The sequence below is a fragment of the Bos taurus genome, chromosome 17 (assembly GCF_002263795.3).
Source record: "Bos taurus isolate L1 Dominette 01449 registration number 42190680 breed Hereford chromosome 17, ARS-UCD2.0, whole genome shotgun sequence".
In the NCBI taxonomy this organism is placed as follows: Eukaryota; Metazoa; Chordata; class Mammalia; order Artiodactyla; family Bovidae; genus Bos; species Bos taurus.
The window spans coordinates 49,282,522-49,426,700 of NC_037344.1; the positions used below are offsets into that span (position 1 = coordinate 49,282,522).

The 144,179-nt window shown below is 42.9% G+C and overlaps 1 long non-coding RNA gene across 1 annotated transcript; it reads right to left on the reverse strand.

Annotated features, from left to right (window-relative positions):
• Nucleotides 1-29,272: 29,272 nt before the first annotated feature.
• Nucleotides 29,273-116,277, reverse strand: LOC132342608 (uncharacterized). The gene is made up of 4 exons (XR_009491057.1): nt 116,068-116,277; nt 114,289-114,638; nt 53,997-54,220; nt 29,273-29,972 (listed from the first exon to the last, which is right to left on the reverse strand). It is a non-coding gene; the product is annotated as an uncharacterized lncRNA (long non-coding RNA).
• Between the last annotated feature and the right edge of the window lie 27,902 nt (nt 116,278-144,179).

A 144,179-nucleotide genomic window follows, 5' to 3' on the forward strand; every position in this document is an offset into this window, starting at 1 on the left:
TGAGTCTGTGTGTTTCTGTTCACGTGCTTTAGGAAAACAGAAGTCCTTTGGATACTATGAAGGATTTCTTCCTACTTTATCCTGATGGCAACAACTTCGCTGTCTCACGAAACAAACACTGAATGAGGCTTTGCTGTAGCACATCCATGTGCTAGGCAGAGGGTGACCACGACAAACAAGCTTCCCTTCTTTCAAGCCTAGAAGAAGAGGTGATCTGTTTTCTTAGGTAAGAAACAAGCTTGGTAGCAGGAGACCCAACCAAGGAGCAGGCTGAGAGCAGGGAGCATTGGTAACAGTGCAAAGCAGAATAAGTGGGCAAAAGATTCTTTTTTTAAACAGGTTTTTTTTAAAGCTAGTCAACTTCCCTGGTGGTCCAGTGGTTAAGAATCTGGCTGCCAATGCAGGGGACATGGGTTCAATCCCTGGTCTGGGTGGACTCCACATGCCACTGAGCAACAAAGCCCATGAGCTGCAACTCCGGAAGCCCATGTGCCTAGAGCCTGTCCAGCAAAGAGTAGTCCCGGCTCACAACAACTGGAGAAAGCCCACGTGCAGCAGCGAAGACCCAGTGCAACCAAAAGTAAACACAAAACAATAAAAAAAGAAAGACTGCATTAAAAAAATAAAACTTGTCCACATGAAGTCATATAAAAAGGGACAAACAGATTTAGAAAGTGGCACCACAGACCAGCACTGTGTATACAAAAAAATAAAAATAAGTAAGTATATAAAATAGTTGATGTTTCCCATGACATTTCATGGGCTTTCCTGATGGCTCAGCAGTTAAAGAATCTGCCTGCAATGCAGGAGACATGGGAGACTTGAGTTTAATATCTGGGTTGGGAAGATCCACTGGAGAAGGGAATAGCAACCTATTCCAGTATTCTTGCCTGGAGAATCCTACGGACAGAGGAGCCTGGCTGGTTACAGTCCATAGGGTCCCAAAGAGTTGAATACAGCTTGAGCACACACACACACACATGACATTTCACACACACAAACTCACACACACACACACACACACACAGGTATTTCTCCATTGAGCTCTGCTTCAGATACCAAAAACACAGAGCTCCCTTTGGGAGAATACCTTGCAAAACAGCTGAAATAAAGCTGTGATGCTGAAAGAGAATATAACACAAGTATAGATATGTGACGGGATCACCCATTTCAACAGTGACAAAGTCCCATCCTTTTCTCATGTCATCCAACAATCCTTTTGACTATACAGCTACCATAGCATTCTACAGATAGCTGTAGTGTGTTGTTGTATTGATTTTTGGTTTGTTTGGTTTGTTTTGAACCCAGAAGTGACTTTCTTCCTCATCCAACTTGGGCCATGGCTGTGGTCTGCAAAAACATTCAGGTGGACTCAGTAGCACATTGGGAGCCTGGTTGGAAAATGAGAAATGAGGAGCAGTGTGGGAGCAAATAGAGTCACTGAAACGGGAAGGATATTTAGGTCCTGAGGGTGGGATTGAGGAAATACAGCTCTGATTTCAGCTTACACACAAACTAGAGTTTCTGGGAGACAAAAGCCAGAGTTCTGGCTGTGGAATCAATCATCTCGTCTCCAAGGCCATCAGCTTCAGCTTTGCCGCCACTGTCTCCCCACCCCCCTTTCTTGGCACTAGAGGAAGATGTGTTTGGAAGGGTTCTCAGATGTCATGATTTAGCATCTGATCATATTCATGCATTGGAGAAGGAAATGGCAACCCACTCCAGTGTTCTTGCCTGGAGAATCCCAGGGACAGGGGAGCCTGGTGGGCTGCCGTCTCTGGGGTCGCACAGAGTCGGACACGACTGAAGTGACTTAGCAGCAGCAGCTGCATTTCAAAGCATGTTAATAAATAGAAAACATTGCCCAGAAACAGGAGGGATTCTTTCTAGAAACAGATTCTCAGGACTTTCCTGATGGTCCAGTGACTAAGACCCCACTGGAGCTCCTGATGCAGGGGCCTGGGCTCCATCCCTGTCGGGGAATTAGATCCCACATGCTGCAACCAAAGACCCTGTGTGTCACAACTAAGACCTGGTGCAGCCAATTAAATGATTAACTTTTAAAGCACGTATTTAAAACAGAAAGAAACAGATTCCCAGTGGAAGAGAAAAAGAACTTTATTAAAAGCCCAGAACAGAGACATCCCAGGCGGAACTTCAAAGCGCTGTGTATTGCTTTGAAAGCGAAAATGAAGGTGTTAGTCACTCAGCTGTGTCCAGTTCTTTGCAACCTCATGGACTGTAGCCCGCCAGTCTCCTCTGTCCTTGGGACTTCCCAGGCAAGAATACTGGAGTAGGTTGCCATTCTCTTCTCCAGGGGATCTTCCCAACCCAAGGATCGAAACTAGGTCTCCTGCATTGCAGGCAGATTCTTTACTATCTGAGCCACCAGGGAAACCCCAGGTATTGCTATAAGAATGTTCTTTTTTTTTTTTTTTTTTTTGTATGAGAAGTTTAGAATAAAAATTTCAGCCAGCCCAGGATGGATTAAGTACCAAAACTGAAATTCAGAAAAGAGTTTTGGAATGATAAGGCCTAGGTGTCTAGAGTGTAGTAAGATATCCACCACTACAAGTTTTAAAATGCCATCTAATTTTCAGTAGTACAGTTCTTGCTGCTTCTAAAAACCAGAAAAGTGAGCAGGGTTGGAGTTGGTCTCTATGATGCTCTTAAAATATGTACCATATGAATAGTGTAAATTTCATCCAAACAACCAGATGCTTGGTTTAATTTACCCATTCCAGTGTGGGGATGCTTGCAAATACCCAGATGTCTGATATCACCAACACAGATAATGCTGGTGGACCCTGCAATCTGAGGATTGCTCATCACATATTTGGCCCCTGTCATCCAGATTGACGGCAATTTGTCTGTATGATTTTATTAGCCCCTCTTAGTCATCTGGTGGGCTTCCCTGATGGCTTAGTGCAGGAGGTGTGGGCTCAATCCCTGGGTTGGGAAGATTCTGCTGGAGAAGAAAATGGCAACCCACTCCAGTATTAATGCCTGGGAAATCCCATGGAGAGAAGAGCCTGGTAAGCTACAGTCCATGGCGTCGCAAAGAGTTGGACATGACTTAGCAACTGAACAGCAGCAGTCATCTGGTATTTCTTTTAACTCTAGGTCCACAATCACTGTAAAACTGAAAATAAAGCTTTGCCTTTCTAGCTAATACGAAAGGTAATTCTCAGAAAAAATGATGTTAAGGTTATAACATTAGAGAAAGGGTAAGGTCGATGGAGTGAAATATTGTGTGGCTTCAGGAAAATCAAATACTGAATATAAAATACAAGATGCCTAGTCTGCAAGACACAGAGTAGATTATCTTCATCTAAGAGTAAAATTTCCCTGCTTTGCCTTAATTTTTTTTTCTCTCTCTCACTTCTAATCTTTTACAAAAGATGTTAACAACTGAAGTGTATATTCTGAAAAGACAAGCAAGTATTTTTCTAATGTTATTTTAAACTTGTAAACAGAAAGAATATTATCTGTTAGGTGTAATTCACTTAGCATTCAGCTTTCAAATTATATAAAAAATCTACCATCTTGCAGGGAATGTATTATTTTCCATGAACTGAGAAACAGCTAATAGGAATATAGTAGTAAATAGTAATAGAAGTAGTAAGACATAAAAAAGAGGCCAAGGAAATTACAATACACAATAGCCATTTGAAATGTCAAGATAAAAAGTTAGTTTTTTCTATTATATATATATAATGGATAAACAACAAAATCCTTTTGTATAGCACAGGGAACTATATTCAATATCTTGTGATAAACCATAATGGAAAATAATATTAAAAAGAATATATGATAACAATAATGGAAAATATATTAAAAAGAATATGTCTATATCTAATGTATATGTCGGAGAAGGCAATGGCACCCCACTCCAGTACTCTTGTATGGAAAATCCCATGGACGGAGGAGCCTGGTAGGCTGCAGTCCATGGGGCTGCTAAGAGTCAGACACGACTGAGCGACTTCACTTTCACTTTTCACTTTCATGCATTGGAGAAGGAAGTGGCAACCCACTCCAGTGTTCTTGCCTGGAGAATTCCAGGGACGGAGGAGCCTGGTGGGCTGCCATCTATGGGGTCACACAGAGTCGGACACGACTGAAGTGACTTAGTAGTAGTAGTAGTAGTGGTAATGTATATGCATAACTGAATAACTTTGGTGTGCAGCAGAAATTAGCACAATACTGTATATCAACCATATTTCAATTAAATAAATTTTAAAAGGTAGTGTTTTGTTTTCCAAACCACATATCCAATGCTCTTTTCTATTTTCATGCTGAGTTGATTGTATATAGAAAATGTACATTTTACCCATTTTTCCCAGTGTGGTTCAGCAATCACAAAATGTTAGCATGATACAATCCAGAAATTAATGATCATTAGATTGGTCTTGGAGAAGGCAATGGCACCCCACTCCAGTACTCTTGCCTGGAAAACCCCATGGGCGGAGGAGCCTGGTAGGCTGCAGTCCGTGGGGTCGCTGAGGGTCAGACACGACTGAGCGAATTCACTTTCACTTTTCACTTTCATGCATTGGAGAAGGAAATGGCAACCCACTCCAGTGTTCTTGCCTGTAGAATCCCAGGGACGGAGGAGCCTGGTGGGCTGCCATCTATAGGGTCACACAGAGTCGGACATGACTGAAGTGACTTAGCAGCCGCAGCAGCAGCAGATTGGTTTAGTGCATGCTAAAGTTGCTTTAGTCATGTCCAACTCTTTGCAACCCTATGGACCATAGCCCGCCAGGCTCCTCTGTCCATGGGATTCTCCAGGCAAGAATAGTGGAGTGGGTGGCAATGCTCTTTTCTCCGGGGGATCTTCCCGACCTAGGGATCGAACTCGCATCTCTAATGTTTCCTGTATTGGTAGGTGGGTTCTTTACCACTAGTGCCACCTGGGAAGACAGATTGGTCTAGAATCCCCTTCAATCAATGCAAATTCAAAAACAGACATAAACATTTTAAACATGCTCTAATCTTTGCCTCCGTCCCAGTGGACCACAGCAAAAAAAGTTATGGGGGCACTTTAAGATATAGAAGTTTATTTGCAGATTGAGGGGTAGAGGAGCCATTTCTGCAGCAAGTCTAAGCAGACAGAGAACAGAATAGGTCCCTATTTTCTTGCTTGGTCTTTTAAAATACGTTTTTATCGTTTTTCACAAAAACCTTGGCTTTCATACAAACTGTGTACGACTTGGGGAAGAAGTGCCTTTGCCGTCATGAATAGAAATGGTTGACTTTTTATGTCTTTGTGTTACTTAATACAAGGGACTAAAAGGGAGAGAAATTAGCACTCAGGACTCATTGAGAGACCAACAGTAAGTTCAAGGGATTGAAAATAACCCTGAAATGAACTGAATCATAACCACATTTGGAATTTCGCACTCAGTTAGAACATTGCCTATGGAAATTAAATTAATCAGGCTATTTTCCTCCCTAAATTCAGAAAGTCCATGTTTGGTAAAGATGACAGTATGAATGCAAGGAGTTGTTTGTTTGTTCCTCAAATGCCATTAAAATACCAGTAAGTTGACTTTGTTTTTAAGATATCAACGCACAAGGACAAAAGATGAAAGAGGAGAAAACAGGAATGCAACTTGGGAGGGTGTTGAACACTGAGACGGAGAGCGATGACAGAGTCACATGCCATCGGGGTGTAAACTATGACACAATACAGTGTAATTTAGTGTAATTACAGTGTAATCTACAAATGCACCCCCTCCCTCCCACTCCTAAACTGGTGGTACCAGGTGCCTCTGCAAATGGTAGATACAGGTAGGATGGTGAAAGACATTCGATTCCCAGGTAAGAGAGCACTAAAAATTGTCTGGACATGGCCAACAGGCCCATGAGTAGAAGCTCAATATCGCTAATTATTAGAGAAATGCAAATCAAAACGAAAATGAGGGATCATCTCATAGCAGTCATAATGGTCATCATTAAAGAGTCTACAAATAATAAATGCAGGAGAGGATATAAAGAAAAGAGAACTCTCCTACACTGTTACTGCTAAGTCACTTCAGTCGTGTCCGACTCTGTGGGACCCCATAGACAGCAGCCCACCAGGCTCCCCCATCCCTGGGATTCTCCAGGCAAGAACACTGGAGTGGGTTGCCATTTCCTTCTCCAATGCATGAAAGTGAAAAGTGAAGTTGCTCAGTCGTGCCCAACTCTTAGCGACCCCATGGACTGCAGCCCACCAGGCTCCTCTGTCCATGGGATTTTCCAGGCAAGAGTACTGGAGTGGGGTGCCATTGCCTTCTCCATCCTACACTGTTGGTGGGGATGTAAACTGGGACAGAGACTGTATATATATTGTATATACCGTGCAGCCACTGTATATACTGAAAACAGTATAGAGCTTTCTCAGAAAACGAAACATAGAGTTGCCATATGATCCAGAAATCCCATTCCTGGGCATATATTCAGACAAAACTGCAATCCAAAAAGATGCATGCACCCCAATGTTCGTAGCAGCATTATTCACAGTAGCCAAGACATGGAAGCAACCTAGATGTCCATCAACAGATGACTAGACATAAAAGGTGAGGTACCTATATACAAAGGAATACTACTCAGCCATAAAGAAGAATGAAATAATGTCATTTGCAACAACATGGATGCAACTACAGATTATCATATGAAGTGAAGTCAGTTGGAAAGAGAAAGGCAAACACTATGTGATATCACTTGTATGTGGAATCTAGAATGTGGCAAAAATGAATCTGTCTATAAAACAGAAACAGACTCAGGGACATCGAGAACAGGTGTGGTGGTTACCAGGGTGGGAAGGGGTTTGGGGGAGGACAGAGCAGGACGCTGGGGTTAGCAGATGTAAGCTTTTATATACAGAATGGATAAACAAGAAGGTCCTAGTGTTTAGCACAGGGAATTATATTCAGTATCCTGGGCTGAACCATCATGGAAGAGAATATTTTAAAAAGAGTGTATATATATAGATGTATAACTGAATCACCTTGCTGTACAGCAGAGAGAACACAACACTGTAAGTCAACTAAGAAAGAAAGTGAAAGAGTTAGTTGCTCAGTTGTGTCCAACTCTTTGTGACCCTATGGATTGTAGCCCACCAGCCTCCTCTGTCCATGGGATTCTCCAGGCAAGAATACTGGATTGGGGTGCCATTTCCTTCTCCAGCGGGATCTTCCTGACCCAGGAATCGAACCCATTATCTCCCACACAGCAAGCAGATTCTTTACCGTTTGAGCCACTGCTGCTGCTGCTGATGCTAAGTCACTTCAGTCATGTCCGACTCTGAGCGATCCCAGAGATGGCAGACCATCAGGCTCCTCCATCCCTGGGATTCTCCAGGCAAGAACACTGGAATGGGTTGCCATTTCCTTCTCCAATGCATGCAAGTGAACAGTGAAAGTGAAGTCGCTCAGTCGTGTCCGACTCTTCACGACCCCATGGACTGCAGCCTACCAGGCTCCTCCATCCATGGGATTTTCCAGGCAAGAGTACTGGAGTGGGGTGCCATCGCCTTCTCTGTCTGAGCCACTAGGTAGGTTTTAAGTTAAAATACTCCAATATAAAATAGAAATTAAAAAATAAAATTAAGAAAAAAGCTTCTTTAAGGCTGATAATCTCCAGAGATCATGTTGAAGGTCTAACTTAGTGGTTCTCAGAGTGGCCCCAGAGCAATAGGAATCACTGGGGAACTGCGTAGAAACACAAGTCCTCAGGCCCAGCTCCTGACCGTGGGAAACTGTGGGCATATAGCACCCGATCGAAGTTTAGCAAGGTAATTCCTATGTGATAATGTTTAGGACTCTCCACTGCGGATGATTCTCAGTCTTGTGAAAGGTGCGGACCTTTGAAAGAGAGAAAGAAACAGAAATGGGTGTGGGAAGGAGACAGAACTAAGATGGGGCATTTCCCTGGTTCGATGGTTAGGAGTCCACCTTGAAATGCAGGGGGCACGGGTTCTATCTCTGGGTGGGAAGCTAAGATCCCACATGCCCCAGGGCAACTATGCTTGTGTACCACAACTACCAAGATCAGGCACCACAGCTAGAGTCCATTTGCTGCAATGAAAGTTCACATGATGCAGCAGAGATTCCACATGCCACAGCCAAGTCCTGATCCAGTCAATGTTTTTTTTAAAAAGTAAATAAATAATTTCTTTAAAAAACAAAGAACAGACAGATTTTGGGAAAGTGTAGTCTCGGATGTTGACTGTTCCTGCTCCTTCAGGAATTAAGGGATCCTTTGGGGGAGTGTTGGTAATAAGTAAATTACCGTCAGGAAGACCACGAACAATTGAGCCCAACAGAGTGAAATTTCAACAGCTGAAATAACAGCCATACAATGGAAAGTTTCCCAACCAGTAAGGAAGATGAAAATAAAAAAGACAATCATGGAGAGTTAGAAAAGGGAAGAATTGAAAAGAAGATGTAAGCAACATGAAATGTGTATCATCTTAACAGTGGACAGCAAAAAAATCATCCCAGGATTCTCCAAATTCTGGCCATCACAATTTGTCTTAATCACAACCTCCATGTGTGAAGATGTCAATGGTGTGTAGTATGAACTAGGACAAACAGAAGTTACAGAATTTGATAAAACAGAACCTTTAAAACCACTTATGGTTAGCAACAAGGAAAGGTGGGGGGAATAAACTGAGAGATTGGAATTGACATATATACACTACGATATATAAAATAGATAACTAATAAGGAACTGATTTATGGCATAGGGAATGATACTCAATAGTCTGTAATGACCTATATATATATATAAAGTAATTTTTAAAAGGATGAATTAGATAGTTCTGTACTTATCTGGAGTGTTGTTCATCATATGTTAAAATATGAACCAAACATATCAAATAGTAACAGCGATCTCATTTATGTGAAAGCAAAAACTTCATATGGAAAAAATTATCAAGAAGGGCGTATGCTGCTGCTACTGCTGCTAAGTTGCTTCAGTCGTGTCTGACTCTGTGCGACCCCAGAGACGGCAGCCCACGAGGGCCCCCCCCAACCCCGTCCCTGGGATTCTCCAGGCAAGAACACTGGAGTGGGTTGCCATTTCCTTCTCCAATGCATGAAAGTGAAAAGTGAAAGTGAAGTCGCTCAGTCGTGTCTGACTCTGAGTGACCCCATGGACTGCAGCCTACCAGGCTCCTCTGTCCATGGGATTTTCCAGGCAAGAGTACTGGAGTGGGGTGCCATTGCCTTCTCCGAAGAAGGGTGTATACCAAGTAGTTAATAATTATTACCATTCTAGAATAGAAGTAAAAAGGGATTTCACTTGAACACACACACACACACCCTCCTGCCAAAATTTCTATCAAAACCTGATAAACCCTCTTTCAAGAGAATGCACCAAACTCATTTTATTGTCAGTCCTATTATATATTCAATTGTTTGCATATTCAATAAACTTCTTGTTAGAGAAAATGTTTCCTTTGCATTTTATGGGTGATTTGTTTTATTCTCTGTTAAGCTGTAAAGAGCAAATCCTCAGTTGCATTAGCACAGAATGTGTGAATACCAAAATGTTTCTCTCCTACAATCTCTAGCCCTTAATAACTGATCCTTTCTCCCAATTGAAACTGTCAGTTCAATGGTTCTAACTACTTACTACCTCTCATGCACCAAGAAGAATTTTTTAAACTTTTTATTTTATATTGAGGTATAGCCAATTAACAAAGTTGTGATAGTTTGAGGGGAACAGAGAAGGGACGCAGCCATACATATACATGTATCCATTCTCCCCTAAACTCCCCTCCCATCCCAGTTGCCACAGAACTTTGAGCAGAGTCCCTGTGCTACACAGTGGGTCCTTGTTTGTTATCCATTTTAAATATAGCAGTGTGTACACGTTGATCCCAAACTCCCTAATTATCACTGGAATTTGAAACACCATATAAATGTTGTTCATCCAGATGGTAATAACATTTTCTAAGATACAATCAAATTCAGTCTAAAAATTCCCTATAGAGTGGATTGGCTTTAACCTTCTACTTCCACACTGTGTGTTATGAGCAGGAAAGTGGCATTTTGGACCCGTTTTAGTGGATATCCAGGTTGAACAGGTTTTGGATTTTGACAAGGGGTGTGTCTCTTTGCTCCATCACTTAGGTCCTCTGAGACCTTGAGGAATTCACTTCCCCTCTCTAAGCCTGAATTTTCTCGTCTACAAAATGACAATAATAGGAATATCTTATTCCAGAAGGCTGCCATGAGGTGGTCTCCATGAGATGAAACATGTAAAGCATGAGGTAGAGAACTGTATCATAATGTATCAAATGGTTGGTCACAGTAGTTTTGTCATTATTGCAGGAAAAAATGGTTTTCAGCTATCTGTGTGCATTGAAACCTTTCCATGTGTGTGTATCTGCATAAGAAAACATTCTTAGAGTGCTGTGACTTTTCCTGTTGTGACTTCCTTTTTTTCTTTAATATTTTTAAACCAAGTACAGTTGACCTACAATGTTGTGTTAATTTCTGTTGCACAGCAAAGTGATTCAGTTATACATATGCATTCTTTTTGTTATATTTTTTTCCATTACAGTTTATCGTAGGATATTGAATGTAGTTCCCTGTGCTGTACAATAGGACCTTGCTGTTTATCCATTCTTTATATAAGAGTTTGTATCTGCTAATCCCAAACTCCCAGTCCATCCTTCCCTCCCGCCCTCTCCCCACCCCAGGCAATCACAAGTCTGTTCTCTCAAGTCTGTGAGTCTGTTTCTACTTCATAGATGGGTTCATTTGCATCATACTTTCGATTCCACCTATAAGTGATACCATATGCTATTTGTCTTTCTGCCATCTGACTTACTTCACTTAGCATGGTAATCTCTAGTTGTATCCACGTAGAAAGAAAAAAAATAAGAAAAGAAGAAGAAAGGGCAGGGAAGAGTGGAGAGAAAATATCTATGATTGCAGAGAAGGAAAAAAGGTATGATGGGGGTGGGGAGGAGAAGAAGCAACAAAAATGGTATTCGGCCCACGTAATATCTGGCCCTTTAGAGAAAATGTTTGCTGACTCATGCCCTAAATCAAGGAGTTTGTGTTGTGACTCTAACATACCTGGGAGCAGCCCTCACTCAACCAACAAGAGCAAGTGCTTCAAACAAGAAATAGTTGAAGCTCCTCTTCAACTACTAGGCGGTCTCTTCATCCCTAGGCCAGGAGTCACTTTCATAAACTATTGCACCACAGACTGCACCTCTCAATAGGAGGAATGGAAAGAAATTTGAAGCCACCCTTAAAAGATCACATGGAATGAGGACTAAATCTCAGCCCTCTCTTGCCTTGTCATCTGGGTGTTCTTACTCAGTCAACAGCCTGAACTTTTGTACATGGCATCCCTGCCAGGAGAGGTCATCAAAAGAAGCTCTCACATCCTAATCGAACAGTCATCCTTTGCAAGTGACTTCTTAACACCAGAACAAGAACAGCTGCTTCACTGCAAAACACAATTACTGATTTTCTAACTGACAAGAAAGATCTAGAGACATTTAGAGCTGTTTAAATCATTTCCCAAATGTATGACTGTAGAGTTCCCTCTTGATGCATGCCTTGGAAGGATCCAGGAAATCATTTCAGATAATGCCATCTAATGGACCAAATGATACAATTAAGTTCCAGTTACTGAGTGCCCCATCCCACTTCTGCCATGAATTGATGCCAATTTGAAGTTTAAAGCACTCATGAGAGACCGATAAAGAAACACCTCTTTGATAAAACAGTGCAACTGGGACGTTTTATGACTTTATGTTCAGCAACATAAATTCAGCATTAATAGCTGAACACAGAATAGATGTATGCATATCTCCTGGGTAAATAATAGGTACAGTGCATCACTGCCCACTCAGTCAGGACCTCTGTGGGGTCCTTTCAGTGTTATTTTTTGTCTAGATATTATGATGCCTGGAAAAGAAATAGTACAAAGCCCAGAGGCTCAATATTTGATATTCTACAAACCCCTAAATCAAAAGGGATTCATACACATATGTTCCCATGAGATCAATGACAGAGAATACCCATGAAGACAGAAGAGAGAATTCGATTCAAATGTAGGGCAATTTGAAAGTTACCACAATGATCCATCATTCAGGAGACATCTAAAATTAGAATTTCATCTTAAAAGAATATGGCCCCTAAAAGTCAAAGCTATGGTTTTTCCAGTGGTCATGTATGGATGTGAGAGTTGGACTATAAAGAAAGCTGAGCGCCGAAGAATTGATGCTTTTGAACTGTGGTGTTGGAGAAGACTCTTGAGAGTCCCTTGGACTGCAAGGTGGTCAAACCAGTCAATCCCAAAGGAAATCAGTCCTGAATATTCATTGGAAGGACTGATGCTGAAGCTGAAACTCCAATACTTTGGCCACCTGATGTGAAGAACTAACTCATTTGAAAAGACCCTGATGCTTGGAAAGACTGAAGGCAGGAGGAGAAGGGGACGACAGAGGACGAGTCAGTGGCACCACTGACTCGATGGACATGAGCTTGAGCAAGCTCTGGGAGTTAGTGATGGACAGGGAAGCCTGGCGTGCTGCAATACATGTGGTCACAAAGAGTCTGACATGACTGAGAAACTGAACTGAACTCACTAAAAGTCCAGCATGGGATGAAGATACATTTTTTTTTTTCAGATCACAAAGATGGATAAAAATGACTTAAAGGCTATTACCAGAGAGAGGACTTTTTTAAAAGAATTTTAATTTTCCACTCTTGGCTCCAAGTTTTTTATGGATTTTTTATCCAAATGTTTAATTCATTTAAGTGAATGGTAATTATTAGAAAAAAATGTCTTATGTATTCTCCTACAAATAAGACTGGCTCTTTTACCTCATTTAGTGTGGTTCAGTTATTCAAGGATTAAAAGCCTTCTGGTTAAAAAAAAAAAAAATCTTCTGGTTATTTTTGCAGAAAGACTGTCTCTCTTTCTGGCATCCAGCAATAGCCACTCAGCTCTGTGACCATCTGAGTCAAGACCAGGTTTTAGAATTAGCCTGTGTGATGAGGGCTTCTCCAGAGTTGTGACACTTTGCTCAGATAAGTGTGAGACACTCATGTGTCTAGTTTATTTGAATAACTATACTTTAGGCATTGTTCCATTCACACTCCTCCTTTTTTATAAGAAACATCTTGGGAAATATTTGAGAAAGACATGGATGAATGGATGGAAAACTCAGGCAAATTTAAACATGTTTCTTTACTGCAGGACTTTTCAGAATCATTACTTTTTTAATTTATTTTTCATTTAAGTATAATTGAACTAAAATGTATTAATTTCTGGTGTACAGCAAAGTGATTCAGATAGATATATATATATACATTCTTTTCATATTCTTTTCCACTGTGGTGATACATGGTCGCAAAGACTTGGACATGACTGAGCGACTGAACTGAACTGAACTGATATGTATAGATTCTTTTTCATATTCTTTTTCACTATGGTTTATCACAGGATATGGAATATAGTTTCTTGTGCAATACAATAGGACACTGTTGTTTATCCATTCTCTATATAATAGTTTGCATCTGCTAATCCCAAACTTCCAATTATTCTCTCTCCCACCCCACTCCCGCTTGGCAACCCAGAGTCTGTTCTCTATGTCTCTGCAGAATCATTAACACCTTTATTACACCTGCTGAAACTCCAAGACAGGGATACAATATTCATGGTCTCCCAGCATCGATTGTGGAAGGCTTTGATCTGGCTAGGACAATTTTCATGCATGTTTCCCACTAAACTCTTGGGAGACCTGCCTGGATCTTATCCAGCCCTCTTCACACTACAGAGAAGGGAAGCTGCGGTTGAGATAAGCAAAGCACAAACTTAGATTTTCATCTTTGTTGAAGTAAGAACTTCATTTACTCAAATCAATTCTCTTTTACTTTATTTAGTGTCCTGTGCGACTCTCTTCAAATATCAAAACAGTGACTTTTCAAGAGCAAACAGCTTCATCTAAGTTTGCTGCTGCATCAAAACTACAGTTCACAAGAAAGTTAGAGATGCATGCACACTTACATTCACAGTAACACCATCCACAATAGCCAAGACACGGAAACAATATAAATGTCTACATACAGATGAATGGATAATATGTATGGTACATATATACAATGAAATACTACTCAGCCATAAGAAGAATGAAATGATGCCATTTGCAGCAACAAGGATGGATCTATAGATGATCGTATGAAATGAAGTAAGTCAGAAAGAGAAAGACAAATATTGTATGATATCACTCACGTGTGGAATCTAAAATATGAGACAAATGAAGTTATCCACGAAACAGAAAAAGAGTCACAGACAATGAGAACAGACAATCATGTCTCAATTCCAGACAATCATGAAGCCTGGAAAATTTTCAGGTCACGTGTGCTATGGGTACCACACACCTGTCTGACTCCTCAACATCATCAAAGTATCTTGTCGTTGCCAAGGGGGAGAGCAAGCGGGAGGGAAGAATTGGGAGTCTGGGATTAGCATATTCAAACTATTATATTTAAGAGAGATAAGCAAAAAGGTCCCACTATATTCAATTTATATTCAGGGAACTATGTTTAATATCTTTTGATAAATCATTATTGAAAATAACATGAAAAAGAATACATATATATACATATATATGTGTATCACTGAGTTACCTTGCTGTATAGCAGAAATTAACACATTTAAATCAATTATACTTAAATAAAAAGAGAATGAAAGAAAGAAGAAAGTTAGAACCAAACTCTCAGTCATTAGGAGAACCCCCTATTAAGAAAGCCATTCCCTAGAATTGGCCCTGTTCCAGCTACATAATTGAACAGCAAGGACTTTCTTCTTTCTTGTTCTCATTTTTTATACTCAACTTTGCACTTGAAAATAAAACATCTCTTTCTTCGATGGTCCCTGTAGGCATTCTGGCATTTATCCCAATGATAATGTTCTGCTCAAGCCAAGGTCAGTGTTCATCTAATTGTTTCCTTTTGTGTTGGAATAATAGATAATAATCAAGAAACTCAAAAAAAAAAAAAAAAAAGAATCCCCATACAGGAGGAAAAAGTATCTTACAAGACCTAAGAACGATAATTAGAATTTGCACACAGAGACACTTTTCAGGAACTCTCTGGTGGAAGAGAAGGGGGGAAACTCACAATAAAATAGAGGATCCAACATAAAAGGCTTTTATTATGCATTATCTCTCTAATGGATGCCTGGGTTTAAAGAGCTGTAATTAATTATAGACAATGACAAATGGTCAAGAAAAGCCCATGGCAGCGGTCCTGGTGGTTGACAGTCTACAGTGATTTGAGGACATGTCGTCACATCAAGGCTGGTTAATTTATTAGACATTCAGTCTTCCCCAGAGGAGCCTCCAAAGAGAAATTACTAGAAATATAGGATAGCTTCAGGGTCGCAAAGAGTCAGACACAGAGTGACTTTCACTTTCACTTTTCAGGGAAATTCAGCCCAGAGAAGGGAAATGCCAGTGCCAACTGCCAACAGTGGATTTCACAAGCGTGAGAGCTTTCCCTCTCGCAATAGCCGTCTCTTCACCTGAACTGTGGGGCTCCAGCCAGGCATGAGGTTGGTGCTAATTAATCATTTTTAAGAAATTATCTGAATTCAATTGAGAAAAACAGAATATAATCAAATTGTGAGGAAAAAAAATAACAAGAAGCTGATGTCCCTAAATCTTGAGTGGAAAGAAACTGCTCCAAATTCTCCAAGAGGACTGATGCACTTATTTAGCCCAGATACTTTGATGATGTTGAGGAGTCAGACAGGTGTGTGGTACCCACAGCACACGTGACCTGAAAATTTTCCAGACTTCATGATTGTCTGGAATTGAGGGAACATGGTGAAAAAGGATTATTCTCTATCGGTTTTTGAAGTGCAGAACAAAGATCTATGTGACAAGATGCTACCTTCCTTTGAAAACTCAAAGAATGGCTTCCAGCAAATTTTGCTAGTTTATTTGTTAGATATACAGAAAGACAGATAGGGAAGGTGACCTTTGCACTTCCTCCTCAAGCCACCCCAGAGACCAGAAGTTCTCTCTGTTTCTTGAACCCAAGCCAACTTTTACTGAAAACACGTTCAGGGTTGACACCTTGGCACCACGTGAATCAGCTGGCAAAATTATGTGAAAGGTCAATTTCACCTATGTGAGCCAAATGGCAACCTTCTTGGCGATGAGAGTGGGGAATTAAACTTTGGATATTTCATCCAGGTATGGTGAAACATCCATATTTCATTTGGATATTTCATTCAGACTCAGACTTGCCAGGGCTGCAGCCCCAGCGGAAGAGGAGGCTGATGAATAAGTGATTAAGTGGGAGGGGTCTCCAGGCAGAAGCTGAGTGGCTGGGAGGGGCTCTGCAAAAATTACATCCCCCCTTATGCTTTAGAGATCCCCTTCTCCCCATCCTTGGATAAAGAAGGAAGTCAGAAACTGTGGCATTAGGCTCTCAAAAACAAACAAACAAAAAAAAAAACAGGCAGAGCTGAGAGTCATGTCAGATTGTGTGTAATCCAGTCCCATGGATTATAACCCACCAGACTCCTCTCTCCATGGGATTCTCCAGGCAGGAATACTGGAGTGGGTAGCCATTTCATTCTCCAGGGGATCTTCCTGACCCAGGGATCAAACCCGCAGGGATCAAACCCACATCTCTTAAGTCTCCCTGCATTGTCAGGCAGGTTCTTTACCACTAGCGTCAGCTGGGAAGCCTGGTAATTGATTAGGGAGGCTAATTAAGACCTTGATGAGAATGTTGATTCAGTTCTTTTTTTTTTTTTTTTTTGGTCATAGCCTGTGGCAGGTGAGATCTTAGTTCCCCAACTGAGGATCAAACCCTTACCCCTTGCAGTGGAAGCACAGTCTTATCCACCGGACCACGAAGGGCAAGTGCTGATTTCGTTCTTTTTTTCCCTCTCACTTTTTACTTTATATTGGCGTATAATTGACTTACAGTTGTTGTGTTAGTTTCCAGTGTACAGCAAAGGGAATCTTTTACCCTGGCGGAACACGGCTCAAACAAAGGCTTTCTTGTATGTTATCAAATCTAGCCACAAATAGCACACACAGTGACATCTACATGAATGAAAACGCCCCATAAAAGTAAGCAATGTCTCACCCCAATCCAACATCAGCTTACCCCTGAGTTATGTGCTGAAATTAGTGAGGAGAGAAGAGATAAGATTAAGGCTAGAATCTTAAAGAGATTTAGATACATAGTGAAAGTTTAATTTTACCTTAAATCACAAAGGCAGTTCCAGTGTAATTAAACATTAATTTCAATAGATTTTAACATAATAGCAAGAGGGATCTTTATAGCCAGGAGCAGTAAAATATTTTTAAAATATTTACAAAGTCATTTGCAGGGGGTCCAAATCATCCATACATCTACAAGCCTAACTTCAAGCCAACAATCGCCCTTCATTATTTTTCAAAGTCCATAAAACTCCATTAATTTGGATTCCATTATTAAGGCAGAATCTGGGAATGACTAATTTAATTGGGGATCAACAAAACCTTTGTCTTGTCCAAGATGAAAGCCTTTGGAGAGCCAGGAAATAAAGAGGATTGTGGCTATTTAAATTAAGGTGGTAGCACTTTTAAAAATGGCATCATAGGGACTTCCTAGGTGGTCCACTGGTTACGAATTAGCCTTCCAACTCAGGGATCTTGGGTTTGATCCCTGGTCAGGAAACTAAAATTCCATCTGTCCCAGGGCAACTGAGGCTGAAAGCCTCAACAAGGACCCAGTGCAGCCAAAATAAAATAAATAAATAATTTAAAAAAATAATGGCATCGTATTTGCATATAAATGACAGTAACAACAATAATAATAATTACAAGAGCGAGTGGTTCTGCTCATCTTTCTTTCCAAAAGCATCCTAGGTTCTTCTGCTTGAATATATATCATGGTTAAATCTTCATGCAAGTTCAGATTTGACATCTAAAAGGCACAAGTCCCTATAATTCAGACCTTTCCTTCATTCAAACAGGCCTTTTGATTCTCTTAGCCTGAATTTTAAGAAACCAGACTGGGTTCTAGGAAACCCAGTCTCCTAGAAGAGACAGTTCAGGGCAGTGGTGAAGATCATGGGATCTGGAACCACGCAAACTGAGTGATGACTCAGTTCTGCCGGCTGTGTGGCTTGAAGCTATGTGCTTGGAGTCTCTGGGCCTCACTTTGTTTATCTGGCAAGTGGGAATGATGCTAAGATCTAGTTCGCATTTACTGTTGGGACTAAATGAGCCACTGTGAGCAATGCACTGCTATGGTGCCTTGATTCATGGGAAGGACTGCATGAAGACAAGGTTTTTGTTTTTGTTTTAATTTTTGGCTGTGCACTGTGGCATATTGGATCTTACTTCCCTGACCAGGGATCAAACCTGCACCCCCTGCATTGGAAATGGGGAGTCTCAACATTGGACCTTCCAGGAAAGTTACTGAAGACAGCTTTTGTTGTTATCTCGTTACATAAACATGCTGTTCATGGCCATACTTCTGCTCCTTCTGCCAATATGATGTGTGAGCCCGAATTCTGCTTTCTGGCATTCAGACAGCAAGGTGGATAGGCCTTGAGTTCATTTTCTCTTGCTTCTATAACCAACCACCATAAACTCAGCAGCTTAAAAATCCACACATTTATTATCCTGAAGCCCTAAAATCATGGTGCAGCAGGGCTGTGTTCCATGTGGAGCTCTAGGGTAGAACCCTTTCCGTGCCTTTTCCAGCTTCTATGGACCAGCATACCTTGGCTTTTGTTCTATCTTCTTTATGACCTCTGCTTTCATTGTCACATCATTGACTCTGACCTCCCAGATCAGATCAGATCAGATCAGTCGCTCAGTCATGTCCAACTCTTTACGACTCCATGAATCGAAGCACACCAGGCCTCCCTGTCCATCACCAACTCCCGGAGTTCACTCAGACTCATGTCCATCGAGTCAGTGATGCCATCCAGCCATCTCATCCTCTGTCGTCCCCTTCTCCTCTTGCCACCCAATTCCTCCCAGCATCAGAGTCTTTTCCAATGAGTCAACTCTTCGCATGAGGTGTCCCAAGTACTGGAGTTTCAGCTTTAGCATCATTCCTTCCAAAGAAATCCCAGGGCTGATCTCCTTCAGAATGGACTGGTTGGATCTCCTTGCAGTCCAAGGGACTCTCAACAGTCTTCTCCAACACCACAGTTCAAAAGCATCAATTCTTTGGCACTCAGCCTTCTTCACAGTCCAACTCTCACATCAATACATGACCACAGGAAAAACCACAGCCTTGATGAACCTTTGTTGGCAAAGTAATGTCTCTGCTTTTGAATATGCCTACTAGGTTGGTCATAACTTTCCTTCCAAGGAGTAAGCATCTTTTAATTTCATGGCTGCAGTCACCATCTGCAGTGATTTTGGAGCCCAGAAAAATAAAGTCTGACACTCTTTCCACTGTTTCCCCATCTATTTCCCATGAAGTGATGGGACTGGATGTCATGATCTTTGTTTTCTGAATGTTGAGCTTTAAGCCAACTTTTTTACTCTCCACTTTCCCTTTCATCAAGAGGCTTTTGAGTTCCTCTTCACTTTCTGCCATAAGGGTGGTGTCATCTACATATCTGAGGTTATTGATATTTCTCCCGGCAATCTTGATTCCAGCCTGTGCTTCTTCCAGTCCAGCGTTTCTCATGATGTACTCTGCATATAAGTTAAATAAACAGGGTGACAATATACAGCCTTGACGTACTCCTTTTCCTATTTGGAACCAGTCTGTTGTTCCACGTCCAGTTCAAACTGTTGCTTCCTGACCTGCATACAAATTTCTCAAGAGGCAGATCACCCACCTCCCTCTAATTGGGACTTCTGTGATTGTACTGGTACTACCTGGATAAACCACAAATCATCTCAAGATAATTGAATATCATGATTCTTAATTGAATCAACTTGCAAAGTCCCATTTCCCAAATAAAGTAGCGTATTCACAGGTTCTGAGGATGAGGACTTGACCATCTTTAGAGAAAATCATCTTGTCCCTCACAGAGACACACCTTTCTAAGGCCTTGATTTCACCCTTTTCTCCGAAACGTGCTTGCTTCTCTCTCTTGCAGTCTTTCCTTCTGGTAAATAGCAACAGCTTTTACTAAATGTATTTTTAATGACAAAAAAATGGCCATGAGTCTGATAAATTTCTCAAAGTCATGAAACTCTTGCTTGACCTTTAAAAAATACCAATTAAACAAATACAGATTTACAAAAAAAAAAAAAAAAAGAGGCAGGGAGGGAGGAAGGAAGGAAGGGAGGAAAGAAGGAAGCAAGGAAGGGAGGAAAGAAGGGAGAAAGGAAACAAACAAATGTCTGCAATTAACAATAAAAGGGATTTCAGTTTTACCTAACTTCAATTTTCTTCCTTCACACTCATCAGTAAATGTAATGAAATAAACCTTTCAGCCAAATTATCAGATTTTGCAAGGAACCCTGTAGAGTTGAAACAAGGGACACACCATTTCAACCAGACATTTGAAAAGAGATAGCTGCCATTCTTAACTTGTTCTGACAAGTTGTTTTATTTAGATAAAACAATTTTCCTAAAGTTGACTTCACTGAGTTATTTAGGATAGGAAGGCAAGGCATGGCATTGACCTTGACTTGATCTGTGTCCTCCACTATATGTGGAGGTCCCTGTGATCAGGGAGTTTGGAACAATGTATGTCTTCTCCTTGGCTGGAGATGGTATCCAGGTCTATTTTTGGTAGAGAATGCAGACACCAGGAATAAAGAGAGCCTAAGGGTCCAGATGGGTGATGCAAGAAGTGAAGCATGATGGGGGATTTTCTCAGGTGCACACTTTTTATTTGCAATATTTTTAAACTTGATACTGAACAGATTTGTTTTTAGTTTCCTTTTTTAAAAATTTTAATGGAAACATAATTGATTTACAATGTTGAATTCATTTCAGGTGTATTATTTGCACTTTAAATATTTCTCTAAACAAATATGGACTCTCCCAACTCTAGAAATAACTAGCCCTCTTGCTCTATTGCTGACTCATTTTGGGTGAAGATGTGGCTTCCAAAAAGAGTTTAACTGTCCTCTGAAAAGGTCAGTTTTCATTCCAATCCCAAAGAAAGGCAATGTCAAAGAATGCTCAAACTACCTCACAATTGCACTCATCTCACACGCTAGTAAAGTAATGCTCAAAATTCTCCAAGCCAGGCTTCAGCAATATGTGAACCGTGAACTTCCTGATGTTCAAGCTGGTTTTAGAAAAGGCAGAGGAACCAGAGATCAAATTGCCAACATCCCCTGGATCATGGAAAAAGCAAGAGAGTTCCAAAAAAACATCTATTTCTGCTTTACTGAGTATGCCAAAGCCTTTGACTGTGTGGATCACAATAAACTGTGGAAAATTCTGAAAGAGATGGGAATACCAGACCACCTGATCTGCCTCTTGAGAAATTTGTATGCAGGTCAGGAAGCATCAGTTAGAACTGGACATGGAACAACAGACTGGTTCCAAATAGGAAAAGGAGATCGTCAAGGCTGTATATTGTCACCCTGTTTATTTAACTTATATGCAGAGTACATCATGAGAAACGCTGGACTGGAAGAAGCACAGGCTGGAATCAAGATTGCCGGGAGAAATATCAATAACCTCAGATATGCAGATGACACCACCCTTATGGCAGAAAGTGAAGAGGAACTAAAAAGCCTCTTGATGAAAGTGAAAGTGGAGAGTGAAAAAGTGGGCTTAAAGCTCAACATTCAGAAAATGAAGATCATGGCATCCGGTCCCATCACTTCATGGGAAATAGATGGGGAAACAGTGGAAAGAGTGTCAGACTTTATTTTTCTGGGCTCCAAAATCACTGCAGATGGTGACTGCAGCCATGAAATTAAAAGATGCTTACTCCTTGGAAGGAAAGTTATGACCAACCTAGTAGGCATATTCAAAAGCAGAGACATTACTTTGCCAACAAAGGTTCGTCTAGTCAAGGCTGTGGTTTTTCCTGTGGTCATGTATGGATGTGAGAGTTGGACTGTGAAGAAGGCTGAGCACCAAAGAATTGATGCTTTTGAACTGTGGTGTTGGAGAAGACTGTTGAGAGTCCCTTGGACTGCAAGGAGATCAAACCAGTCCATTCTGAAGGAGATCAGCCCTGGGATTTCTTTGGAAGAAATGATGCTAAAGCTGAAACTCCAGTACTTTGGCCACCTCATGCGAAGAGTTGACTCATTGGAAAAGACTCTGATGCTGGGAGGGATTGGGGGCAAGAGGAGAAGGGGACGACAGAGGATGAGATGGCTGGATGGCATCACTGACGCGATGGACGTGAGTCTGAGTGAACTCCGGGAGTTGGTGATGGACAGGGAGGCCTGGCGTGCTGCGATTCATGGGGTCGCAAAGAGTTGGACACGACTGAGCGACTGATCTGATCTGAACCCTATCACACAGAATGACACAGCATAAATGTCCAAGCAAACATAATTTCCACTCACCTTCAATGTTAGTAAAAAACAGCAAGAAGTGGGGGCTTCAGGGACTTCCCTTCCCTGGCTGTCCAGTGGTTCAGACTGCACTCCCACTGCAAGGGGCAGGTTTGATCCCTGGGCCAAGAACTAAGATCCTGCATGCCACTCAGCCAGAAAAAAAGAAATAGGAGCTTCAGCAAACTAGAAGGAAGTGCCCCTTGCAAAGGTTACTTTGTCTTTGACCACCCACCAGATGTCAATGAATCCAGTGTTTTAACAGCTTCTATCTTTACAAAAGAAAATGCAAAATAAGTATTTTTACATGATGTGATTTTCCAATTATTTTCCCTCAGAGGGCTGACAGGATTTCTTCATTATAACTTAAAAAAAAAAAAAAAAAAAAAAAACCCACACAACCGTAACTGACTTTTGTGAGCAATTTCTTTGAATATCTAAATTCTATAGGACATTAAAGTATTCTCTCCATACTTAAGGCAGGGATGTTCTCCTGAACCTTCCTTTTTGTATCATCCCTTATTCTGGGCCATTCTCACTATTCTTTTTTTCTTTAATCTTTTGACCCACTCCAGGCCTGACAAGCGAGATCTCAGTTCCCCAAACACGCATCAAAAATGCACCCCTTGCAGTGGAAGCGCAGTCTAACCCACCGGGCTGACAGCAAAGTCTCTGGCCATTCTCTTTATGAGGCTTTCGGCAAAGGTATTGACTTTCCCCATCTCATCAGAAAAACCAACACAAGAACCTAAGGCTCCCACCCTGAAATCAAGAATAGTGAATTTGGCATCATCAGATAGGTTGGATGTGGGGGTTACTATATTTATCTTCTCCAGAGCTTGTAAGTTTTCCTTATCACCAAGGGCAGAAATTAAGCAAAACTCCCTCATGCTTCCTGTCTTACTTTATGCAATTTCCAGAGCCAGCAGGGCACTGGCTACACTTAGGGGGCTGCAGGCAGTGGCAGGCGTGTGGCCAGAGCGCCTGGCAGAACACACTGCTGGCTCCTAGGAGGCTGCAGTTTCTCGCCTTCCAATTTTCACGTGTTGTCAAATATTTTGATTTTTCAAATCTTCCTGAGTAGTTTGGACTCTCTGATGTAGTCATAGGAAAGACCATTTTGGTAGTTTTGAGTCTCTGGAAAGCAAATACTAGGGAGAGTTAGGAGCACATGGTTTGGGGGGCCAATGGCTGTGTGAGACTAAAGAGGAGGAAGCAGAATTGGGCAGAGAGGATTTGGGAAATGGATCTGATAATTTTTTCAGCCAACGTAGTGTCCAGGGCAGAAGTTCCCCACTGGAAGAGTGCTGACCTGGACAGTATTAGCCAGACCCAGCATCCCTGCTGTGATCCACTCAGTAATTGGCCAGCTGGCTGGGAAAAGTGAAAACCCAGGCAAATCCAGAAGGCAACAGGTGGAGCCCATCCACTAAGGGGACCCCTTGCAGCAAAGTGGCACCCTGTGGAAATCCAGGTGGCACACCTTGATGGCAGGCCCAAAATGTGCCTGGAATGGACCTACTTCCACTCCTCAGCAGAGCTTGCTTACTTGATGAGTCTTTTTTTGGAGGAGTGGATTTCATTCACTGACTCTTTCCTTCATTTAACAGATACTTATAGGGCTGTGATTTTTCATTAGCCTTGTATACTAAGAAGAGCATCATTCCTTCCAAGAGCTGGAAATATGGTAGGTGGTCAGGTCACTACTTAGGGCTCCACACCAAGGGACTGGGCTGTCCGCACATGTCACAGTGAAACAGAGAAGGGCTCTATGGGCCCTGCATCTCTATGTCCTCAGCCTGCCTTTTCTCCATGGAAAAAATTTTAGCCAAAGAATAAGTTTAATCAGAGAAGCGAGAAAATGCAAAAACAAACAAACAAACAAAAACCCCCAAAACAGACAGGACAGAACAATAATAGTTTAGTCATTAAGCAAAGTCAAGGACCTTTAGTTCCTCCTCAAGGGCTAAGGATAATATTTTGAGCTGTCTTGTAGATACTGAAACCCCCACCAGGTGGAAGAATTAACTACATGAGGACCAGACTGTGGCCATGACATGAGCTGCCACAATTCTGAAAACTGGCCTCAAGGAAAAGGGAACAAACTGACTCTGATACTGAAGATTAACTGTACTTAAAACAATCAAGATGACAAGGATCAGACCACCGATGATCAATTTCCAGATGACTGTCAGAGCCGACTGCTGTTTCTGCATGTAGCCCCCTCCCTCAGTCTCTAAAAACTCTTGCCCTCTGATTATCAGTGGGGGCAGTCAGCCTTTGGACAGGAGTCCACCACCCTCCCACCCAGTTGCCAGCATCTGAATTTAAGCAAACTTTCCTTTCCACCAACCTGGCCTCTTTAATGGATTTTGAATGGAGAGCAGCCAGACTCCACTTTCAGTTACAACAGAGCGATACAGATGTGTCAAGCCAGCTCCACACCCAATCTCTTGAACCAGAATTGACCTCCCATTGGACATGCAAAACGAGTCTGTCTGTCTGATCTTGAAAGTGAAAGTGAAGTCTCTCAGTCATGTCTGACTCTTTGCAACCCCATGGACTGTAGCCTACCAGGCTCCTGCATACGTGGGTTTTCCAGGCAAGAATACTGGAATGGATTGCCATTTCCTTCTCCACTATCTGGTCTTCCTGGTGGTTGAAAGTCTGGATGACTGTAAAGAAGTGATGTTAAAACTTCCATCTCTACATTTCATCTAAAACATACATGGCTGACTACTAAAGATGAACTTCATTTCAATTTCATTTGGGACCTAAGATTGGCTGAGCAGATTTCTTCTCCTCAGGAATCCCCTGGACTTCCCTGGTGGTCGAGTGGTTAAGACTATGCATTTCCACTGCATGGGGCAAGGGTTCAAGCCCTGGTCGAGGAAGATCCCATATGCCGTGTGGTGCAGCCAAATAAAAGGAGTCCCCAGATTGGTCAGTTGTATGGAGTTGACGTCCAAAATCAGATATAGACAGGAGGTCTGAGACGATATGCGAGACCTCAAAGCCATGGCAAGGGGAGAAACCAGAGCAGGTGGAAGAAAAGGCCAACAGAGATGGAAGCTAGACATAAATCATAAAGATAACAGCCAAGACTTAGATACTTCATTATAAGCTAAACTCTAAGCACGAGGGATTAATATATTTAATAGTTATGGTAATGGTGGCTCAGATGGTAAAGAATCTGCTTAAAATTCAGGAGTTCAGGTTCAGTTCTAGGTTGGGAAGATGTCTGGAGAAGGGAATGGCTTCCTACTTCAGTATTCTTGCCTGGGAAATCCCATGAACAGAAGAGCCTTTTTGGTTTCAGTCCATGATGTTGCAAAGAGTTGGACATGACTGAAATGACTTAGCACACAGCACAACAATAAGAGATGCTGTTATTGTCCCTATTTTTCAAATAAGGAAACTGAGACTCTTTGAAAATGGAGCAGAAACAGAGATGGGGCAAGTTGCACTCAGTGGCAAGGACAGGATTTGAGAGACTGGCTACTGATAAATCCAAGGTTTGGTGAGATAAATTCTTGTGCAGAATAAGACACACAGGAGCACTCACAGCTGGTACCCATGGGATTCCCCATTAGGAAGAGTAGTCATGTTCCTTTCCTCCTCCCCTGACATCCAGCCTTGTGGCAGCACTGATCGACTGGTGCACAGACCTCCACACTCCCCACCCAGGCAGCAGATACGGTTCACATGTATCAGCCATGGCCGAGCTGTCACTATCATCATAGTTGTGAAATTTCCTCACTTGAGTCTTTAGCGGGCACACCGTTTATTACTCTAGGATATTCGAATTGCCCACTGGCTGTCCAGAAATTGAAGCAATGTCACCCCAGTCACATTTTGCACAAGTTACCATTTGCACTGACTGTGATCTTGGAGTATCTAATGCAGAGAAATCCTGCTGCGGATGGGAATGTGGGTGAAATTTAAGACCAGTGGCCTCAAATGCCAACACCATGATGAACTGGAGGTGATAAAATGGTCATTTTGCAGGTGGCTGGAGGTAATAAAAGATGTACAATGGTTGACCAGGGAGCCTTTTCTAGGAGGGTGGATGGATTTCTTAGGAGGAATAAGGCTCCATCAAAACCCACCTTCCCTCACCTCACTGCAGGATTGTTTGGCCTGGAGTTGGCAGCTACATTAATTAAGAAGACAATAACTCTTCATTGAGCAGCTGCTGTGTGTCAAGGAGTGCCTGAGGCTTGGGTATAAAACATGAAAAAAAAAGGCAGATGAAAATCCCCTCTCTCATGGGACTTGAATTCTAGTGGGGAAGACAGAAAATAAACAGATATATTAGTGAAATGTACAGTACCTCTGAGGCTGTTGGTACAGCAAGGAAGAGGAAGAAAGAGTGTGATTGGTGGGCGGGGATACAATTTTAGGAAATTGGTTAGGAATATCATGCTGAAGGGACTTCCCTGGTGGTCCAGTGGCTAAGACTCCATACTCCCAGTGCAGGGGGCCCAGGGTTCAATCCCTGGTCAGGGAATTCGATCCCACAGGCTGTAACTAAGAGTTCATAGTAGTAGCAGGTAGTAGCTTAGTCACTAAGCTGTGTCCAACTCTTGTGACCCCATGGAGTGTAGTCCACCAGGCTCCTCTGTCCATGGGATTCTCCAGGCAATAAAACTGGAGTGGGTTGCCATTCCCTTCTCCAGGGGATCTTCCGAACCCACGGATCAAACCCGGGTCTTCTGCATTGCAGGCAGTTTCTTTATCCACTGAGCTCGAGAGAAGCCCAAGAGCTCTCATGCTGCAACTAAAGATCTGGCGTGCTGCAAAAGACACTGCCTGCTGCAACAAAGATGGAAGATCCTGCCTGCCGCAGCTAAGACCCAACACAGCCAAATAAATAAATATTTTTTAAAATGTAAAGTGTACAACAGTCTCCATTTTCCAGTTTACATATGGGATGATTTGGTGCATGTGAGAAAGAAGCAGCCAATCTAAAAAGAGGAAGAAAGCCAGAAATCTGTTATCTTTCTTTTCATCAATAAAAGATCACAAGAACATTTACTATGTGACTCAGGAAAGTATTCTTTCACTTTCTGATGTACTCTGAATACACTCTTAGAAGCAACTACTAGATAAACAAACAACAAACCCCAAACCCATCTGGGCACCTTAGAGAATGTCAGGAGTGCCTGATAGAGTTGGGGAAGGGAGTGTGGCTGCACTGATGCTGGGTAGGAAGGGGATTCCCTCTCTGTCATAAGAATGCAGTCAATGTGGCCTATTTTCCATTTTTCTTCAAGTTACAGGTCCCCAGCTCGCCTTGCTGGGATCCAGAATATGTTACTCAAGTCAATGACCTGAATGCAGTTTCTTCTTCATCTGTCTCTTAGGCATATTGATTGAAATTCAACCTGGAGTTATGTAATCGTGTTTGAAGGACGTGGGCCCATCGCACTGGTGTGAGTGTTGTTTGACAGATGCATGACGCTTTCATCCCAGATGCCTCCTAATGGTGCTATTTGAGATGCGGCGAGAAAACATTAGTGGAAGTATTTGTAATGCTCAGCAAATGTCGTCAAAACGCCCCCCCCCCAGAAACACATATGGACTCATGAACAGGCTTTTCAACCATACAGAGGAAGTGATGGAAATTCTATCTTCAGTTATAGATTAACTTGGGGAATTTGGAAACATCCCACAGTAGCTCTGTGCTAGAGATACCTATGAATTTCAATCTGTCAATACCCACAAATAATTATGGGATGTTTTAAACACACAGACGGGGAGCTCGAGACATCTGGTTTACCAGCCTCTCTCCAGCTAGCTGAGTGGGTCCATGAGCTCCTATTGGCTGCCAGGAACCATGATGATTTCACACAGGTGGCTGTCTCTCTCTCTGAGTCAATACATTTAACTCGATCGATGGAGTTATTGTTCTGAGGCCAAATGTCTCTCCATTTCATATCTTACTTTTGTTCCTCATAGCGTGTAAGCATGGTATTAATTTTTGAGTGGCAGATTCCTCCCAGCTCTATGAAAACGATGAAAGAAATAAGAGACTGCTGAGCACTCCCTTGACACACCTTTTCATTTCCGCAGTTACATCATAGCAGAGAGACAACTATTACAGTCTTGTGTAAAGTTTTATAATGAATCCAGTAAATGATAGGAGTGTCTGAGCCTCAACAATTCTCATTTGAGAGGTGTTTCTCCTCCAATATGTTTATTATTCCCAATAATTGGTGTTCCCCAATGATTGGTGTCATGAAGCCACTAGGGTAAAAAGCCTTAAGAGAAATTCCTTAGGATGTGTCTTTTGTTACAGCACAGGAATGGTGGGCTGTAGTCATCTCCCCTCTATGGATTTAATCTGAACCCAAATGTAGGCATTTGCTGTAGGGATCACTAATGTGAAAATGTTAAAATTGTCAAGGCAAGCTCAGAAATATCTTTTGAGAATTGTATTTGATTTCCTTCTCCTGTAGCACTGGAGGGAATGCCTGAGTCTCGTTACTACCTTTCTGATTGAAAAGACTGTGTACTTCTTGGCTAATAACCACTTAAGCCTCCATCCTGAGTTATCTCAACATGGCAAGCACACTGGAAATCTATCTACCCATAAAGAAGAAGAAAAATTCAAATTAGGTGATACCATCAAAGTCCATCATTTAATCCATAAAGATGAAAGTTTTCGCTCACCAACATGCACCTCTTACCATCTCAATGAAGCTTTCTTGAATTCATGGAGAAGCTGATGCTACAAAAATTTTATTTCTAGAAGAAAAATAAGGAATGAAAAAAAGAATATACGTGGATTTGGTTCTTTTACTTTCTGCTCCTTTTTTTTTTTCAAATTTTATTTTATTTTTAAACTTTACAATATTGTATTAGTTTTGCCAAATATCGAAATGAATCCACCACAGGTATACCCGCGTTCCCCATCCTGAACCCTCCACCCTCCTCCCTCCCCTCCCCTCCCTCTGGGTCGTCCCAGTGCACCAGCCCCAAGCATCCAGTACCGTGCATCGAACCTGGACTGGCGACTCGTTTCATATATGATATTATACATGTTTCAATGCTATTTTCCCAAATCTCCCCACCCTCTCCCTCTCCCACAGAGTCCATAAGACTGATCTATACATCGGTGTCTCTTTTGCTGTCTCGTACACAGGGTTATTGTTTCCATCTTTCTAAATTCCATATATATGCATTAGTATACTGTATTGGTGTTTTTCTTTCTGGCTTACTTCACTCTGTATAATAGGTTCCAGTTTCATCCATCTCATTAGAACTGATTCAAATGTATTCTTTTTAATGGCTGAGTAATACTCCATCGTGTATATGTACCACAGCTTTCTTATCCATTCATCTGCTGATGGGCATCTAGGTTGCTTCCATGTCCTGGCTATTATAAACAGTGCTGCGATGAACATTGGGGTACACGTGTCTCTTTCCCTTCTGGTTTCCTCAGTGTGTATGCCCAGCAGTGGGATTGCTGGATCCCTTGCATTCCTATACACTAATAATGAGAAAATTGAAAGAGAAATTAAGGAAACAATTCCATTCACCATTGCAATGGAAAGAATAAAATACTTAGGAATATATCTACCTAAAGAAACCAAAGACCTATATATAGAAAACTATAAAACACTGGTGAAAGAAATCAAAGAGGACACTAATAGATGGAGAAATATACCATGTTCATGGATTGGAAGAATCAATATAGTGAAAATGAGTATACTACCCAAAGCAATTTATAGATTCAATGCAATCCCTATCAAGCTACCAACGGTATTCTTCACAGAGCTAGAACAAATAATTTCACAATTTGTGTGGAAATACAAAAAACCTCGAATAGCCAAAGCTATCTTGAGAAAGAAGAATGGAACTGGAGGAATCAACCTGCCTGACTTCAGGCTCTACTACAAAGCCACAGTTATCAAGACAGTATGGTACTGGCACAAAGACAGAAATATTGATCAATGGAACAAAAGAGAAAGCCCAGAGATAAATCCACGCACATATGGACACCTTATCTTTGACAAAGGAGGCAAGAATATACAATGGATTAAAGACAACCTCTTTAACAAGTGGTGCTGGGAAAACTGGTCAACCACTTGTAAAAGAATGAAACTAGACCACTTTCTAACATCATACACAAAAATAAACTCAAAATGGATTAAAGATCTCAATGTAAGACCAGAAACTATAAAACTCCTAGAGGAGAACATAGGCAAAACACTCTCCGACATACATCACAGCAGGATCTTCTATGACCCATCTCCCAGAATATTGGAAGTAAAAGCAAAAATAAACAAATGGGACCTAATTAAACTTAAAAGCTTCTGCACAACAAAGAAAACTATTAGCAAGGTGAAAAGGCAGCCTTCAGAATGGGAGAAAATAACAGCAAATGAAGCAACTGACAAACAACTAATCTCAAAAATATACAAGCAACTCCTACAGCTCAACTCCAGAAAAATAAATGACCCAATTAAAAAATGGGCCAAAGAACTAAATAGACATTTCTCCAAAGAAGACATACAGATGGCTAACAAACACATGAAAAGATGCTCAACATCACTCATTATCAGAGAAATGCAAATCAAAACCACTATGAGGTACCATTTCACGCCAGTCAGAATGGCTGCAATCCATAAGTCTACAAGCAATAAATGCTGGAGAGGGTGTGGAGAGAAGGGAACTCTCTTGCACTGTTGGTGGGAATGCAAACTAGTACAGCCACTATGGAGAACAGTGTGGAGATTACTTTCTGCTCCTTTTAAAAAAATTTTCTAATCCCTGCCAAGCCCCACCTAGCTTGGGATCAGAGTTCTGCGTTTCCATAGTTCAGAATAGGCTTTCTGAACAGGGAACACCTGCGAAAGGATAATGCAACTTATTCCCCAAGGAAATTTAAAAAAAAGTGGCTATAAGCTTCCCTAATAGCTCAGTTGGTAAAGAATCCGCCTGTATTGCAGGAGACCTGGGTTCAATCCCTGAGTTGGGAAGATACCCTAGAGAAGGGAAAGGCTATCCACTCCAGTATTCTGGCCTAGAGAATTTCATGGACTGTATAGTCCATGGGGTTGCAAAGAGTCAGACATGACTGAACGACTTTCATGCACTTTACATAAGTCTTTACCAGGTACAATGACAGCAATGAGACATCATTGTCATCATTATCACCATCATCTAATTGTAAAAGCAATCATGAACAAGTACTGTGTCTTCTTTATTCACTGTTGGCTTACTAGGCTCAGACTGCCATCAAAAATACCATGGACTGAGTGGCTTAAACAACAGAAATGGATTTCTCACAGTTCTGTAGGCTAACTGTTCAAGATCAAGGTTGTAGCCAATTCAGTTTTTGGTGGGACTTCTCTTCTTGACTTGAAGACAGCTGACTTCTTTCGGTGTACTCACATCATGGGGAGAGACAGAGGTAGAAGGCAGGACAGAGAGAGACAGCATGTTTTGGCATCTCTTCTTCAGTTCAGTTCAGTTGCTCAGTTATGTCCGACTCTTTGCCATCCTATGGACTGCAGCATGCCAGGCTTCCCTGTGCATCATCAATTCCCTGACTTTGCTCAAACTCATGTCCATCGAGTCAGTGATGCCATCCAACCATCTCACCCTCTGTCATCCCCTTCTCCTCTTACCTTCAATCTTTCCCAGCATCAGGGTCTTTTCCAATGAGTCAGTTCTTCACATCAGGTGGCCAAAGTATTGGAGTTTCAGCTTCAGCATCAGTCCCTCCAATGAATATTCAGGGCTGATTTCCTTTGGGATTGACTGGTTTGATCTCCTTGCAGTCCAAAGTACTCTCAAGAGTCCCTTGTGTCTCAGCTGGTAAAAAATCTGCCTGCGATGCGGGAGACCTAGGTTTGATCCCTGGGTTGGGAAGATCCCCTGGAGAAGGGAAAGGCTACCCACTCCAGTATTCTGGCCTGGAGAATTCCATGGACTGTATAGTTCTTATGGTCACAAAGAATTGGACACAACTGAGTGACTTTCACTTTCACTTTCTTCTACAACACCACAGTTCAAAAGCATCAATTCTTCAGCACTCAGCTTTCTTTATAGTCCAACTCTCACATCCATACATGACTACTGGAAAAATCATAGCTTTGACTAGATGGATCTTTGTTGGCAAAATAATATCTCTGCTTTTTAATATGCTGTCTAGTTTGGTCATACCTCTTCTTCCAAGGAGCAAGTGTCTTCTAATTTTATGTCTGCAGTCATCATCTGCAGTGATGTGCTCACATCACTGTGAGCCCAAGAAAAAAATGCCACTGTTTCCATTGTTTCCCCATCTATTTGCCCATGAAGTGATGGAACCAGATGCCATGATCTTAGTTTTTTGAATGAATGTTGAGTTTTATGCCAGCTTTTTCACTTTCCTCTTTCACTTTCCTCAAGAGGCTCTTCAGTTCCTCCTCACTCTCTGCCATAAGGGTGGTGTCATCTATGTATCTGAGGTTATTGATATTTCTCCCTGCAATCCTGACACCAGCTTGTGCTTCATCTAGCCCAGCATTTCTCATGATGTACTATGCATATAAGTTAAATAAGCAGGGTGACAATATACAGCCTTGACATACTCCTTTCCCAATTTGGAACCAGTCCGTTGTTTCATGTCCAGTTCTAACTGTTGCTTCTTGACCTGCATACGGATTTCTCAAGAGGCAGGTCAGGTGGTCTGGTATTCCCACCTCTTTAAGAATTTTCTACAGTTTGTTGTGATCCACACTGTCAAAGGCTTTGGCATATTCAATAAAGCAGAAGTAGATGTTTTTCTGGAACTCTCTTGCTCTTCTATGATCCAATGGATGTTGGCAATTTGATCTCTGGTTCCTCTGCCTTTTCTAAATCCAGCTTGAACATGTGGAAGTTCACGGTTCACGTACTGTTGAAGCCTGGCTTGGAGAATTTTGAGCATTACTTTGCTGGCATGTGAGATGAGTGCAATTGCATGGTAGTTTGAACATTCTTTAGCATTGCCTTTTTGGGGGGCAATTGGAAAACTGGCATATCTCCTTATAAGGGCACTAAATCTATAACCTCATTAAACCTAATTACTTCCCAAAGCTCCCATCTCTAAATATTTGGCAATTAGGGTTTTGAGTTATGAATTCTAAGGGGACAAAATATTCAGTCCCTGGCAACTGTCTTCCCAAATATAGGATAGTACTGGTATGTAGCAGATGATTATCCAATATCTTATGAAAGAAAGAAAGGTTTCAAATTTGCTTTTATTTTTTTCTCAATCCTTGGTACATACAGATCTCTATTGGATTTTTTTTTTTTTTTTTTTTTTGCCAATTTAACTCCATCACTAAGCCCTTCTAATCCTGGGGACTACTCTCCAGAAATCTCCAATGAGAAGAAATTAAATGAGATTGGGAAAGCAAAAATGAAGCAAAGCCATTGCCATCCTGAGTCCATGGCAGACAGATGTGATGGCTTCACAGAGCTCTGGACAAGCTCATAGCAGCTTATCAGACTTTCTATGAGCTCCATTGCTTGAGGCTGGCCACGGTCACTGAGACTTTCCCTCTGATCCTCCTGGTGCAGTCTCCAGACCTTTCCTCTCTCAGGTCCATCTGCAGTCTAACTCCACTATTAAACCTATTAACCCTCCAATGTGTGATGCAGACAGATTCACTATCCAAACTGATACAATATACAAAAGGATTTTTGGGGGGAGGGGTGGAGCTGTTGTTGGGTAATCTTTTTGTCTTATGGGCATCTCCTCCCAAAATATTTTATCTCATAGAAGTCTTCCTGGCACCTGCTTTTTTGAAGATAAAAAAATGACTGAGATTTGTATAGGTTAATGAGAGGAAGATTATATTAGCAGAGAGCACAGGAGGAACAAGGTCAGACTCTGGGAATAACCACGGCATAAACAGGTATGAACAGAGGACAAGTGTATTCATTGTAAATATGTCCAGGTGAGATGTATACAAAACTCAGCCAATAAGAACAGGGGCCAACCTCTTGCCTTCTGAGACAGCCCACGCTCTGTCTATGGAACATGTTTTTCTTTAATAAATCTATTTCTTATCTTAAACAAACAAAAAGCACAGGGGTCAATAAGAACTTTCTCCTATTACAATTATTATCAATGAGGAAAATACTTCCCAGAAAATCCAAGAAGACATTTTCTAATGTCTGATGGAGGTCACATTGTCCATCTCTGGCCCAATCACTGACTGGAGATTAGGATTACTTGGATTGGATTAGGCCAATCACAGATCTCCCAGGATAAGGGTGGGACTAATGTTGCTCACCACGGGGGGCTCCCAATCTGGTTAGCCACAAAGGGTCAGGGGAATCTCTACTCCCAAGGGGTCAGGCACGATTATGGGTGATATCCAGGTGGAACTGAATATACATTACATCTTAAGGTGATTCCATTTCCATAACCCCTTGGATTCTTCTGCCTATATGTCTCTGCATCTTTCCTTATACTTTGAAAACTTCCTTTCTGACATAAAGAAAGCCAAACTCAGGCTCAAAGCCTAAGGTACGTAGCAGCGTCTAGGTCATGGTGTTCTCCATTTTATTTCCATCCTTACCTACTATTTCTGACACACGATAGTTATTTTTCATTCATAGTATTTATGCAGTTTCCTGTTTTTATAATTTCCTTCTAAAATACATTCAAGTAAAATAAGACTTTTAAAGTAAATATTACACAGAAAATACTACAAATATTATTGTAATGATGGGAACATTTGTGAGAACATGTTAACAAAAATCTGAAATTGGAAAATGCTGATTAAAGAATAGTAGAAGAGGGACTTCCCTGCTGGTCCAGTGGTTAGGAATCAGCCTTGCAAAGTAGGGGACATGGGTTCAGCCCTTGGTCAGGGAACTAAGATCCCACATGCCTCAGAGCTACTAAGCCCACGTGCCATAACTACTGAGCCCATGTGCTCTGGAGCCCATGCACCACAACAAAGGTCTTTTAGGTCACGGCTAAGACCCAAAGTGCATGCATGCTCAGTTGCTTAGTTGGGTCCAACTCTTTGTGACCCCATGAACTACATACAGCCTGCCAGACTCCTCTATCCATGGAATCTTCTAGGCAAGAATACTGGAGTGGGTTGCTATTTCCTTCTCCAGGGGATCTTCCTGACCTAGGTTAAGACCCAACACAGCCAAATAAATAAATACAAATAGTAGAAGAGAAGATTTGAGAGAGAAATGGGTGTCTAAGGAAAAAAATGAACTCTGCTGCTAGATTAAGTTCTAAGGCTGTGTGTGTGTGTGTGTGTGTGTGTGTGTGTGTGTGTGTGTGTTATGTTTCTCCCTTCTGACAGCATCTCACCACATCACAATAAGGGCTTCCCAGGTGGTTCAGTGGTAAAGAACCTGCCTGCCAATGCAGGAGACTTGGGAGACATGGGTTCAATCCCTGGATTGGGAAGATCCCTTGGAGGAGGGCATGGCAACCCATTCCAGTATTCTTGCTAGGATAATCCCATGGACAGAGGAGCCTGGTGGGCTACAGTCCGTGGGGTCACAAAGAGTCAGACACGACTGAACAACTAAGCAAGAACACGAGCACATCACAATAAACCCCAAAACACACAAGTTGTTTTAGATTTAAATATCAAAATATCAGGTTGTTTCAAAATTCATTTGAGCCAACAATGGTATTTTGTCACTAAAAACTACCATAATTCCTGTAATTCCTGAAAACAGCTCAATGTGTTCCAGGTCATTACTAACCATCTATGGATTAGTTATGAAATTTGGAATTAAAATGACAGAGGAATTCATGAACTGAAGTATGTGTGTATAACACACACACGTACACACAGTGTTTCAATCGTGTTTCTTCATCTCTGGTGCATATAAACAAAAGCTATTTTAAAAATCATGATGGGTCATATCAATATTTCTCAGTTAGAAGAATAGAATCTGTTTCTTGTTATATGTTTAAAACTGGCTCAGAGGCATAATATATTGATTCTGGATAGTACATATTTTAACAGTGTTTTCCAGCAGGTAGACTGTTCCACTGGTGATGTATTAAATAATTTTAGGTGATCCCAGAGAACATTTAACAACATAGGGGCACATCATGGGACATTTGGACTTTCAATTTTTACTTCAACTCTTTTAAAACTTTCCCATGGCATTGAGGAAAAAGTTTCATTTTGAAGATGGATGTCTTTGACATCTCCACCTCTTCTTGATTTTGTTGGGGGAACCACTGGCTGATACCACCCACCCTGACCAGGCCCAGTAGTAGCCATTTGGTTGAGTTTTCTTACAACAGAAGGTCCTGGTAAGGAATGTGGGACTAAATAACTACCACCAACCAGAATTCAGGAAAGGTCAAAGAGAGAGGAGATGCCTGTCCATATGTCCCACCAACCTCCCAGAATCCTCCTTTCTGGAATCCGTCTTGGCTGAGCAATGCCAAGTAAGGACCACCAGTAAGGACCCTGAGTCAGAGTGATTGGCCAGAGACAGCCTGGAAACTAACCTCATCACCCCAAAACCTGAGACTGTGAGCCATGCGGCAGAGCAGTTCTCCTGGGTGCCCTGTCCTTCCTGCTCTCTGCCCAGGTGCCCCTTCCCAATAAAGTCTTTTGCTTTGTCAGCACATGTCTCAGAAAATTCATTTCCAAGTGTTAGACAAAAGCCCGCTCTTGAGCCCTGGAAGGAATCCACCTTCCCGCAACAGCTTTCCTTTTCATCGGGGACAGCAGTGAACATACCAGCCAGTAGTTTTGGCGAGAATCTGGTGGCATTTCTTTGGACCAGTTAGAATGTTCAGCTACAACTAACATCTGATGATGAATCAGCTTGCACAACCAGCTGTCTGGAGGAATGCGGTTCTCAGAGATCTAAGTCTGTGCTTGTACATGGATTTGCTTTTCTTACCTGGAAACATATGGTTACCTGGGCTTCAAACATGAAATGCTTGCACATTACTGGCCTTTCAAGCGGGAAAATGATTAACAACAAAAGTCTTTGAAAGGCTTTTTTTCTTCTTGGAGTTTCCACCCGCCTCCCCTATATTTTTATTTGTCTCTTTGTTTTTCCACAAGCTCAACTTCTGACTGTCCTTTTTACCTCTCTGGTCACTACTGGGTCACGTGCTCATCTTTAGGCCAGTCCCAGCAGGGGAGTGTGGTCTCACATGTCCAGCTCAGACTAATGAAGCCTCAGTCCTTAGGACTTGGGGAGGGGTTATGGGACCACTCTGTACAAAGTTAGGGTCGGTTGGCAGGGAGAGAGAAGTGGCTTTTGGTTGGGCAATGAAGACAGTGGGTCATATTTTTATTTGCATAACATTTTTCTTTTAAATGCTGTTTATAACAATGATATGAAACAGGAAAATTGTCAGATAACCAGAACAAACACTACAGTAACTCTATCTTATTAGGTAGTTATTAATGTGGGCTTGATTGTCTAGCCTTTAGAAGAGGTTGCAGTATTTCCATACATTTGTTATTTTAAACTATTATTTTATATACATTTTATTTTCTTATTAGATGTTTTCTTAGTTTATAACTCCTTGTTCAAGTTACCATCAGTCTCAAGTAAAGAACATTTGAATTAGTGAGGTTTATGGATCAGAAATGTTTTTTCTTTTCTGAGCAAAGGATGACTTAATTATGTCTACAGATATATACGGAAGCCTCTCTATTGCCTATTCCCAACTATTCTACTTCTCCTCACTTTTGCTGATATAATTCACTATCTTGAGGGTTTTTCTGATCTCCTTTGTCAACAACATGTGACTAAATTCTTGGCAAAGTTACCTGTTGGAAACCTTGATTGAGGGCTTCTATAAAGGCATTTTCTCATTAATTAAAGAAAACACCTGACTTTGTCCTGCTTTAAATATGCTCAGATGAAGACATGATGCTAGGAGCACTGGCCACTATTTTGGGGTCACGAGGTGATGAACATAAGGACTGAGCTAATAGACTGAAGAAACTGAAGCAGAAACATGGAAAAATCCTGGGTATTTAAAGATCTCTACAAGCTTCAGAACCAATTATGTGGTCGCTCTGCTTTAGACCCCTGTTGTATAAAATAACAAAATCCTATTTTATAAATCCATCTACTTGAGTATTTGTTAGTGGGCACTGATGCAAAGTTGCATTGGAGGATTCCCAATGAAACCAAGTTTCTAATGGTCAAATCCCCAAAACTGTAATGCATAGGTGACAAATATATTCTGGCTCCTGTACAGTTCTCCCGGAGGTTCTTTAAAAATGCAGAATGTTTCCTATTGTTTTAGCATGAAACTGACCTCAGCACAAATATCCTTTCTTTGACAGTGCAAATTTCAAACACTTTGTCATGTGTATGTTAATATTGTCTTAGTTCATGGCACACATCAGCAAAGTATACAGACCCTTCTATTCCTCTATTCAACATTTCAGGGATCTGACCTGGATATGTGAGTTTCAATAAAGAAAGACTGCTAAATGCAGTCAAAACCATAGGGATGTAGAATTGAGTTATGAGGGTCAGGGAGTCTGGCTTATTTTTTTTTATTTCAGCAAAAAGCACTACTTCCTGATACCACAGTCTTTGGAAATATCTCATAAGAAAAATACAAAAGTACATTTCCTTTTGTCAGCTTGATAAGTGACCCAGTAAAAATTCCAAACTCTCTTAGCAGACAGAAAATATGAAAATTATTTTCCAGTTCAGATATATTTATTCTTCCTTAAAAAAAAAAAAAAAAACCTTCAAGCTGAAGCTGAGCTCCATCCAATAGTTTCCAGGATTTTTACTGGGTTTATAAAAAGTAATGATTTTATTAAACTATAAAACCATGACAGATGGAGAAACTATAATTTAGAGAGATTAAATGAGCTGAATTTTATATGCATCTAGCATTTAAGGCATTGAGAAATATCAAAATAATTGGAAAACGATGCATTGTAGACACCAGGCTATTTCTCAGCTGAACAGCTAATAATCACTCCTTACAAGGCTCCAGATGTGTGTGTTTCCTCTAATAATGGGGAGTTAAAAATAACACTCCTGATTCTTCCTCCAAATGATGATCAGCTGTCCCACTCCTACCAAACTTTCCACAGGAGGGGATGTCATTGAATATCTTGGAGCCGCTCAACAATAAACAAATAAGCATGTTCATCCCATTATTCAAATACTCTCTTAATTACTTTAGAACTTGCTCCAAACTTTTCCAAGTCGACTCATGGTAATGAGCTCTTGGGTTTTCATCTTCCAGCTCACAACTTCATGCTAAATGGACCGCAACTGGACATACTGCCAGATGAATATTTATCAGTGCTGGATTGTTGTTGGATTTTTGAATCTTGGGATCTGCTAGCATAATTCAACTCCCTACTCACCTTCCCAACTAATCCATCTTTGTGAGGACAAAAAGCATGATGCTAGCGTAAGCTTCCCGTGCTGCATTGAAAGTTTCACAACTCAGGGGACTGACTGTATGATTAGCTAGATTTTATACGTGGGTGTTACTGAATCCAAGCTCGGTCTGCTTGCAGCACAGCAGGCCAACAATTGGGAGACAAGGTGCTGAAGCAAGGAATACAACTTTATTTGGAAAGCTAGGCGTCCTAGAAGATGGCAGGCTAGTGCTCCAGCGTATCATCTTATCTGGGTCTGAATGTCAGTTTCTTTTATAGACAGAGAAGAGTAGGAGGTGAGGAAAGTGAAAGTGACATCGCTCAGTCGTGTCCGACTCTTTGCCACCCCATGGACTGTAGCCTACCAGGCTCCTCTGCCCATGGGATTTTCCAGGCAAGGGTACTGGAGTGGGCTGCCATTTCCTTCTCCAGGGTATCTTCCCGACCCAGGGATCGAACCTGGGTCTCCTGTACTGCAGACAGACGCTTTACCATCTGAGCCACCAGGGAAGCCCTAGGAGGTGAGGAAGTGATGTAAAAAGTGCAGGAAAATATCTCCTGGCTTGGCCAGCATCAAGGAGGGGACGTGTTAATTTCTTCTTTTCTGTAGCCATTCATATGTGGGCAGGGTCAGAATGTCTCCCTGTGAACTAAACAAAGACACTTTAGTTTAACATTAAGGCAGAGAGGCAGGTTCCTCAGGCAGGCCATTATGTATGCTCACAGCTATAGACAGCATCCTTTTAGGGATTATAGTAACAAAGGCAATGGAGAACAAACGTTAAAGTAAGAGAAACAGATCCAACACGGAGGAGTCAGACTCTGTTCTTCCCTGTGACATGGGGAAGTGACTCCAGCCCTTCCTCCAGCCAGAGAATAGGGTGGATGGTGCAATGAGAAATGCTGATGGTCTCCTAGGCTTGAAGAAGAGTTGTGGCAGCCTCCTCAATGTTCCAAGCAGCATGGTAGACTTTCGGCTCAGGGTTATTAGAATAAGCCATGGATGGGGAGGAAAGCTTGGATCTTAGTTTCAGTTGGCATGCCAACTCACTGGGCTGGTGGGCAAGTTCTAACTGCTAGGGCCAGTGCATCCATAAAACAAAACTTGTATTCTGACTGTTAATTACAAATTGGCACTTGCCATCCACCTCTACAAGGATTAAATCATGTGCTGCTGCAGCTGCTGATTTTCAACAACCCCTGAAATGAGGTCAGGGTGGTCAGCAGAAACGAGGCCCTCTGTGTGTGGGAGAATAACTGGCAGCACAGCTCTTCAGAGAGTTGGATAGTTTTAGGAGCTGATTTTTATGAGCCTAATTCTTGTACCTCCCCATATCTAGAAAAACACTAAAATCCTTCATTGTGATGACTGTGTCTTGTGACTAGCAGAAAGCTTCACCAGACTAGTAAAAATCTTCTAGAAAAAAAAATCTGCTTCATTGCATGTATATTCCCCTTTCACCAAAAACACATATATACTGACCTTCCCCGCCCCGCCTGCCTCTTTGGAGCAGGTTCTCAGAGTTATCTGAGGTGCTGTCTCCCAGGCTGCAGTCCTCATTTTGCCCCAAATAAAATTTAACTTGCAACTCTCACATTGTACAGGTTTTTTTCAGTCTACATGGATGTGGTTCAATCACTCATACTTATGTGATGAAGCTCCAATAAAGAAGCTCAGATGAGCTTCCAGATGGCAATGCTTTGTGCATGATGTCACACGTCATAGCTGGGAGGAAGCAATGCTGTCCAGGGCTCTGCAGGGAGAGGTCGATTGGATCACTCCCAGGCATCCTTTCTTTTAACTGGTCCTAATTATACCCCTTTGCTATAATAAAATAGCAGTTCTACGAGTCACACTTTTCTGAGTTCTGTGAATCATTCTAGTGGATTATTACAACTGGGAGTGGCTTTCAGAAACACGCCAATGAAATTGGTAATAGAAATGTCTCATGGAGACTTTTCCCCTCTTTCCTTCATCCTGTACAATTATCCATAGGCAGCTGAGGTAATGAACACAATCTCATTTCCTTTATTAAAATATCCTGTCCACTGTACAGATCAAAACTATGCTCTTGATTTAACTGCCCAAACTTCTCCCCTCCCCTCACTTGGTCTCCTTCTACAGGAAGTTTAGGGTGAGACTTCTTGTTTTGTCTCTCCTCCTTTGATCAACTCTCAGCCTTTGAGTGATGTTGTGGCCCCCTAAGGTCTGAGCAGCGGATCCTGAGACGAGATCAGGGGTTAGGAAAAGTCTTCCTCAAACTGTTCAATGAGTAAAAGAACTTCACACTTTCTGGATCCAGTGCACATGAATGCCATGTCTTCGGTCCTTTCGGAAGTTCTCTGTAAGGTTCACCCTTCCTGCAACTTCCATGACCAGGAAACACATGTTACCCATTCAGCAGGCCACTGCTGTTTACAGAGATAAAATAGTAACAAAATAAACGGAAAAATGCAGATATTACTGCCCTATTTTTTTACATAATTTCAAGCCAAAGAAAGAAAGGGAAGAGTGACATGTCAAGAATGACTTCATTCTTGTTTACACTTTAACAAAGTCAAATATGTTTAAATGGGTAGAAAAGTCGGTCATACCAACTCAGGGAGCTCAAACCAGGGCTCTGTGGCAACTTAGAGGGGTGGGATGGGGTGGGACGTGGGAGGGAGGGAGCATATGTATACCTGTGGCTGATTCATGTTGGTGTATGGCACAAACCAACACAATATTTTAAAACAATTATCCTCCAATTAAAAATAAATCTAAAAAAAAAGTCAGCCATGTAGACCTCAGATACTAAAACAACCCCATCTCACTGTAAAGTTTTCCAGGGAATAAAAAAGGTAGCTTTTACTTTCTCAGCCTCAGGTGTCTTAAGAGATCATCCTCAACTTCAAAGCCAAAATCAACACATTGCATCTAAGCAAGAGACCCAGACCAACAATGAAAGCCAGACTTATTTTCACAATTCTCTTGGCTGGTTTTATCTATCAATAATATTCCAACCTTCCTAGAGTAAGAGGAGCATTTCTCTAGGAGATTTTAATGCCCTCGGATGATTACTTTCCGTCTACAAAGTCACAGTATTCCACTGGTCTCCAGCTAGGGAAGAGATTATATTCAATTCTTCTCTAAACTCTCTGATATATTTAAGTTTTCTAAAAGCAAATAACACCCCCTACCATAACCCATACAAGCTATAAATTCAGGGAGATATCTTCAGTAGGTACTAAAGAACTTCAAGGCTTAAAAAAAAATGCTTAAGTGCAGTATTTTCACTTTGCACATAAACTTCTAAATAAAAAGTGTTCTTTTATGAATCTCGTTTTAAACTTTCCCTGTTCCTTCTATTTTTGAATCCAATTATACTAACAACAGTTATACAGACACACTGGGCTCTGGGAGGAGCCCTCGGTAGCCAGTGGCTCCATCCTCCTGTTTTCCATTAGAAAAAGAACTAGCTGAAGCTATTAGTGAAAAAATGTCTTTTTTTCATATTTCCAAAATAATGCTGATGGGGAAAAAATGGACTTGGAAATTTGGGAAAGCATTTTAATTCATATTCTGCCAACTCTTTTGAAGCAGGAATCACGCTGCTTCTTCACACATTCAACTTCACAAAGACCTTCTACATCTCTGTCCACTTATTCACAGGCTCCTGTGGGGCTTAGAGAAAGACCAGGCTTGGTTTGGGCAGGGGGAATTATTAAGATGTAGCAAGCTATTCAAACCCTGGGTCTCCAAGGAGATTTTGTGTGTTTCATCCTGAGAGCAATATGTGGCATTTGCCAAAGTGGCCAAGGAGATGCTGGCGGTTTCTGTGTGCACAGAAGGAGATGCTGGCAGAGTGTGTGCACAGTGAGTAGAGAGACTTTTGGGCCCTTGGCAAAAGCACCCACCTGTCTTGCCGCTGGAACATCTGCACAAGTCTTCAGAGATTAGAATCCCTTGCAGTTTTATGTTTTTCTTAGGTCTCTAAAGTTTTGCCTCGTCTGCATCAATCCCTGGTGATCTTGTCCCTATCCCCACATATATATGAACACAGAGAGATACCTACATGCTCCCAGATACATACACATTAAAAAGCTTTGTGGGGACTTCCCTGGTGGTCCAGTGGTTAAGAATCTGCCTGCCAATGCAGGGGGCATGGGTTCAATCCCAGCTCTGGGAAGATCCCACATGCCTTGGGGCAACTAACCCGCATGCCACAATTACTGAAGCCCATGTCCTAGAGCCTGTGCTCCACAACAAGAGAAGCTGCTGCAACAAGAAGCCGGCAGAACACTAGAGTACCCCCACTCTCTGCAACTAGAGAAAGACCGAGAGCAGCAACGAAGACCCAGTGCAGCCAAAAATGAATGAATAAATGAAAATCAAAAGTTTTTGCATAGCGAAGCTTGCAACATCAACAAAACAAAAAGGGAGTGGAAGACAATATTTGCAAATAAGGTATCCAATAAGGGGCTAATATCTAAATTATTAGAAGGAAAAGCCAAATAATTATAGAAATCACATAATTCAATGTGAAACAAACATACAACTCACTTGAAAATATGGGCAGATGACCCACAGAGACATTTCTCTAAGGAAGGCATTCAGATGGCCTACATGCTTGAGAAAATATTCTCTGCATCACTCACTGGGACTTCCCTGGTGGTCCAGTGGCTAAGACTCCAATCTCCCAATGCAGGGGGCCCAGGTACAATCTCTGGTCAGGGAGCTAGATCCCACATGACCCCACTAAAGGTTCACATGTCACAACTAAATATCTCACATGCTGCCTCTAAGACCCAGCACAGACAAATAAATAAATACATAAATGAAAAAAGAATTAAAAAAAAAATCACAAGGAAAATGAAAATCAAAACCACAATGCAACTGCTCAGGAGTGACTGTAACTCGCTCATTGACTCTGTCCTTTGCCCTTACAAAGCCCTCTTTAGGGAGGTGGTATACTTTTCCGTTTGATGGGAAGCTCTGCCATGTTTTCATTCTTCATAAAAAAAATGTATTTACTTATTGGCTGTGCTGGATCTTAGTTGCTGTGTGGGCTTTTCTCTAGTTGTGATGCTTAGGCTTCTCATAGTGCTGTCCTCTCTTGTTGCTGAGCACTGGCTCTAGGCGTGTGGGCTGGCTGCAGTTCTTGCAGCACATGGGCTCAGGAGTTGCGATTCCTGGGCTCTAGAGCACAGGCTCGGAGAACGCGAAGGCACCCCACTCCAGTACTCTCGCCTGGAAAATCCCGTGGACGGAGGGGCCTGGTGGGCTGCAGTCTAGGGGGTCACTAGGAGTCGGACACGACTGAGCCACTTGACTTTCACTTTTCACTTTCATGCGTTGGAGAAGGAAATGGCAACCCACTCCAGTGTTCTTGCCTGGAGAATCCCAAGGACGGGGGAGCCTGGTGGGCTGCCGTCTATGGGGTCGCACAGAGTCGGACATGACTGAAGCGATTTAGCAGCAGCAGTAGCAGCAGCAGAGCACAGGCTCAGTAGTTGCGGTGAATAGCCTTAAGTTGCTCCAAGGCATGTGGGATCTTTTCAGTCAAGACCAGAGATTGAACCTGTATCTCCTGCATTGGCAGCCAGATTCTTTACCACTGAGAGACCATGGGTGCACCCATGTTTTCATTGTTGGTTTGCTTCTTCCACCAAGCCACGCCCTGTTGCCATGGGAACCGCTGTCATCTGCAGGCTACTTTCAATAGGTTCCTCATCGCTACGGTGATACCCCTTGCTTCCCCATCCCCAGTGTAAGTCCCCTTGATCTCCACCCCGCCAAAGTCTCACTGTCCAAAGGGGGATGCCTAGCTGGCTATGACTCATCCTGTAATTGAATTTAGACGCTTCTATTTTAGAAATGAGTTCCCATTATGCCTGGGCCAAATGTCAAGTATCCAAATGGAGAGAACACTGAAAGTAACTTGGAGAAGCGGCAGGCTTCATTTGAATAATTATGTTGAAATAGCAAGTACTTCTCTCTACAAAGTGGGGCCACCTCTCCTCTGGTCACTGTGGAGGTTCATGGAATTATCCCCTGGCTAATACAGGAGCTCTTTCTACAAGCACTAGCCACCTTTTCAAATAATCTTTGTTGTTATTCTTAGTGGTGATTTCTGACCATTTTCACTTTTATACATACATGCACTTTCTAGATATTTTATGGTAAATACCCTTCTCTATAATTGTAATAATGATTGGTTAAGACAGATACTGCAAAAGATCTAAGACTTTGGAATGAGCTATAATTTGGGTCCAAGTATGGACGGTTGAGGCACCCCATGAAACACCCACATTTGGACTAGCTCATGATGCATGTATATTACAGCTGTCATTTCCAGAGTAAATTTGGACAGTCACTAGTGAGTCCTCCAATAACATAAAATGCTCCTTACTTTCTCATGGGAACCCATTAGGCCAAGTGCACTAGAGGCGAAAGGTAGTGGCTTTTAAAGATAACATAAATTTCCTTCTCTTTCCTAGCAGAAAAAAAAAATCAAGGGTAAATGAGATTTTTTTTTCCCTTCTAGGTCAACATGCTCACATATTCAGGGTAATGTCTTAGAGGTTCTTACAGGAAAAGTTGAATCTAATGTTCTCATTGTCGCAGTATCTTTTATTTTTACATCAAATGATTTGGATCATCTGGCTTCATTTTTTTTTTAAATCAAGCTTTACCAGCCTCACTTTTCCAACCTAATTATAACACCCTGAGGATGTGATTTTCACCCTGTTCTCTCTCTCTCTGTCTCTCTCTCTTTCAGATGCACATGCACACACATGCACAGATAGACGAGAAGAACGCAGGAAAAGCTTAGGGGAAGCTGGTTGGGCTGTTTTCACCCTTGGTCAATGATTAGAAGAGGATGGTTGTGCCCTGTTGTGAATCCATGGGTCATCAGCCACTTGGAGTCATGGAGTTGCCTCTGATGACTATTGCAGGACCTTCCTTCCAACTGCTGCACCTTTAAATTCCATTTCTTAGATTTGATTGTCAGATATGCAAGTTCTATTCTTGAGGTTATGTGAGCTGGTTATGAGCACAGGCAGGGCAAAAGTTTCCATAAACTGACTCACACAGGATAAGCCATAACCCCTAATAAGAGAGCAAAGGCAGAAGGCAGAACCATTGTTGAGATAAGAAGGTTGTCTCCTACACTGCTGGTGGGAATGTAAATTGGTGCAGCCACCGTGGGAAACAGTATGGAGGCTCCTTAAAAACTAAAAATAAAACTCTCATATGACTCAAGAATCCAACTCACAGGCAACTATCCAGAGAAAACTCTCATTCAAAAAGTTATGTGCACCCCAGTGTTCATAGCAGCACTGTTCACAATAGCCAAGACATGAAAGCAGCCCAGGTGTCCATCAACAGAAGAACGGGTAAGGAAGATATGGTACATATATACAGTGAAGTATTACTCAGCCATAAAAAGACTGAAATGATGCCGTTTGCTTCGAGATGGATGGAGCTAGAGATTATTATGCGTAAGCGAAGTAAGTCAACAGAGGACAAATATATGATATCACGTGTATGAAATCTAAAATATGACACAAAGGAACCTATATACAAAACAGAAATAGACTCACAGAAATTGAAAGACATCTTATGGTTACCAAATAGCAAAGTGGGGGAAAGATAAATTAGGAGGCTAGGATTAACAGATCCAGACTACTGTATATAAAGTAGGCTTCCCCAGTGACTCAGTCGGTAAAGAATCCACCTACAATACAGAAGGCCACCTGCAATGCAGGAAACATGGGTCGATCCCTGGGTCAAGGAAATGGCAACCCACTCCAGTATTCTTGCCTGGGAAATCCCGTGGGCAGAAGAGCTTGGCAGGCTACAGTCCATGGGGTCACAAAGAGTTGGACACAACTTAGCAACTAAACACCACCACCTCCATATATAAAGTAGATAATCAGCACGAGTCAATATTTTGTAATAACCTATAAGGAAAAAGAACCTGAAAAAGAATGTATTTATAACTGAATCACTTTGCTGTATGCCTGAAACTAACACAAATTATAAATCAACTATACTTCAATAAAAAGAGAGTGGCAACTGAAAGACAGCGTCAGAATAATAATAGTTAACCTTTCTGGAGTCATCATGGTATATACTATGTGCTGTCCTAAACTCTATCTTTCATATTAAAATTTGTATCATAAAATAGTTTGAAATTGTAGAACAATAATGAGGCCAATGTACAGACCATAGAAATACAAGATGTTTTGCATTTTTGCTTAAGTTCTACCTTTTTTTCAATAAATAAGACATTACTGATGCAGCTTAAAAATTAAAAAGCTTAAAAATCTTAATTCCTCTCTCCTGTGCCATGATTATGACTGTCATTCAGTTTACTTATATTTAAGCAAATATAATCGAATTCATTGTTGCTACTTATTTTGAACAGATTATCTGTTAGATCAAGAATAAGAAAAATAAAAATTTTTACTATGACCTTAAAACAGTGTTTCTTTTTAAAAAGAATTATGCATTTTTGGCTGTGTTGGCTCTCTGTTGCTGGGAGAGGGCTTTCCCTAGCTGCGAGGAGCAGGGGCTACTCTCCAGCTGCGGCGCACGGGCTTCTCGTTGTGGTGGATTCCCTTGTTGCGGAGCACAGGCTCCAGTCACGTGGGCCCCGTAGTTCCGACGCACAGGTTCGGTAGTTGCAGCTCCAGGGCTCTAGAATACAGGCTCAATAGGTGTGGCTCACGGGCTTAGCGGCTCCGCGGTATGTGGGACCTTCCTGGATCAGAGATCAAACCCATTTCTCCTGCACTGGCAGGAGGATTCTTTACCACTGATCCATCAGGGAAGCCCCCAAATCTTTATTTCTTAGTGATGAAAGGGCTCCACAGAGACTGTGGTGAACCATTCTAGCTCAATATCCATTTCAGCAGATCCTTTTTTCTTGGCTGCTCTGGGTCTTAATTGCGGCATGCAGGATCTAGTTCCCTGACTAGGGATCGAACCCAGGCCCTGCATTGGAGTGTGGAGTCTTAGCCACTGAACCACCAGTGAAGTCTGCTCAGCAGATTCCATCTTAATAAATAAAAATTGGGTTAAATCTGCCTACTCTCAAATTCTTGCTTTGCTTCACAGCATTCCTGTGGTTCATCTGGTAGCATTTTATAGGTTGTCTAAGAACAGTGCCATATGCAGTTACTTTCTTCTTTGCCACTGGTCTCCAGTCTCCTGTTTTTCCTAATAACAGTATCTTGGATTAGTCATCTCCTTGTATGATGTGTGTGTCTGTGTGTGTGTACTTCACTCTTTGTGCATCTTGTGAATGTTTTGTCTCACAGGAAAACAATTGTGAATATTTTACTGGTCATCATCAAGCTAAATGTTGTACATACCCTTAGATTAGAAATATCATTCTATTTCTTTCTTTCTTACTTTTGCTCAGGCAAATGGCAAGCCTCCTCTGAGGCTGTTTCCTAGGCAATTTCCTTTCTGTGCACATCAATACTATTTTTAGATTTCAGATTGGATATAAAAAAAATGATGCCCGCACAATGCTTGCATAAATAGAGCTAAAAGTAGTTTGAGAAATTTGACCCTCAGAAATGAACTTCATTTGTTTCCCATGAAATTTGTGCTGCCGGAGGGAAAAAAAGACAATTGTGTTTATGGTTCTCAACATTTCCTCAAAAATTCAAGCAGTAAAGAAAGGCTGCATGTAAAACTTATTTGCTAAATAGCACTGTTTTATTGATACCCATTTATTTAATAAAACCTTTTGTCCAATTCAGATATAAAATATTCCATTAAGGAAAACTAGGAAATATAAGGGCTTCCCAGGTGGCACCAGTGGTAAAGAACCCGCTTGCCAATGCAGGAGATGCAGGAGATGTGGGTTCAATTTCTGGGTCAGGAAGACCCCCTGGAGAAGGAAATGGCAACCCACACCAGTGTTCTTGCCTGGAAAATCCCTTGGACAGAGGAGCCTGGAGGGCTACAGTCCATAGGGTCCCAAAGAGTTGGACGTGACTGAAGTGCCTTAGCCCACATAGGAAATATAAAGTAGGGAGGAGAGTTCAGGTACCACCCCTGAAAAATAAAGTGATGAAAGTGGAGAAAACCAGCATCCAACATGGATTTCCAGTAAATGACATGACATCACAAATCCCAGAGAATCAAACTTACATGCCAATCAAACAGACTGTGAGGAAAAGGCTGACTTACTCCCTGCATTCATGTTTCTAAAAGAATCCAGAAACCAAAGAAAGTAGTTTTGATGCACATGCAGCACAGACTGGTGGGGCTGAATGAGGAGCCAAGGGCACAAAATTTAATGAGGGCTCCACTCTCAGTAGGGCTTCCCAGATGGCACAGTGAGTGGTAAAGAATGCACCTGCCAATGTAAGAGATGCAAGACACTTGGGTTCGATCCCTGGGTTGGGAAGATCCCCTGGAGGAGGAAATGGCAACCCACTCCAGTATTCTTGCCTGAAAAATTCCATGGACAGAGGTGCCTGGTGGGCTACAGTTCAAGGAGTCTCAAAGAGTTGCACATGACTGAACGACCAAGCACACACACACACACACACACACACACACACACGCCACTCTCAGTGTTGTAGTACAATGTACATCCCTGGCATCCCGGACCTCAGTCCCTGCCCTTTGCATATGTGAATCAAAGCAAGAGCAGAGCTTACTACAATGAAGTATCACCTCACACTGGTCAGAAAGGCCATCAATCAAAAGGTCTACAAACAATGAATGCTGGAGAGGGTGTGGAGAAAAAAGAGAACCCTCCTACACTGTTGGTGGGAATGTAAATTGGTGCAGCCATCATGGAGAACAGTATGCAGTTTCCTTTAAAAACTAAAAATAGAGCTGCCATAAGGTCCAGCAATCCCACTCTTGGGTATATATCCTGAGAAAACCATAATTCAGAAAAGTACATGCACCCCAATGTTCACTGCAGCACTATTTACAACAGCCAGGACATGCAAGCAATATAAATGTTCATCAGCAGATGAATGGAAGAAGTTGTGCTTCATACACACTCAGCTATAAATACTTCTCAGCTATAAAAAATAATGAAATAATGCCACTTGAAGCAAGATGGATGGACCTAGAGCTTATCATATTAAGTGACATAAGTTAGACAAAGACAAACATCATATGATATCACTTATATGTGGAATCTAAAAAAAAAATTATATGAGTGGACTTATTTACAAAACAAAAACAGACTCACAGACATATAAAACAAGCATGGTTACCAAAGGGGAAAGGAGAGGGGAATAAACTAAAAACTGGGGATTAACACACTACTGTATGGAGAAGACTCTTGAGAGTCCCTTGGACTGCAAGGAGATCCAACCAGTCCATTCTGAAGGAGATCAGCCCTGGGATTTCTTTGGAAGGAATGATGCTAAAGCTGAAACTCCAGTACTTTGGCCACCTCATGCGAAGAGTTGACTCATTGGAAAAGACTCTGATGCTGGGAGGGATTGGGGGCAGGAGGAGAAGGGGACGACAGAGGATGAGATGGCTGGATGGCATCACTGACTCAATGGACGTGAGTCTCAGTGAACTCCGGGAGTTGGTGATGGACAGGGAGGCCTGGCATGCTGCGATTCATGGGGTCGCAAAGAGTCGGACACGACTGAGCGACTGATCTGATCTGACATATAAAATTGATAAACAACAAAGACCTTCTGTATAGCACAGAGAACTATATCCAATATCTTATAATAACCTACAATGGAAAAGAATCTGAAAGAATATATATAATATGTACAACTGAACCATTTTGCTGTACATGTGAAACTAACATGATGCTATAAATCAACTATACTTCAGTAAAAAAATTTTTTTTTAAGAAGATTAGAGGTTATTGTTAATAAGAGCAGTGGCTACATTCTGGTATCTTTTTAAAAAATCATTTATTTGTTTGTTTATTTTTGGCTGGGCTGGGTCTTCATTGCTGCAAGGGCTTTTCCCTAGTTGCTGCAAGTGGGGCTACTCTCTAGTTGCGTTGCGTGGGCTTCTCATTACAGTGACGTCTCTTGCCACAGAGTACAGGCTCTAGGGCACGAGCCTTAGCAGTTGCTGCATGTGGGCTCACTAGTTGCTGTTCCCAGGCTCTAGAGCACAGACTCAATAGTTGTGATGCACAAGCTTAGTTGCTCTGAGGCCTGCGGGATCTTCCCAGACCAAGGATCAAACCCGTGTCCCCTGCACTGGCAGGTGGATTCTTTACCACAGCGTCACCAGTGGTAAAGTCCCTGTTATCTTTTACACATGTCTACTCTCAGGCCACAAACAAGTGATGATCACTGAACTTTACCAAGGACTTACAAAAGAAATACTCTCAAATCCTTTCTAAACCAAGAGGCTATTTCCCCAGAGATAATGAGTAACATCCATGAATTCTAGGTTTATTGGGTTAGCACTGAGCTGGTCCCAAGAAGTGTGCAAAAACATCCTATGAGCTTCCCAGGATCCCTTGGAGTTGATCTAGGGGCACATTTTGGCTTCCAAACCCAGCTGCTTTGCTCTCTATCTCTTAGAAGGGATACCTTCTAAGCTGATACCTGCTTAGAAAGGGATCCCGCCAGACCGCCACAAATGAAGCTCTGTTAAATCATCCCCTATTGCTGATCAGACTCACGGCTCCACCATTCAAAAGCAGAAGGCATAAAGGTGAATACAAGCATGAGAAAGGAGTTCACATCTGGTCCTGCAGCCTCTCCATGTAGTCTCTGAAGCCCTGGGACTCCCCCAGCCCCATATCTGGGCAGATCCACTGGATGTTGTCATCACTGTCAAACAGGATGGAGTTGGTGTAGGGGCCGCCGTCCTCTGGGAGGATGGTGGTGTAGGAAGTAAACTTGACCCTCTTCCTCTTGGGGCCTGTGGAACTCAGAGGGTCGTTTTTCATGTCTTTCTCATAGACGTAGTCAGAAGGTCTGAGCAGCTGACTATGGAAAGTCTTCTGGGAACCGCCGTTCAGAAGGAAGTTCCTCTCCTCGAACTGCAGCCCCCTGTCAATCATGGTGGTGCACTCCTCCGACGGGAGGGTCACGTCCACCGGGTTCTCTAGAAGCTCCGCGTCGTTCCCCAGCCAGACCCAGTCATGGGAATGGGGGATGTTGCTTTGCTAGCTCACAGTGAATCCTCTGTGTCTGTATATCCATTTCATACAACTCCATTAATTATCCTGGTATAAAAGATGTGTGTAACCCCAGGAGTGGGAGGAACAAATATATATACTCTGATGGATGCAGTTGGATGTACATGAACTAACTGAATGTCACAGAGCAGAATTTGACTTTGGATCTTCCAAAAATGGTTTAAAAGACCACAGGATACCTCTGAATCACTTCTGGGTGCAGCCCATCAGGCTACTCCTAGAGATAATATCACCTCAAGCATCCTTTATTAGGAAGACAAGCTCCTCTGAAGCAGCTGAGAAAAGATGTATTATGCGGATAGGTATGCTTGAAAGACTCAATGACCTTGGTATAACTGAAATGGATTTGCTACAAGATTAACGATGGAGCAGAGGTTTCAAGTTGTCCATAATTAATACAAGCCAACAGATACTTGGTGCCTGTTAGCCACACTGGTTTAAGCAGCGGAAATAGAATTTTCAAGTATCAATTATTACTTATTTTAGAAAAGGGAAGACATGTGATCTTTAGTTGTGGTCTGAGGCAGTCTTCTTCCCACAGATGCGTGCAGGCATCCTAATTTGCTTCAGTCATGTCTGAATCTTTGTGACCCTATGAACCGTAGCCTGCCAGGCTTCTGTATCCATGGGATTCTCCAGGCAGGAATACTGGAGTGGGTCACCATGCTCTCCTTCAGGGGATCTTCCTGACCCAAGGACTAAACCCCTGTTTCTTATGTCTCCTGCATTGGCAGGCAGGTCCTTTAATTCGAGAGCCATCTGGGAAGCCCCTTTCCCACAGAAAATCTGCCACAATCTGATAGTTGGACACGCGGTCAGTGTGTAAAAGCTTATAAGAGGGAAATTTATCCAACTTACCAAGTACTTCTCTCAGAGACAGGATAAGAAGCAGGAAGAAGTTTCAAGAATCACTACTCCCAGCTATGAGCCCCAGCTCTACTGATCTCCTTTGAGAAGCAGTCACAATTGTGCAAGGACAAAAGAACTCTGGAATCTTACCTGCTGTGGGGCTTGAAGAATGTCCTATGCAGCTGCTGTTGAAATGATGGCTCTTTCGTCCAATCTGTGAGACTGCAGGGAAAAGACAAGCTGGCCACCAGCTGCACACCCAGGTCCATGATCGTGATGTGGTCATCTAGGACGGTCACTGTCTTCTCAGCCAGGATGGAGTCAGAGAGAAGCAACAGGATCTGTAGAAACCCTAGTTTCTGCTCCTCACAACACTAATGAGAAAAACGGAATGAAAAAGGTAAAATACCTACAGAAGTAAATGGAAGAGAAGCCCTTTATAATCAAGGGCTATGAGCTCATGGTCATCAAGTAGTTAACTTCTTCCATCTGATGGGGTTTTAGCACCTGTAAAACAACCAGGAAATGTGCATCTGTTGTCTAGGTACTTCAGGGAGGAACTAGAGATTCTGTGATTGTCATATGGCTGATTTAATGTTTGCGTTCTTACCAGTTGTCCTAGCCCAAATCCAATTTTTGTCACTACATGGCCACATTCTTTCAATCACTAATTCTTGAGCCTGGCTTTTGTAAGTCAGTGGAGACTTAGGAGACTGCAGCTTTTCCACAAATAAGAGGCAGACTGAGACATGGGGGAGGGGTCTGTCCCAGGAAGGCCCCATAGGGTCCTGGCCAGTTACAGACTTGCACAAGGGCTCTCACTGTTACAGGCACCCCTCCCTTTCTCCTCCTCCTCCATGTCTTCACCCTCTTGGTGGTCTTGGGAATCAAACAAAACCAAAACAAGCATATTAAATATCTTCAATTTTCTAGTGATGGTGGGACTCTACAGAGTAACACGGCAGGGCAGGGCTCCTCTCCTGATCAGGGCAGGGATCCTCTCCTGATCAGAGAGGCCCATCACTGATTTCTTTACCAATCTCTTCAGTCATCAGGCACTGCTGCTGCTAAGTCACTTCAGTCGTGTCTGACTCTGTGCGACCCCAGAGACGGCAGCCCACCAGGCTCCCCCGTCCTTGGGATTCTCCAGGCAAGAACACTGGAGTGGGTTGCCATTTCCTTCTCCAAAGCACGAAAGTGAAAAGTGAAAGGGAAGTCGCTCAGTCGTGTCCGACTCTTAGCGACGCCATGGACTAGGATGGTGCTATTTTGTGCCAGAATTACCGCTTCCTGTCCAGAATCTATAAGACAAAGACACTATCTCTGGCCTTCAGTTTGGTTTTGCTCAAGTGAAAGATACAGCCCCAGACAGGCCATTACAGGATGAAAAGGATGAGTCCATGGTCCCCAGATTTTGTTAATACCAGAATCCCTTGGTGGGAGGCTCAACATCCCACTGCCGTTTCATCCCATGGCACTTCAATTAGGATGTCTCGGGGTTGGAGCCAAGAATCCATACATCTTAAAGCAACTTTATTTTATTTATTGGCTGCACCATGTGGCATGTGGAATCTGGTCCCATGACTAGGGATCAAACCCATGCCCCTTGCATTGGAATCACAGAGTTTTAACCACTGGATAACCAGGGAAGTCCTGGGAATCCATTGATTGTAAAGAGTCCCTGTTGATTCCAGTGTGAAATAAACCTTGGGAACCACTAGTTTGAGCTCCAAAATGAAACAAACCCAGTTCCTTGACCAGGTCCACTCTGACTCAGGCAAAGGACTTGAGCACCCGATCCTTATGTAAAATCCTTACGTACCTCTCACATGGATTTTGTATTGAATAGCATTAGGGATATAACACATGCCATGTGTTTGGTCTGATGATGGCATGTAGCACTCAACAGAATTTAGAGTGATGGTTATTAAGGATGCTAGGAGGGAATTTCACAGCGTTCAGCATAGGCTCTGTAGGACACATAGAAAGAATGACTCTCTCAACCTTAGGGAACCACTTGCCGGGGAGGAAAGGGGCTTGTTAGTAATGATAAACCCCTCATGTCACCTCCATGGCTCTGAACTGGTGACAAAACACAAAAGATTACAACAAAAGGCATCTACGCCTTTTATAGCTTAAGTTTAGGGAGATGGGAAACAGAACAATAGATGACTAAAATATCTATTTATGAACTTCCCTGGTGGTCCAGTGGTTAGGAATCTGCCTGCCAATGCAGGGCACACAGATTTGATCCCTGGTCCAAGAAAATCCCATATGCTGTGGAGCAACTAAGCCTGCATGCCACAACTACTGAGCTCAGGTACCTAGAGCCTGTGCTCTGCAAAAAAAGAGTAGCCCCCACTCATCACAATTAGAGAAAGTCTGCATGTGACAACAAAGGCCCAGTACAGCCAAAAATAAATAGATACATTTTAAAAATTAAATTTAAAAATATATCTATTTATTATAAATCATGATGTCACAGACAGCCTGTAACATGTCATCATCTCTTAGGGGGGAATATTCCTGGCTACATCATTGTTATTTCCTATATAGACCATATTTCTTACCCAGAGGGCAAGAGGACATCCCAGAGGGCATCGGGACCCCCACTAGCACCCACAGCCTGGACAAGTCTCCCTCACCTAGCAGAACTCTGTTCTCATCTATCTTTTTCAATCCATACATCTGCGCAGCAGCGAGATGAGCAGAGCAGCCATTCGCAGGAAGCTCTGTCTTCTCCAGTAACAGCGTCCACTTAAGAGGCTGTTAGATTCCATGAACATAAACGCTCTTCTCTCTAATTCACTTTTTGTTTATGCAACAGGACGGGTGCTTTATCTTCTCCTTTCAGCCTGTCTTCTGCCTCAAAAATCAGATACTCAGCCGCAGGCAGTTATCAGCTCTCTCATGATGCTCCCATGCTGGGGAATTCATTGCCTCCGAAATGCTTGATTCTCAGAGCTGATAACTATTTCGAAAGTCAAGGCAAAGCAATAACAACAAAAAGCACTTATCTGTGGTGGTATTTGGGAAAGTTCCCTTCTTCTTTTCCTCCCCCCCAGGGTGTTAATACTACATGTCTCTTTATGGACTATGCAACGCCCATAACGGAAAAGAGAGATGATAAAAGCAAATTTATGTCACCGTAATTTGTTCTGTGACAATGTTACGGAAGGGGCTCATGGCAGGCTATTCCAAAATGTGCCAAGGTGGCATATTGATTATTCTGAATTAAAGTTACTTGAGAAACAGCTGGTGCAAGAAGGGTGTTCTTACCCTTTCTTCTGTCTCCTTGAAAGCAGAAAATAAATCTCCCATGTGAAAGGTACCCTCCCTTTACCAGGAGGTAGAAATACATCCCTACCACTGAAGAGGAGGAATTCAAGATCCAGAAGGCTGTATAAACAAAACTTGTAACATTTTCACTAATTTACCAGCCCAAGCTCAAATTTGTGTTGTCAATTTTTCACAAATGTATTGTTTCTCTGCCTAAAAGGGAGAGAAATGAATGCTGCCTGCTTTGGTTACTTCTTTGGGCTTCCTTGATAGCTCAGTTGGCAAAGAATCTTGCCTGCAATGCAGGCGACCCCAGTTTGTTTCCTGGGTCGGGAAGATCCGCTGGAGAAGGGATAGGCTACCCACTCCAGTATTCTGGTTTGGAGAAATCCATGGGGTGTATAGTCCATTGGGTTGCAAATAGTCGGACACGACTGAGCGACTTTCACTTCTTTACTTTGAGCCTCATACTTCTATGAACTCCCATCCGCATGAAATTCAAATTTTATTTTCTCCGTCTCATATCCATTTAATTCTTAGGGCGGCCAGAAGAACCCAGAAGGGAAGGTGAAAATGTTTGCCTTCCCGCCACAATCAAACAGCTGCCAGCGCACTGCTCTAATCTGGGCTACCCTGTTTCTGTTTTAGCTTGGCTGCGCTGGGTCTTCATCGCTGCACTCCGGCTTTCTCTAGTTGCAGCCAGTGGAGGCTACCCTCTAGCTGTGGTGTGTGTTGCTTCTCATTGAGGTGGCTTCTCTGGTTATGGTTAAGAGACTTAGCTGCTCTGCGTCACACAGAATTGTCTGGGAGCAGGGATCAAACCCATGTCTCCTGCTTGGCAAGCAGATTCTTAACCACTGGACCACCAGGGAAGTCCTGGGCTACCTTGTTCCTTGATAGTTTTTGGATAAAATAAACCCATGAGAACACTTTCTAAAGGCAGCACCTGGATAACAAGCCTAAACAGTATTGACCACTCACTCCCTACTATTTTCGGCAGCGATGACACATCGTCCTAGAATTTGTGTTAGACGTTATTCTTCCCCCAAAACGGGAAATTCTTTCCCACTGGTCCACCCTGATACTCAGCCGCAAGGGAAACTGCTGTGTTTCCTTGTGTTTGTGCAAGTATGCTTCTGGCTTCTGTTCGTGGAATAAATAATGATTGATTTAAAAGACCATAGTCTGGACAGAAACCAAACGACAGTGCTCTGAGGTGTTTGGGGAGTTCCTGGCTCCACATATCCTTGGTCATGACCTCAGGGGACATTTTTCCCCGCTACTGATTCAATGCAAGCCAGCAGGTTGGGGAAACAGAGCCCATAGAACTTTACAATTTGCAGTGCATGCCTGCTCAGCTGCTCAGGCACATCTGACTCTTTGGGACTCGATGGACTGTAGCCTGCCAGGCTCCTCTGTCCATGGGATTTCCCAAGCAGGCATACTGCAGTGGGTTGTCATTTTCTACTCCAGGGGATCTTCCTGACCCAGGGATCGAACCTGCATCTCCTACATTGCAGGCGGGCTCTTTACCACTGACCCACCGGGGAAGCCCCCTTAGAATTTGCCTTCTATAATTAATAGAAAAAAGGCAGCAGAGAATGTAGGTTTCCCAACAATCCACAGACTCTGGTTATTGCAGACAAGCTTTCTAATTGGGAGTCACCTTTTGCAGACACCCCTCCATCCAGGCATGGCCACGTGACTATTCTCACCAATAGAATTTAAGGAGAAAAGAAAAGCCATTCCCAGGACAAGGTTTCAAAAAAGTACACATTCCTCTCCATACTCAATTTTCCCATCCAGTAGCCAACAGATAGATTTTGAGCCCCTGAACCACTAAATGAACAAGAGTCAACTGTCAAGCTCAGGTACCCACCGGGAATGGATATGAGACTGAGAAATATACTTACTCTATTTGAGCCCTTATGCATTTATATCATGAGACTGCACTGACCACTGTATTATGTGCTATACATACATACGCACTTGAACCTTAACAACCAGGGGGTTAGGGGCACTGACCCCTGTGCAGTCAAAACTCCACGTATAACTTTTGACTCCTTGAAAATGTCCAAATAGCCTACTCTAGACAAAAGGTCTTACTGATAGTAGTTGATGAACATGTATTTTGTATATATATTATATACCATATTCTTCCAATTAAGTAAGATAGAGGGAAAAAATTGAGAAACAGTTTTATTAAGAAAATCATAGCAGGGATTTGCCTGGCAGTGCAGGGGTTAAGACTCTGAGCTTCCACTGCAGGGAGTATAGGTTCAATCCCTGGTTTGGGAACAAAGATCCCACTTTCTATGCAGCACAGCTGAAAGAAAAAAAAAAAGATCAGAAGCAAGAGAAAATGTATTTACCGTGTATGCATGCATGCTCAGTTATGTCCGACTCTTTGTGACTCCACAGACTGTAGCCCACCAGGCTCCTCTGTCCATGGGACTCTCCAGGCAAGAATACTGCAGTGGGTTGCCATTCCCTTCTCCAGGGGATCGTCTCAACCCAGGGACCGAACTCGTGTCGCTTACGTCTCCTGCATTACAGCCTTTTACAGTACTGTTGGCGTTAGTGGTAAAGAATTCACCTGCCAATGCAGGAGACGTGGGTTTGACCTCAAGTCAGGAAGATCCCCTGGAGGAGGGAATGGCAACCCACTCCAGTGTTCTGGCCTGGAGAATTCCACGGACAGAGGAGCCTGGCGGGCTACAACCATGGGGTCACACAGAGTTGGATACAACTGAGCAACTTTCTCTTTCATTTCACTTTCAAGAATAGACTAGTATCCATATAAATTTTATCCATTCATGACATATCTTTTTCTTAATTTTCTCAATATTTATAGACTACATGGTTTGTCTGCAAGTTTTTTCAAATTGTCACAAATCTCAAAAAAAATCCTTCAAACATATTTTAAAAAATCCACATACTAGTGGAACTGCATAGCCCAAACCTGTGATGTTCAAGGGGCAGATGTATATGTAGTAGGCATGTGTAGTATATAAGTACAGTAATGATATATATTGATATAATAGATAATGTATATTGTAGATAGGTGACTTCCTTGGTGGCTCAGACGGTTAAGGGTCTGTCTACAATGTGGGAGACCCAGGTTCGATCCCTGGGTCAGGAAGTTCCCTGGAGAAGGAAATGGCAATCCACTCCAGTACTACTGCCTGGAAAATCCCATGGACAGAGGAGCCTGGTAGGCTACAGTCCATGGGGTGGCAAAGAGTCGGACACGACTGAGAGATCTTCACTGTAATATGTATAACAATTATATACAACTTTTATGTATGTTTAATGGATTATTGTGAATTTCATGTGCATTTTCTATTTATATAATCACAAGCAATTGATATTGATATGTATTATATATGTATCTTACATATTTGTGATACATAATTTGTATGTATGTTTTATAGATTGTCTATGTCATTCATTATATACATCAGATCAGATCAGTCGCTCAGTCGTGTCCAACTCTTTGCAACCCCATGAATTGCAGCACACCAGGCCTCCCTGTCCATCACCAACTCCCGGAGTTCACTCAGACTCATGTCCATCGAGTCAGTGATGCCATCCAGCCATCTCATCCTCTGTCGTCCCCTTCTCCTCCTGACCCCAATCCCTCCCAGCATCAGAGTCTTTTCCAATGAGTCAACTCTTCACATGAGGTGGCCAAAGTACTGGAGTTTCAGCTTTAGCATCATTCCTTCCAAAGAAATCCCAGGGCTGATCTCCTTCAGAATGGACTGGTTGGATCTCCTTGCAGTCCAAAGGACTCTCAAGAGTCTTCTCCAACACCACATTTCAAATGCATCAATTCTTCGGTGCTCAGCCTTCTTCACAGTCCAACTCTCACATCCATACATGACCACAGGAAAAACTATAGCCTTGACTAGATGAACCTTTGTTGGCAAAGTAATGTCTCTGCTTTTGAATATGCTATCTAGGTTGGTCATAACTTTCCTTCCAAGGAGTAAGCGTCTTTTAATTTCATGGCTGCAGTCACCATCTGCAGTGATTTTGGAGCCCAGAAAAATAAAGTCTGACACTCTTTCCACTGTTTCCCCATCTATTTCCCATGAAGTGATGGGACCGGATGCCATGATCTTCGTTTTCTGAATGTTGAGTTTTAAGCCCACTTTTTCACTCTCCACTTTCACCTTCATCAAGAGGCTTTTTAGTTCCTCTTCACTTTCTGCCATAAGGGTGGTGTCATCTGCATATCTGAGGTTATTGATATTTCTCCTGGCAATCTTGATTCCAGCTTGTGCTTCTTCCACTCCAGCGTTTCTCATGATGTACTCTGCATATAAGTTAAATAAGCAGGGTGACGATATACAGCCTTGACGTACTGCTTTTCCTATTTGGAACCAGTCTGTCGTTCCATGTCCAGTTCTAACTGTTTTTTCCTGATCTGCATACAAATTTCTCAAGAGGCAGATCAGGTGGTCTGGTATTCCCATCTCTTTCAGAATTTTCCACAGTTTATTGTGATCCACACAGTCAAAGGCTTTGGCATAGTCAATAAAGCAGAAATAGATGTTTTTCTGGAACTCTCTTGCTTTTTCCATGATCCAGGGGATGTTGGCAATTTGATCTCTGGTTCCTCTACCTTTTCTAAAACCAGCTTGAACATCAGGAATTTCATGGTTCACATATTGCTGAAGCCTGGCTTGGAGAATTTTGAGCATTACTTTACTAGCGTGTGAGATGAGTGCAATTGTGCAGTAGTTTGAGCATTCTTTGACATTGCCTTTCTTTGGGATTGGAATGAAAACTGACCTTTTCCAGTCCTGTGGCCACTGCTGAGTTTTCCAAATTTGCTGGCATATTGAGTGCAGCATTTTCACAGCATCATCTTTCAGGATTTGGAATAGCTCAACTGGAATTCCATCACCTCCACTAGCTTTGTTCATAGTGATGCTTTCTAAGGCCCACTTGACTTCACATTCCAGGATGTCTGGCTCTAGGTCAGTGATCACACCATCGTGATTATCTGGGTCGTGAAGATCCTTTTTGTACAGTTTCATAGGAAATAGATGGGGAAACAGTGGAAAGAGTGTCAGACTTTATTTTTCTGGGCTCCAAAATCACTGCAGATGGTGACTGCAGCCATGAAATTAAAAGACGCTTACTCCTTGGAAGGAAAGTTATGACCAACCTAGATAGCATATTCAAAAGCAGAGACATTACTTTGCCAACAAAGGTTCGTCTAGTCAAAGCTATAGTTTTTCCTGTGGTCATGTATGGATGTGAGAGTTGGACTGTGAAGAAGGCTGAGCGCCGAAGAATTGATGCTTTTGAACTGTGGTGCTGGAGAAGACTCTTGAGAGTCCTTTGGACTGCAAGGAGATCCAACCAGTCCATTCTGAAGGAGATCAGCCCTGGGATTTCTTTGGAAGGAATGATGCTAAAGCTGAAACTCCAGTACTTTGGCCACCTCATGTGAAGAGTTGACTCATTGGAAAAGACTCTGATGCTGGGAGGGATTGGGGTCAGGAGGAGAAGGGGACGACAGAGGATGAGATGGCTGGATGGCATCACTGACTCGATGGACATGAGTCTGAGTGAACTCCAGGAGATGGTGATGGACAGGGAGGCCTGGTGTGCTGCGATTCATGGGGTCGCAAAGAGTCGGACACAACTGAGCGACTGATCTGATCTGATCTGATCTGATATGCATCATGTGTATCAGATCAGATCAGATCAGTCGCTCAGTCATGTCCGACTCTTTGCGACCCCATAAATCGCAGCATGCCAGGCCTCCCTGTCCATCACCAACTCCCGGAGTTCACTCAGACTCATGTCCATCGAGCGTGCTAAGTTGCTTCAGTCCTGTCTGACTCTGTGAGACCCCATGAACTGTATCCCGCCAGGCTCTGTCCATGGGATTCTCCAGGCAGGAATACTGGAGTGGGTTGCCATGCCCTCCTCCAGATGTAACACAGATATGCACTATATATATATATATATACACACACCATGTATATATATACATTTACTAATAGAATCATTGGAACAACAATATGGAGCAGTACTATCATTCCCAATAGCATATGAGAAAGTGAAGAATAGAAGGGTTAAGTACTTGCCTCGGGCCACTGAGCTCTAAGTGGCAGAATCAGGATGACCACTCACCAGGTCATTTCCAGCACCTCCCTCTTCATGGTTACACCACCTCCAGCAAACGTGTGTTGACTTCAATAAGTAGTAAAAGCAAAATGATAGAAGAAAGCGCCAGTGGGTTAACAGAGCATGAGTGAATGGACCTAAGAAGCTGTCCGTAATGCTTACACTAACTCTGACTCTGTGCGAACCTATGGCCCGTAGCCCTCCAGGCTCCCCTGTCCATGGGATTCTCCAGGCAAGAATACTGGAGTGAGTGGCCATGTCCTCCTCCAGGGGATCTTCCCAACCCAGGGATCGAACCCATTTCTCATGTCTCCTGCATTGGTAGGAGGGTTCTTTACCACTAGCGCCACCTGGGAATCCAAGAAATGAACCCAGAGGAGTTAAATAATATTCTCAAGTCAAGTTGCTAGTGGTTAACAAAGCCTGACTTTTGAGTACCTGCCCCCATCACTACCTTCTGGCTTCTCTCACCACAGATGGGTGGCACATCAGAGCCATCAGAACCCCAAGCTCAGGCTGTCACCCACCATGGATACTGCTTCCCTGAGGCCTGGGTCCCACCTTTACCAAAAGTCCTTGGGCACAGAGAACGGGCCCACCATCCTCTCTCTGGTTCCTCTCCTTTTGTCCGAGGACCCCGGATCCCTCCATCCTCTGATCTGGCTCAGCTCCGTGTCTAAGATCTCAACCTGCAGGAGGAGCCTGGGCTCCCAGACAGTGACCTCTAACTGCTGAGTGAAGGTCACAGTTGTGTCCACTCTGCTCTTCATCTCCCTCCTGTTCACAAAAATGGAATCACAGCCTTTGGAGGAGGGGGGCGGGATGTCTCGAGATGTGTCAGCAGAGAAAAAAACAAAAACAGGAGCAGAAATCCACAACAAGGAAGGTTCATGAAACTACAAGGGCTCTGATTTATAAGACGTCTAGACAGTTGGTGAAGACATATCTAAAATGTTTTCATGCACTAGTTAGTGACAAATGATGATAAATACATTACAGAAAAAGCATGTTATCCTAATCAATCATAACTCACAAAACTGTAAGCCCCATGGAAGTACATAATCTCTTCAGCCTCTGTGTGTGTATATATGTGCATGTAAGTGTGTGTGTGTGTGTGTATTTGCATGTATGTGTATGCATGTATGAATGCATGTGTATATGTATGTAGGTATATGTGTGTATTTTGGGGTGTGTATGCAGGTGTGTATGTATATATGTATGTGTATATTTTTATTTGTGTGTATGCTTTTGTGTTTATCGGAGAAGGCAATGGCACCCCACTCCAGTACTCTTGCCTGGAAAATCCCATGGACAGAGGAGCCTGGTAGGCTGCAGTCCATGGGCTCGCTAAGGGTCGGACACGACTGAGCGACTTCACTTTCACTTTTCACTTTCATGCATTGGAGAAGGAAATGGCAACCCACTCTAGTGTTCTTGCCTGGAGAATCCCAGGGATGGGGGAGCCTGGTGGGCTGTCGTCTATGGGGTCGCACAGAGTTGGACACGACTGAAGTGACTTAGTGGCAGCAGCAGTTTGTGTTTCTATGTATATGTGTATGCATGTGTGTACGTATGTATATATTTCTGTGTTTATCGGTGTATGTGTACGGATGTGTGTGTATATTTGTGTGCATGTGTGTGTGTGTATGTGTATATCTCTGTGTGCATGTGTATTCCTTACCAGATGTACTCAGTCCTTCATAAATCAAATCTCAGATTCATTCAAATTTTATGCTTGGGCCATTTCTGACAATTCCTAAGTGTTGACCATATGGAACTAAAATAGTTTTATGCCAACCATAAACAGGACCCTTTAACAAATTGAAAGAGTAGAATTTTTTGACAGACTGAAATTCTACTTGGCTAAGCGCTCAACAAAGGCTTTGAAAAAAGGAGTGTAGGTATTTTTAACTCCTTGAAACTGTAATTTTGCAGAATGAAAGTGATGGATAACATTTTCACTACAGCCTTTGTCTTCAGTCTTCTGAAAGCTGTCTAATCAGCAGTTAAGGATGAAATAAGTAAGGCCCTGTTTTACTTCACATCTTCCTGTTGAACAGACACCCCATTTTATGACTTTTCAGGCCCTCAGGAAATAGCACAAAGGTAGATGGATGGAGCAGACGCATGATCAATTATACTTCTCATGAAAAAGATGCCAGATGCAAGAAAAGTTCTCCCCAGAATCACAAGCAAAAATGAGTCCCTCAGCAATGGCACCCCACTCAGTACTCTTGCATGGAAAATCCCATGGATGGAGAAGCCTGGTAGGCTGCAGTCCATGGGGTCGCTAAGAGTTGGATACAACTGAGCGACTTCACTTTCACTTTTCACTTTCACGCATTGGAGAAGGAAATGGCAACCCACTCCAGTGTTCTTGCCTGGAGAATTCCAGGGACAGGGGAGCCTGGTGGGCTGCCGTCTATGGGGTCGCACAGAGTTGGACACGACTGAAGTGACTTAGCAGCAGTCCCAAAGAATCCATCTGTGAGTCCTACATTTTTGTTTGCTCTCCTAAGACCAGATACTGGGATGCCCCATTCCCTTTATTTTCCATTTACTCCAATATATCCTTTGAGACTCGGATTCACTAAAGTAATATGAAGATTACAGTATTTTTTAAGATAAAAACAGCAAAGAAACATCTAGTTAAGAGAAAATATAAAACATTTGCCATCATACTAAAAGATATGTAGTAATAGTAGTAACACTACTATTCAAAAACATGTAATCAAGGACTTCCCTAGTGGTCCAGTGGTTAAGACTCTGCCCATCCAATGCAAGGGGTGCAGGTTGGATCTCTGGACAGGGAACTAAGAGCCCACATGCTATGCAGAAAGGCCAAGAAAATTTCTTAAAAATGCAATCAAACACTCTGAACACAGAATTTCCTAGATTTATAAAATGTGTTAAGTAATCCAGGTTGGTTTCTAAGCTGCTGCTGCTGCTGCTAACAGTCGTGTCTGACTCTGTGCGACCCCAGAGACGGCAGCCCACCAGGCTCCTCCGTCCCTGGAATTCTCCAGGCAAGAACACTGGAGTGGGTTGCCATTTCCTTCTCCAAGGCATGAAAGTGAAAAGTGAAAGTGAAGTCGCTCAGTCGTGTCTGACTCTTAGAGACCCCATGGACTGCAGCCCACCAGGCTCCTCCGTCCATGGGATTTTCCAGGCAAGAGTACTGGAGTGGCCGTAGTGTGCTAATCCTGGCTTATTTTGGTTTACAAGAGGTGATAGTTAAATTGTCAAAAATAATTTGCAGGATTCCCCTAAAGCAAAAGGATTCATGTCAACTTCTGAAGTGTTAAACTGTTTATTTTCCAATGGAATATTCCACAGACCGTAAGTAAATCCTTTAATGTATTTGGTATTTAGATAGTAATCTCCAGACCTTTAAAATAAAAAGAAAATATATATATATATATATATATATATATATATATATATATATACTTGTTTGTTTTAATGTTATACATATTATGCAAGTGAAAGTGAAAGTCGCTCAGTCCTGTTTGACTCTTTGTGACCCCATGGACTATATGGAATTCTCCAGGCCAGAATATTGGAGTGGGTAGCCTTTCCCTTCTCTAGGGGATTTCCCGACCCAGGGATCGAACCCAGGTCTCCTGCATTGCAGGCAGATACTTTACCAGCTGAGTAACAAGGGAAGCCCTATGTGTATTATATACAGATACAATTATACACATACAGATAATATATAGATGCAATATGTTGTAATTAGAAAATTATATTAAGAACATTAATAGCTGCTATAGAATATATTTATTTACTGTTTGTTTTAATTACATATATTATAATACAGATAAAACATATGATATATGATATATATATTATCAGTTCAGTTCAGTTGCTCAGCTGTGTCCAACTCTTTGCGACCCCATGAACTACAGCACGCCAGGTCTTCCTGTCCATCACCAACTCCCAGAGTTCACTCAAACTCATGTCCATCGAGTCAGTGATGCCATCCAACCATCTCATCCTCTGTCATTCCCTTCTCCTCCTGCCTTCAATCCTTCCCAGCATTAGGGTCTTTTCCAATGAGTCAGTATATATAATATAAATTCTTAAGAAAGGCTACTGAAAAGTCTCCCTCTTGGAGACTTGGAGTTTCAGTCTCCCTCTTAGTAAAAGCACATCAATAAAGACAAAATGTTTGGGGAAGTAAGGGCTGTGTGTCATCCTGCTTTTGTGGATGTCACCATCCAGGAGCATCCAGCAGACAAAGCATCCTGGGCCATCCATTTAGCATCACAAGACTGTTAGAAGGGAGCAGAGAGAGGCATTCTGATAACTGTTCATACCTCCCTTGAGCTAGCCCACTTCATCCATGCCCTCGACTGTTTCCAAAATAACCAGCCATGTGAATTATACCACATTAAAAAGGTCACACTGACAGAGCCATTAATTGTTTTTAGAGCAGATCTGAGGGATTTAAAACCTCATTATTATGTCCAGGTTTGTAAAAAGGATAATCTTAGCAGGATTTTCAATAAGAGCTAAAAATGGAATGAATGACCATCTTTTGTTTTCTTAAAAGCCTATGATGCTGACAAAGCTCAGCCTAAAAGCCATTCCTTCAGGCTCCTTATTGAAAACCCTTCATTCCTTCCTTTTCTTTTTTTTTTTTTATTTATTTTTTTTATTATTTTTTTATTATTTTTTCTTTTTTTCTTTTTTCTTTTTTAAATTTTTTATTCCTTTATTTCTCATGTGTTCCCCATCCTGAACCCTCCTCCCTCCTCCCTCCCCATACCATCCCTCTGGGTCGTCCCAGTGCACCAGCCCCAAGCATTTGATCCTTGTGCTGCAGCAGTTCCAGGAATCATACATGATATAATACATCCAAACAGAGAAAGGGTGCCTTTGTGTCTCTTCATAATCCAATTAGTCTTTTCCAGAAGCACCGTCTCTCATTGTACTGATTCCTGTATTTCCATTCTTATACCCATCACTGGCAAGAAGGGTGAGGGTAAAATGATTGGAAGCATATGGTTTTTTTGAGAAATGTGATTGGGATAAGTGGTTTTTTTAAGAAAATAAGAAAGTGTGTATGTATGTTGGAGCATATAAACATAGTCATGCAGCAAGTCTCCAATAATATCTGTGTCTGATATGAATGATGACACAGTCCCAGTCAAGGGCAGTTCTGGAGAAAAAGTATTCCAAGTAAACAGAGAAGCAGTTGTAAAGCAATCCTTTCATATCTGCATAGTCAAAGCTATGGTTTTTACCGTAGTCATGTATGGATGTAAATGAGTGAAAAGTGCAAGTCACTCAGTTGTGTTCATCTCTTTGCAACCCCATGGACTATACAGTGCATAGAATTCTCCAAGCCAGAATACTGGAGTGGGTAGCCTTTCCCTTCTCTGGGGGATCTCCCCAACCCATGGATAGAATCCATGTTCTATCCATAGCTCAGTTCTTTACCAACTGAGCTATCAGGGAAGCCCTGATAAGATGTAAGAGTTTGACCATAAAGAAGTCTGAACGCTTTCCAACTGTGGTGCTGGAGAAGACTTTTGACAGTCTCTTGGATGGCAAAGAGATTAAACCAGTCAATCCCAAAGGAAATCAACCCTGAATATTCATTGGAGGGACTGATGTTGAAGTCAAAGCTCCAATACTTTGGCCAACTGGTGCAAAGAGCTGACTCATTGGAAAAGAGCTGATACTGGGAAGGATTGAGGGCAGGAGAATGGGGTGACAGAGGATGAGATGGTTCGATGGCATCATCGACTTGATGAACATGAGTTTGATCAAACTCTGGGAGATAGTAAAGGACAGGAAACCCTGGCATGCTGCAGCCCATGAGGTCGCTAAAAGTAGGACATGACTTAGTGACTGAAAAAAACAACAATCTGTATTTTATTCACAAACACAGCTCCCAGAGGAAACCAGACAGACCTTGCATCCAAAGGGGCAAATATGACCTTTTGACATAGAAATGAATCCTATTTGTATCACATCAACCATTGCCTGTTTCATTGGAGGGACTGATGTTGAAGCTGAAACTCCAATACTTTGGCCACCTCGTGCGAAGAGCTGACTCATTGGAAAAGACCCTGATGCTGGGAAAGATTGAGGGCAGGAGGAGAAGGGGATGACAGAGGATGAGATGGCTGGATGGCATCACCAACTCCATGGACATGGGTTTGGGTGGACTCCGGGAGTTGGTGATGGACAGGGAGGCCGGGCATGCTGCGGTTCATGGGGTCACAAAGAGTCAGACACGACTGAGCGACTGAACTGACTGACTGAACCATTGCCTGTGTGGGGTGGAGATAGGGGAGAATGGAAGAGGGGGCAATAGACCCATAGAACAAATGTCATAGTCAGCAGTCTGTCTTTGAGCTAAATGACACCTGCAGGGTTCTCTGAGTCCCGAGGACAAGGAGAAGCAAACATAGGGCATCTAATGTTGAGAGAACTGAAGGCCACGTGAAATTCGACAGGCAAAGTTAATGGTTTATGTCATCTGACTTTGTGAACACATGTGAGATGATCTGCAAATATTATCTAGCTAAAGCTGTCTTTGAATAACGCTTTCCTCCAAGATCTTGCCACTGTATTACTCTAGAGCAATAGCAGCAGCAAGAGACGCTTCAGAGGAAAGCCTCTTTCATCTGGGGGTCTCATGAGAAATATCCATTGCTTTCTTTTCCATTTAGAAGAGAAGCAAGAATTTAATAGGTGTGATTCCTTTTGCAGTCTTCCATTGTATTGACCTTCCTCAACTAAGGGACACCTGGTCTTACATTATAATCCCTCCTTATGAGCCTGCTCTCAGCATGAGAAATGTAGAGCTATGCAGAAAAGCTCGTGAATCAGATGTTGTTTCTCACACATATGCCAAAAATGCATAGATCTATATGAAGCTATGCAAACTACATAAAAACCCTTTACTAATCAGTTTTCTTGAGAATGAGATATTTCACATCTTTACAGAGTTTTCAAAGTGAATGCTTAGAGTTTGACACTTAGGGAGAACCTACATCTTTTTTTTTGTTTTGCCTTGTATTCAAGTAAACCCTGTAGTAAGAGTAGGGGTAATAATTGCTACCCTATATGGAGTGCTTATTATGAATTGGGCATGATTCCTAGAACTTAAGATATACTGTGAAGGAAAAATGTTGCCAGTCACATCAGTAAACGGAGGCCACTGCAGCCATCAAGCCACTATTGTAAACCCAGATGGTGCACACTTAGGGAATTTAGGATGGAGACAAACGAGTGGCCAGCTGCTAAGCCCTCAGCCACTGCAGCCACCCCCAAAAGTGATTCTGAGGGGATTCAGGATGGAGAGAAGCAGGATACTTCCTAGATGGTTAAGGTTCATAACAAGGGAACGATCTCAATAGCCCAGTCTTATATCTTCCCATCGATAGAAAAGTGCTATATCTATTAACTTGAGATATCTGCTTTTCTTTAATAAACAGTAATCTTTTGACGGGCTTCCCCAGTGAATAACAGGTTTTTCTAATAGCTGTTTTTCTAATGGCTATCTTATGAGGTTTGCTTCATACACAGAAGCTCAACGGTACTAGACAAGAAAGCAAAGATGAATACTTTTAACTAAAGGTATCTCTTCCTCAGTCTTATCAAAGTACCAGAGAATGTTTTGGCAGTAGATGCCTCAAAACTTTCTTAGACCAGCCTCTGCACACCACCTGTAAGCACCAAACCAACACTTTGTGGCCAGTTTTAAAACTCGTGGAAGAGACTTTTGCCCTGAGAGGGGGTCTGAAAGTTATTAAAGGATTTACTATGTAAAAGTACAGAATGGAGGAATTGAGGTATTTTTGCAGCATTTGGACAAGTCTAGAATTGCTTCTCTGGAGAAGGCAACGGCACCCCACTCCAGTACTCTTGCCTGGAATATCCCATGGACGGAGGAGCCTGGTAGGCTGCAGTCCATGGGGTCGCTAGGAGTCGGACACTACTGAGTGACTTCACTTTCACTTTTCACTTTCATGCATTGGAGAAGGAAATGGCAACCCAATCCAGTGTTCTTGCCTGGAGAATCCCAGGGACAGGGGAGCCTGGTGGGCTGCCGTCTCTGGGGTCGCACAGAGTCGGACACGACTGAGGCGACTTAGCAGCAGCAACAGAATTGCTTCCCAGGTGGCTCAATGGTAAAGAATCCATCTGCAAATGCAGGAGATGTAGGTTTAATCCCTGGGTCAGGAAGATCACCTCAAGAAGGAAATTGCAACCCACTCCAGTATTCTTGCCTGGGAAATCCCTCGGACAGAAGAGCCTGGAGGCCTACAGTACATGGGGTCACAAAAGAGTCACACATGACTGAGTGGCTAAACAACAAGAACAATCTTTTGACATTCCAACTACCTGGTCTTTGCTACAAAAACTATGGGGTTTTTTTTTTTTAGTTTTTTTTTTTTTAAAGGAATCTCCATACTGTTTTCCATAGTGGCTATTATCAATTTACATTCCCAGCAACAGTGCAAGAGGGTTCCCTTTTCTCCACATCCTATGTAGCATTCAATGTTTGTAGATTCTTTGGTGACGGGAAGCTGCTGCATAGCACAGGGAGCTCTGCTGGGTGCTCTGTGATAACCTACAAGGGTGGGATGAGGGAAGTGTCAAGAGGGAGGGAATATATGTATACATATAACTGATTCATTTCATTGCACAGTAGAAACTAACACAACATTGTAAAGCAATTATACTCCAATTTAAAAATAAATAAATTTAGTTAAATTAAAAAACAAAAACTCCTATATATGATGGCTCCTCCATTACCTCTTCAGAGCAGTCCCTCAGACCTATCTTAGAGGCTGTGTCTCAGGTTTAAGTCCTCAGTCTGACAAGTAAAACATAATTCTCAAGTTTTAGGTTGTGCTTTTTTTTCTTTCAATCAGCAATAGTCACATTATCCTCACAGTAATTTTGCAAAGTATTCTTATTCTTATAATGCAACAAATGAGGGGCAGAGAAAAAAATTCCAATTGGTCCAGAGTACACAACTATAGACATAGAACTACAATTTGAACACATAGTATCTGAATGCAAAACCATTGTTCTTAATAAATTTAGGTTAATCAGATCAGACCAGAGCAGTCGCTCAGTCGTGTCCGACTCTGCGACCCCATGAATCGCAGCACGCCAGGCCTTCCTGTTCATCACCAACTCCCGGAGTTCACTCAGACTCACATCCATCGAGTCAGTGATGCCATCCAGCCATCTCATCCTCTGTCGTCCCCTTCTCCTCCTGACCCCAATCCCTCCCAGCATCAGAGTCTTTTCCAATGAGTCAACTCTTTGCATGAGGTGGCCAAAGTACTGGAGTTTCAGCTTTAGCATCATTCCTTCCAAAGAAATCCCAGGGCTGATCTCCTTCAGAATGGACTGGTTGGATCTCCTTGCAGTCCAGGGGACTCTCAAGAGTCTTCTCCAACACCACAGTTCAAAAGCATCAATTCTTCGGGGCTCAGCCTTTTTCACAGTCCAACTCTCACATCCATACACGACCACAGCAAAAACCATAGCCTTGACTAGACGAACCTTTGTTGGCAGAGTAATGTCTCTGCTTTTGAATATGCTATCTAGGTTGGTCATAACTTTCCTTCCAAGGAGTAAGCGTCTTTTAATTTCATGGCTGCAGTCACCATCTGCAGTGATTTTGGAGCCCAGAAAAATAAAGTCTGACATTGTTTCCACTGTTTCCCCATCTATTTCCCATGAAGTGATGGGACCGGATGCCATGATCTTCGTTTTCTGAATGTTGAGCTTTAAGTCAACTTTTTCACTCTTCACTTTCACTTTCATCAAGAGGCTTTTGAGTTCCTCCTCACTTTCTGCCATAAGGGTGGTGTCACCTACATATCTGAGGTTCTTGATATTTCTCCCAGCAATCTTGATTCCAGCTTGTGTTTCTTCCAGTCCAGCATTTCTCATGATGTACTCTGCATATAAGTTAAATAAACAGGGCGACAATATACAGCCTTGACTCCTTTTCCTATTTGGAACCAGCCTGTTGTTCCACGTCCAGTTCTAACTGTTGCTTCCTGACCTGCATATAAATTTTTCAAGAGGCAGATCAGGTGGTCTGGTATTCCCATCTCTTTCAGAATTTTCCACAGTTGATTGTGATCCACACAGTCAAAGGCTTTGGCATAGTCAATAAAGCAGAAATAGATGTTTTTCTGGAACTCACTTGCTTTTTCCATGATCCAGGGGATGTTGGCAATTCGATCTCTGGTTCCTCTGCCTTTTCTAAAACCAGCTTGAACATCAGGAAGTTCACGGTTCACATATTGCTGAAGCCTGGCTTGGAGAATTTTGAGCATTACTTTACTAGCGTGTGAGATGAGTGCAATTGTGCAGTAGTTTGAGCATTCTTTGACATTGCCTTTCTTTGGGATTGGAATGAAAACTGACCTTTTCCAGTCCTGTGGCCACTGCTGAGTTTTCCAAATTTGCTGGCATATTGAGTGCAGCACTTTCACGGCATCATCTTTCAGGATTTGAAATAGCTCAACTGGAATTCCATCACCTCCACTAGCTTTGTTCGTAGTGATGCTTTCTAAGGCCCACTTGACTTCACATTCCAGGATGTCTGGTTCTAGGTCAGTGATCACACCATCGTGATTATCTGGGTCGTGAAGATCTTTTTTGTACAGTTCTTCTGTGTGTTCTTGCCATCTCTTCTTAATATCTTCTGCTTCTTTTAGGTCTGTACCATTTCTGTCCTTTATCGAGCCCATCTTTGCATGAAATGTTCCCTTGGTATCTCTAATTTTCTTGAAGAGATCCCTAGTCTTTCCCATTCTGTGGTTTTCCTCTATTTTTTTGCACTGATTGCTGAAGACAGCTTTCTTATCTCTTCTTGCTATTCTTTGGAATTCTGCATTCAGATGTTTATATCTTTCCTTTTCTCCTTTGCTTTTTGCTTCTCTTCTTTTCACAGCTATTTGTAAGGCCTCCCCAGACAGCCATTTTGCTTTTTTGCATTTCTTTTCCATGGGGATGGTCTTGATCCCTGTCTCCTGTACAATGTCATGAACCTCATTCCATAGCTCATCAGGCATTCTGTCTATCAGATCTAGGCCCTTAAATCTATTTCTCACTTCCACTGTATAATCATAAGGGATTTGATTTAGGTCATACCTGAATGGTCTAGTGGTTTTCCCTACTTTCTTCAATTTAAGTCTGAATTTCGCAATAAGGAGTTCATGGTCTGAGTCACAGTCAGCTTCTGGTCTTGTTTTTGCTGACTGTATAGAGCTTCTCCATCTTTGGCTGCAAAGAACATAATCAATCTGATTTCGGTGTTGACCATCTGGTGATGTCCATGTATAGAGCCTTCTCTTATGTTGTTGGAAGAGGGTGTTTGTTATGACCAGCGCGTTCTCTTGGCAAAACTCTATCAGTCTTTGCCCTGCTTCATTCCGTATTCCAAGGCCAAATTTGCCTGTTACTCCAGGTGTTTCTTGACTTCCTACTTTTGCATTCCAGTCCCCTATAATGAAAAGGGTATCTTTATGGATGTTAGTTCTAAAAGGTCTTGTAGGTCTTCATCAGATCAGATCAGATCAGATTAGTCACTCAGTCGTGTCCGACTCTTTGAGACCCCATGAATCGCAGCATGCCAGGCCTCCCTGTCCATCACCAACTCTCGGAATTCACTCAGACTCACGTCCATTGAGTCAGTGATGCCATCCAGCCATCTCATCCTCTGTCATCCCCTTCTCCTCTTGCCCCCAAACCCTTCCAGCATCAGAGTCTTTTCCAATGAGTCAACTCTTCGCATGAGGTGGCCAAAGTGCTGGAGTTTCAGTTTTAGCATCATTTCTTCCAAAGAAATCCCAGGGCTGATCTCCTTCAGAATGGACTGGTTGGATCTCCTTGCAGTCCAAGGGACTCTCAAGAGTCTTCTCCAACACCACAGTTCAAAAGCATCAATTCTTCGGCGCTCAGCCTTCTCCACAGTCCAACTCTCACATCCATACACGACCACAGCAAAAACCATAGCCTTGACTAGATGAACCTTTGTTGGCAGAGTAATGTCTCTGCTTTTGAATATGCTATCTAGGTTGGTCATAACTTTCCCTCCAAGGAGTAAGCATCTTTTAATTTCATGGCTGCAGTCACCATCTGCAGTGATTTTGGAGCCCAGAAAAATAAAGTCTGACACTGTTTCCACAGTTTCCCCATCTATTTCCCATGACGTGATGGGACTGGATGCCATGATCTTTGTTTTCTGAATGTTGAGCTTTAAGTCAACTTTTTCACTCTCCACTTCCACTTTCATCAAGAGGCTTTTGAGTTCCTCTTCACTTTCTGCCATAAGGGTGGTGTCATCTGCATATCTGAGGTTATTGATATTTCTCCCGGCAATCTTCCAGCTTGTGTTTCTTCCAGTCCAGCGTTTCTCATGATGTACTCTGCATATAAATTAAATAAACAGGGTGACAATGAACTGTTCAACTTCAGCTTCTTCAGTGTTACTGGTTGGGGCATAGACTTGAATTACTGTGATATTGAATGGTTTGCCTTGGAAACAAACAGAGATCATTCTGTCATTTTTTTTTTTTTTTTTTTTTGGGTGGAGGTCAGGGTGGAAATTATGGCCACCTTGAATACCTCTGTGAATGCCTTTAAGAAAATAAATATAAGGTAACTGTCATTTTTGAGATTGCATCCAAGTACTGCATTTCGGACTCTTTTGTTGACCATGATGGCCACTCCATTTCTTCTGAGGGATTCCTGCCCACAGTAGTAGATATAATGGTCATCTGAGTTAAATTCACCCATTCCAGTCCATTTCAGTTTGCTGATTCCTAGAATGTCGACATTCACTCTTGCCATCTCTTGTTTGACCACTTCCAATTTGCCTTGATTCATGGACCTGACATTCCAGGTTCCTATGCAATATTGCTCTTTACAGCATCGGACCTTGCTTCTATCACCAGTCACATCCACAACTGGGTATTCTTTTTGCTTTGGCTCCATCCCTTCATTCTTTCTGGAGTTATTTCTCCACTGATCTCCAGTAGCATATTGGGCACCTACTGACCTGGGGAGTTTCTCTTTTAGTATCCTATTATTTTGCCTTTTCATACTGTTCATGGGGCTCTCAAGGCAAGAATACTGAAGTGGTTTGCCATTCCCTTCTCCAGTGGACCACATTCTGTCAGATCTCTCCACCATGACCTGCCATCTTGGGTTACCCCAGGGGCATGGCTTAGTTTCACTGATTTAGACAAGGCTGTGGTCCTAGTGTGATTATATTGACTAGTTTTCTGTGAGTATGGTTTCAGTGTATCTGCCCTCTGATGCCCTCTTGCAACACCTACCATCTTACTTGGGTTTTTCTTACCTTGAGCGTGGGGTATTTCTTCACAGCTGCTCCAGCAAATCGCAGCCATTGCTCCTTACCTTGGACGAGGGGTATCTCCTCACCGCCGCCCTTCCTGACCTTCAACGTGGGATAGCTCCTCTAGGCCCTCCTGCACCCACACAGCCACGGCTCCTTGGATGTGGGGTTGGTCCTCCCGGCCACCGCCCCTGGCCTCAGGCGTGGGGTTGCTCCTCCTGGCCGCCACCCTTGGCCTTGGGCGTGGGGGCATGGGGTAGCTCCTCCCACCCGCCGCCCCTGCCTCGGATGCGGGGTAACTCCTCTTGTAGCCGCCCCTGACCTCAGACGCAGGGTAACTCCTCTCGTCGCCGCCCCTGAAGTGCATGCCCAAGGAGAAGACAGAACTGTCAGCTTTGGCAGTGACTTGAACCAAGAAAGCCTGAGCCCTCTAGGCTCCCCTGCTGCCTGGCTATGTCCCAGGTCTCACACTCATTCTCCTAAAACTACACGTATACAAAATAAATAGTAATTAGTTAAACTAATTGGGGTTCCTTATGAGAAAACACATTTCTAGTCAGAAGAATTAACTTTGATTTTTTTTTTTCCTGGTACAAAAAGAGTCTCTTTTTCTTACAGAATTGACTCCAGAAAACTTGTAATTGCTTTCTTTGCCTCCATTGAAGTGTATGTGAATCTTTTCAAAACTAAATAAGCATTTGTCTACAACTCAGGAATGTCTTCTTTTTTTCAATGTTAATAGCAGGATAACACCTCTATCTCCCAATTTCTGTGGGAGGGGGATTGTAACTTGCACTGATACCTGCCTCCAGGTTGTAAACCCACCTTCCATCTTAAAAATATGAAAAATTTATTTTTCTTAAAAAAATTTTTTTATTGGAGTATAATTGTTTACAATGTTGTGTTAGTATCTGCTGTGCAACAATGTGAATTAACTATAAGTATACATCTATCTCCTCCCTCTTGAATTTCCCTCCCACCTCCCCTCCTACTTCTCTAGGTCATCACAGAGCACCGAGCTGAGCTCCCTGTGCTGTGAGAAATTTCTTTCTCCTTAGAAGAAAGCAACTTGCAAGTACAAGCGAGGACCCTAATTAACAGGAGAGTTTAGGATGAAGTCCTTCTGATAAACAGTGCTGTTGAATCCTTTTACTTACTGAACTGGTTATTGTTTATCTTGAGAACATATACAAGAGGGGTGGTATCTGCTTAGCTCTATATAATGGTGAAATGGCTTTCTGTCTTTGCAAGATATTAGCAATGCGCCTGTGATGTGCAGGCATTCTGGGTTAATACTTCATAAAAATTTTTCCCTTTTTCTGTTTTTGGGAGAGGTTTTTTGAGTTGGCAGAGATACTATTTTTCATTATATTTCCCCAAATCTCCCACGGGGGCCTGGGAGATGTACACAGACACTGGCTTTCATCTCAGATCTCTAACAAGGGTCAGCTGCTCACCTTAATTTGGGGCAGACAGAACGTCTTCACAGCAGGGCTCCCTGACACCCTTCTCCAACCTCCAAAACCTCCATTAGACAGCAGGGAATGTTTTTTGATTCTGTTTGATGGGCTACTCCCAGGGGAAAACCAAGACTTTTTTAGTTGTTTTCCCCTAAAGAAAAAAGTCTATCCAAAACACTTTCAATAAGGCTTTACTCTTTCTAAAACAGGCATCTTCCAAAAATTATCTCTTATCCAAATTTCAGAGCATCCTAGGTCCCAGATGATGACTCCATGCAAAGTTTAGCACTTACTTTATTTGTAGAATGTTTTCATTTTAGCATTTCACCCCTAGACCTGGAGAACTTTTTAAGTGCCACCCATGGAAATTAGCAGATTCCTCCCCAACTCCCTCAGTACAAAGCCCACCGCCCCCCGTCCACCAAGTTCCCAGCCTCTTGTTTATAGAAAAGCAACTGAGCAACCTCCTTGGTGGTCCAGTGGTTTAGACTCCGAGTTTCTAATTCAAGGGGTGCAGGTTCAATTCCTGCTCAGACAACTAAGATACAACATGCTCTGTGGTGTAGACAATAATTAAAAAATAAAACAGAATCACAGCTTTAAAAAAAACTCCTTTTAAAAAGCACTGAATCTGCTGCTGCTGCTAAGTCGCTTCAGTCGTGTCCAACTCTGTGCGACCCCATAGACGGCAGCCCACCAGGCTCCTCCGTCCCTGGGAATCTCCAGGCAAGAATACTGGAGTGGGTTGCCATTTCCTTCTCCAATGCATGAAAGTGAAAAGTCAGTGAAGTCGCTCAGTCATGTCCGACTCTTAGCGACCTCATGGACTGCAGCACATTCAGGTAAAATGCTTTGCAATGGTCTTTGTTATGGACACAAATACGCAGAAGCCCCCAAGAAATGTGTAACTTAAAGTGAGGAGTAGCGGGAAGACAGGACACGAGCATATGCATCACGCGTATGACCGCGCATGAGACACTTTAGGAGAGGAAGTTCTACAGGAGTCGAGACAGAGTGCAGGTAGATAGGCGAAAGCAAGGGTACCAGGCATGTCCGTGAAGTGAGTGACAGCCAGCTTGTTTTGAAACGATACACACACAAAATAGATGATGTGAAAGGAAGATGCGTGGGGATGAGAAAGTCCCATGTGTCTGCTGGGAAATGGGGGTTGGGGATGAGGTGGATCCTAGAGGTCGTGAAGGAATCGGAATAGGGAGGGTGGAAATGGGGCAGCCTGGTTCAGCTGCAAGCACAGCTGGAAAGAAAATCAACCGGGGTCCTGTCCGCGTTCTGAAAGGAAAAACTGATGTTGAAAGATCTGGGGCAACGCAGCGTCGGCACCTGCGCTACCCCACTGAATCTAATGGCCCATAAAGAAAGCTGAACGCCAAAGAATTGATGCTTTTGAACTGTGGTGCTGGAGAAGACTGTTAAGAGTCCCTTGGACAGCAAGGAGATCCAACCTGTCCATCCTAAAGGAACTCGGTCCTGAATATTCATTGGAAGGACTGATGCTGAAGCTGAAACTCCAATACTTTGGCCACCTGATGTGCAGAACTGACTCATTGGAAAAGACCCTGATGCTGGGAAAGATTGGAGGTGGGAGGAGAAGGGGATGACAGAGGGTGAGATGGTTGGGTGGCATCAACAACTTGATGGACATGAGTTTGAGCAAGCTCTGGGAGTTGGTGATGGACAGGGAAGCCTGGCATGCTGCAGTCTATGGGGTCGCAAAGAGTTGGGCACAACTGAGCGACTGAACTGACTGAGACCTTGAGCCTCATTATATGCTCACTGCAACACATTGGTAGGTATGCAACACATACCTACCAGAGCCATGACAGTTCTGAGCCCAGCCATAAAAGGCCAAAAAGTGGACTGAGGCCCAATTCCTGGAAATCCCCACTCCTTCCCCAAAATAGTTGGAATAACCCTCCCACTCATCAGCCTATGAAATTACCCAGTCCATAAAAACTAACCACACCAGAAACTTCCCTGGTGGCCTGGTGGCTAAGACTGCGCTCCTAATGCTGATGACCAGGGCTCAATTCCTGGTTGGGGAACTAGATCCCACATTCTACAACTAAGAGTTCACATGCCACAACTAAAGATTCCCACACGCTGCAACTAAGACTTGGCACAACCAAATAAATAGATAAATATAAAAGACAAAAACAAAGGCACCTCTTCAAGAAAACAACAACAACAAAAAAAAACTGTGCAGAATTTCGGGGCCTCGACCCTTCTGAAATGGCCCATATTTGGTCTGTGTTTCTGTCTAATTAATCCACTTCTTCCCCAGCCCCCCACAAAAATAAGAATAAGTAATTAACAGATCTGTTCCCCAGCTTTCCCTCCAGTAACCTCACAAACTAGCTACATGAACAAGAGAGCATTGGGGAAAAAAATCACAAAAAGTCAACAAACCTGCATGGAGTGCGGGATGACTCTGGCCCCCCAATTTCAGTAATTAACTGAGATTACTTCCATATTTCCCTTTAAAAACTTTCAGAGCAGAATCTTTGAAGATGGTTTTGGGGGGATAGAGTCCACTCTCTCCCTAGATGGCTAGCACTCTAAAACCAATTAAAACCAATTTTCCTTTCTGCTAACTTTCGCCTCTCTCGAGTATTGATTTTTGAGTAGCAAGCAGCTGGACCTGAGTTCAGCAGCACCAACACTTGTTAGCATAGGAAAAGATCCAAGCGCCTCATAGATTCAAACAGCAGCCCAGGAGGGATGAAGAGCTGTTTATCTGGTGAGGGCCCAGCATATGGTGCAGCTCAGCCTCCTGTACCAGCTCTGCAGACACTGAACCTGGTGGAGAGAAGCACTCTGAATGAGGTTCCATTGGCACGGAGGCTGGAATCACAAGCTTTAGGGGTTCAGGGTTTGCACATGAATTAGTCACATTCTTTTCTTTCTTTTTTTTTTAAGGTATTTTGGCAGGATCAACAGATTTTCAAGGTGGGAAATAAGAAAGGAATGTCTACAGAATTTTTCTAACTCCTATTGAAGCTACTTAGTAAAGTTCCTTTAGGAAAAAAGAAAACACTGTGAATATAGGAAAATCCTGTATCATGCATTGTGAACCTAAGGTTTGTAGGCAAAGAACGTCAGCTGCCGTATCAGTAAACAAAGATGTAACAGCCATCAAGCCAGCAGCCACTGAAGTCACCCTGACCTGTGTATCCTGAGGGGATTCAGGGTGGAGAAAACAGGACACTGGCCCCAGATAGCTACGGTGCATATCCAAGGAATGATTTCAATGAGACCAGTCTCTCGTATCTCTCATTCAAAGAAAAGCTCTAAATTCATTAACTTAAGATATTTGTTTTTTCCTTTAATTAACAGTAATCTTTTAATAATCTATCTACCTGATTTTTGTTGCAAAAACTCCTATCCTGTAAGTCCCATACATACGAACAAGTTAGCCTACGTACCCAACTAACACGATCAGACATACAGTACAGCACTGTAATAGGTTTATAATATTTTTTGCACAAATAATACATGAGAAACAAGCAACCAGAAAAAAATAAAGAAAGCATTTTTAATCTTACAGTACAGGATCTTGAAAATATAGTACCAGCTACAACACTGTTGGTTTTTTTAATGTATTTACTTTAATTGGAGGATAATTGCTTTGCAATACTGTGATGGTTTTTGCCATCAACACGAATCAGCTGCATTTATGCTTGCTTCTGGACATGTTGGGCTTGAAGTAAAGATACTGTACAATGTATCCTATACAGTGCTGCTCAGTCAAGTACACAAAAGCACAAGCACGTGTAGAGGATGCACGCATGGGACGATGTACGCCAGACACACGAGCTAACTTACGTGATTGGACGTGTAGAAGCCCGTCCTTGCCTTTGAAAGTTCACAACTTGAACTTTGCATGTAGCGGATCTTACTGTACATCCTGGCTCCTCTCTTACTTCTTAACAGCAGTCCCTCAGAGCTACTTCAGAAGCAGCCACAAAGCTTTGAAGTCCCCAGAAAGTCCACTGAATAAAACAGTATCCTCAATTTTTAGGGTGCTTATTTTTTTCATCAATAATGGACAGTTTGCTTCTATGATTCCAGGGAAGGGGAAATAAATGAATACAAATGTAAATAAATTAATTTAAAAAAATGTGACCTCTCAAGCACCTATTCCACAAACGGAGAGTCGAAAAGAGGGACTAGGAAAGACCCAACCTGGCAGGAACTGGCATACACAGATGGGGTGCCCGCTGACAAACTCCGAATCTTGGGGGTATTTCTCAGAAGACTCAGAAATTCAGAATTCAGCCAAGCCCTAGTATTTTCAAAGGGAAGTTCTTGGTGCACAAGCAATGCTTTCAGCATTATCATCTTACTATGGATGGAGTTTGTGTTCTTCCCACCATGTATACAGAGAAATCAAATCCTTGCCTCTAAGGGACCTTTTCTGAGCTGTCCGAGAAATTCTGTGTGCAAGCAGTGAGCTCACCAATAGAAATAACTTAACCCCTACCCCACCCTCCACCCCTACAGCCATGGTGAAATGATACCAATTTATTGCTTCATGGAAAACCTCAGCTTACAGTAGTAAAACAGAACAAACTTATCATCATCTCATCTTGTACGGCCATAATATAATTCAAATTACAAAAAGCTAATTTACCTATAAATTCTTAGTGCTTCTGGACAAGAATGATATTTCATGACGTGTCTGAACTTAAAAAATATTCTCAACCTAAAAGCGGAGAGTTATGTTTTATTTGGTAGGAATTTTTTTAGGACTTCAAGCCTGGGAAGCATGTCAAGTAACCCCGAGAGAACTACTCCGAGGTGGCGAGGGGAGGAGCCAAGTTATATAGAACTTTTGCCACAAAGGGCAGGTAGTCCTAACATCAAAAGATTGTTGCTAATTAAAGGAAAATCAGATATCCCAAGTTAAGGAAGTTAGCACTGGGAAGATGCAAGAGTCTGGGCTCACTAAATTCATTCCTTTGATATTCTCCTCAGCTATCTGGGGCCAGTATCCTGCTGGTCTCCATTCTGAATTCCCTGAGGCTCCTCAGTCCTGGTGAGCCGGGTCTACTCTCCAGATGTGGTGAGCAGGCTCCTCACTGAGGTGGCTTCTCCTGTTGCAGAGGCGGGCTCTAGAACACACAGGGCTTCAGTAGTTGCGGCACGTGGGTTCCGTAGTTACAGCTCCCAGGGTCTAGCGCACAGGCTCAATAGTTGTGGCACACAGGCTTAGTCGCTCCGAGGCATGTGAGATCTTCCCAGATCAGGGATGGAACCCATGTTCCCTGCATTGGCAGGCAGATCCTTTACCACTGAGCCACCAGGGAAGCCCTAAAATTTTTTTTAAAGATAAACTAATACAATTATGTAAAGTTTAAAAATAAAATTAAAAAAAAAAATCCAGAGATCATATCATAAAATTCAGCTTGCAAAGTGTACAAATTAGTGTTTTATTTAGATACACAGGTATGTGATGTTAACTATTAACAATAGTAACCCTCCTATTAATTTTAGGATTTTTTTCATCATCCCCAAGGAAACCTCCTTCTCATTAGCAGTCACTCCTCATCCCTTACTCCCTGCCTAGCAGCTTCTGGGAACCACAAGTCTAGTTTCTGTTTCATGGACTTTTCTGTTCCAGACCTTCCACGTGAACATAGTTACACCATGCATGGCTCTTAATGACTGACTTCTTGCACTCAGCATGCTTTCCAGTCTCATCCATGTGGTAACATCTACCAGTGTGCCATTCCTTTTAATGGCTAAATACTGTTCCATTGTAAGGATAGACCTAGACCACAAGTGTTTATCCAATTACCAGAGAATGGATGTTTGAGGGTGTTTTGATATTACAAGTAATGCTGCTATGAAGATTCATGTACAAGTTTTCACATGGACATATATTTTTATTTCTCTTGGGCATATACCTAGGAGTGAGAATTCTGGATCTATGAGAACTCCATGTTTAATATTTTGAGAAACTGCCAAGCTTTCTAAAGCAGTTGCTTCATTATACATTCCCACCAGTATGGGTATTCCAATACCTCTGTCCTTGACAGTCATGATTTTGAGAACAAACTCTCCATACAAGCTATGAACTGTTACATTCCAGGCTTCTCTACCCATCCACCAGCATACACCTGAGAAAGATCTTGCTTTGGGTTGTTCATCAAAAAGAAAAAGTCTCCATTAGGGAGGATGCCCTATGTATAAAGTACCACTTGCACAATCTAAACGGAGACACAGAAGCACCAATGCATCTATCAGTTTTTGTTTATCAAACTGGACATTATTTCCTTCCAAATACCTACATATCAACCAAGAATGCTCTTTTTTGATAAACCAGCTGGAGTAGGTATTCATTAAGTGCTGCACTGAACAGATGACTGGGTATATGCATGACTGAATAATGATTGAATAAATGAATAATGGGTGGATGAATGGACAAACTCAGGGAATATTTACTGAACACCCTGTAGATACCAGATGCTGTGCTGGATGTAGATACAGAAGTGAACTCCAGAGACTTGTGAGAACCCACAGGGATCATGTTCTATTGTGGACAAAAGACAGAACCAAGCAAATAACAAGTGAAAGAAAAATTCCAGCCCATGGTTAATGCTATAAAGGAAACAAGGATTTCAGTATATTGTTTGGATCTTTGGATGAGAACTTTAGAAATAACCTTTCCTCTATCCTATGGACCGCTTGTATTGTTATCAATTTCATTATGTTCAAAGATAATTCAAAAGAATTCTCACCAGTGGCCATTGTCCAGTGAGCCTTCTCTGACTAGAATAAACCCGAAACTCATTTGCTCAGCTTACATGATCTTCATAATTCTGTTACTGAACAGTTTGACCAGACTTGTGCCAGGGTCCTAGCCTGAGCCGAGACTCTGACTCAGCCAGGGAAGTTCTTTTTCCAATCAGATTCGAAATAATGAAACCAATGCTGAGACTGGAACAGCACAAGATTTACTCAATGGCTAAAGAATGGAGAAGCAGAAACTAGCTTGCAAATAACTTCTCAACCCAATTTGGGTGAAGACACCACATATACAGGAAGGCTGAGGTAAAAGGGAGGCATTTGCAAGAATGAGAGGAATATTCATGAGTTATCCAAGAACAAGGGCATGGTTTGGACCCAGAATGGATGAAACTGTCCTTTTCAGCCCTTGTTTGGGCTTTTCTGGTTGTTGTCATGGTAACTGTCAACTGTCATGGTGCCGGTTGGTTATGTCATTCAGCTAATGTACTGAGGAAGTGAAAGTGTTAGTTGCTCAGTCCTGTCCAGCTCTTTGCAACCCCATGGATTATAGCCTTCCAGGCTCTTTTTTTTTTTTTTTTTTTTTAAACTTTATATAATTGTACTAGTTTTGCCAAATATCAAAATGAGTCCACCACAGGTATACCTGTGTTCCCCATCCTAGGATCCAGGCTCTTCTGTCCTTGGAATTCTCCAGGCAAGAATATTGGAGTAGGTTGCCATACCCTTTTGCCGGGGATCTTCCTGACCCAGGGATCAAACCCAGGTCTCCCACATTGCAGGCAGATCCTTTACCATCTGAGCCACCAGGGAAGCCCTGGTGTACCATACCAAGACTATAATGAGGCTCAAGGTTCACTGGATGTCAAATCCTCTGCCATCTTGGATCTCGGTGGTTCTAACGAGTTTTTGTTTTCTCCTCTTTGCAGCTTCCTCCTGACACTGAGATAACAATTATCAGTATTTATCCAAGGGAGGGGCATTGGTAGGATTCTGGGGGGACATTTATCCACCAGTATCATCACTGACACTTCCCCTACAATGTGAGTTTTGAGACAATTGCTATCTCTTCTATTTTCCCAAGCATTTTGAGAATTTTATTTAAAAACTGGCCAAAGCAATAACCAAAAAGGACCTACTGTAGAGCACAGGGAACTCTGCTCAATGTTATGTGGCAGACTGGAGGGAAGAGGGGTTTGAGGGAGAATGGATCCACGCATCCAAATGGCTTTGTTTTTCACCTGAAATTATCACAACATTGTTAATCAGCTATACTCCAATACAAAATAAAGTTTAAAATTGTGGGGAAGAAAATGGCCGAGGTTTTTTCAACTGTGAGAATGCCTTATTTCTCATTGTCTTCTTAATCAAATTCTGTCTGCTCCCTCATAAGTCCCATATCTACTTCCAGACCCTTTTCAATCATTTCCCAAATCACTAAAATAGAGTTTCTTATCACCATCTGCTGAAATGACGTAGGATATTATCCCAGTTTAGCTGCAAATCTAATAAACTGCACTGAAAACCTTTCTGAGGCAGGACACAGGTGAGCTATTTATCTTTATATCTTCAACACTCAAGACAGTGAATAGTACAAAGTACATGATTGATGGATGGGTGGATGGATGAATGGATAAGTTTCTTTTCTTCTCCTTAGCAGGAAACCCCTGCCCAACAGGAGAAGATATGAGCCAACTGGAGTCTGTCAACTCCCCCTGAACGCAGACAGCTCCAGAGAGACTTGCAGATTTGTTACTTAAGCTGGAATAGACTCCTTCCTGGTGCTTTTGGATTGAACTTGGTTGGAAAAGATTCTTTTCCTTGCTTATCACAGAGTTGCACAGATACGAGCTTCAGTCTACTCATGGTCATGGTCTCTATTTTGTGAAGAAGCTTATATGGAGAAATAAAACTGGTACATAGAAACAACAAACAAGATAAAGTATCCAGGGGCTTTCCTGGTGGCCCAGTGTCTAAGACTGCACATTCTCAGTGCAGAAGGCCTGGGTTCAATCCCTGGTCAGGAAACTAGATCCCACATGCCGCAACTAAATAAAGATCCTGCATGCTGCAATGAAGTCTGAAGATCCTGAGTGCTGCGGCTAAGACCTGGCACAGCCAAATAAATAATTATTTTTAAAAAGGAAGTGTCTAATCAGAGTTTTATCTCTGGTTCCTATCATCCCAAAGGCCCTAACCTCCTAAATATTAGTTTATAAGGTTCAAGATATTACCTTTTTTTCCACAATTTTTTTTCTGCAAGTAAAATTCAATTCTTACCCAGGAACAATTTCACCTGAGGTTAAAAGACTTTCCAGGGGACATTTAGCAAGGTCTGGAGGTATGTTTGCTTGTTACAACTCAGGCAAGGGGTTGCCATTGTTATCTAGTGGGGAAGAGGCTAAAGATGCTGAGAAACACTGCACAGGGACTTCCCTGGTGGTTCAGTGGCTAAGACTCTGTGCTCCCAATGCAGGGGACTCAGGTTCGGTCAGGGAACTAGATCCCAAATGCTGCAACTAAAGATTGTGTGTGCCACAACTAATACCCAGTGCAGCCAAATGAATAAAAAAAAAAAGCCCACTGTACAATGGATAGGATAAACCCTTACAATAAAGGATTATCAGACTGCAAATGGCAGGGTTGAGAAATCCTGAATTAAGATCTCAAGGCTTAGATGGCTTCCCAGGTGGCACCAGTGGTAAACAACCTGCCTGCCAATGCAGGAGACATAAGAGATGTGGGTTCAATCCCTGGGTTGGGAAGATCCCCAGGAGGAGGGCATGGCAACCCCCTCCTGGATTGTCTGGAGAATCCCCACGGACAAAGAAGCCTGGTGGGCTATGGTCCATAGGGTTGCAAAGCAACTTAGTAGCAGCAGCAGCAAGACTTATAACAAGGATTCTAGCTGATGCATTTATACCTAGGATTTAGGAAGACCATGTCTGGAGGCTGCAGGCTACACTCCACCCTGAGGCAAAGCTTTCAGTTTACATCTGCAAGTCGATCCCTGAAACATGCATTCTACAAAGGTGGTGTGTCCACGTGAAAGTCATTGATTTCTGTTGGTACATGGCCTTCCCGGGGATGCAGGTGAAAAACGCTTTTCTTCCCTACTTGATTTTGCTCTCCTCAGGTAAGTTTACACCAGGATCTTTGAAGTTAAATCGAATAACAGCAGAGCTTATTAGCCTTGGTTTTTTGAAACAACTCCATTAATGTTCCCCAGCTTATGCAGCCTGGACATGCGGGTCTATTGATTTGACTTGAGAAAATTCCTTCTTCCTGGAGAGTAGCCATCTACTTTTGTGCAATTTGCACCCTCTGGGTTGTCAGACAGGCCTGGGTCCCTGAAGCTTTATTGATTGGTGAGGCCACTGATTTTTTAATGAACTCATGTACAATGCAGGAGATGAGTAGCCTGTATTGATTCACCCTCAAGGGATGCCTTCTTTACAGAGAAATCCCCCCTCTAAATGGTTCCCATTTCATTTTGTCTTTGTATTTTTTGTTTTGCTGTTCACTTTATCTTCAGCACGCAGTGAAATGAGATGTTTAACATCCATCTGGCTTCATGCAGAAGTGTTTGCTTCCCGACACTTCTCCAGAGAGTCAAAGCCTCTGACTGATCTTAGTATGCTCACTTTAACCCTTCAGCATCCTTTAAGAAAAGGAGGTTCAGTCATGATTCAGGGGGCTCTCCCACCAACGCAGCAGCCAATTAAAACATCCATGAAGTTCATTAGGTGTTTCCTTAATGTTCATCATCATGGGTTGGTGGGCTTGCCTGCCGGTCCAGTGCTAAAGAATCCGCCTGCCAATGCAGGGGACACAGGTCTGATCCCTGGTCCAGAAAGATCTTGCATGCCTCGGACCAACTAAGCCCGTGGGCCGCAACTACTGAGCCTACGCACCAAAACTACTGAAGCCCTACACGCCTAGAGCCCTTGCTCCACAAGAGACGCCACTGCAATGAGAAGCCCTTGTGCAGCAACTAAGACCCAGAATGGTCAAAAATAAATGAATAAATGAATTAAAAAACTAAGAATTTCATTATCATCATAGGTGACAAGGCACAGATACTGGAGTGGGCGAATGGGACTCAAACCTCACTTTACTTGTTTATTACATGAATGATCTTGGCACAGAAACTTTCAGAGCTTCAGTCTTACTGTGAAATGGAGACTTTTGTTTACTCACTCAGTCATGTCCAACTCTTTGTGACCCCATGGACTGCAGCACACCAGGCTTCCCTGTCCTTCACCATCTCCTGGAGCTTGCTCAAACTCATGTCCACTGAGCCGGTGATGCTAACTATCTCATTCTCTGCTGCCCCCTTCTCCTTTTGCTTTCAATCTCTTTCCCAGCATCAGAGTCTTTTCCAATGAGTCAGCTCTTTGTATCAAGTGGCCAAAATATTGGAGCTTTAGCATCAGTCCTTCCAATGCATATTCAGTACTGATTTCCTTTAGGATTGATTGCTTTGATCTTCTTGCTGTTCAAGGAACTTTCAAGAGTCTTCTCCAACACCACAGTTTGAAAGCATGAATACTTCAGTGTTCAGCCTTCTTTACAGTCCAACTCTCACATCCATACATAACTACTGGAAAAACCGTAGCTTTGACTATGTCTCTGCTTTTTAACACTTTTGAGGTTTGTCATAGCTTTTCTTCCAACTGAAATGGAGATAAAATCACTTAAATCCTAAATGACTGCTGTATCCATCACTTTAAAGAACTGGGTGCCTGGGAATCATTCAGTAAATTTAGTTGTCCACTCTCACCTTTCTGGTTAAAAGATGATCTGAAAAAACTTGGGAACTTTAGAAAATCTCATATTGGGCCTCAGTTCAGTTCAGTTCAGTCACTCAGTCATGTCCAACTCTTTGCAACCCCATGAATTGCAGCATGCCAGGCCTCCCTGTCCATCACTAACTCCCAGAGTTCACTCAAACTCACGTTCATCAAGTCGATGATGCCATCCAGCCATCTCATCCTCTGTCATCCCCTTCTCCTCTTGCCCCCAATCCCTCCCAGCATCAGAGTCTTTTCCAATGAGTCAACTCTTCGAATGAGGTGGCCAAAGTACTGGAGTTTCAGCTTCAGCATCATTCCTTCCAAAGGACACTCAGGACTGATCTCCTTTAGAATGGACTGGTTGGATCTCCTTGCAGTCCAAGGGACTCTCAAGAGTCTTCTCCAACACCACAGTTCAAAAGCATCAATTCTTCGGCGCTCAGCTTTCTTCACAGTCCCACTCTCACATCCATACACGACCACAAGAAAAACCATAGCCTTGACTAGACAGACCTTTGTTGGCAAAGTAATGTCTCTGCTTTTGAATATGCCTACTAGGTTGGTCATAACTTTCCTTCCAAGGAGTAAGTGTCTTTTAATTTCATGGCTGCAATCACCATCTGCAGTGATTTTGGAGCCCCCCAAAATAACGAATGACACTAATTGGCCCTAGAACAAACCAAACGACACTTTCATTGCATAGAATGAGTATTTTGAAAAGATTAAGAAACCAAGGCAAGAACAAATTGTACAGTAAGTCCCCTCTACATTTGAATAAGTTATGCTATAAGAGCATGTTCATAAGTCCAATTTGTCCATAAGTCCAACAAAGCTAGTCTAGGTATCCAATTAACACAGTTGGCTATATAGTACTGTACTATAATAGGTTTATAATACTTTTCACACAAATAATACATAAAAAGCAAACACAAAAAATAAAGAAAGCATTTCTAATCTTAGAGTGCCAGAGTGTTGTTCTGTACAGTAGTACAGTACAATAGCTGGTGAACAGGGGCTGGCATTCTGTGAACAGGCAGGAAGAGTGACTGACTGGAGGAGGGAGAGGAGGTGAGAGATGGTAGAGCTAAGGATTGTCAGCAATAGGAGATGGAGGGCAACTGCAATGTCACTTATGCCTGATGCTGATGGCACAGGTTCTGGTTCCTTGCTGGATTCCATTCTATCTACCCTCTTGGCTCAGATGGTAAAGAATCTGCCTGCAGTGCAAGAAGCCTGGTTTCGATCCCTGGGTTGGGAAGATCCCCTGGAGGAGGGCATGGCAACTCACTACAGGATTTTTCTTGGAGAATCCTCATGGACAGAGGAATCTGGTGGGCCACAGTCCACGGGGTCACAAAGAGTCAGACACGACTGAGCACAGTACCCTCTTGAAAAAACAATCTAGTGATGTCTGGGTAGTGGCTCTTTTTTTTTCTTATCATAGATGACATTCTGGGCTTGAGATGAAGATACTGTAGACTGTCCTCTATACAGTATTAGTATAGTGCAGTACACATCAGCACAGCCACATGTAGAGGACACACACGTGACAATATACATCAGACACATGAACTAACTTACATGACTGAGTATGTGAATGCACATTCACATCTTTGAAAGCTTACAACTTGAAGGTTAGCAGGTAGGGAACTTACTGCGTAGCACAGGAAACTCTACTCAATGTTCTCTAATAACCTATATGTGAAAAGAACCTGAAAAAGAATGGATAGATGCATATGTGTTTCTGAATTACTTAGCTGAACACCTGAAACTAACACAATATTGTAAATCAACTATACTCCAATATAAAATACAAATTAAATATAAGAAAGAAACCAAGCCTTGAACAGATGAGACAACTAGCCCAAGGCCACAGAAAGTATAGTAGAACCTGGATTTGAATCTATGTCATGAGACTTCAGATTCTGTACTCTGCTGTATGGCTGTCTGTGCAGGGTATCTACTGACGTATAACCACAGTTCCAAGACTGCTTGAAATGCATCACTACCAACATAAAATAGAAAGGAATGGAGTATTTGATGGTGAGATTAAAATAGGGGCACAGGACTAAAGAAGAAGCAGAAAGGCCAGAGGGTAGGATAGTGGATGGATGATGGGGGATAGATTTTGAATGTTTACACAACCTGATTTTAAAAACAAAAACAGGTTCCAGGTCTTCCTTGGTGTCTCAGTGATAAAGAAACTACCTGCGAATGTAGGAGACATGGGTTTGACCCCTGACCCGGGAAGATGCCACATGCTGTGGAGCAACGAAGCCCATGCACCACAGCTACAGAGCCTGTGTTCTAGATCCTGGGAACCGCAACTACTTAAGCCTGCACACCCCAGAGCCGTGCTCTGCAACAAGAGAAAGCACTTCAGTGAGAAGCCTGTGCACTGCAACGAGAGAGTAGCTCCCACTTGCTACAACTAGAGAAAAGCCCAAGCAGCAATGAAGTCTCAGCATGGCCAAAAATAAAATAAATAACTAAAAATTATTTTTAAAATACTAATATTTAAAAAAAGAGGATCCAAGGGCAGAAAGGAGTAAACATAAAAACCTTCCGGACTCCTGGAGGCAAGCAGAGAGAAGGAGGGATCAGGTCCCTCCTGGAACTGGAAAAGAGCACAAATGTCCTCCTGGGTCCTCAGGCCGCCTGACCAGGAACTGCCTACCCATCTTGGCCTCACCAGGCAAAGGGCCAGGCCACTGCTTTGTTTACTGTCCACTAGGGGGGATCCCTGCATCGGGAAAACTCGAGTTTCCTGCACACATCTTCAGATGTACCTCACTCTCTCCTTTGCAAAAGCAGGCAGTCCACTGGTGAGTTCTTTTATGGGAAGATCAGCTTTCTGAGACAGAGCCAAGAGGTAAAGCCAAGCTCCGTGCAGAAGGGGCCCCCGAGGGCTGACCAGCTTTCCGTGCCATGGTTAAGATGAGGCTGAGAGGTTGGAAGCAAGCGACTGCAGGACAGTCTGGCCACAGAATTCCAAGTGTCACTTTGTGTTAGAACAATGGTGACAAATGGAGAATTTGACAGCCTTAATGCTGTGACTATTAGCATCTTTTCAAGTTAAAAGGAGCCTATTAAGGGCTAAATGTAGCTAAGCTATGGCCCCTTTGGTCCTCAACACATCTGGACAATGCTCTCTAGTTTAGGTGTTTGTTTATCTGTTTGTTTTTGGCTGCACTACATGACTTGAGGGCTTCCCAGGTAGCATTAGTGGTAAAGAACCCGCCTGCCATTGCAGGAGACATGAGAGACATGGGTTCAATCCCTGGGTCGGGAAGATCCCCTGGAGGAGGGCATGGCAACCCACCCGAGTATACTTGCCTGGAGAATCCCATGGACAGAGAAGTCTGACGGGCTACAGTCCATGGGGTCACAAAGAGCTGCACGTGACAGAAACGACTCAGCATGCACACATGCACACGGCTTGTAGGATCTTAGTTCCCTGCCCCAGAGCAAATGCAGGCCATAGCAGTCAGAGTTCCGAGTCCTCTGGATCACCACAGAATTCCCTCTAGTTTAACTTGTTAGCATCCCAGAGACAGAAGCAGAAGATATTAAGAAGAGGTGGCAACAATACACAGAAGAACTATACAAAAAATATCTTCATGGCCCAGATAACCACGATGGTGTGATTACTCACCCAGAGCCAGACATCCTGGAATGCGAAGTCAAGTGGGCCTTAGGAAGCACCACCACGAACAAAACTAGTGGAGGTGATGGAATTTCAGTTGAGTTCTTTCAAATCCTAAAAGATGCTGCTGTTAAAGTGCTGCATTCAATATGCCAGCAAAATTGGAAAACTCAGCAGTGGCCACAAGACTGGAAAAGGTCAGTTTGCATTCCAACTCCAAAGAAGGGCAATTTCAAAGAATGCTCAAACTACCGCACAATTGCACTAATCTCACATGCTAGCAAAGTAATGTTCAAAATTCTCCAAGTGAACTGTGAACTTTCAGATGTTCAAGCTGGATTTAGAAAAGGCAGAGGAACCAGAGATCAAACTGCCAACATCTGCTGGATCATTGAAAAAGCAAGAGAGTTCCAGAAAAACATCTACTTTTGCTTTATTGATTACTCCAAAGCCTTTGACTATGTAGATCACAACAAACTGTGGAAAATTCTTCAAGAGATGGGAATACCAGACAACCTTACCTGCCTCCTGAGAAATCTGTATGCAGATCAAGAAACAACAGTTGGAACCAGACATGGAACAATAGACTGGTTCCAAATTGGGAAAGAAGTATGTCAAGGCTGTATATTATCACCCTATTCATTTAACTTATATACAGAGTACATCATGTGAAATGCTGGGCTGGAAGAAGCACAAGCTGAAATCAAGATTTCCAGGAGAAATATCAATAACCTCAGATACACATATGACACCACCCTTATGGCAAAAAGTGAAGAGAAACTGAACAGCCTCTTGATGAAAGTGAAAGAGGAGAGTGAAAAAGCTAGCATAAAACTCAACATTCAAAAAACGAAGATCATGGCCTCTGGTCCCATCACTTCATGGCAAATAGATGGGGAAATAATGGAAACAGTGACAGACTTTATTTTGGGGGGCTCCAAAATCACTGCAGATGGTGACTGTAGCCATGAAATTAAAAGACGCTTCCTTCTTGGAAGAAAAGCTATGACCAATCTAGATAGTATATTAAAAATCAGAGACATAACTTTGCCGACAAAGATCCATCTAGTTAAAGCTATGGTTTTTCCAGTAGTCATGTACAGATGTGTGAGTTGAACTATAAGAGAACTGAGCGCTGAAGAATTGATGCTTTTGAACTATGGTGTTAGAGAAGACTTGAGAGTCCCTTGGATTGCAAGGATATCAAACCAGTTAATCCTAAAGGAAATCAGTCCTGAATATTCATTGGAAGGACTGATGCTGAAGCTTAAACTCCAATACTTTGGCCATCTGATGCAAAGAACTGACTCATTTGAAAAGACCCTGATGCTGGGGAAGATTGAAGGCAGGAGAAGGGGACAACAGAGGATGAGACAGTTGGATGGCATCACCAACTCGATGGACATGAGTTTGAACAAGTTCCAGGAGTTGGTGATGGACAGTGAAGCCTGGCATGCTGCAGTCCACGATGTCACAAAGAGTTGGACACAACTGAGTGACTGAACTGAACTGAGAGACTCGACCAGTGAACCCTCTGAATTAATTCCAGGAGCAGCAATGATAGTAATAATAGTGTTTACATCTGCTTCACGATTTGCGCTTGACAAAGTGTCAATTGTACAAAATGCCTTACTGACTGCTGTTGCCCATTTTGCCTCAAGGAGCACGTGAAAGCATGGTCTCTTGTTGATTGACCGTGTGATAAATAATGATACTGTATCATATTCATAGAACAATAGAGCATGCGAGGTAGCGTGAGCTTACCTTTTCTGTTAAGAGGAAAAGCTAAGATTCTTTAGAGTTGAATTGACTTGCTGACAGTCCTGGAGTCAGTGGCCAAGAGAGGAATCTACTTTTCTGTATTAGAGGCAAAATGACCTGATGCCAAGAGTTGACTCATTGGGAAAGACCCTGATGCAGGGAAAGATTGAGGGCAGGAGGAGAAGGGGCAACAGAGGATGAAATGATTGGATGGCACCACCGACTCAATGGACATGAGTTTGAGCAAGCTCCAGGAGATGAAGGACAGGGAAGCCTGGCATGCTGCAGTCCATGGGGTTCCAGAGAATCGGATACGACTGAGCGACTGAACAGCAACAACAAGAGAGTAGTTATGAGCACAAAGAGTAGGATACCCTGTGCTTGTCAGGTTCCAGCCCCACCACTTACCTCTTGTGTAGTCACTGCATCCAGGAGTTGCAGCTACTGGATGGATGCTGCTGACAGTCCCTAGAGGTGATGTCAAGTCCTACTTATTGATTAATTTCCTTTCCATTTCTGAGCAAGCAGCTGGTCACATTAGATTTCCTCTGACAGCCCATCCATCAGAAGATACTCTGCCTTACTTTACCCATCAGAGACCATATTTGAAAACAAGATGCTTCCCTAGGGCAGGGAAAGCTTTAAAATGTTAATGAAACTTCTTTGAACACTTTAGCATCTCATTAGTGTCTGGTCAGGTTGATAGTGAAGCCTGAAAACTTAATTATTGCAGAGGAAGTTGGCAGGCACTCTCTTGGAGGGCAAGTAATCGTGTTTTATTTATTTCTCTCCAAGAATGAAAAAATCCGGTCCCAGGCTGACGATGCCTGACTGGTTTCTGGTGTTAACGGAAGCCAAGGTTCATTGGCAAAGTATACACTTCCTAATAACACAAAGACATGAGACCATTCTTTAGCCTGAAAGACAGATTCTCAAAGTTTACAATATAATCACACCCTGGAAATCACATTTTTCTTTCTCCTCCAAAAGACTTTTAAAGAAACTTAGTAAATAGAAGAAAAGAAGCCTATGGGGGTATGGTTGGAAATGCATATGTTTTGAAAATTCAAAAAAGCTTTCTCCCAATAAACCAATCCCTTTACTAGAAAAACAGTAGCCAGGGGTACTTTTTCTAATAGTTTTAAGAATGTCCTGTCCACTACATGCCTGGAGAATCCCAGGGACGGCGGAGCCTGGTGGGCTGCCGTCTATGGGGTCGCACAGAGTCGGACACAACTAAGGCGACTTGGCAGCAGCAGCATGGGCACTTGTCATCTACTTCTACAAGGATTAAATCACATGCTACTGCAGCTGCTGACCTTCAACACCCCCTGAAAGGAGTTCAGGGTGGAGACCAGGAATGAGGGACTCTGTGCTGGGGGTGAGGGGGAACTGGCAGGAAAGATCTTCAGATAGTTAGATATTTTCAGAAACTGATTTTACGAACCCAATCTTTTCATCTCCTCGTATCTAGAAGGGGCTTCCCTGGTGGCTCAGTGGTAAAGAATCCACCTGCAATGTAGGTGACACAGGAGACACAGGTTTGATCCCTGGGTGGAGAAGATCCCATGGAGGAGGGCATGACATCTCACTCCTATATTCCTGCCTGGAGTACCTCATGGATAGAGAAGCCTAGTGGGCTACAGTCCATGGGATCACAAAGAGTCGGACATGACTGAAGTGACTGAGCACATATCTAAAAAAGCACTTAATCCCTTCATGGTAACATCAGCTCCTCATGACTAGCAGAAATCTTTGGCAAAGATAAATGCTTGATTGCATGAATTCCCTCTTCATCAAAATCACACATATATTGACCTTCACCCTCCTCCTCTCCTCTTTGAAGCGGGTTCTCAGAGCTATTTGAGGTACTGTTTCCTGGACTACAGGCTTCATTTTGCCCCAAATGAAACTTAACTCCCAACTGTAACATTTGCATTTCTTTAAAAGTCGACAGCCCTGTATCTACACAACACACTAAAGATTCAGTTATGCATTCACAGAGCTGGCAATGGGTGGCTCTGGTGCCAGCAAGCACCTATGGGTAACTGCCGATCTACCACCCACGAGCTGGGTGACTTGAGGTGAATTACCTAATGTCTCCACATCTGTAAAGGCACACAATAAATAGCATTTGTGTGTGTGAGTGTGTAATATCCATCTCAAAAAGCTCTGTGGCTTAAATGAGTCAATACATCAAACATGTTTATATGCGTGCCTAACCTGGAGAATCCCAGGGACAGAGGAGCCCAGTGGGCTGCCGTCTATGGGGTCGCACAGAGTTGGACACGACTGAAGCAACTTAGCAGCAGCAGCAGCACCTAGCATGCTCAAGTTCAAGGAGCTAGCAAGTTGTGAGGCCAGGATCAGATCAACACGTTGGTGCTTGAAAGTTTAATCCCTGCTCTATGCACTGGGCCATACTTTTTGGTTCTTTATCCTGAGCTAAGGGGCTTTCCAAGTGGTTCAGTGGTAAAGATTCAGCCTGCAACGCAAGAGACCTGGGTATTATCCCTGGTAGTCAGGAAGATTCCCCTAACAGAGGAAGTAGCAATCTACTTCAGTATTCCTGTCTGGGAAATTCCATGGACAGAGGAGCCTGGTGGGCTACTGTCCATGGGGTCACAGAAGAGTTAAATACGACTTAGTGACTAAGCAACAACAACAATAACAAACCTGAGCTAAAACTGATAGCCTTTTAATTTCTACTTTGGAATTTATTTTAAAAAAAAAGAGAGAGAAGACTCCATTGACATGATGGCCCTTCCAATCATTAAGAAAGAGTTCCCATCCCTTCTCCTTCCTCCCAGCCATGAATCTTTTTCTTTTCTCACCAGATAAACGCTGATAATTTCTTTGATTGATTCTCCTGTGGTTTCATCTCTGGGGCACTTGGCACCACCACCCTGCTGGTATTTGGTCACTACGTCATGTCAGACTCTTCTGCAACCCCAAGGACTGTATGAACACCTCTTAAAGAACACAGTGCAATGCACCAGAGTTCATCATGTGACCTAGAATGACAGAGCAAGCAAAAAGGGACAAGGGACATGAAGCCTGACTCCCAGAATGGCCAAAGTGAAAGTACTGAGGGTTCACACAGTCAAATCCAATGAGTCTTAGAGTGCGTGTGTGTATATAAATATACACTTTTTTTACTTAAAATTTTTTTTGACTCTGAATCTTTTTAGTTATAGCATGTGAACCCTCAGTTGTGGCACATGGGATCTTAGTTCTCCAAGCAGCAGTCAAATTCATGCCTCCTGCATTGGAAGCATGGAGTCTTAACCACTGGATCTCCAGGGAAGTCGCTAAAAGGTATATTTTTTGATACAGCAAATGTTTATTTTCCTAATGAGTTATTCAGGGATACTCCAAATTTTCCCATCGACTCAGATCTTTCTTGAAATTCTGTTCCTACCCATTTTATCTTTTCACGGTTCACTTTTGACAGAGACCAGGATGCAGAGTTCACATTCCTCTGAGCTATAGTTTTAAGAAACAAGCAGAATAAGAATAACGAGAGATGACACGTGTAATTATAGTGCTACCTTAACCTTCTCAACAATCTATGTGATAAGTACTATTTTTCTTCCCTTTTAAATACAGATGATTTGCTTTACATTGATATTAAATTGGGAACTAATAGCTACTTGTCAACAGAACAGAACATTTAGAATGAAAGTCTGAAAACATGATAATTGAGCTAGAGAAGCTGAAGCATTGTCATGTTGTACATGTATTTTTCCCCCTCTAGATAAACTGCAGTCATTCATTCATTTTGTACCAAGTATTACTTGAACATATCTTGTGTGTGTGTGCTTAGTCATTCAGTTGTGTTCAACTCTCTGCAGCCCTCCAGGTTCCTCTGTCCATGGGATTTTCTAGGCGAGAATACTAGAGTGGGTTGCCAAGCCTTCCTCCAGGGGATCTTCCCAACCCAGGGACTGAACCCACGTTTCTTGTTAGCCAAAAAGTCCATTCGGGTTTTTGTACCATCTACAGAAAAATCTGTACGAGCTTTTTGGCCAACCCAAAACTCTTGTCAAATTTCTATTCTGGGAGTGAAGATAATAAGTAAACAATCAAATGGCACCGAGATCAAGCTTCACAGAAACCATTCCCACCAGGGAGATTAAATAAACACAAATAGATATTTCAGATATCCATTAAGGAAGGGAGAGACTGGGGATGAAAAAAACAAAAACTCATTAAAGCAGAGACAAAAGTATAGGTATGGAGATAAGATCATAGGAGCTGAACTGAGGTTTCTGTGAAAAAAAAAAAAACAAAAAGAACTTCAGCCTGTGATTGCAAGGTCATCTCTTGTCTGAATTTTCAGTTTCCCGTCGTCCTGGTGGCCTGCCCTGTGGATTTCCAGCTTGTCCTACTAGCTCCTACCATCACACAGATTAATTCCTGGCAAGTCTCTTCTTAAGACATGCTCATACTACTACTGCTTCTCTTCTTACCACTGAGGGAGCAGAGTTGAAACACTGACTGCCCAGGGGCACAGCCAAGATGACTGTCAACTTGCAAGTCAACACCCACTGCTGTAGCTGCCATGGTTTTGCTGCAGCCAGCCAGCCCTTCCTATGTCGTTGTTGAGTCAAATTCAGTCGTTTCTGACTCATTTGCAACCCTATGGACTGTAGCCCCCCAGTCTTCTCTGTCCATGGGATTTTCCAGGCAAGAATACTAGAGTGGGTTGCCAGTTCCTTCTCCAACCTCTTCCCATAAGTGAAGTTAAAACTTTACCCTAACTAACACCAATGGAACTTTAGCATATAAAGAATCATATTCCTAAAACTTCAACTCAAACAGACAAGGAAAGCAAGCAAAAATGCCCAACAAAACTGATTAAATGGGGACTTCCCTTGTGGTCCAGTGGTTAAGAATCGCCTTCCAATGGAGGGGATGCAGGTTTGGCCCCTGGTCTGGGAACTAAGATCCCACATGCTGCTGCTCTGCTGCTAAGTTGCTTCAGTCATGTCTGACTCTGTGCAACCCCACAGACAACAGTCCATCAGGCTACTCTGTCCCTGGGATTCTCCAGGCAAGAATACTGGAGTGGGTTGCCATTTATTTCTCCAATGCATGCAAGCATGTTAAGTTGCTTCAGTCGTGTCCAACTCTGTGCAACCCTATGGACAGCAGCCCACCAGGCTCCTCCATCCACAGGATTCTCCAGGCAAGAATACTGGAGTAGGTTGCCATTTCCTTCTCCAAGATCCCACATAATTCAGGGCAATTAAACCCACACTGTTATTAGAGAGACTGTGCTCCAGAGCCCTGGTGTCTCAATAAGAGAAGCCCTTATACTGCACACACTGCAACAAAGCCTCAGTGCAGCCAAAATAAAAAAATAGGCATTTTTAAATTAAAAAAAAAAAAAGCCTGATTAAGTGTGTTTTGCACAATGTGAAGCTCTGTTGGTAGGAGAAATGCACAAAGAGATCCAAAGCTTATAAACACTGACCACAAGGCTTGTGGTGGTTTATACACTGGATTCTCTTTCTTCTAGAAAGCCCCAGGAGTAGTAACTAACTCTGAGATCCAAGTTTGCTCATCTTCTGTCTACTGGCTTTCCCATGCCAGCCTCTGAAGGGGACTCTCGTGATAACTTTATTTCATTTTTCTCCCTTGACCTCAGATGTTATAATCGATTTATGATTGATAAAATTTCAAGACAACTGTAAACTTCAGCCAGAGAGAAGCTAGAGTTTTGGTTATAACCTAAATCATGATTTTTAATTTTAGTGCCGAGCCTCAGATATCTCTGAAGTCTGCCTAGCCCACCATTTATACGGTACTTTTGTGGCCTGTGATAACATGCTATCCTGGCAGTAGATACTTTCAAAATCCAGCTACCTGCTGGTCCCTTAAGAAAATGAAGAGAGAAGTTTCAAAAAAGACAGTACTTAAAGGAAAATTCATTAAAAATTCAGCTGGGCTCAAAGCAGAGTTCTTGTGTCAAGGAGGTAATAGCTAAGAGGGGGAAGGGAAAAAACAGGAAGAAACTTCCATTATCACTCTACCTGTGGACAGAGAATATCCATCAGTAGCAAAGATTAACTAGACTGCAAGGAAATCTAACCAGTCCATCCTGAAGAAAATCAGTCGTGAATATTCATTGGAAGGACTGATGCTGAAGCTGAAACTTCAATACTTTGGCCACCTGATGCAAAGAACTGACTTATTTGAAAAGACCCTAATGCTGGGAAAGATTGAAGGTGTAAGGAGAAGGGGACGACAGAGGATGAGCTGGTTGGATGGCAACACAGACTCTATGGATATGAGTTTGAGTAAACTCCAGCAGTTGGTGATGGACAGGAAGGCCTGGCCTGTTGCAGTTCATGGGGTCGCAAACAGTCCAACACAACTGAGCGACTGAACTGAACTGAAACATCCACCTATCGGACCCCTCAAAGGGGTCACTGCAAAAAAGATCAGGGTGGGGGGACTAGTGGGCTTTAAGTGCTGTTCAGAAAGTTTTTTTGATCCATTCTTTCTTCATAATTTGTACAAAAGAATATAAAACAGATGTGTCTGTAACCCCTGCATGGAAAACTTCAAGCTGGGGAAACAACACTAAACACAAGTGTTCCTCTTAGAAAGTGGAAGGAGCTAAACCAAGAAAAATCTAAGCAATTGGAAAGTCCACGAAGGTAGAGACCAACTTTCATGTCTGGCATGTGGTAAGAGGTAATGTCATGAATGTTCAATGGATATGATGCCATCAGTGTTGTTCTAGACACTCAACAGGAATTTGTCATGTCTTGATATCCACCCCCCTGGTACCAGCAAGATGGACACTGGCCGCCATGTTTGGAAGTACGAACCACCCCACCCCTACCCCCAACTCTGGCCACCTTCAATTGGATAATTGGTGAACATGTGACTCTGGCCACCTTCAATTGGATAATTGGTGAACATGTGACCCAAACTGAGCCAATGAAGCAACAGGAGTGGAATTAGGGGATAAAGTCTGTCTTCGCTCTTTTTCTGAAGGTAGAAACATCAACTTAGGAGCAGTTGGTGGCCCCGTGGACTGAAAAGCAGGGGACATCGTTCTGTAGGAAGACTAATAATGAAATGTGTTCCAACACTACTTCCAGGTTACTCTTGAGTAAGGGGTGCTTAATTTCCTGCCCTTGATGTCCATAAGTCTTCCATCATAATAAGGAAGATCTGTGCTCTTTCATCTTGAGTCCACAGGGATGATGGTTTAAGGCTAGGCAGAGCAGACTTTAGAGGTGACTGAAGCTCTGCACTAAAATTAAAAATCAAGATTTAAGTTAGAGTCAAAACCCTAGTTTTTCTCTGGCTGAAGTTAACAATCTCTCTGGTTGAATTTTATAATCTTGAAGTATTTAAGACATGGTTCACGTATCAGTCAAAGACAAGGACCAGATCCTACACACCCAACTCACATCCTTGCCCTTGATGCTAGGAAGGTCAGCAGAGTCTTTATAAGAGGCACTGAAATAAGAGTCACAGAATGTGGGTTCATTTCCCACTTATGAAGCAAGGTTTCTGGGTCATCCCAAGAAAGGAAGTATTTTGCTGGTCTCCAGTCCCTCATCTGTAAAACTGGGCATCATACTGGAGCTGGCTGGACTTGCAAAGGATGGAGAATGATTTGACCATGATGAGAGGTGGCGGGTGGGTACAAGATGGAGGGAGAAGGGTTGAAAGAGGAGGAGGTGGGAAGAGAGTGGAGAGGGTGAAGGAGAGAAGAGAGAATCAATATATTGACTGGCAGAGAAAAAGATGGTTTCAAGCTCTGAAAGGAGTGTGCCTGCATTCTTAGTCATTCAGTTGTGTCCCACTCTTTGCAACCCCATGGACTGTAGCCTGCCAGGCTCCTCTGTCCATGTAATATTCCAGGCAAAAATACTGGCACAGGTTGCCATTTCCTACTCCAGGGGTCTACCTGACCTGGGGATAGAATCTGTGTCTCTTGCGTCTCCTACATTAACAAGGGGATTCCACTGTGCCACCTGGGAAGCCCCTGAAAGCAGCAACAGTCACCAACAAAAGTGAGTGAAAGTCACTCAGTCGTATCCAACTCTTTGTGACCCCGTGGAGTATAGAGTCCATGGAATTCTCCAGGCCAGAATACTGGGGTGGGTAGCCTTTCCCTTCTCCAGGTGATCTTCCCAACCAGGGATCAAACCCAGGTCTCCCACATTGCAGCCAGATTCTTTACCAGCTGAGCAACAGGGAAAAATGTCCCCACAAAGATCAAGCAGGTGATAAATGAGCAGAACAGCTCAGGCGAACACAGAAAAAACAAGAGCACCCATAAAGGGAGGTACGATTATTACACCAATTTTACAAAAGAGGAAGCCAAGGCCGAGACGGAAGTGACTCAACTAAGGTGACACCTGGTCAGGTGCTGAGCTGGGATTTGCCAAATTCCAAAGCACACGCTCTTAACTGATGCCCCCTGAGCCACAGTAGTCAACGCTGGAGGCCAAGTGTGACTTTTCTTTGCTGTGTTGGTTCCTGAGTTGGACAATGCCCACGTCCCAGTGAAGAAAAATACAAGAGGCTTGGGTCAATTCCATGCATGGCTGAGTCTCTCACACTTTATTGGATAAATAATAAAGAAAAGAAAAAGTGAAGTCTGTTATTAGTCAGTGCAAACCTCCCTTTGCAGACCAGGAACTGGAAGACAGGCATCTTTCAGGCTTCTGTGGGTGGGTAAAGGGAGAAGGCAATGGCAACCCATTCCAGTACTCTTTCCTGGAAAATCCCATGGATGGAGGAGCCTGGTAGGCTGCAGTCCCTGGAGTCACTGTGAGTCGGACACTACTGAGCAGCTTCGCTTTCACTTTTCACTTTCATGCATTGGAGAAGGAAATGGCAACCCACTCCAGTGTTCTTGCCTGGAGAATCCCAGGAACGGGGGAGCCTGATGGGCTGCCATCTATGGGGTTGCACAGAATCAGACACAACTGAAGCGACTTAGCAGCAGCAGCAGCAAAGGGATTGGGCTTCTCTAGGAAATGGCAACCCACGCCAGTGTTCTTGCCTGAAGAATCCCAGGAACGGGGGAGCCTGGTGGGCTGCCGTCTATGGGGTCGCACAGAGTCGGACACGACTGAAGCGACTTAGCAGCAGCAGCAGCAGCAGCAGTGGCTCAGTGGTAAGGAACCTACCTGCCAAAGCAAGAGACTCTGGTTCAATCCCTGGGGCAGGAAGATTCCCCAGAAAAGGAAATGGCAACCCACTCCAGTGTTCTGGCCTGAGAAACCTCATGGACAGAGGAGCCTGGCAAGCTACAATCCATAGTCACAAAAGAGTCAGACATGACTTAACAACTAAAACAACAAAGGGACGAGGAGTCTCCTATTTCTGTACTGTGGAGGACCAGCAGAGGGCCCTGTGAGCAGAACCCCATCAGGGTGAGTGAGACAGAGACAGGCAGACAGAGAGGGACGACACAACTAAGACAGAAAGAGAATCCGTCTCCTCAAATAAAGGAACAAAGTGACAGCAGGCGGGGGAAGTAGAGGACTTTAAACATAACTAGAGGACTTCCCTGGTGGTCAGTGGTTAAGAATCCACCTGTCAATGCAACAGACATGGTTTGGTTCCTGCTCCAGGAAAATCCCACATGCCCCAGAGCAACTAAACCTGTGTGCCACAACTACTGAGCCCACATCCCATAGAGTCCATGCTTTTCAATAAGAGAAGCTGCCACAGTGAGACACATGGCAACTAGAGAAAGCCCGTGCACAGCAACAAAGACCCAGTGCAGCAAAAATAAATAAATAAAGTTAATAAAGGTTGTACCAAAAAACCTATTAAAAATAAACACAACTAGAGACACAGCTAGAGACAGTGAAACACAGGTTGCAAAGCAGAGAACAGGGAAGCTGAGAGACATGAAAAGATAAAGACAGAGTCACAGAAACAAGGCAGAGAAAGAGAGGGAGAGGAAGATATAGAGAGCCCAGAAATGCACAGCAACTCACAGAGGAGGTGCCATTATCATGCCCATTTTGCAGGATAGAAAACTGAGGCTCAGAGGTGTGCCCAAGGCCAACATCTGATAAGCAGTAGAGATGGTCAAGTGCCCAGCTTCAAAGAGCCAGCTCTTGGCTAATGCCCCAAACAGCTTGATGGCAATTATCTTCTGAAAGGAAGTGGTTTCTACCTTTCCAGAGGTGGCAGGGCAGGTCAAAAGTGATTACTTTGTTCACGTTGGCAAAAGCCTTGCTCTTAGTCAAGGTTAAGAGAAGTGATGGGTTCTCTTGTGCACACCTGTTCTGGTCTCCATCCACATGGCTCCAAAAAGGAGATGCAGCTCAAGACAGATGTTTCTGTCTGTCTGGTCTGTTGAAAAAGCCAGCTAATTTCTGGTTCTGGGTCAAAATGGAACAGTTGAGGAGTCCTTAGAAAAGCCGCTACTCAGACTTCCCTGGTGGTGCTGTGGTTAAGAATCTGCCTGCCAATGCAGGGAACATGGGTTTGATACCTAGTCCAGGAAGATTCCACATGCCTCAGAGCAACTAAGCCTGTGTGCCACAACTATTAATACTGAGCCCATGCTCTGGAGCCTGTGCTCTGCAATAAGAGAATCCACAGCAATGAGAAGCCTGCACACCCCAACTCAAGAGTACTCCTTGCTCACCACAACCACAGAAAGCCCAAGCACAGGCACAACAGCAAAGACCTGGTGCAACCAAGAATAAATAAAAAGAGAGGCCCCTTCTCTGAGTGGTGAGAAGGAGAAGAAACAGGAGGGAGACAGAACAGCATTCAGACTGATGGAGTAAATAAATATTGGCATCCACACCCTACTCCCTGGAATCTGCAAAAGTCGCCTTAATGACAAAAATAAAAGGTGTGGAGACTTACAGATGTGACTCCGTTTAGCATCTTGAGATGGGGATAAGATTATCCTGGAATATCCAGGTGAATCCTGAATACAAGTGGAGATCCTTATTGGAGGGAGGCAGAGGACAATGTGACACAGAGAGAAGAAGCCAATTAGTTTCCAGGGGCTGCTGAAACCAACCACCAGATGATGCTAACAGAAGCAAACCCTCTCACGATGCTGGAGGGTGAAGGTCCAAAATCAGTGTGACTTGGCCAAAGTCAAGGTCAGCAGGGCACTGCTCCCTCCAGAGGCTCCAGGGGAGAATCCGGGCCTCTGGTCCCCTTGGCTTGTGGCCACATTACCCCCATCTCCACTTCAGTGTTCACCTGAGCGGTTCTGCTTATATCCATCACCTGCTTGGTCTTTGGGGGGACATTTTTGTTGGTGATTCCTTCTCCTTTCAGAGTTCAAAATTGTCTTTTTCTCTACTTGTCAACATAGTGATTCTCTTTTCTCTCCCTGCTCCACTCCCATCCCTTCCCCTCCTCTTCCTTTCTCTTTCTTTCTCCCTCTTGCACCACCCCCCCCAACTTCTCATCATGGTCAAATCACTCTCCATCCTTCGGAAGTCCAACAGGCTCAATCATAAATCGGCAGGACCCACCTGCATTATAGAGGCACAGGACATGAATATGCAAAAGAATCCATCCACGTTGACACTTAGGTGACATTGGGAGTGGAGATTGGTGTGACTGGGGCCACAAGCCAAGGGACTGGAAGAGGTAAGGATCAGATTCTCCCCTGGAGCCTCTGGAGGGAGCATCACCCTGCTGACCTTGATTGTGGCCAAGTTCAGGTTGACTTTGGACCTTCTACTTCTGTAACTTTGAAAGGATACATTTCTGCAGTTTTGAGTCATCCATTGTATGCATGTGTGCTAAGTCACTTCAGTCATGTCTGACTCTTTGCGACCCTATGGACGGTAGTCACCAGGCTCCTCTGTCCATGGAATTCTCCAGGCAAGAATGCTGGAGTGGGTTGCCATGCCCTCCCCCAGGGGATCTTCCCGACCCAGGGATTGAACTATGTCTCCTGTCTCCTGCATTAGCAGGTGGATTCTTTACCGCTAGCACCACATCAGAAGCCCCATTCATTGTATGGTGATTTGTTATTGTGGCTACGCCACCCAGACAGAGATCGAGAAGACAGCAAACACACAAGCTGAGAGAGACTGGTAAGAGGGAAAGATCCACAAATAAAGAAACAAGAGCAAAAAGAGACTGGGAGAAAATGTTGACAACATCTAAGTTTAAACGTGGATGGATTCTGCATTTTTATGCTCCCAGCTTCCATAATTCAGGTGGTCCTGCCAACTCACATACCCCAGCACCAACAATGAATAATAAGTGTGTAAGTGTTTATTTCTAATTCCTCTCCAGTACCTGAATCTATTAGCAGTTCAGTCAAGCTGTGCCTAATTACATCTGTAACCTGTTAATACAAGCGTCTTTGTTGACTGAAGGAATCTTCTTATCGAGCTTAGGCCAAATTAAAATTTAATACAACACCAAGTTGCCACCAAACTAGCATGCAAATATCAGTCATTTAATTAACACCCAAACCTGATTAGACAGAGCTGCTGAGAGAAATATTCCATAGGACAAGCCGACGATGCAGGGTCACAACAATGACCTCATTGAAGGTGAGTGAGCACTGTTGTAAGGATCTAGCATCTGGTCCCCGGTGGGTTCAGTCACAGGGAGATGTAGCTGGGTCAGTGGCTGGTTCCCATCCCCTGGACAAGTCCTGTTTCCGGGTGTCTGAACAGGAGATGGGAAGAAAGAGGGAGCCGGAGAGGGAGATGGTGCTAGAACAGACATAGAGGGGGACTTCCCTGGTGGGCCCGTGGTTAAGAATTCACCTTCCAATGCAAGGGATGCAAATTTGATCCCTGGTTGGAGAACTAAGATCCCACATGTGACAGGGCAACGAAGCTCACACGCTGCAACTAGAGAAGGCCACACACTGTAACAAGGACCCAGCACAGCCTCCCTCAAAAAAGAAACAGACAGAGAATGAGAGAGAGAAATGTAGACTGAGAACCAAATGCTTAAATAGAGTCAGAGACAGTAAAGCAGGAAGGCAGACAGGAAGACATCAAGAAGGAGGACAGAACATACAGCGGAAGACAGAGTCAACAGAAAGAGGAAGACTGAGGGAGCCAGACTGCTTTCTAAAGAGAGTTAATCCAGGAGAGAAGAGAGTTAAGGACATAGAGAGAAATAAAAACCAACAGAACGAGGTGATGGCAAGACAGATCATGAGATGCAGAGAGGGATTTCCCGGTTGGTCCAGTGGATAAAAATTTGTTTTCCAATGCATGAGGATGTAGGTTTCATTCCTGGTCTAATTCCTGAACTAAGATACCACGTGTCTTGGCAATTAAGTCTGTGTGCTGCAACTAGAGAAAAGCCTTCATGTCTCAACTAAGACCCAGTGCAGCCAAAAATAAACCAAAACGGATACAGAAAAAGTAGAGTCAAAGAGATATACACAAGGAGAGGCACATGGACCTCTGACCCAGGGATGCTGTGGTCAGTGCCCTGCAGTGCCCTGGGCTCCTCAGAGGACCACTGGTCCGTGCCTGGAGCTTAGTGCCCTGTGACCACTAGCCAAGGCTGAGTCACTTGGCTCCAGCACTGAGAACCCCTCTTCACCTGCCCCCATTTAAGCTGCATTTCCAGGGCTTATCAGGTATCTGGCAGGTAATAGATACTCAGCAGACACCTGTTGGGAAGAAAGGAGGAGGAGAAGGAAAGAGAGGAACTCAAAGGAAAGGGATTCTCATAAACCCCGGGAGAGACGACACTTGCCCATCTCGCTTTGTGAAAAAGCTGAGGTTCAGAAAGACTTGATTATCTGTCCCAAAGTCACAGGGCTGGTGAGTCACACACATCCCAATCCTTGGGCAGGTGAGATACACACACTTCCTTCAACCATTCATGTGTCATCAGATTTCCCTCTCTTCCCAGACACTTCTTCCCAGAATAGCAGTGTGATATGATAACTCAGAACCCAGGTTTTAGGAACAGTCTGCCTGTTTCAAAAGCTACCCATACCAGGGAGAGTCACTTTTCCTAGTCTGTAAAATGGGTATAAGGCTTTCTATAACTCATACTGTTGCCTTGATTAATAGTAATAAGACATTTTGAACATGTCAAGGTACATGTGGCACATAGTTGGTGCTCAATTAAAAGTAACTATTATTTTATTACTCACAGGTCTTTGTTCTCCCTAGCAAACTCCTTCCCTGATGGGAAGGATCATTTCAAACATAATTTCAATGTTATCTTTACTTGAAAGCCTTCCCTGATGAAACATTTTCCTCTTGGGAGAATTAGCTCTTTGTCTAAATATATAACCATATCACTCATAAAATACTTCCTCTTAGCATACAGGAACATGGTCAGCTAATATCTCTCAGCTTCACTGTAAAAATCTTGAAGGTAAGTGATGGGTACCTTTTGTATGCCTTATACCTAAAATCAAGGAGAGGGCCCAAAGCACAGATGGTATTTGAGTAACTGTATACAGTGCTTTTTCCAGTAGCCACGTATGGATGTGAGAGTTGGACCATAAAAAAGGTTGAGCGCCAAAGAAAGTTCCTTGAACTGCAAGGAGATCAAACCTGTCAATTCTAAAGGAAACCAATTCTGAATATTCATGGGAAGGATTGATGTCAAAGCTGAAGCTCCCATATTTGGCCACCTGATGTGAAGAACAGACTCATTAGAAAAGACCCTGATGCTGGGGAAGATTGAGGGCAAGAGGAGAAGGGGATGACAGAGGATGAGATAGTTGGATGGCATCACTGACTCAATGGACATGAGTCTGAGCAAGCTCCGGGAGATGGTGAAGGACGGGGAAGCCTGGCATGCTGCGGTCCATGAGGTCGCAAGGAGTCAGACACGACTGGGTGACTGAACAAAAACTCAATGATAAAAGAGAATTCTACAACACGGACCTACCATACAGCACAGAGAACTCCACTCAGTATTCTGTAATAACCTATATGGGAAAAGAATCTGAGAAAGAATGGGTAGATGTAGATGGATAACTGAACCACTTTGCTGTACACCTGAGACTAAAACAACACTGTAAACCAAGTATATCCTACCATAAAATAAATTTAAAAAAATGAACTCTGGGAGGGTGAGGTGGGAGGGGCTGATCTTATGCAGGTGACATGGTAGTTGGAGGAAGATGGTAGCAATTTCTTGGCTACAGAAGGTCTGAATGTTTACCCCCCTCCCCTTTAACTCTGAGCCTGCCAAAGCCCCCTTCCCCCTCCCCATGTCCCACCTAGAAGCAGACACATCTCAGGAGAGTTGGTCTGGCTAAGATATTTTAAAAAACATCTCTGCATAATGGAAAGAAGGTTGCGTTATTATGGGCAAATCTTATGGAAAGTTATTTTTTCCCCAAAGCCCTTAGAATTGTTATCTTTCAGATAAGGCTAAAAGAAGTCAGCAATAAGTCAAATTCTATGAAAATTCTATCTCCTGTTTTACTGACTGCCACCCACTGGAAGCAGATGCTCTCAGAAGGGTGCCTGGTCCAGTCAACCTTCTATTGTATGCTCTGGACATTTAGACACTGGACTGTGTGACTCTGTCCCTATGTGACAATCATTCAACCCTTTATTTTCTTTAGATGAAAGGGCAAGGAGATATGCTGACTGAGCCAGCTTAATCTATAAATTAGATGATTTGCTACATTATGATCATCCAAAGCAATTCTGGAATGCCGCTCCAGCTCTTCCGAGTCATACTTCAGGGCACAAATACATATGGATGGACCCACCGACGACAGCGCTATTTCTGATTTCTAGTGTTAAGAGCAAAGCCAGCTCCATCGTTTCTTTGCCAACATCTCAGAGCGTTCAAGTGGGCTCATTTCTCAAGGCTGCGTGAAATGAGACAGAAACGAATCGTCCCTGGCATTTACCTTGTTAGAAAAACACAAAATTGGACTGCCTTCACCTTCACGCAGGGAAAATCTTTTTTGTCCTCTGACAAATACCTCATGAGTTTGGGGAAGCTATCTGGCATCCCATTTGTCTCAACATCTCTTAAACTGAAAAACAATCACAAACTCTAAATTTAAATTAGGAATTTGGGATTAACAAATGCACACTAGATAATCAACAAGGACCTACTGTATATCACAGGGAACTATACTCAGTATCTTGTAAAAACCTCTAATGGGAGAGAATCTGAAAGTATATATACACGCATGCACATTTAGTCAGTTGTATCTGACTCTCTTTCGACTCCATAGACTGTACCCTCCAGGCTCCTCTGTCCATGGGATTCTCCAGGCAAGAATACTGGAGCAGGTTGCTATTTCCTCCTCCAGGGAATATTCCTGACCCAGGGATTGAACCTGGGTCTCCTGTGTCTTCCGCATTACAGATGGATTCATTACCCATTGAGCCATTGGGGAAGCCATATTCCTCTCTCCTCTCCAATGCTATCAACATACTGTTCTCAAAGATGAGCCCCTGGGTCTAAAGGGGTCGCAGATATGAGACTGGGCTTTTATGACATTCTGCCCAGGCCACTCAGGGATCGTCTATTACCAGAGTTGATGGGGGGCTGCTGCCCCTGCCCGCCTCCTCCCGAGATGGAAAGTGAGAATATTTATGGTTGCATGGGAGCAGGAAACCACAAGCAGATTAGCCATTTCCTTCAGTTTCTGATTCTGGAAATGAACTCCTCTAAATCCAATTTGGAAGACAGGCCTCTGGGGTACCGGTTTTGGATGTTTGATTTGAGCTGATCCTATTATGGGACAGGAAAAAAAATCCATGCTTCTTCTTAATAGATTAATTTGAGGAGCAGTTTTCTTTATCAGGAAAGCAGATAGAGAATGGTGGGGGATAGAGACAGTTCCTGAACCAGGGAATTTATATTGTTCAGTGTTCAAGGGGCTTGCTAATGCCAGAGTTGATCTAGTTTCTTTTTTTTTTTTTTTTGACCCCACCTCCTAAGTGGCGCAGTGGTTAAGAATCTGCCTGCCAATGCAGGAAATGCAAAAGACACAGTTCAATCCCTGGGTTGAGAAGATCCCCTGGAAGAGGAAATGGCAACCCACTCTAGTATTCTTGCCTGGACAATCCCATGAACAGAGGAACCTGGTGGGCTGTGGCCAATGGGGTCTCAAAGAGTTGAACACAACTGTGCGTGCATGCATGCACAGTACTTGCAAGATCTTAGTTTCCAGACCAGGGATCAAACCTGGGCCCCCTGTAGCAGAAATGTGGAATCCTAACCACTGGACTGCCAGAGAATTCCTCTAATTTCCACACTGACATGCTGTGATGGAATTTGGAAATGACTTTCATCAGTGATGCTGTAAATGCTGAAACTCCCATGCCCATCCCAGAAAGCAGAAGGCTTGTGATGTCAGGAGACAAGATGCTGGCTATACCTTGAAACTATTGAGTTGGATGACTGTCTTCACTTGACAGACAGAAGCTCTGAGAAGCTGAGTGTGTCCCTCAAGGATCCCCAGCTAGAAGGAGGGGAGAACTTGGACTCACCACCTGGCCCCGAATTTCCTTCAACGGTTCCTCACTAACTCAGCCACTGAATATCTCAGATTTTTGTGCAATTTCCCAAGAGACCTGGGAAATGGTATTCAGAATCCTTGATCAGTTGCTGCTTCATTTTAAAAAAAATTTTTATCGGATACTGGGAAAGATTGAGGGCTAGAGGAAAAGGGGACGACAGAGGATGAGATGGTTGGGTGGCATCACCGACTCAATGGTCATGAGTTTAAGTGAACTCCAGGAGTTGGTGATGGACAGGGAGGCCTGGCGTGCTGCGGTTCATGGGGTCGCAAAGAGTCGGACACGACTGAGAGACTGAACTAAACTGACACTGAATAGTTGCTTTACAGTGTTGTGCTTGCTTCTATTGTACAGCAAAGTGAATCAGCTGTGTGTGTGTTCAATTGCTCGTTGTGTCCAGCTCTTTGCAGTCTCATGGACTGTAGCCCACCAGACTCTTCTGTCCATGGAATTTTCCAGGCAAGAATACTGGAGTGGGTTGCCATTTCCTCCTCTAGGGGATATTCCTGACCCAAGCATCAAAGATATATATATATATATATATATATATATATATATATATGTATGTATATATATATCCCTTCTTTTTTGGATTTCCTTCCCATTTAGGTCACCATAGGGCATTGAGTAGAGTTCCCCGAGCTATATACAATAAGTTCTCGTTAGTTATCTATTTTATATATAGTAGTATATATGGCAGTTCCTGTCTCCCAATTCATCCCACCCCTCCTTCCTCCCTTGCTGCTTCATTTTGAAATGGAATCTTTACTTAGAAAAATAACCTAATAGCATATGCAGGATGGTAGACCCAGTCCATCACACACAACAGCTGTGATTAATTAATTATTTATATATATTTGGCTGCCCTGGGTCTTCATGGCTGCATGCTGACTTTCTCTAGTGGGGGCTTCTCTCGTTGAGCACAGGCTCAACTGTTGTGGCCCAGGGGCTTAGTTTCCCCAAGGCACGGTGGGATCTTCCCAGACAGAGATCAAAGCTATGTCTCCTGCCTTGGCAGGTGGATTCTTAACCACTGGACCACCAGGGAAGTCCCACGATTAGTTTTTTGACCCAAGGAAGTCTGGCATGTGTCTGTGACAGGCACTGTACCTTCCTTTCCACACCGTGTCCTGACTCTGAGACCCCCTTTGCACCTGCAATTCTCACAACCACCCTGAGAAGTGAGAAGGGAGAGATTACTGCACATAAGAGACCTGGAACTGAGACAGGGAGGTCAGCTGGCTCGGCCAAGGTCATGCCTGAAGTTTAACATAGTTCTGCCAGAAGGAGAATCTGAGTCCCTGTCTCTTCTTTCCTCTGGGAATTTCTCTCTCTCTTTCTATAAACAGGAAATTATATGAGCCTCACCGGCACACCTCCACCTGCAGTTCAGTACTCAGCAGGGAACAGATTTTGAGATCCACATCCTTGGCCTCGACCTTTCACTAAGTGATTTCCTTAAAGTTGTTATTGATTTTACTATGAGGACTAATTCCAGCTCTTCTGTTATGTTACTGTGATGATTAAATATAAAAATCTATAGAAATCATTTAAACACACAAAACACAGCCCTCCTCTGAACTGTTGTGTTTGCTGTTCCCCTACCTGGAACTGCTCCCCTCTGGCCCCCCATCCAGTCTTTGCCAACTTGGCCCCTTCTTCGCTGTGGGATTCAGACACCCCTCCTGAGGTCAGGAGTCTCCCTGAGCAGCCCTTTTCTCTAAAGTAGCCCCACCCACTCCAGCCTTTGATCCCATTACCTGGAATTGTTTTCTTTCTGACATGTGTCACCGACTATGGGTTCAGGAGCTTTCCAGGTTGAATCCATCCATATCCAGAGGGCAGGGAGAGACTGATGGAAGAGGTAGCCACTCCAGATGGACAGGTGGCGGTTTAACTAGCAGGTAACTTCCTCCAGGGCTGGTCTTCAGTGCCCAGGGACCAGGTCTTCACCTCCCCTCTGCCAGCCTGTGGCATCTGAGAGTTTATAGAGAGGCCTTCCTGGGGTTCAGTCACCCTCAGCATCCCAGGTCATTATTCCTGCTCTCTTGAGGTGCATCCTTGAAATGGCTCTCAGGGAAGGGCAAACAGTCCTTCTAACTACTAATCTCTGAAAAAAAAAATCACAAAACCTAAACATGCCAGTCAGTTCCCTAGAGATTGTATTACATCAATGGCCGCCATCTGAATTATGGGAGAATGAGCAGGCTTTCCTGTTTCTTAGGTATAATGTATATATCCCAGTCTTTCTGTCTACAAAAGCAAATTCAATATAATGGATTACCTTCTCCGCCAATGAAATCTGGTCACAGAGGGCCACCCCACGCCAGTCTTCACACAGCTGATTTCATGCCTCTGGAGAAGCATAAACCGTGTTCTTTGTCTGAATGTCAGTTTCACCTCAGCATAGTTTCTGGTTCTGTCTGTCAGCTTCACAGATCTCATGTTTCAACTCTCCATTCACTTGTCACCTCTCTTGAGTGGAGGAGGGTACAGAGCCGACTCCTATTAGAGACGGCAGAGCAGACTAAAAGGAGTGATCAGAGCTGACCCCCAAGGTCACCTAGTGGGTCCCCACATCCCATGTCAGCCCTTGATGCCATGTCTAGAGAGGAGACAGACCCTGGAAGACGGGTTAGTAAGACACACCCTGAAGAGGAAGGGGGATGGTTGGATTGACCAGGTCACAGCTGGAACCAGTCACCTGCAGACTCAGCGCATCCTAGGACCCAGTACCCACAGGTCCCCCGTGCCCTGAAGGCTACTCTGATGAGGGCCTTTTATTAATATTAGTGGCCTCATCCTTTCCACACTCTCCCACCCCCAACTCTTATCTTGCCTGGATCTTACAAAAACATGGCTGATGCTTGTACAGAAGGGTGAAGTCAACCAAGTGGAGACTGGTGTGGGGTGACCCTCTGTGACAGTAACCCATCATTTCGATCCACTTTTGTAGACAGAGAAACTGAGATACATACATTATACCTAATAAATAGGAAAACCTGCTCATTCTCTCATAATTCAATGGTGGCCATTGATTTAATACAATCTCTAGTCATCACTGTGACCTCTGTTCAAATACATCAGACCCTTTCCATGCCTCTCCTGCCCCACTTCCCCGCTCAGTGGGAACCAGACACTTTGCCTCCACAACTGTGAGTCTCTCCCCTTCTACCCTTGGCTGCTTCCGGCAGCACTTCCCAGTCTCTGAGGTCACCTGCTCACTGGCTTGTCAGGGTGGGTCTCCCATTCCACACTGGGAACTCCACGAGCGTGAGTCCTGGCCCTCCTGGCTTAGTACTGTGTCCAGAGGGCCCAGTACAGAGCCTTGACTCAACAGGTGCTCGGTTAATGCTAATTGAAGAAGTAAGCAAGTCTGAGTTAATACAAAGCAAACTGTCATTCCCACCTCTGCAGATACCTCCTTAGGCAGATCAACTGATTGGTGTCTTTAAAATAGTGACTCTTTCAACACTTAATGGCATAAATAGTATAGGGCTGACCCTGTCTTCTGCCTTCCTGGTACCTTATCTACCCACCTCCTTGGCAGCAGAGCTCCATTTGATCCGATAGCATGTGAATGTCCTTGATCTCAGAAAAATTACTCCCTTCTGTAGCTCAAAACATCAATCATAATTGGTGTCAGCCAACAAGGGTAACCTCGGTCCTCCAGGGCAATGATCTGCTGGAAGTCAGGCTCAGCTCTGGCCAATGATATACGATCAGAAGTCTTATGGAATGCCTTTGCCTTCCTGAAAGAAAATAATAATAGTAACAATAATAGTGATCACTGTGTACTGAAAGTGAAAGTGTTATTCGCTCAGTCTTGTCTGACTCTTGCAACCCATGGACTGTAGCCCACCAGGCTCCTGTCCATGGATTTCTCCAAGGCCAGAATACTGGAGAGGGTTGCCATTTCCTCCTCCAGGGGATCTTCCTGACCCAGGGATTGAACCCATGTCTCCTGTATTACAGGCGAATTTTTTACTCACTGAGCCACCTGGGAACTTATAGACAAAAGCATTCCTAATCAGCACAGGCTGGCTAAAGACAAGGATAAAAAATACTATGAGCCATCCCTCCCAGTGACTTAGTAAAGCCCAGGTCAGGAAAAATAAACAAGAAGGACGAATGGGATATTAGCACTCTGGAAAAGGGGGTTAGAGGAGAGATAGGGAAGAGAGAAGGTGGAAGAAACATTAGTTGACCTGAAAAGCTCATTCTGCAATTCTGTTAGGAAGGATAGGGCTAGAATAAATGTATGGTGAGATACAGGGAATATCTGATGTAATAGCACACTGGGTGGTACAGCCTCTTCATTGGAAATTAAAAGTGGACTTTCATGTATGTAAATTAAGCTTCTAAACCTTTCTCCACAAATCCAGGTACACTCTTGAAAGCCGAGAATCACAGCCGCTGCGTGCCTTTGTTTGAAGGATCCCTCTAAATCTTCCTAATGTTTTGAATTGCATGGCACTTTATCTCATGTCTGAGTCTTCATCTCTTTCATCCCTCCCCTCAGAACTTCTCCAGGCATCCCTAAGTTGAAAGAAATAGGCAAAGAGAATCGTCTCTCTGCTTTAAAAGTTACCACTTTATTCACCCTCGATCGATTTCTCAGCATGAATTATAATTCATAAAATGATTCCTCACTCTTTATCTCAGCTGCTATCACCCCTGCTGTGTAATTCTTCAAAGGACTGTGCTAATTGCTTTTTTCCTCTCCTCTTCTCTAAAATTGAAAAGAAACAGTCTCCACAATACAGGTGCACTTTCTTCCTAATTTCTAACAGCAAGCGTCTCAAGAACCTGCAGGTAGATGGGACTTGGGTCAGATTTTGATGGTCTTCTCATCTTCAACGGCAGCGCTGCTGCACTGGCTTTTTAAAGTCGCACATGCAGATGTCCAGGATAGTTGAAGGTCAATGACACCAATAACAACAACAACAAAAAGGATGTGTGTCTGGTGGCTCAGATGGTAAGGAATTTGCCTGCAATGCAGAAGACCCAGGTTCAATCCCTGGGTTGGACAGATGCCCCAGAGAAGGGAATGGCAACCACTCCAGTATTCTTGCCTGGAGAATTCCATGGACAGAACCTGGAGGGCTATAGTCCACGGGGTCGCAGAGTTGGATGCAACTAAGCAACTAACACTTTCACTTCTAAGTGATGACGGAGAGCATTTCAGCTCCCTGATCAGAACTAGAAATCCTGGGGAAGAAAGAACAGTGACTTTATCTCATCCAGTCTCCTTCCTTTACAAAGAGTGTGCACTTCTCTGAGGCTTTGGGGATCCTTGCACAGTGTCACCCAGGGATCTGTCTCTGAGCCTTTGAGGATGGCTGATGGACACTCACTCACGATGGACAGACACCATAGAAGCAGGTAAGCCTGAGCTCAGACCTGAAGACACAGAGTCCTCACCACCGCTGTTATCCTCGGGCACACAGTTTACTATAGACATGTTGTCTTCAAAGCATAACTTGCCTGGGCTTCCCTGGTGGCGCAGTGGTAAAGAATCTGCCTACCAATGCAGGAGACACGGGTTCAATCCCTGGTCCAGGAAGATGCCACATGCTAAGCCCAGTAGCCTGTGCTCTTGAGCCTGGGAACCTCGACTACTGAAGCCCACACTCTAGAGCCCGTGTTCCATCACAAGAGAAGCCACCACAATGGGAAGCCCGCGCACTTCAACTAGAGAGTAGTCCCCACTCACAGCAACTAGAGAAAAGCCCCGCAGCAATGAAGACCCAGCAAACCAATAAACAAATACAGTTATTTTTTAAAAATGACTCCCTTGATACTTTTCTTTAAGCCAACTCAAGCCTAACTTCCCAGACGAACTGAACCTGTTGTAAGTTTCTAAGAATTAAAAGTCTAAGTCAGAATTCTAAGTCTGATGGGTTAGCTTCATTTTGTTTTTTTTTTCTAATGTATTTACATGATAGGAATATACACATATGTGGTATACACACACGTATCAATACACTTTCACACACAAACACATATACACCCTCCCTGTGCACTACTTAGCTTATTTTTTTTTACTTTGTGTGTGTGTGTTTATTATTTTTATTTTTTGGCCACATGGCACGGGTTGCGGGATCTTAGTTCCCTGACTATGCATTGAACCCGAGCCACAGCCATGAAAGCATGGAATCTTAACCATGGATCACCAAGGAATTCCCAAACCACTGCTTCAAGTTGAAAAGTCACCATTACTTAACTCCAGTTGAATCTAAATTTTCAACATATGTAAGTAAAATAAAACTAAAAGCTTAGTAGGGTACTAGCCACAACACAGCAAGTGAGCAAAGGAAAGACACACAAAATCTGTCTCTCAAATCAGCACATAAGACCGGCCCTCCTGTCAGTGTTTCCTCTGGGTCTTTTAGGTTAAGATTACTGAATGATCCAGCGTGTCTGGAAGATTCTAAAAGGCATATCCCATGCGGTAGAGAGAGCTGAAATCCACTTCCAAGAAAAGGATGGCTTGCATTTTCCCCAGCTTCTTTTCACAACTTCTGGTCTGTTGCTCAGTTGTGTCTGACTCTTTGCAACCCCCATGGACTGCAGCACGCCAGGCTTTCCTATCCTTCACTGTCTCCTGGAGTTTGTTCAAACTTCTGTCCATTGAGTCAATGATACCAACCATCTCATCCTCTGCCCCCGCTTCTCTTCTTGCCCTCAATCTTTCCCAGTGTCAGGGTCTTTTCCAATGAGTCGGCTCTTTGCATCAGGTGGCCAAAGTATTGGAGCTTCAGCTTTAGTTTCAGCATCAGTCCTTCCAATGCATGTTGAGGGTTGATCTCCTTTAGGATTGACTGGTTTGATCTCCTTGCTCTTCACAATAGAAAAGGAATAAACACAAGTTCTACCTGTTAGTGATGCAAGGGAAAAAAAAACATCACCATGCCACCCTTACCTTACACTGCAGACTGTGAGAGGGACAATAAGGGGTGGGTGGGACTCTGGGGTCCCTCAACTGGAGAGGCACAGAGCCTCTTAGGCAATAATTAAAGAGGTCAACCTCAAAACAACCGGGCAGCCAAACCAACCTGCTGCTTGCCATCCCAGGTCACATTGTTTTATCTCCGCTTTGATAGCAACGTGTCACAACAAGCTGCCAAGTATAACTTCTGCAATGGCACCTCTATTTGTAGTTCCTAGAAAATGATTTATTCTTGGAAACTTCCCAGGAGTAACTTTTCTGTCTGCCAAAAGCAACTTAAAAAAATTTTTTTTATTGGCGTATAGTTGATTTACAATGTTGTGTTAGTTTCAGGTGTAGAGCAAAATGAATCACTTATACACACATATATTCACTGTTTTAAGCTTCTTTTCCCATATAGGTCATGACTGAGTGTTCCAAAAGCAACTTTAAAAGGGATCACCAGTCACAATGAATGTAACTGACATAGACTCTCTGGTCTAGTCCAGAATCCTCCAGAGGCTTTGCTCAGATCAACTCAGCATACATGGAGAAACTGTCTCATGGCTGCCCCTCTCCTTTAAAAAATTTTGGCTGCACTGCATGTGGGATCTTAGTTCCCCAATCAGGAATCGAACTGGAGCCCCCTGCACTGGAAGGCAGAGTCTTAACTGCTGGACCACCAGGGAAGTCCCCAGGCCTGCCCTTCAAGAGGTTTCAGCCTTTTCCCTGCCAGCATCACCTCCCACCTGGATGAAAACAGCATCCTCCACAGTAGAACCCTACTTTGTACTCTTCCGGTCCTCGAATCTCCTCCCCACACAGCAACCTGACTTCCAGACTGGACTGTTTCAAGTAAACAGAAGATAAAGTCACTCTTCTGCTCAAAAACCTCCAGTCACTTCCTACTGTTATGGGGGGGGGGGGGGGGGAGCTTTTAGGGAAAAAAAAGCAAACTTTTCTATGGTCCTAGGAAGTCCCACACCATTGGGTATCTGCTTGCATCCCTAATCTCATTCTGTTCATTTCACCGCCTACAAGACCCACTGTCTTGTCCTACTTCCTGAAATAACAGGCTCCCTCCTGTCTCTGAGCCCTGGCCCATTCAGTTCCCACAGCAGTGAGCTCTTCTCCCACACTGCCTTGTAATCAACTTGTAGAATGCAGCTTAAAGCCATGTTCCCATTAAAGTGTATTGTTTCAAACTGTCTATTGAAATACATGAACGTCAGCATTTCCTTTTCATCCGTGCAGGGATCTCAAGAAGCAAGAACTTTGCAGAGCAGAACTGCAGTGAATGGCCCCAGAACCTCACTCCCTTCTTAGGGGCAAGGCACCCAGAGCCCACGGCCACCCCGTAACTAGGTCCCCGGGGGCCACATCCTCCCCCATGTATTTAGTTCTTTGGAAACAAAAGCGGAAGAAAAGACGGGCAACAAAGGAAAGGGAATATAATTGTTCTCCCTGCCACAAATGCAGTGCAATGCCTTCACCAAATGTGCTTATCAAATATTTACCATGTGTCAAGTGGTATTATCAGTTTCCCAGGTGGCTCATTGGGAAAGAATCCACCTGCCAATGCAGGAGATGCAGGTTGGATTCCCTGGGTCAGGAAGGTCCCCTGGAGAAGGAAATGGCAACCAATTCCTGTATTTTCGCCTGTGAAATCCCATGGACAGAGGAGCCTAGTGGGCTACAGTTCATGGGGTCTCAAAGAGTCAGACACAACTTAGCCTCTAAACTACAATAACAGCAAAAATGCTATTTTAAAAACTTTTAGGGAGGTATGCGTGATATAAGATAGAATGCATGTATTTAAAATACATTCTGTTTCATAAGTTTTGACCTATATATAAGCCTGGGAGTTTAGGACTGAAATTGACATAAGGATAAAGAAGCTTACTTACTTGTGCCACTCTGTCATCCCTCCATCCCATCCCTCTCTGGGACCCTCACCCCAATCTGTACACAACTGCCGATCTGAGTTCTGAAGTTATGGATTTGTCTGCATCATCTATAATTTCATAAAAATGGAATCATACATCTTCTGCATGACTTCTTCTTTAAAAAAATGTTGACTGTGCTGGGTCTTCATTGGGGCTCGAGGGCTTCTCTAGTTGTGGCCCGCAGGCTTAGCTGCCCTGCAGCATGTGGGATCTCAGCTCCCGGACCAGAGATGGAACTCAGGTGCCCTGCAGTGGAGGGTGGATTCTTAGCCACTGGACTGCCAGGGAAGTCCCTGCATGATGTGTTTCATTCAGCATAATTATTTTCAGACCCATCCATGTTACAGCATGTATCAGCAAATGTCCTCTCATGGTCTGGTTGCATTTCCCTGCATGAACACACCACTGCTTGTTTGTCTATTCACCTGCTGATGGGCATTTGTGCTTTTTCCGGGTTTTGGTGAGTGCAAACAGGCTGCTATCAATATTCATGAACAAGTTTTTGTATGGATAGCCGATTTCATTTCTCTTAGGTAAATATCTAGAAACAGAAAGACTAGATCATAGGGTAGGTGTACATTTAACTTAAAAAAACAAAACAGCCAGGATGTTTTCCAAAGTGGTGCACTATTTACAATAAGCAAGACATAGAAACAACCAAAATGTCCCACAACAGATGAACAGATAAAGAACATATGGTACATATATACAATGGAATATTATTCAGCCAAAAAAAATGAAATAATGCCATTTGCAGCCACATGATGGACCTAGAGATTATTATACTACGTAAGTATAGAAAAAGACAAATACCACACATCATTGATATGTGTATTCTAAACTACGACACAAATAAACATATCTATGAAACACAACCAGACTCATAGACGTAGAGAACAGACTCATTGCCAAGGTAGGGGTGGGGGTAGGGAAGGGAATAACTGGGAGGTTGGTGTTAGCAGATGTAAGCCAGTATATATAGGACGGATAAACAACAAGGTCTTACTGTGTAGCACAGGGAACTATATTCAATATCCTGTGATAAACCATAATGGAAAAGAATATGAAAAAAATACATATATATATGCATAACTGAATCATTTATTGTACAGCAGAAATTAAACACAACACTGTAACTCAACTAGACTTCAATAACATTTAAAAACACACAAATGGTTGTACCGTTCTATCCTTACCCCAGCAGAAAGTTCCCATCCCTCCCCATCCTCACCAACTTGGAATGGTCAATCTTTTCTTAAATTGTAGTCATTATGAAGGCTGTAGAGTGGTGTCTCACTGTGGCTTTAACATGCATTTTCTTAATGGCTAATGATGTCCAGCATCTTTTTTTCGTTCATGCATCCACTGGCTGACCACTCATTCCACTATATTAGATGTTTGTTATTAGCTTCACAAATGCAGCCCTTTGAAGTGGATATCATGTGGCAATGACTGAGGGATCAGACCAGCCACTGCCTGTGGGAGAAAGCTGAGTAGACAGGCAGTGAATTGAGAGTTAAGTGAGAAATGCAAGTGGCTTCTGCCAAATGAGTCCTAATTGTGGGTCATCTGAAATGAATGGGCTGCCCTGATGACAGGGTGCGTGTCCTGTCCGAGATGATGACATTGTGATGGCCCATGAGACTATAAATAGCAAAGCTCTCACCCTAGAGGTCTTTCTTTTCCACAATGGAAGGCAAATGTTAGCCAGGAAAGAGCCAGGTCTCTGGAGATGCAAGTTACCTGGTTGTTCAGTTCTTGACTGGGTGAGTGAGGACTAGTACATTCTCTATGAAACTTGGGAAAAGCAGGATAAGGACCTGGAAATCAGAGGTTAAAATTAAGGGACTTCCCTTGGTGGTCCAGTGGTTAAGAATCCACCTGCAGGGGACACAGACTTGATCCCCGGTCCAGGAACTAAGATCCCACATGTCACAGGGCGACTAAGCAACTAAGCCCTTGCATCACAACTACTGAACCTGCAAGCTGCAATTACTGAAGCCTGTGTGTGCTAGAGCCCATGCTCTACACGGAAAAGCCAGGGCAATGAGAAGCCGGCACATCGCAACTACAGAGTGGCCCCCACTCTCTGCAACTAGAGAAAGCCCGCATGCAGCAACAAACACCCAGCAAAGACATACATAAATAGATCATTTTTTAAAATAAAATTGATTAAGGACCTCCAAGGTCTTCATCTAAATAAGATACAGTCTGTGAACTCTCTGCCTTTGAATGCCCAGTGCTGGAGGCAGAAATAAACACTCCGCCTTCAAGATAAAGCAGGTGAGTGAAGCTGGTCTGGGTAGGGTGTGTTGATGTGGTGTGATGATGGAAATGTAGTCGCTGATGCAGATTCTGCTCACCCTATGTCCCTCGTGGCTCAGACAGTAAAGCGTCTGTCTACAATGCGGGAGACATGGGCTCGATCCCTGAGTTGGGAAGATCCCCTGGAGAAGGAAATGGCAATCTACTCCAGGACTATTGCCTGGAAAATCCCATGGACAGAGGATCCTGGTAGGCTATAGCCCATGGGGTCGCAAAGAGTCAGACACGACTGAGCGACTTCACTTATGTCTGGCCTTGACGAGTTCCTTAAACTCTGCCTCAGTGGCAGCACCTGTAAAATGAGCAACCACAGCACAGTGCTTATGAGGTGTCATTATCCCCATGACCGCTGAAGGGCACAGTCCTGTCTGCAGCAGCTCCCAGGCTTCAGTTGCTTAGTCCCAGGGTGTGTGTATGTGTGCTAAGCCCCTTCAGTCCTGCCCAACTCTTTGTGATGTTATGGACTGCAGTCCTCCAGGCTTTTCTGTCCATGGGATTCTCCAGGCAAGAATACTGGAGTGGGTAGACATCCCCTTCCCCAAGGGATCTTCCTGACCCAGGGACTGAACCTAGTTCTCGGCATTGGCAGGCAGATTCTTTACTGTGTGAGCCACCAGGGAAGACTTGTAGCAGAAATATATACAAATCCTGAATCTGTTTCAGGGCTCCTGGCGCCTTCATTCCTTGGCGGGTCAGAGGGGGAGCAGAATCAGGCAAACGGACATCTAACAAGCAGATCACAGGGGCGGTCTTACACACCCAGAGGCAGCTCCCTGCCGAAGCAAGCTTGGTTTTACAAAGCTGCCTCTTCAATGGGAATTTTGAACGGCCCACCAGGGAGCCCCAAATGGGAACTCTGATTGGATGTCAAATCACAAGGTGGCTGCCTGGCTCTCCTGGAAAATTAGACCATGTTCTGTCCCATTAGGTTTCCTATGGCTTGGGCGGCTCATTGCACTGTATAAGTGGCTCCATCTGCAAGCTGCCCGCCCCTGGAGAGAGATCGGGCCTCGCAGTCACCATCCGTGAATGAGCTGCCTCATCAGCCAAAGGTAAATATTTTCCAGAAGCAAGATGATTCTAGAGAGATCAGGAAAGGCAGCCAAGTCTGCCCGAAGGTCCTCCACAGCCTTTTTCTGAGTCTTTTTCAAGTTTTCCTGTCCCTTTTCTCTGCTCTCAATTAAAAACAGCAAAGGAGACACAGACGTTAAAAGAATAGACTTTTGGGCTCAATGGGGGAAGGAGAGGGTAGGATGATTTTTGAGAACAGCATTGAAACATATACATTACCATATGTAAAGTAGATAACCAGTGTGAGTTTGATGCATGATGCAGGGCACCCAAAGCTGGTGCTCTGTGACAAATTGGAGGGATGGGGTGGGGAGGGAGATGAGAGGGTGTTCGGGGTGGAGGGGACATGCACCTATGGCTGATTCATGTTGATGTATAGGAAAAGCAATCACAATATTGTAAAGTAATTATTCCCCAATTTAAAAAAATAAATAAGTAAAAAAGAAACTTTAAAAAAAGGTCATTTGAATTATAAAGGAAAATAAAAGCCTACAGGGACTTCCCTGGTGGTCCAGGGAAGACTGACTAGACTCCCAGTGCAGGGACATGGGTTTGATCCCTAGTTGGGAAACTAAGATCCCATATGCCTGCACAGCATGGCCAATAAATAAATAAAATTTAAAAAGCAGAGATTTTCAGAATGGATTTTTTTAAAAGTCTAGTGCTTGCTTCATCTAATCTTGACTAGGGCACTTCCCTCAAGGGTATCAGAGTTTTTACACATGATCTTTACCTGAGGGGTAAAACCTACAGCAGACTGACTGACCAAAAGTGTCTGCAAAGATACATTCACATTATTTGCTTTGTGTGTTTTTTTAACTTTATTGAAGTGTAGTTGATTTACAATGTTGCATTAATTTCTGCTGTACAGCAAAGTGACTCAGCTATACATATATATATATATATATGTATATTTGTATTTTTCCATTATTTGTCACAGGATATTGAACACAGTTCTCTGTGCTCTACAGTAGGACCTTGTTGTTTATACACTTTATATCATAGTCTGCATCTGATAACCCCCAAATCCCAATACATCCCTTCCTCCCCTCCCCTCCCTCTTAGCAACCACTACTGCGATTCCCTGGTGACTCAGCGATAAAGAATCTGCCTGCAACATAGGAGACATAAGAGATGCGGGTACGACCCCTGGGTCAGGAAGATGCCCAGAAGAAGGGCATGGCAACCCACTCCAGTATTCTTGCCTGGGAAATCCCAGGGACCGAGGAACCTGGCGGGCTACAGTCCATGGGGTTGCAGAGTCACACAACTGAAATGACTGAGCACACATGCAGTCTAGTGTCTGTGTCTCATTCACATTACCTTAACGTGACCCGAACAGTCTTACTCTCCCAAGGTGAGGTCCACAGTCCCTCCCCTTGACCTTGGACCACAATTGCAGCCTCAATAGAAGTTACACTGAGTGACTGTGGAGGCTTCATCGTAGAAGACCCACTTCATCTTTCAAAGGAGCAAAAGTTCAACTGTGTTATCTGGATTCTTGATCTCCTAATAAATTTGAATAAAAATTAATTCCCCAAATGGACTCACAGACATAGAGAACAGATTTGTGGCTGCCAGTGCAGGGACAGGGGGAGGGGGAGGGTGGGAAAGGAGGAAAGGATTAGGAGTTTGGGGTCAGCAGATACAAACTATTATCTACAGAATGGAGAAATAACAAGATCATTCTGTATAGTACAGGGGACAATATTCAATATCCTGTGATAAAATATCATGAAAAAGGATAAAAAATATTAGAGGTATTGGCAGAACCTTCAAAAATTTGTCATGCCCCATTCTTGCCACAGAAACAGCCAGGATTCTATTACTGGCTGACGAACAGCAGTTTCTCTCTGGATTTGCTTAGCCAGGTCTATTTTTACAATCCACCTTAAGAAACCACACATCCTCAAGGGGGTTCCCAAAACCTTCTGAATCAAATATTTTAGAGTTGGTTTTCCCCTTCTTTTACATTTAGCTGTCTTCTGTCTGCTCTCTGGGATGAATTATTTTGTATTTCTATATTTTTGAGTGTGTGCTAGGAAATGACATAGCATATAAGTCCTGTTATGTGGCCATCACAGCAGCAAGTTGACTGAGATGCTTGCCAGTGGTCCTGTGCTGAGGTAACACATGGATGTGGTTGTCTTGTTTTGAGCATCTTAGAAGTGGGGCTTAGTCTGCAGTAACCAGACAGTGTAAACCAAAGTGTGCTGCTCATTTTAATTTATGCAAAAGCTTAAAGGATCAAATTTCCCCAAGTTTATACTGGAAACCAACAGCCATAGAGCAGCGGACTCTCATGGGGTGACAGTCTCAAACAAAAATGGCCAAAGGGACATCGGGAAACAGACCTGCAAGATTTTGTGTACTGAGAATTCATCAAAGACAAGTTTCAAAGATAAGAACCTATTTGTTGTCCTAATAAATAGAAATTGACCACATTACCTAATGTGACACTTTATTGTTCTTGATCACTGTGAAGATCTATATTTGCAGGCTCATTGGGAATTTGGAAGGTGAAGGTGTCTATCCCTATCAAGAAAGCCAGGATATGACACATCTGGTATCCACTCCACTCCTCCACTCAATGCAGACACTGCAAATCAATCATAGCACCCAGTATCCACTCCACCCCTGCATTCAAGGCAGACATTGCTAATCAACCCCAGTACAGGACCACACTCTACATCAGGGGACAGATTTGTCTTCAGAAGTCTTCTCACCACAATGCTTCTGAGTGCAACCAATTAGCCTAATGAAACAAAAACCTGTTTTTCATCCTCAAATCAGATCAGACTTTAATGACTGCAATGGGGAGGAAAAATTGGAAATGTGGCTAAATATCCAACCTGGAGTATTATTCAACAGTTTTAAATGTATGAGGAAGAACTACTCCACTGACTCGGAAAGTTAGCCAGGATATCCTGGAGTACACAAACCAATACAGACAGCACACACAACACACACAAGGAGACTCATCCAAGTCTAAAGACAAACAAGCAGGTGCCAGTCTCTCTCCTTTCGCTGCAAGCCCTGGCCTGTGTCACAAAGTGGGAAGCGGGTCGGGGAAGAATTCACACACACGCAGCCAGACATCAGATGTGTCTAATTAGCTGCCTAAGAGCTGGAAAGTGATATTTGGAGGATGCTGCAGGGAGCAAGCCAATACACATTTAAACAGAAGCCTTTGGAGGGGATGTCTGGAGACAGATAAAAGACTGAGCTGTCATCACTGGTCTTAATTGGCAGATCACACTTCTGACAAATGTGCTGAAGATAACCATTCAGTGCACTGGTCCTGTGGAGGGGTGGGGAGGGTGACTTCATTAACTATGGATCCCAAGATTCTCTCGACAATGGACCACTTTCAATCAGAAAGATGATTGCTCCTCCTTGGTTACTGGCCTCCTTCTCTTGTAACTTTCTGCCACTCTATTTAAAAAAAAAAACAAACTTGGGTTGATTTCCATCTTGACAGCTGTCTTTGGAGTTCTCTTTTTAGGCTGACCCTTTTTCGCAGAAAAAGAGGTTTCTCTTTTCATTTCTACCCTTTCAATGTGATCTGCTTAAAGTACTGTGTTGCTTCATCCAAGGTGAGCTCAGAAACAAAACCATCCCTCCACTTTTGGGCCATTGTGGAGTATTTTCAAATTTTCAAGGATCCAGTCCCCATCTACACTGGGGTAAAGAGTTATTTATCCAAACTTTCCAGTCCCCATCAATCAATGAGGGCAAATTACTGCTATATTCACTTTAAAAGGAATCAAAATAAAAGTCCAGAATGCCCATGTTATTATGTCTGAATTTCCACTCAGTGTTTATTACCTGATCAATATTAACTCAAACTAAGGAAATTTAAGACACTCCCCCCAATAAATCTTGCCCCAAAAAGGAAAAAATAAATTCAGGTCCTAGTAGAAAAAAATATATATGGATTTTACAGAGAAAGATAAATCATGTGGAGTTAAGAGTTACTTATTTTAGCTAAATACTTTTCCAGAATTCTCTCTCAGAAGGCAAGAGAACAGATTAAATAAGAAAGAATATGTACCATAAATCAGAGTAATTACATTATTTCACTACCTTGTTGGCTTAGTTTTCTCCTGACAAGATGTTTAAATTAAGAGGAGATGCTTTTTCACATTTAAAACATTTTATAATACACTCAGCCACTTCTAAATCATAGTAAAATGTATATCATTCTATAAAGAATGATAGCAACTCAGGTTGAATTCTAAGCTCAACGGGCAGTCAGCAGTTCAGACCATTAGGACATAAATTATCATTTGTGTGTGGATGAAGAGAAATCAGTTCTGGTGGAGAAGATAGTAAATCTGAATTAGAATAATGGCTTCTTGAGTCTGATTATAAGCAGGAGTCTCTTCTGAAATATACTCATCTTTCCACATATGGTAAGTTCCCCTCCACCAACAAGTATAAATTTGGGTGAAGAGGAAGATTAAACTTTATTATGTTCCAGATGAATCATTTCCAAGTCCTAAAACAGTGCATGTAATTAGATTGAATTCTCAGATATTTTCTAATCAACTTGGGGATATTTGTGAGAAAAATCAAGCTTTAAACAGCAGGGGATGCTAAGAAGTAGGTTTCAACTGGCATCCGGACCTGTCCATTAAGCTCTCAATTTTTATAACTATTTTCAAACATTATTCCTTTTGTTTTCTTGTTGTTAGAAAGCTAAATAGGCTCATATTATCATATTTTAAAATTCCATTTTTATTACCACTCTCTCCAAATCTTAACTCAAATGGATTGCCGTTGACATACAAGACAGGCAGATACATGACATTTTTACATTATCAGTCTAAAACCCATAGTTCCATCCATTTGCCGCAATTTTATACTCAAGATTTATGAAAGCAGTATTGGATAAAGTTTAATTAATGATTAATTATTAAATTAATTAATGCAAATGACATCACAATGCTTTGTAGACCTTTAACTCCAACCATCTGGTTGGCACCAAAAAAAAAAAAAATGAATTTCTTTTCTTTTCATTATCACAAAGGAATATACTTGGAGAATTAAGATTATTTCTTCAGTTTTTCTTCTTGGTCCAACATCTATTTTAAAAATATGGACTTTTGGCAGTTGGAACCAATTAAAAGAACTAATGTTTAACAGACATAGAAAACAAACTTATAGTTAACAAAGGGGGAAGGGGGGAGAGGGATAAATTGGGAGTTTGGGATTAACAGATACACACTACTACATATAAAATAGATTTTTTTAAAAAGACCTGCTGTATAGCACATGGAGCTATACTCAGTAGCTTGTAATAACCTATAATGGAAAAGAATATGGAAAACAATAGATATATACATGTGTATGACAGAATCACTTTGCTGTATATCTGAAACTAACACTGTAAGTCAACTATACTTAAAAACAAAGAATTCACATTTATTAATTGTAAGCTATGGATCAAATACTGTGCTGGGTATTCTATATACTTATTTAATGAACCTTTCCTCCGTACATATTAGATAGGTATGGAAGACATCTCTAAGCTTCCTTATGCACCTCTATCCTTTGGCTTACAACACGGTGATGGACTGCATCCTTATCCTCAGTCTCCATACCTGGAACTTCCCTGGTGATCCAGCGGCTAAGACTCCACACACCCAATGCAGGGGGCCCAGGTTTGATCCCTGGTTGGGGAAACAAGATCCCATGTGCAGTAACTAAAATGAACCTGCATGCTACAAGAACGACTGAAGATACCACATTATGCGACGTAAGATCCCGCACGCTGCAATGGAGATCCAAGATACCATGTGCCGCAACTAAGACCTAGGGCAGCCAAATAAATAAATGAATATTTAAAAATTAAATTAAAAAAAGATCGAATAAGATATTTCTGAAAGAAAAGGCTAAATCTGAACTTTAATTATCTAGAAAGACAGTCTGCTGTGACTTATTCATTCCATGTTGCTAGAGGGAGTTGTTTTATGATTAACTCTCTTTTCCATTAAAACAAAAGTATTAGTTTGTGGAGGGATCATTAAGCTAGTCGTTTAATATGTTTGATGCACATAACAAATAAATGTGTTAGGTTCTATTCCCTTCAGTTAATCCATGAAAATATTACATTTGCTTAAGTTAATTAAGCTTGTTTAATTTTTGCTGCATTTTAATGAGTTCATTTATAAGAAAATAAACTTAAGAGGACAGTGTATATTTCCCGGATCAAAATAAGAAAAACAAAAGGGTTCCAAATTAGAATCCACAGACAACATTCAGAAAATTCTGTTTAAATTCAGCATCTTTTTATTTTTTAAGTGCCTGGTATTTCAACTGATTCCAAGGACTGTTGTTCGGTTGTTTTGTCCAACTCTTTGAGACCCCATGGACTGCAGCACAGAAGGCTTCCCTGTCCTTCACTGTCTCCCAGAGTTCACTCAAACTCATGTCCATTGAGTCAGTGAAGCTATCTTACCATCTTATCCTCTGCTGCCTGCTTCTCCTTTTGCCCTCAATCTTTCCCAGCATCAGGGTCTTTTCCAGAGTTGGCTGTTCACATCAGATAGCCAAAGTAGGGTCCAGATTAGTGATTCACATGTCATATCTTCCAAAGCCATGAAATGCTGCTTCAAGTCACCACAGCCTATTCCTCCTTTTCCACTTTCAATAATGATTTATCAGCCTTTGGGTAGGAAAAACTATTCTAGGTGTTTCTTAATGCCCTTCTTCTCATGAAAGAGAGGAGGATCATAATCCCATGAAACCTAGATGCCTCCTGCCAGTGTCTACTAGGCTGTTGTTTAATCTCAGCTCAGCAGAGATCAAGACGATAGTAAAACTCCCTGATGGCATGTAATAATGCAATAAGGCCTACCTATGCTGCTAAGTCTGCTAAGTCGCTTCAGTTGCGTCCAACTCTGTGCGACCCCATAGACGGCAACCTACCAGGCTCCACCGTCCCTGGGATTCTCCAGGCAAGAACACTGGAGTGGGTTGCCATTTCCTTCTCCAATGCATGAAAGTGAAAAGTGAAAGGGAAGTCTCTCAGTCGTGTTTGACTCTTAGCGACTCCATGGACTGAAGCCCACCAGGCTCCTCTGTCCATGGGATTTTCCAGGCAAGACTACTGGAGTGGGGTGCCATTGCCTTCTCTGAAGGTCTACCTATAATGCGTAGCATATCAGAAGGGCTTTATTTTTACAAAGCTCAAGCAGATCTTTGTCCATGAGTGTGTGTGTGCTCAGTCATGTCAGACTCTTTGTGACCCCATGGACTGTAGCCCACAAAACTCCTCTGTCCATGGAATTTTCCAGGAAAAGATACTGGAGTGGGTTGCCATTTCCTCTTCCAGGGGATTCTCCCAATCCCGGGATTGAATCGGCATCTCCTGCCTCCCCTTCATTGGCAGACGGATTGTTTACCACTGTGCTACCTGAGATGGAAGCCTAAAAGTGATCCAAATTGTTTTCCAGCTCATTCTCCAACTGTGAATAGAGCAAGAAGAGATAAAAATTGCCTCTGCATTTATCCGCCTGACTCAGCCACTGGCCAGTCCCTACAGCTCAACCTCAGCCATGAGGCATGGTTGATTGTGATACTGTTGATTTGTTTAATCCGCAAGTATGTACTGAGCACCAACTATATGCAAGACACTTATCTAGGGTGATCCTTCAGAGAGGATGACTTCAATGATCAGGAAGTTTTTTTGTTTGTTTTTTTAGAGTGAAACAGATAACAATCAAATAAATATACAGCAGGTCAAATGGTAATTAATGACAAAAAAAAAAAAAAGGCAAAATAAAGCAGGATAAGGGAACAGAGAGTGAAAACAAGTTGATTTTTCTTAAATTTATTTTTCTGAAGTGCAATTGATTTACAATGTTGTGTTAGTTTCTGCTATACAGCAAAGCTATCAGGTTTTACATTTTTTTTTCATATTCTTTTCCACTATGGTTTATCACAAGATACTGAATATAGTTCACTGTGCTATACAGTAGGATCTTGCCATTAATCCATTCTCTATATAACTGTTTGCATCTGCTAACCCTAAAATCTCAGTCCTTCCCTCCCTCAAAACAACCATAAGTCTGTTCTCTATGTCTGTGAGTTTGTTTCTGTTTCATAGACAAGGTCATTTGTGTTGTATTTTAGATTCTACATATAAGTTTATTATACAGTATTTGTCTTTCTCTTACTGAAATGGACTGGAATGGGTGAATTTAACTCAGATGACCATTATATCTACTACTGCAGGCAGGAATCCCTCAGAAGAAATGGAGTGCCCAACATGGTCAACAAAAGAGTCCAAAATGCAGTACTTGGATGCAATCTCAAAAATGACAGAATGATCTCTGTTTGTTTCCAAGGCAAACCATTCAATATCACGGTAATCCAAGTCTATGCCCCAACCAGTAATGCTGAAGAAGCTGAAGTTGAACGGTTCTATGAAGACCTACAAGACCTTTTAGAACTAACCCCAAAAAAGATGCCCTTTTCATTATAGGGGACTGGAATGCAAAAGTAGGAAGTCAAGAAACACCTGGAGTAACAGGCAAATTTGGCCTTGGAATACAGAATGAAGCAGGGCAAAGACTAATAGAGTTTTGCCAAGAGAACACACTGGTCATAGCAAACGCCCTCTTCCAACAACACAAGAGAAGGCTCTATACATGGACATCACCAGATGGTCAACACCGAAATCAGACTGACTATATTCTTTGCAACCAAAGATGGAGAAGCTCTATACAGTCAGCAAAAACAAGACCGGGAGCTGACTGTGGCTCAGACCATGAACTCCTTATTGCCAAATTCAGACTTAAATTGAAGAAAGTAGGGAAAACCACTAGACCATTCAGGTATGACCTAAATCAAATCCCTTATGATTATACAGTGGAAGTGAGAAATAGATTTAAGGGCCTAGATCTGATAGATAGAGTGTCTGATGAACTATGGAATGAGGTTCCTGACATTGTACAGGAGACAGGGATCAAGACCATTCCCATGGAAAAGAAATGCAAAAAAGCACAATGGCTGTCTGGGGAGGCCTTACAAATAGCTGTGAAAAGAAGAGAAGCGAAAAGCAAAGGAGAAAAGGAAAGATATAAACATCTGAATGGAGAGTTCCAAAGAATAGCAAGAAGAGATAAGAAAGACTTCTTCAGCGATCAATGCAAAGAAATAGAGGAAAACAACAGAATGGGAAAGACTAGGGATCTCTTCAAGAAAATCAGAGATACCAAAGGAATATTTCATGCAAAGATGGGCTTGATAAAGGACAGAAATGGTATGGACCTAACAGAAGCAGAAGATATTAAGAAGAGGTGGCAAGAATACACAGAACTGTACAAAAAAGATCTTCACGACCCAGATAATCATGATGGTCTGATCACTGACCTAGAGCCAGACATCCTGGAATGTGAAGTCAAGTGGGCATTTGAAAGCATCAGTACGAACAAAACTAGTGGAGGTGATGGAATTCCAGTTGAGCTGTTTGAAATCCTGAAAGATGATGCTGTGAAAGTGCTGCACTCAATATGCCAGCAAATTTGGAAAATTCAGCAGTGGCCACAGGACTGGAAAAGGTCAGTTTGCATTCCAATCCCAAAGAAAGGCAATGCCAAAGAATGCTCAAACTACCGCACAATTGTACTCATCTCACACGCTAGTAAAGTAATGCTCAAAATTCTCCAAGCCAGGCTTCAGCAATATGTGAACTGTGAACTTCCTGATGTTCAAGCTGGTTTTAGAAAAGGCAGAGGAAGCAGAGATCAAATTGCCAACATCTGCTGGATCATGGAAAAAGCAAGAGAGTTCCAGAAAAGCATCTATTTCTGCTTTATTGACTATGCCAAAGCCTTTGACTGTGTGGATCACAATAAACTGTGGAAAATTCTGAAAGAGATGGGAACACCAGACCACCTGATCTGCCTCTTGAGAAATTTGTATGCAGGTCAGGAAGCAACAGTTAGAACTGGACATGGAACAACAGACTGGTTCCAAATAGGAAAAGGAGTGCATCAAGGCTGTATATTATCACCCTGCTTATTTAACTTATATGCAGAGTACATCATGAGAAATGCTGGGCTGGAAGAAACACAAGCTGGAATCAAGATTGCCAGGAGAAATATCAATAACCTCAGATATGCAGATGACACCACCCTTATGGCAGAAAGTGAAGAGGAACTAAAAAGCCTCTTGATGAAAGTGAAAGTGGAGAGTGAAAAAGGTGGCTTAAAACTCAACATTCAGAAAACGAAGATCATGGCATCCGGTCCCATCACTTCATGGGAAATAGATGGGGAAACAGTGGAAACAGTGTCAGACTTTATTTTTTTGGGCTCCGAAATCACTGAAGATGGTGACTGCAGCCATGAAATTAAAAGACACTTACTCCTTGGAAGGAAAGTTATGACCAACCTAGATAGCATATTCAAAAGCAGAGACATTACTTTGCCAACAAAGGTTCTTCTAGTCAAAGCTATGGTTTTTCCTGTGGTCATGTATGGATGTGAGAGTTGGACTGTGAAGAAGGCTGAGCGCTGAAGAATTGATGCTTTTGAACTGTGGTGTTGGAGAAGACTCTTGAGAGTCCCTTGGACTGCAAGGAGATCCAACCAGTCCATTCTGAAGGAGATCAGCCCTTGGATTTCTTTGGAAGGAATGATGCTAAAGCTGAAACTCCAGTACTTTGGCCACCTCATGCGAAGAGTTGACTTATTGGAAAAGACTCTGATGCTGGGAGGGATTGGGGGCAGGAGGAGAAGGGGACGACAGAGGATGAGATGGCTGGGTGGCATCACTGACTCGATGGACATGAGTCTGAGTGAACTCCGGGAGTTGGTGATGGACAGGGAGGCCTGGCGTGCTGCGATTCATGGGGTCGCAAAGAGTCAGACACGACTGAGCGACTGATCTGATCTGATCTGATCTGACTTACTTCACTTAGTATGATAATCTCAAGGTCCATCCATGTTGCTGCAAATGGCATGATTCCATTGTTTTTTATGACTAAGAGTTATTATTTTCAATTGGGTATTTCAGGAGAGCTTTAACTGAAAAGGTGACAACCAAGGATGAGTACGATGAGAACTGATAATAACCGTAGGGGTCCTTTGTCGGTGTTATATTCACCACATGGCATGCATCAACAAACTTACAATCCTGCAAAGTAGATTCTGTTATTACCTCCTGTTTTAAGGCAAATGCAAAAGTTGCATTGTCTTTTGCACAAGGTCACCTCCATTAGTAACTGGTTGTCGTGTTGCCGAAGCATTTTATTTTTGAATCATGGATTAAAAGGAGCAGCACATTTACTGGGCTCCAGGATATGAAGTGATGGCAACCTGACTCTGACTTTCTTGTTGATTGTTCTGGAGTGGGCTGAGTTGAACTGGCCATCATCACTGATTGATATATTTCTAGATAGCAGGTGGACCCATCATAGCATCATGCATTCCTTCATAGAGGCAATGACTTATCTGATCAACATGTGAAATATGTACTAGCTGCCTTACTCTAAGTATCTTTATCAATGTCGATTTTATCAATACTGCCTAGAAGTTCTGGGGCATTATGCCATCATACTGTTACTGACCAGGGTTCTTGGCCTTCCCCAATCAATAGGAATTGACTAGAGGCCAGACAGAAATTCAGCCAAAGCTTTACTGGGGGTCCCTGCTACACAGGGGGAGCCAGAACAAGTAACAGGTTCCATTGCTTGCTCACTCCCTGAGGGTGGACTAACTTGTTCCTTACACTGGGTGAGGGTAGGGGTGTGTCCAGAGGAGAGCATGGCAACCCATTCCAGTATTCTTGTCTGGAAAATCCCCATGGACAGAGGAGCCTGGCAGGCTGCAGTCCATGGGGTTGCAAAGAGTCGGACACGACTGAGCGACTAAGCACTGAACAGCACAGGGGTACGCCCATGGGTCTGGCCAGAGGGATGGCTTAGGTGGTTTGCCGTCCCCTTAGGTGGTGTTGAGGACAGGGGGCATGCTCTCTACCATGCTTTTGCTCCAGGCTCTTCAAAATAGCAGTAGTGTTTTTGGTTTTGGGGGGGTAGGGTTTGGTCTCTTTGTATATTTCATCCATAATTTCCCCCAACTGCACATCCACACAGTTATTTTTAGTCTCATACCGTTTCTTTGTATTTTGTTGCTGGAGGAAAAGAGTGTCCAGCTACAAGCAAAAGGTCCCAGGTCCCTGCCTATCACAACCCCTTGCTGTAAATACTAGATGAATGACCATTTTAAATCTGACATACTTCCTGGGCAATTGCTGGTAACTGGGAAGGAATCAGGATACATGGATGTGTAAGGTTTGAGCAGCAGCGTTTTCTTCTTCCTCTATGCTTTAGAGAGTGCTTGCTTAGTCGCTCAGTCCTATCCTACTCTTTGCGACCCTTTGGATTGTAGCCTACCAGGCTCCTCTGTCCATGGAATTTGGGGGGCACAAATACTGGAGTATTTCCTCCCCCAGGGGATCTTCCCAACTAGGGATGGAACACCTGTCTCCCATGTCTCCTGCATTGTAGGCAGATTCTTTACCTCTATGCTTTAGTGTCTGGTGGCTAATCACATTAGAAAACTGGCTGGGAAAGAGGTATGTGTTAGATTGGGAATGGTGAAAACAAATTGCAGAAATCTAGGAAGGAGTCATAAGCAATTTAATTAATTAGACCCATTCAATTCATTAGGAAATTGTCTGAATGAAAGCTTAATCTAGATAAGGACAATTAAACCCAACCCATGACAATGAAGAAAACAGGATGCTAAAGGAGGAACACAGTTCTGAAATTTCTATAAGAGGAGAAATGGCTGAAATATATAATTGAAGATATTTTAAGACATCAATAAGTTTCTATCTCAAGGCTCCCTGTGCCATTCTGTCTGCCTGGAATGTTCCCACTCCAAATTTTCCATTCCTCACTTCCCTGGTGGCTCAGTGGTAAAGAATCCATGCGCAATGCAGGAGACTTGGATTCGATCCCTGGGTTGGAAAGATCCCCTGGAGAAGGAAATGGCAACCCACTCCAGTATTCTTGCCTGGGAAATCCCATAGACAGAGAAGGGGGGTCCATGGGGTCGCAAAAGAGTCAGACACAACTTGAGCGACTAAACGACTTATAATTCAAATTGCCACTCAAATGTTACCACTCTCAGAGGTACTTTCCCGATCCCTCCTCCCAAAGTCACAACTCCCACCTCAATTATATCTTCTGATTGTATTTGCATCAAATTAACCTTTGCTTAATTATTCATTTATTCATTCACCTATGTGCTTTTTGTCTTTGCTGCTAGAATGTAAGCTCCAAGAAATTAAGAATCTAGTCTACCCACATGGGCTGCTCTTTTCCTAATGCCTAGAAAAGCACTTGTACATAGGAGTTACCCAATAAATGAATGCCTCATTACTTTATAAGTGAACAAGTTGAAGAAAAGGAATGTTAAATATCTGTCTAAGGTCATGTTGTAATTGTTGTTGTTTAGCTGTTTGTTTAGTTGTTAAATCATGTCTGACTCTTTGTGACCCCATGGAATATAGCCCCCCGGGTGCCCCTGTCCATGAGATTTTTCAGACAAGAATACTAGAGTGCTTTGCCATTTCTTCTCCAGGGGATCTTCCCAACCCAGGGATCAAACCTGCATCTCCTGCATTGCAGGCAGATTTTTTACCACGGCACCACTTGGGAAATTCCATGTTATAATAGGGAAGAACAAATTTGACTCCGTAGTAGATCTATTTCTTTTACTTTACCTTTGTATTTTATTGCTTTTGCTATAAGAATGTTGCCTAGAGCCTGAAATACACAGGATCCTCAAGGCTCTGACCTTAAAGGTATAGCACTTTTCCATTCATACAGGGATAAAAAGTTGCAGAATGGAGAATAATATTACTGTTGGAGGTTTACAGGAGCATCATCACCTGACCTACATAGACAACTGCAAGAACAAAGGATTCCTACACCAAGAAGTTGCAGCAACCAACCATGCCCCTCCTTTATCCTGCCTTTAAAATGCTTTGCTAAAACCCTTCAGGGAATTTGGGGTTTGGGGGGCATAGAACTACCACTTGTCTCTTTGCATGGCCCTACAATAATATTTCTCTGCTCCAAACTCCAATGTTTTGGCAGTATTTGGTAACACTGTTGATACCCTGAGGCAGAGTTCGGTCTCAAATGTTAAGACCCTTAACTATTGGTGGATTCAGCTTTCCAGACTCCTGGTGAAAAAATTCCTAATACATGGATGTTTCATGGTGGATATTAAACTGAACACTGATGCCTTGGAGATACGTGATTTGTCATTGTTGTTGTTGTTGCTTTCTTTTGTTTGCACAATCAAGTCTTGTCACCCAGGAAAGTTGAGCATGGAAACTTTTCTGAAACACACACATTTCACCTCCAGAAGGAAATCAGATGTTTTTCTTCCACAGATGACATGAGCAATTTAGAAAATAATTTGCAGCATGAAGGCATTTCACAGTAATGCCAATAAGATTGAACAAATCTCATTAATATAAGATATACTTACTTGGAAATTACCCCAATTCTATTTCACAATGAAACTATTGTAATTAAGTCACAGTGTGTCTCTGTTATTTAGGAAAATAAGCAATTACACTCTGCATCCTTGAGACCTACTGCTAATTGGGTTTCATTGAGCTTATACTTCTGCAGTGCTGTCTGGAACTAAATCTGATCATCTGATGTCCAGGACCCAGCTCAGGGCAATGGACTGCCTCATACAAAAGCTTTGTTAGTGCCTCAGCAACCCTGCCTGATCAACTGAAGGTCACACAGCAAGCTGACTGCTGGCCTAGACTCACAGTGTCTTTGATTATGAAACACACAAGGATATTCATTCAGCAGACAGTGACTGAGGACATTCCAGGCCTGTGAGAAACATGGGCCATACTGTGGAGCTTGCTACATAAGCAAATTACAAAGAGCTGAAAAATATCTATTTCTGCTTATTGACTATGCCAAAGCCTTTGATTGTGTGGATCACAATCAACTGTGGAAAATTCTGAAAGAGATGGGAACACCAGACCACCTGATCTGCCTCTTGAGAAATTTGTATGCAGGTCAGGAAGCAACAGTTAGAACTGGACATGGAACAACAGACTGGTTCCAAATAGGAAAAGGAGTATGTCAAGGCTGTATATTGTCACCCTGCTTATTTAACTTATATGCAGAGTACATCATGAGACATGCTGGGCTGGAAGAAGCACAAGCTGCAATCAAGATTGCCAGGAGAACTATCAATAACCTCAGATATGCAGATGACAGCACCCTTATGGCAGAAAGTGAAGAGGAACTAAAAAGCCTCTTGATGAAGGTGAAAGAGGAGAGTGAAAAAGTTGGCTTAAAACTCAACATTCAGAAAACGAAGATCATGGCATCTGGTCCCATCACTTCATGGGAAATAGATGGGGAAACAGTGGAAACAGTGTCAGACTTTATTTTTTTGGGCTCCGAAATCACTGCAAATGGTGACTGCGGCCATGAAATTAAAAGACGCTTACTCCTTGAAAGAAAAGTTATGACCAACCTAGATAGCATATTCAAAAGCAGAGACATTACTCTGCCAACAAAGGTTCGTCTAGTCAAGGCTATGGTTTTTCCTGTGGTCGTGTATGGATGTGAGAGTTGGACTGTGAAGAAGGCTGAGTGCCGAAGAATTGATGCCTTTGAACTGTGGTGTTGGAGAAGACTCTTGAGAGTCCCTTGGTCTGCAAGGAGATCCAACCAGTCCATTCTGAAGGAGATCAGCCCTTGGATTTCTTTGAAGGGAATGATGCTGAAGCTGAAACTCCAGTACTTTGGCCACCTCATGCGAAGAGTTGACTCATTGGAAAAGACTCTGATGCTGGGAGGGATTGGGGGCAAGAGGAGAAGGGGACGACAGAGAATGAGATGGCTGTATGGCATCACTGACTCGATGGATGTGAGTCTGAGTGAACTCCGGGAGTTGGTGATGGACGGGGAGGCCTGGCGTGCTGAGATTCATGGGGTCGCAAAGAGTTGGACACACTGAGCGACTGAACTGAACTGAACTCAGAGAGTTAACTTAGGCAGGGAGTCTAGGGCACTTAAAGGAGGAGGTGAACATTCTAGCTCATGCTTTCCTTAAGCCTTGTGCAACAATGTATCTTACCTGAAAACTGGCTTTTCTTTAGGTCCAGAGCTGATAATTACACAGCCAGTGTCTTGCTCATGGAAATGCTTTTCTTGGGCTATATGTTACTGATTAAAATTGTAACAAATCTTGTCTGGGAACCTGTTTCTCAGGACTTGTACCCCTGATTGCACAGCAATAGTATATCTTGCCCAGAGACATTGCCCAGACATTGCCTGGAACCCATTCTCCCTGGCTAATCTTGTGCTGAAGTTATCTCAGGAAGTATGCCTTGGGAAATGGTCAGGTGAAACTCTTACAACCTTGAGGTATTGTTTTTACCTATTCTCAGCAGCCAGTTCAGAAGCATATAATGCCCTGCTTAAGCTAGTGAGGGTGGGTAATCTTTCTGCCCCTTTCTGATGTCTATGTCAGAAGCTTTCTCTGTCCCTTTTCACTTTAAGAACACTTTGCTATACAATCTGAGTAACAGATCCATCTTTGGTCCTAGAGTTAAATTTTCTCCTTCAGAGACCGTGAAGACCAGCACTGTTCACTCTATGCATAAGCTATCAGAACCTTCAAATCAACTTAAAGATGCACCAGTATCACAAAATAGGTTATTTGAGGGCTGAAAAGAAGAATTTCACTCCAGTATTCAAGGCATGCTTGCCCTTTGTGTGCCCTATCTGTAATTACTGAAAAAGAAAAGTTTTGATTTATTCTGAGTATGTACTAACCTGGTTGAATGAAAACTTAGAGCTTCTGGGGTCTCACCTTTCCCCTACAAGGAAATACAAGAAAACCCTCAGAACGCCGAACAAAAGAAGATCCTAATGTTATCTCAACGCTTTGATCCGTGTGAATTTATTATGTGAGTTAACGAATTGCCCCTGTGCATTAAGCCAGTTTCAACTGAGTTTCTCTCATTTGCAGTCTTAAATAATATATTAATAAAGCTAGAGAATAATGTAAGGTATGCATAAATTATTTCTAAAATATGTTGTATGTGGAGTAAAGGATAAAGTATTGAAGAGAAGGTAGAGATCAATGTGGGTGTATCAGTTAGCTGTGGCTAAATAACAAATAACTCTAGCAATCTGACATAAATAAGCATCTAAGATCATGCTCCCTGGTCTTCATATTAGCTATAGCAGCTCTTCAGACTACAGATCTGTGCATCTGTGGGTCAGCTAAAGAAGCACATATATGTTGACCTGGTTTTTTCACTCTTAGAAATACTCAGGTGTATCCAAGGTAACAGGGACAACAATATTCATGTAAAGAACAACCCCACTGCCAAGCTCTCTGGATGTATCTAGTCCCCAAACAAGGAGCCTGTTAGTGTGACTCTCATTTCCTTTGGCTTGACATTAGCTGTTAGAACACTTTCAAATGTGCTCCTTTTTCTAATCTCTTCTGTCCTTCTTTATAATCACGTGATTTTCAAATTCATTTATTCACAGGGCCTCACAATGAGCATTCATTACAATACTATTTAAAAATCAAGACTTTTTCTGCCTTTCTAACCCAATGCACTGGGTTTTTGCACTGAAAAGCTTTTAAAATTCTTATCACAGTATTGCAGGCAGTTTGTAAGTTATATTCTATTAAAACGATTCCACCTAAGGTTGTCACAATTCAGAGATTACAGCTTCTGCAGGATGTTTTTTTAGGAATATATTCATATACTCACTTTGTCAGACACATCCCATGAGTCTGCATTTAACATTTCATCTGATAGCATAATTCAACAAAAAGGATAAAATAAGCAATATTTATTAATATTATGGAATAGATATTATGGGAATATTAGATAGGCACACATTGGCATCCCAAAGCAAACACGTTTCTGTGTTTCTAGCAGCACAAGCAAGGCCAACAAGGTAAAGGGGAGGAAGAGTGTTGAGGGGAAGAGGCATAAAATGTGAAAACCTGGACTTGTCTGGTGGTCCAGTGGTTAAGAATCCATCTGCCAGTGCAGAAGATGCAGGTTTGATTCCCTGGTCCGGGAAGATCTCACATACCACAGTACAACTAAGCCAGTGCTCCCCAACTACTGGGCCCGCACTCTGGAGCCTGCGAGCCACAACTACTGAGCCCACACAGCACAACTACCAAAGCCTGCACACGCTAGGGCTTGTGCTCTGCAGCAAGAGAAGCCATGGCAGTGAAAAGCCAGGCCTAGAAAGGAGCCCTCACTCGCCGCATCTAGAGAAAGCCCTCTTGCAGCAACAAAGACCCAGAGCAATCAAAAATAGATAAGTAAATAAAAATTTTAAATATATATAGTTTAAAAAAATGTGAGCCCGTCTCCTAATTATATAACTCTGGTTATATATTTACTTTTTCTCATGCAATCTTTTTTTATCTCTTCTAAAAGGAATGCAAAATTCATTCTCACAGAAGTAATAAACACCATCTGAGTTGTTCTCTGAGTTTGAAAACATTACTACTTGATAAAATAGTGTAAGAAATACATGCCCTATGATACAGATATCCACAGATATTATAGTTTTTATCCAGACAGAATTTTTTGAGGGTGTAGAGTTGGAAAATCACATTTGGACTTCTCAGGCCCAATATCTGGATCGGTAAGACCACAGTGGCCACCTGGCCACCTCTTGCAAGTATCTTGGTTCGTCCCCAGTACCTTCCCAACTAGAACCCCTCTGCTAATTTCTAATGATTCCCTGGTGACTCGTCAGTAAAGAATCCACCTGGTCAATGCAGAAGCAAGGATTTGATCCCTGGGTTGGGAAGATCCCCTGGAGAAGGAAATGGCAACCCATTCCGGCATTCTTGCCTGGGAAATCCCATGGACAGAGGATCCTGGAGGGCTATATGGTGTCGCAAATAGCTGGACACGACTTAGTGACTGAACTTAGCAACTGAACAACAACAACGATCTTACTCCTTGAAAAAGATCTTCTAAAGCAGACAGACAAGACAGGAGAAGACAAGATTTGGTGGGATCAGCAAAGATACAGCCCTATGGAGCAGAAAAGGAAGCTCCAGCCAATCTCACACGCCACCATTCACTTGCCACTCACAAATCCATTCATTAGACAAGTATTCGCCAGCACTTCTTTGTGCTTTACATCATACAGCTCAAATATTTTAAGGACTGAAGAAGAGAAAGAAAATTTCAAGACTCTTGTCACAACTACACAGCTTGGTTGTTGGAGCAGGAAAGCAGCCAGAGATGATGCATCAATGAAAATGTGCCACTGTATTCTAACACTTGATCTACAAAACAGATGAGGGACTGG